The sequence below is a fragment of the Chelmon rostratus genome, chromosome 1 (genome assembly GCF_017976325.1).
Source record: "Chelmon rostratus isolate fCheRos1 chromosome 1, fCheRos1.pri, whole genome shotgun sequence".
NCBI classification, from domain to species: Eukaryota; Metazoa; Chordata; class Actinopteri; order Chaetodontiformes; family Chaetodontidae; genus Chelmon; species Chelmon rostratus.
This window is the reverse complement of record NC_055658.1, coordinates 30,224,534-30,334,454: the sequence shown is the minus strand read 5'-3', so window position 1 is coordinate 30,334,454 and position 109,921 is coordinate 30,224,534. Positions and strand designations below refer to the sequence as shown.

The 109,921-nt window shown below is 42.6% G+C and overlaps 4 protein-coding genes across 4 annotated transcripts; 1 reads left to right on the top strand and 3 right to left on the bottom strand.

Annotated features, from left to right (window-relative positions):
* Window positions 1-1,931: 1,931 nt before the first annotated feature.
* Window positions 1,932-65,037, bottom strand: otog (otogelin). The gene is made up of 53 exons (XM_041940324.1): window positions 64,979-65,037; window positions 63,674-63,780; window positions 57,668-57,825; window positions 56,089-56,210; window positions 55,769-55,977; window positions 54,286-54,416; window positions 54,049-54,155; window positions 52,779-52,888; window positions 49,973-50,098; window positions 49,670-49,778; window positions 49,221-49,267; window positions 48,409-48,554; window positions 46,080-46,212; window positions 44,433-44,610; window positions 43,098-43,222; window positions 42,261-42,473; window positions 40,409-40,574; window positions 39,216-39,290; window positions 38,744-38,787; window positions 37,956-38,121; window positions 30,560-30,667; window positions 29,755-29,893; window positions 27,760-27,894; window positions 27,362-27,508; window positions 26,894-27,013; window positions 26,535-26,651; window positions 26,092-26,248; window positions 25,791-25,817; window positions 24,837-25,013; window positions 21,490-21,768; window positions 20,088-20,205; window positions 19,773-19,852; window positions 16,381-19,070; window positions 15,772-15,949; window positions 15,442-15,593; window positions 15,250-15,339; window positions 14,102-14,282; window positions 13,394-13,614; window positions 12,924-13,062; window positions 12,274-12,462; window positions 11,744-11,953; window positions 11,505-11,609; window positions 11,171-11,275; window positions 10,981-11,082; window positions 10,319-10,417; window positions 10,093-10,133; window positions 9,899-9,974; window positions 9,416-9,594; window positions 8,294-8,398; window positions 8,031-8,150; window positions 7,167-7,212; window positions 2,893-2,972; window positions 1,932-2,132 (listed from the first exon to the last, which is right to left on the bottom strand). Exons 1-53 carry the CDS (start codon window positions 65,035-65,037, stop codon window positions 1,932-1,934), a joined length of 9,444 nt encoding a protein of 3,147 aa, XP_041796258.1.
* A 195-nt stretch (window positions 65,038-65,232) lies between these two features.
* Window positions 65,233-74,367, bottom strand: aph1b (APH1B gamma secretase subunit). The gene is made up of 6 exons (XM_041934259.1): window positions 74,087-74,367; window positions 71,841-72,011; window positions 70,189-70,262; window positions 69,332-69,454; window positions 69,064-69,191; window positions 65,233-68,954 (listed from the first exon to the last, which is right to left on the bottom strand). Exons 1-6 carry the CDS (start codon window positions 74,197-74,199, stop codon window positions 68,787-68,789), a joined length of 777 nt encoding a protein of 258 aa, XP_041790193.1. The 5' UTR covers window positions 74,200-74,367; the 3' UTR covers window positions 65,233-68,786.
* Window positions 74,368-74,991: 624 nt separating this feature from the next.
* LOC121611984 (troponin I, fast skeletal muscle-like) lies at window positions 74,992-79,119 on the bottom strand (the record flags this gene model as incomplete). The annotated part of the gene is made up of 5 exons (XM_041944760.1): window positions 74,992-75,078; window positions 75,354-75,530; window positions 75,692-75,781; window positions 77,476-77,604; window positions 79,081-79,119. Coding segments are annotated over 5 exons (522 nt in total), but the record flags the coding sequence as incomplete, so codon positions are not given.
* A 2,785-nt stretch (window positions 79,120-81,904) lies between these two features.
* On the top strand, window positions 81,905-107,148 carry LOC121612085 (Golgi apparatus protein 1-like). Its single transcript, XM_041944866.1, is given in 27 exon segments — window positions 81,905-82,009; window positions 82,012-82,074; window positions 88,020-88,049; window positions 90,579-90,665; window positions 91,386-91,601; window positions 92,007-92,210; window positions 92,626-92,697; window positions 92,805-92,991; window positions 93,442-93,659; window positions 94,053-94,174; window positions 94,406-94,507; window positions 94,673-94,826; window positions 98,171-98,308; window positions 98,521-98,607; window positions 98,733-98,795; window positions 99,558-99,671; window positions 100,171-100,259; window positions 100,400-100,517; window positions 101,128-101,220; window positions 101,308-101,445; window positions 101,558-101,681; window positions 101,768-101,910; window positions 102,190-102,291; window positions 102,418-102,525; window positions 102,809-102,929; window positions 103,090-103,196; window positions 103,876-107,148. Coding segments are annotated over 27 exon segments (3,273 nt in total). The 3' UTR covers window positions 104,044-107,148.
* Window positions 107,149-109,921: the final 2,773 nt, after the last annotated feature.

Genomic DNA, 109,921 nt, shown 5'->3' with positions numbered 1-109,921 from the left:
GCTTCACATCAGCCCTTCATACATCTGAGCTTAGGTCAGGGAGCAGTTTACTGCAGTGTATTAGAAATATAATACGTATAAAGTGTAGAAAACTCAGTACAAGTGTACTTTTACTTTTTGTGCTTCATTTGAAGTATGTTTGACAGATATACTTGTACTTATGAAAAGTATGCTTCGTTTCAAGACCTTTATGATACACTATGAGCACATTTAATTAAAGTTTGCTTTGATTTCACTTCATTTTAACTATATTTCCATCACATTGGCGATATACTACAGTTGTACTGCGAGTGTGCTGAATTCTCATGAATTCTGATTTTCACTGGTGGACTTCAGGACACTTAAAGTTTGGAAAAAGTTGTGCCAATTAAGCAGCAATTTACGCTTCACTTCAAGTATACTCAAGTATTACTCAAGTGGTACTCAAGGACTACTTGTGTACACTTCAATATACTTGAAGGCAACAAAAATACCACAAAATGTACTTAGGACATTCTTAAAAAGCAGCATTTAAGTAGAATATTTTTCACCTGGGAGCCCAAAGAAAAAAGGAAAGTATGACGATAATAGAACGCACACCACCTCTAAAAACCTTGTTTAGTTTTTCAAAGGAAATATTTATTGAAAATGCAAATGTACATTTGTATGATACAAATCCTCTTTAACTCACTATCCAGGTGGGTCTGTTTGATATGAACAAACACATGAAGAATTTAGTCCACAGAAAAACATGCATCTATAACACACCACCATGCTCTCCTGCCATTCCCTCTGCCCTCACGGTATTCTGTCATCAAACCAAGTCAAGGTCCTGGATCTGCTTCGCTTTTGTTTGTTCTCCGGTCGGATCGAATGCTTCTCTTCCCTTCGTGTTGTTGTCCACAAAATCAGAACGGCTGCGCTCTTTTAGACTCCAATAAATAAATAAAGTGCTCCACATACAGCTGGACTGGAATCAGTTAATACACCTCTCTAGTGTTGATTAGATCAAGTATATTTCACATCACTGAATATACAGTTTATTGCTTTCTAGAAGTGAAATATCTAAGAATTTGATACTGCGAAACATTAAAAAAACGTTAGGACACTGAGTTATTTACAAAAACAAGGCACAACATGAGGGATTCTGGGTAAAATAGCATTCTCCAAATAATGATGATGATGATGATATTTCCTGATTGGCTGAATCATAAGCTCTTATTTACTTTAAGTACTTTAAAATCGTTTACTTTTCAGCCACGGCGGCACAGAAACGCTGTAAGAAGACGAGCAGAGAAACAAGTTTTCACTCAAACACCAAAGATCTACGTGCTCTTTCCTCTGAGTGTCGTCTTTTCTCTGCAGGCTGGCAGGGAGGCGGCAGAGCAGCGGTACACTGAAGCACAAAGTTTCAAACCCTCTGATAAACTGCCTCTGATTTCCATCAGAAACACAGAAACTAAAATGTTTCGAGCTAAAAAGCTACCAAGTGCAGTAAAATAATCTACTATGAGCTAAAGGTATTTAACATTTTCTGTGACTGTGCTCTAATTATTTATGTAACAAATATATACCAATAAAAAGATCGACTGAATAATCTTAACTTTTTTTTTCTTGAAATTTTCATAAATGACGAACAGAACTCATCATGTGGTGTCGGAAGAAGGCCACGCTCTTGTCTTTTGTGACACTTTTTTTGCTTCCCTGGGAAGGTAAATAGAAGAGGTCAAAGGTCACCTGCAGTGCCCCGTAGTTTGAGGAATATGCTCGACTGCAGTACCACCTCCCTGCCAGCAGAGGCGCCAGGACAAGTCCCACATTATGCTCCAACCTCTAAACATCCTAAAGCAACATTGCTGAGGTTTCTTCTTTGTCTTCTGCTGTGTGTTGTGGTTACAGAGGATGTCTATCTGAAGACCACCGCATGTGTGTGTGTGTGTGTGTGTGTGTGTTTAGGACCACTGGCAGGAGCAGTCAGTGGGCTCCTGGATGGAGTAGCTGACCCAGGTTGCGTTGCCGCTGCAGTAGAGCTGCACGGAGCGCCGCTGCAGCCCCGTCTCCCTGCAGCACTTGCAGAAGCGAGCGTACGTGTTGATGTTGTAGTTGTAGATGCTGGCAGACGGACACTTCCCGTCACATGACACGATGTTCACCTGCAGGACACAGAGAGTGAGCACAGAAGGAAGAGGTCTCCAACAAGAAGGTAACTGAGCCTTTAGCTTGTCCAGTCGGTGCTGAGGGAGATACTGAAAATGTGAATCTTGATGCAGATGATGCATTGTTCTCTGTCAGTACCGAGTTCCCACATCTCTGACATGTTTGTTGATTCAGTGATGGCGCACGTCGTGAATGATGTCAACTTTATTATATTTTATAATCTCAGCTACCGAACCCTGACTACTTTTTCTGTTTGAATGACAAAAGCTGATGCTCTTATAGACATCACATGACACGACCCTCCACGAAGTGGCTGAGGCGTCCAGCCACTTCTCACTTCCCCCAGGCCAATGCCGTTCTTTGCATTTCTCCAGACCTGCTATTCTCCACCTATCCAACAGATGCTCTCAGACTTTCCTACTGGTCCCAGTCACCTGACTCCTACGTCCACCTGTAGTGGACCACCAGTGACCCCCCACAGTGTTAAATCACTGAACTCCTCCTGCCTGCCTGGTTGTCTGAATTTGGATCCTTGTCTTTGCTGCTTCATACATACCTGCTTAATAGAATGATAGCTAATAGAAAAGACTGCAAAAATATGATGCAGGTAGTAGAACAGTAACAGAATGTTTCAAGGAACCATGAAAAGAAAAGGGCCGATCACCCTGTGTTGAACCACAACATCAGATTTCAGTATTTTCTTTGCGTTCTGCTCAGGATCCATGACAAACGTTCAGGTGCAGACAGGAAACATACCGGCCTGTTGCTGCGACAGTCGTTCTTCCTGATCGTCATCCTCACCGTCACCTTCTGGCACGACTTTCCGTCTTCTTTGCCTGTTCACACGACGACACACTAAATCAGTCGGAGCAAAGTTAACGTGAGATATCAACAAGCCAAACATGTGCCCTGCTGCATGTAGATGACGCAGCGAACACCAGGAAGAAGGAGACGTTGGAGAAGACAGAGTCCGGGGAAGCACAGAGGCCGCAGGTGGTGCGAGCTGTCGAGCTGTTCAGAAGACGGATGAGGAAGAAATAAAGCCCAGAAATCATAGACAAGCTTCAGAGTTAGAAAGCAACAGAGGAGGAAGCTTTGGCCACTGAGAAAGGACAGATGAACAGTGGTGGAATGTAACTAAGTACATTTACTCAAGTACTGTATGTAAGCACAAATTCAAGGCTCAATTGATAAAACTTTATACTTCTACTCCACTACTTTGAGGCAAATACTGTACTTTCTACTCCACTATATTATCTGACAGCTTTAGTTACTAGATACAGATTACACTTTTTCACACCCTTCCTGTACAGTGAAAACCACGTATCTCCAGATGTGTTGATATTGAATGTTTGTGATAAACTGAAGGAAGAAGTTTTCCTTCATGTCTTGAGAAAATTCTCCTCCTTCTTCAGCTAAATAAACTGTTTAAAAAGCAGCTAAATCAGCTGAAAATGCATCTCAAAAAAGCTGAAAACAGGCTGTTTTTCTGAGATACGAGGTTCTCACAGGACAGCCACGCTGCAAACATATGATGATCTTATAGAATATGATGCATCGCTGTAGATTAAACCAGCCATCATCAGATATGATAGAGAAACACTGACAGGAACATTTTACTGCTACATCAACACTACATCAACTACTTTATTTTCCGCACTATAAGGCGCACCTTCAATGAAAGGCCTATTTTAAAACTGTTTTCATATATAGGGCGCACCGCATTATAAGGCGCATAGACAGAAACTACCGTACTGTGGTGTCTGGGGTTGCGTTATGCATTCACTAGATCAGGGGTTGGCAACCCGCGGCTCTTTCATCTCTCTGATGCGGCTCTTGAAAATAATTAATGAGCATTTAATTAAAATGTTTTAGTTTGTTTTAGTTTGTTCGTTTTAAAACAAACATCGCGCGCGCTTACAGATGACAGCTTATCCTGCGTAAAGATGCAGGTGACGGCGCACAGCGCGGATGTGCAGACGCTGTGCGCTGAGGTTCAGGAGCAGAAATCACATTAACCACGTTTGATTAATATTTTAATTGCCCATTATTTAGCATATGTCCATATTTTTTCTTTGTTCAGTGAAATAGTCATTTTATTATTCAGGTTGACAGCTGACTGCACGTGCCAGTAAAAGGATGACGGCGCGCAGAGAGCGGAATGCCCTTTACACTTTTACCGCTGTTACCTTGGCCACGCCCCCTGACTACGATAGCCATAATTAACCAATATTGATCCATATAAAAGGTGCATCGGATTATAAGGCGCACTGTCGGTATTTGATAAAATTAAAGGCTTTTAGGTGCGCCTTATAGTGCGGAAAATACGGTACTTAAGTAAATCTTGCTGATTACATTTACATACTTTTACTTCAGTAAGTATGTAAGGCAGGCATCTCAAACCGGTTCCATAAAGGGCCGCGTGGCTGCAAGTTTTCATTCCAACCAAGGAGGAACACACCAGGCTGGACTCAATTAATCAGCTGATCTCAGTCTTCAGCTGATAACTAAGTGATCCCTTGATGTTGATTGGTTGGCCTGATGTGCTCCTCCTGGGTTGGAATGAAAACCTGCAGCCACCCGGTTTGAGATGCCTGATGTAAGGTTACTTGGAGTATTTTCACTGTGTGGTATTGATACTTTTACTTAAGCAAAGGATCTGAATACTTCTTCCACCACTGCGACTGAAGCTTCTTCCAACAGAAATACAGAACGGTGATGAGATCCTTCATGCATTTATCGTGTAAAGAAAATGGCTTCAAACAAAACATTTGAATCTTTTAAAATCAGTAGATAAACATGCTGCGTAAATCTTTGTGCCATGCGGCAAAAAAACAACAATAAACAGAACAGAGTGAGGCTTAAAGCTGATGTGTGCGGCATTGACTTCCACATTAAGTTCACATATCAGCCCTTTTTGAAGAGGTTCAACATGTTGGAAGTCATTTCTTCGGTCAGTTTTTCACGTCTTTCACCATCTGCCATCATCAGAAATCTCTGGATCTGTTCGCTTTCTTGCAACTAATCCAGCTGTCCTCCCAAATCTCACCTGCTGGGTCATGGTGGACAGTCAGAGTAAAAGCTGTTCACACTGTCGAGCTGTAAACAGTTCTATGTGACTGTGGTGTAAAAGAAGTATCATTCATATTCCTATACAAATTCTGTTATAGTATCACAACTATTTTAATGAATATCTCCTGAACTCTGTCACTTGCTAACGAATGTGAGGTAACTGGTGAGTTGAGATCAAATCTAAAACGGATCAAAATACACTTTAAACATGACGAGTAAAGTGAAATTATTTGCAAGTCAGCATATTTTTCAGCCGTTGTTACAAAGTGGAAACCAGCTGTTAACAGTACTAATTTTTCCCCGAAGGTTTTAATCTGGTTTCAGGTGAGAATGTAGCAGAGAGTAAATAACACAGAAATGAAACAGAAACATTTGAAAGGCTACGTTATGGCACTTTATACTTCTACTCCACTTCATCTCAGAGGTAAATACAGTACTTCCTATTCCATCACATTTCACAGCTTCAGTTACTGGACATTTTTCAGGTTAAACATCTGCAGCAGTAAAATGCAACATTGATGCAGCCGTCATATTAATCCACAGAGAACACTGACAGGGAGCATTTTACTGAAACATGAGTACTTTTACTTTTCAATGCTTCACTTACGTAAAGCTTTGAATGCTTTACTTGTAGTGGAGCACTTTCACAGTGTGGTATTAGGACTTTTACTAAAGCAAAGCGGGTGAGTGAGTCACCTTCCATTGCCTATGTAGGAAAAAATTCTTCTTTTGCGCTCAAAATAACTCGTCCCGCTTCACTTCTCTACTATCCGGGTGTTTTTAAAATAAACGCACAGATTGTTTAAATGTTTGCATTGATGCCTCACACAGCAGCTTCAGTTTCCCACACAGCTCCCCCTGGTGGCGGAGCAGCACTGCAGCCGTGGTGCAGCAGCATGCAGATCTTCTAAAGGAGCTACGTACATGTTTGGGAGTACATGTTTGGTGAAAAGACCCCCGACACCAGCCCACATCAGACTCTACTGATACATGCAGACGTCTAAGCCCGACTACTGGGCCACTACCAACAGTACATTGTTGGCAATCAACAATGCACTGCCCAGACAGTGCTAAATGGGGAAAGAGTTTAGCTGTCGTGTACATGTACATGATCCACAAGGGGGGGGGGGCGGGGTAAATACTTTTTACTGTCCTCTCAAGTGTGACATCATTTTCGGCCTATGTAAAGAATTGAGTCACCGCCTCCTTTAATTACACTGTTGCATCTTTTAAATTAAAAACACGTAAGAGCTTCATGAAGCGAGCAGAAAGTCACATCTGCACCACAACCTTTCTAAAGATATATATTGTTGATATATTCGGAGGCGTGTCTTGTGTCATTTCTACTGATCTATATTTCACAGAGACCTGAAATGAGACAGCAATTGAGAGGACTGTTCTGCAGAGGGGAACAGGTTACAGTCAGATTTCCTGTATGTTTTAACATTTGTCTTTTTTTTAGAGGGAGTACATTGTTGAATATCAACAATGGCACTGACAAGCCTTGTTGTTTTATGTACCTCGTTCACAGTTTGTGTTAACTGTGGGAGTCAAGGGGCTAACGGGGAAGGGGAACAGAGGGAATCCAGTACCTGGTGGGATTGGTACATGAAGGTAAGCTGCAGCACATAAACCACAAACCCACTTGCATGTGATCAGATGCTTTTCAGTGACACTTTGAAAGAGTTATCTGTTGGTATTTCAACGCTGGTTTCACTGAAAAGCACGCTGACAGGTCTCTCTAATCTGAATAAACAGCAGACAAGCGTATGGAAAACAACAGCTGGGATCCAATTCAGACAATGTGGTTGAAGATTTTGGACTGAAACAGACAAACTGAAGGGCAAACATGTTGGAAACATGTTGGGCGGCAGGCGAAGGTGCTCTTCAGTGTCAGCTGCAGCCTACAGCTCTACACTAACTACAGAACTGCTGCTAAGCTCAGACCAGATACTCACACGTCTTGCAGCATCCGTCCATGTAACTTACGACAGTTCCACCAATCTGAGTGCAGATGAGAGTCAAAATGTTACGAGAGAAATAAAGAAAATCTCCTTTTGTGTTTCAGAATGTGGGTCTGAGTTCGGATCCTCTGGCGTCCCTGATGGCTTCTGCTTTGTGCAAATATTCAACATGTCAAGCATATTAAACTGCTGAAAAGTGCCATGAAAGACACAAATCTCTTCACTTTAAAGGGAACTCCAGAGAAAGAAAGGCGTCATCATATTTCTGGTATGAGTGACATAAAATCTTTTCTTCCTCTGTCTTCTACATGTTGCTCTGTTTGAATGATTTTTAGAACCCTGAATTTTGTGTTGTCCCTGAATATTTCCCTTATTACACATTAAATGACTTAAAATATAGTTTTGCCTGGTTTGACATTAAATCTGTACTCTTTCCTCCCTGTGAAATGTGTCATCTTTTAAAATATTTATTGAATTCAGGTGTGAATAAAAAAATCCAGTACAGCAACACGTAGAAGTATGTGACACACTTTGGTCTGATCCAACCAGCATGCAGCATTATATGTAAAACCTGCAGGTAAAGAGTAATAATTAACTTATTTTTTAGCTCTAAACCTGTTTGTACATTGTCTATATAATGAGAAGATTAAGCAACACCATGACAAAACAGAAACGGTATCATACAGCATAAAAAACTTATGGAAAAGTCTCATTGTTTGTAAATTCAGTTAGCATCCATCAAAGCATGGAAGACAATAACGATTTTAAAGTCGTTTTATTTGATCTTTAAGAATTAATGCAACAGGATGTGTAAACATGCATATGTGTGTGTGTGTGTGTGTGTTGCTGCATGCTGACCTTCATACACTCTGTTTCGTTGAATGGTGGGCAGCTGAAGGAGTAGGAGATGAGCGTGGGTCCGGACAGAGTGTCTGCGCAGTCGAACTTCATGCAGTTTGATACCCAGGACTTCCCCGGCTGAACACACACCGGCAGCATCAACATCAACGGCTGAACTACAGCAGCTACGCAGCTCTGACGACCAATCAGAGCTGCTACTTTTAAAAGACTAAAAGATTACTGTTAATATATAGTTAACGTATAATTAGTAGACTTGCTACCTTGTAGAGAACTGTGGTCCCGTTCTCGTGTTCGTAGAGGCAGGAAATGTTCTTACAAACGCCGCAGCACGTGGACTGGTCCTTTGGAGGGACGTAGATCTGGTTCTGAAACATTCAACGTTAGTTTTGTGGAAGGAAAAAATCTAAAAATAGGAAAAGGCAGAATTTGTTATGTCTCGTCGTGTCTGTTAAGCTGTTTGTTTCACCAGCGTCTAGTTTTGTCTCACTTCCTGTTTTATTGTGAAACCCTGACTCTCCTCTCGTTTCAGAACCCTGGCTTCCTGGTGTGTTTCCCGCCTGTCTGATTGTCTCCACCTGTTCGTTGTTACCTCATGTGTATATATAGTCCGCGTCTCCCCTTGTCCCCACATTGTCTTGTTACCTGGGTGTTTCATGTCAGTCCAGCATTTCGTCATTGTAGAGCCTAGTATTTCTTTGAGAGCTCTTTTGTTTTTCCATAGTCATTGAGAATATTATAGCCTTAGCATCTTGTATTTTGAGCCTAGCGCCTTTTGTTCTACCTTTTTGTATTGAGAATCATTTTTGTTGTCATTAAAACCAGCCTTGAGCCTCTTTTCACCTCTGCCTGTTCGAGTCGTGCATTTGAGTCCAGAACCTCGAGCCTGAGAGTTTGTGTCTGAATTCTTTCAGGAAGAAATGAAGAAGCTTATGTAAACTCAGTTTACTGCAGACGTGCGTGTTTCTTTCTGTAGAAATGTCCACTGTGTCGATCTGTCTGCACGAATCAAGGTACAACCTGACATAGAGTTTCAGTAACTTTTCCCCTTTCATCTTTAAAATGTAGAAAATGTGAAATTTAAATCTCAAGCTGACGTCCTCAAATGTCTTGTTTGCCAACAGTCAGTTTGCTGTTACAGAGCAGCTGCAAACATTAAATCTAACTGTCTGTCTGGCAGGTGAGATGTTACCTGTGTGTCTCGGAGGTTTGGCCTCTGAGGTTCTTTTCTACATTCAAATATTTTTAAAAGAAAAAGAAGGTGAAGGAAAAGAAGAAGAGGAGGAATCAGTTCGAGATCAAGAAGGAAAAGAAGAGAGTTCGAGCTCTTCAGTAGACGTTGTTGCCCCCGTGTGGGAGTACTGGTGTGGGTGCTGTGGTCTTACTGGTTGGCAGTGGGCGGAGCAGTTGATGCTGCTGGTGCGGAGCAGGTGGAAGCCGCTCGCCGGGTCGAGGCTGCGGCTGCACTGCCTGCTGTGACACAAGCCGTCGTCGTCGTGCTCCACCAGTGTCTGACCCGGCCGCAACACGCCTCGCTCGCCGAACACGCACACTGCCTCGCGCACTGAACACACACACACACACAGAGGTCAGATGCTACAGTGCACAACAATGCCGATTCTGCACTTTTCTGATGGATTTCAGAAATTAATCATGTTTCATTACAACATTTTTCATTTAGTTTTCAGTTTCTCGTTATTATCATGATCATTATCATGTGTGTTTTTCCTTTTTAATTATGAATCAATTTACATGTGTTTGGAAAGGTTAATAAAGTTTATACAAAGTTTGTTGGATTGTTGTTATGAGAGAAATGTCTGTTTCCCCATGTTGAATTTGAAGCAGCGACCCTCCCCAGCAGCACTCACCACACTTGTATCTTTTGCAGGCACACTGGTTCTGTGGGTCGTACAGGGAGGTCCGGTCCAGCTGGGCCGCCTCTCCCTGCAGAACACAACGAGAACCGGACCGGGAAGAGGACACATTTAAACAGAAAAGTCCCGACACATACATCAGTGCATCAGAAGAAAAGTCAGGCTGAATATTACAAATCATGACGTACCAGGCCACATTTTGGGGAGGCGATCTTTTCACAGGAACAGTCTGAAAACAAAAATAAATCATCTTCACATTTCTGCTGTGTTCTGGCTTTAAGTCGAACAACGGCAAATGATGTACAATCATCAACCAGAAGTGCCAGTTCAGGCTGCATTCAGGCTCCAAAAAGCCAAAATTAAAACCCGTTTGAAGTGGATCTTAATCTCTGTGGCTGGTTTTTCGAGTCGTACCACATGTTTGGTTGGGACAGCAGCGACCTGGACTGGACACAGACACCACCGACATCCCAACAGGACAACTAAGCTGAGGACACCTGTAGGGCTCACACACTGCGCGCACACACACACACACACACACACACACACGCACACACAAACACAGACAAACACATCAAAAGCACAACAGTCACCCAAGTTAAAAATATATACTTAGGTGAACTTTAAGCACATTATTCAATAGTCACTTTAGTGTACTCAGTATAATAATATTTAGTATATTTTCTGTCTATTTTCTTTCACTAGGGCAGTTATTTATTCAGGTCTGGTTTCAGCTGTGTGTATTACATAACATTAGATAGCAGATAAATCAGATGTTAGCATCAGCCAGTTGTAACTTGTAACAGGTGTATTGAAGCCGCAGCAATTCCAAACATACTGTATGTTCAACATAATTTAGGCAAGATGAATTGGACAGAGTGTCTCCATCACACAGTTTCTAATATTTCAACTGTAAAATGTTCCACTCAGCACATCTCTTCAGTTCTTCAATAAATAAGCAAATGAAAGATTCATTTTTAAATGTTCATCTGTCCAGTTTGTAAATACAAACACATAAGAAGGGAAGTGAATGAAAAAGTGTGTGTGTGTGTGTGTGTGTGTGTGTGTTGTCTGACCACACTGGTAGGCGGGGCAGCAGCGGTCTGTGGTGTTAGCGTCCACCGTCAGCACCTCGCCGTCCAGGCAGAGAGGAGGCGTCTCCGGACACGAAGAACACACTGCACAAAACACACACGTCTGTCATCACACTGATGATGATTTTACGTAGAGAAGAAGACAGTTAGTTTAGTTCGTGTTTGAACTGACTGCAGATGTGAGCGAGACAGCAGCTGCCGTCGGCTCTGGTGGCGATCAGAGTCTGGTCGTCTCTGCAGGACGGAACGTCCGACTCACAGAGGTCAGGATCGCACTCTGTAACACACACACACACACGTGGATATAATGTGTTATTTGGTGAGTTTTACAGGTGCTGGAAGGCATTTTCGTTCTACATCATTTTGCTTTCAATTCAGTTACTAATGAAGGTGCGTATTTAAGATATTGCACCAACAAAACCTCTGTGTTGGCATCAGCTGATAGAGATGGTGATGGACATGTTCTTGGATAAAGGTAGTTTAAAGCCGTCACTCTGTTGACTCACCACACACATAGTCCGGACAGCAGGAGTCCTGTCTGTAGTACGACACCAGCTTCTCCCCGTATTTACACTCCGGAGGGAGCAGGTCACAGAGGCTCTGGTTACACACTGCAGAGTCAGAAATCACATCATCACATTTCGCACATTTTGGTTGATAACTTTAACATGTAATGAGCCTCAGATTTGAACAGTAAGGCTCATTGATTCAGACGCAGCTCTCAAACCAAAGCTCGTGGCCTCACCGCAGACTTTCTGCGGGCAGCAGCTGGTGTCGTCGGCCAGGCTGATGATCACCTCCCCTGCTCGACGGCACACCGGCACAGATATATTGGAGCAGTTGTACTCCACAGGAACGATGGTGTCGTTATCGCAGCGGTACATGCAGCAGGCGTCCTTCGAGGCTTTCCAGACCTCGCCGTGCGCACGAGGAACACCGGAGCTGTCAGTGCAGGCTGCACACACACACACACACACACACACACACACACACACACACACAGAGCCATGACTTCTGGTTAAGTGGTAATGAGCTGACAGTGCTGAAGCAGCCTTCAGGTACTAAGGTTGTGTTGTTATCTAGAACATAATGAACAGTTAATGTACAATTTCAAAATAAGTATTTGGTTCTTAAGCAGCAGTTTGTGCAGAATCTACTATCTACTATTTTTCAGGTTCTCTTAATGACCTCACGCCACTTTATGATGCCTCACAGTGTGACCTTCAGTTCGAGAGCCCCTGCTCTGTAGTACAGACAGTTAAACTGGCGTCTTACCGCACTTCTCAGGTGAGACGCAGAGGGCGGAGTACGGCCGGTGGAGGAGCGTTCCCTCCGGGCACACGCAGCCCTCAGTCAGGCCTGAACACTGGTCCGGGTCCGAGTCGAAGTCGTGGTTGGGGCAGGACTGAGACGTGCAGGCCGGCAGACAGGCCTGATACCGCAGAGTGTCTGGACACACGAAGGCTGCAGGAAGAGTCACAGACATGTCAGTGACTTGAACACATCGCTTCATTTTGGACTTTACACCATAAACACCAGCAGCGGGAGACATGGTTGAAAATATTTTGTGTTTTCAGTATTTAGTGATGTGCTGGCAGCATCTATAACTCCAACGGAGCCATTGTTAAAGTTGTTAGTAACATCTGAGCCTTTCCTGCTGTGACAAGTCAAAACGTCTGGTGCGAATGAGGCTGATGGAGGTGTTTTGATTGTAGCGGAGTCGACTCATGTTACAGTTACAGTCAGACATTTCCAGTGAAGGTATTTAACCAGATGTTGTAACTGCAGTGTTCGAGTCCCAGTCTGGTGCAGGAGCTTTAGCTTTGTTCTGCTTATCTTTCACGTCTGTGCACACAGAAGTGTTTCCCTCCTGTTCAAAGAGCAGCTGTTAGCCTTTACATTTTTAAATTGCAGACAGATCTTACGGCAGTAATCTGGCCTCCGCCACTCAATGCAGATGTTGAATTTGTGGCAGGAGGCCACGTAGGCAGCCAGCGCCACACACTGGTTGTTGACGTACTCTGCATCGCGAACCCAAACCTCACAGAATGTGCTCGGTGGAACCTGGAAACAAAGAAACAGTCAAATACATTTTACAAAAAGCTAATGATTACTGTAACTATGTGTTAAGATAGAAGTAATCTTCACCGCTGCCGCTCCATAAGTCCTCATAAGACTTAGATTTTTCTGCTTTATTATACTATATAACCTATTCTACATGTTTTGACTTACTTGTCAAACATTTCTTTTACTGAAGAGAAGCAAGAGAGCAATAATGAGAGAAGACAACTGATAAATTAAATACATCAGCAGGAAGCCTTCTGGGTTTCAGATTCTGGGTTTAGTGTGACTGGATCCTGTGTGAGATGAAGACCCTGGAAATGAGTTAACGTACGAAGGCGTGGCAGGAGGAGAAGGCGGGGCTCTGCAGCATGGCCAGGCAGGTGGAGCAGTCGCTTGTGGAGCAGTTGAGCTCGCGGCGGCGGCTGTGGCTGATGTAGCTGGTGGTGTTGGGAACCTGCCAGCTGTCGATGAAAATAGCCGGATCCTCACTTTCACCCACTGTGGTGCCGTTGGCCAAAGTCAGGTCATTTGTTGGGTCTCCATCACAGAAACCTGCGGTGGGTGTGAGAGGGGGTTCACAAAACCACGTTTGCTTCAGACAGAGCACTCTGAAGGTGACAAATGGATCTTGCTGCCATTTTTTGTTGATGTAACTGCTTAAGATCATTGAGGCTGTGCCCATTAAGCTGCCAGTACCAACCCTATCATCATCACATTGGTGGGCCCTTGTGTCCATATTTCAGTTCTCACTGATCTTTTTGGAACCTTTACAAATATCTGCACGAATGATCATTTGTCTAGTTTCATACATAAAATGAATGAAGTAACTTTTGCTCCATCCTAAAGAGGAAACATTTATCTCACATATGAAATTTGGAAATAATACCACAGGAAACAGTGATTTTGCAATTGAAAGATTTTTACTGACTCATTTCAGTAAGAAGAAACTACTTTCAATGTTAATAGAGCACGCAAATAAGACAGTAATAGAATGGCATGTGTGGATGGAGTAACTCCGCAGCAGTAAGACCACTCTTACCGCAGAGACCCATGGTGGGGAGCTTGTTGCTGGAGCTGTCTATCACCATCATGCCGGTGCTGTGGTACCACTGCAGCTTGAGACCAGCAGGGCTGCGGATCAGGTACATGTTACCCGTGTCATAGATCTCAAAGCCAAACTTCTTGAATCTTGGCTTGGCATACCGAGAGTTGATGTAGAGCTTAAAAAAAAACACATAATCAAACAGATTTTGTTAGTGTTAGAATTCAGTTTTGAGCTTCAGTCTGCTGATGAGACAGTTAATGTACAAACTGTCATGTCCCGTCGTGTCTGTTAATGTGTTTTTTGGCAGTTACATGTGGCATCTAGGCCTGTAGTAGCATTGTAGCAGCTAACAATAGTTAAAGCGCTGGTAGTATGATAGTGTCTTAGCAGTTAGTATTGGCATCTAGCAGTTAACATTAACAGTATAGGTGAATCTAGCTTTATTGTCTTCTTCTGTTCCTCTTAGCAGGTAGTGGTTAGCATTTAGCATTAGCTAAATGATAGCATCGGAACGGTATTGTCTTCTTCTGTTTTTTCTTAGCGGTTAGCATTAGCATTAGCTAAATGGTAGCATCGGTACTGGCCACTACCTGGAGCATCTTCTAAACAGGCCTGGGTCAGTTGAACGTGGCAGTGCTGTTTGGATTGTGTAGGACCAGTGTGAACTGGCACTGGGGGGGGTGACTCTGGGAAAGTAGTAGTAGGCGAAACACCGTTGAAGGGAGGTATCCACCTGATGACCCCCAGAGACGTGTTAGGAATCACTGCTCTTTGGCATGTATAGAGGCAGATTAGGGGTCCAAGGTTCTTCACTGAGAATGAATCCTCTTTTCGAGCACAAGTATCTTGTGTTTAAATTAACTACTCTACTACCTCATGTATATATAGTCCGTGTCTCCCTTTGTCCTGTGCCAGATTGTCTTATGTAACTTGTCTTGCGTCCTTGCCAAATCTTGCCTTGCTAAAATCTCGTCACCTAGTTTATTCCTTTTGATTGCCTTGCACCCTTTGTTTGTCACCTTTTGATATCCTTGTGCCTTTTGTTTGCTACTTTGGATAACCAAGCGTTTTGGTTTTCCATCCCTCAAGCCCACGGGCATGTTACAAAGTAAATATCAGGATGAGACAAGAGTGCCTCCTACCCTCCTCTGCAGCCTGTTGATGATGATGTGGTTAGATTTGTGGGTGATGTTGAGCGCCACCAGACACAAGTTGGTGAAATTCCAGAGGAGCTTTGGAAAGAGGAAGAAAATCAGGTCAAAATCAATGACAAATCAATGAGTGTCTTACATTCAAGGCGCTCTACAGGAGCCCACTAAGTGTGATTGACCTACTGGTGACTCAGAGTCAGCAGGACACTCCTGAATCAGGACGCTGACGGTCTCATTGGGCAGCTGGGCCACTATGTACGTGGCAGCCTTGTAGATGGCAACGCTGTTCCCGTCAAATGTGATCACGTTCAGATCTGGAAACATCGAGCAGCGACCTGGAAAACAGACGATAATGAAAAGATGAAAGCAGCTAAAGACAAAGGTCTGGAGAAATATAACAACACTAGCTGGTCATTGTCATCGTCATTCAGTCCAGTCAAGGACCAAAGTGACACAAGATTATAAATTAAAAGATGGAGCGTAGTGCATTTTTTATGTGTCTGTGTTCCTCACATGGACAGTCCCACTGAGGGCAGCACTTGTCTCCATTGACCAGTATGGCAAAGCCGAGCAGGCCACAGTTGGGAGGCTCGGAGGTGAAAGGGCAGCTCTGGGATTTGTTGAACAGGACTAGCTGGTTGTTGACGCAGATGTACTTCGTGCACTCATCAACGATCTCTGCATACGGAGGCTGAAGAGAAAAAAATTAAAAGCTGAAAACCCGGAAGTCACACAACAAAAAATAAAGCACTGAGATATTTGTTAGCAGGGAAGAAAACTGGTGTGTCACAGGGAGTTAAGTCAAAACACACATAAACTCTTGGAGACTCATTGAATTCATGGGAGCACATAGATGTGATCAAATATTCTCAACTCTCTTTACTCTGGGTTTGCTTTTTCTAGAGCTTTTGACCACATCTCACAGCCTTCTTCAGCCGCTTGATACCAAGTCGTCATATATGTAGTACAAAAACATGTGGAAATTGGAAATGAAGTAATCATGGAAATTGTCCTTCTAGCAATTATGTGAGATGAAGATAAAACAAGTGAACCCACTGTGCACATCCTTGTAGGTGATACAGCCATAGACGTTGTTCCCTCTGCTGTGTGCCCGGTCGTTACCAAAATTGTGTAAGGCGATGACGGTGGAGGAGGTGTGGTTGCACCTGGACTCGTATGATCGACTCTGTCCCGCTCAGTCGTTTGGACCGGGCTGGATGCTGGGAGTGCTGTCGTAGTGGGAGTGGGAACAGCGGGCCTCTGGGTGGAGGTCGGTGTATCAGGTGGAGGCGTCACTTCTTGGGATGTGGATGGTGACACATCAGTCTCTTTCGTTGTCAGAGTTTTCTCAGATGTGACTGACTCTCTGGTGGTTGTCATGGGGACAGCTGTAGATGCTGTGACTGTTGTTAGAGCAGGGACAGGTGCTGGAGCAGTTATGGTGGTCAGGTGGGGAACTGCTGCGATTGTGTCGGCACGTTCGGTCACGCTCGCTGTCGTGACGGACTCGGCAGATGTTGCGATGGTTGTAGATGGCGCTCCTGACATGGTTGTTGTGCCAGGGCTTGGTGTGACAGTCGGTGGGCGGAGGGAGGTTGACCTGATGGTTACTGTTGGGGGCCTTGTTGCTATGGTAACCCTTGCGGTGATTGGCCTGATGGTTGGCCTCTGAGTCGACGTGATTCTGGGGGTAACTCTTGTTGTCATGGGAACTCTAGGTGTCGTTCTGATGGCGGTAGTTGTTGTAGTTGGCGTAGCTCTTGCAGTGGACACCAGCCGGGTGGTGACTTTGTCCGGGACAGTTGTTGGCCTTGGAGCTGCGGTGGAAGTAGTTGTGTGCAGTGGGGACGAAGACGGAGGCGCCGTGGTTGTAGCTCTCGTTGACGCCTCCACTCTGCCAGTCATTGGATGGGTCGTCTCTGTAATCGGCTGTAGAATGACGGGTCTGAGAGTGGTGGTAACAACACCTGGTGGAGCTTTTGTGGAGACCATGGTGGGAGGTGTCTCAGGAATACCAGGCGCAGGTGATGGTGGAGGTGTAACTAGTTTCATGGTTGTAGTGGCTGCAATTTCTACAGTTGACATTTCAGGAGATGTTGTTTTGACAGGAGTGGCAACAGCTGATGTCAAAGAGGTGACGATCGGCTTTGATGTTCCAGGAAGATGAGGCGCTTCAGTAGTTTTAGTGGTAGTGACATCATGGACGAGAGTTTCAGAGGCAACCTCTGGTGTAGTCTTCACTGTGGGGCTGTAGACCAGGGTGGAGGAGGTCTCCAGATGGGGTTCGGAGGTCTGCACTGCAGGTACAGGATGGGTCTCTGTTGTTGGTAAAAGTGGTGCGGTCGTTGTTTCTGCAAAAGAAACTGGCAGAACAGTTTGTTTTGTTGTGACAGGCGAACCTGTGGAGACAGCGGATGTTTCTGGAACCTTTGGAGGTCTTGAAGTTATGGTTGTGGTTTTCTCTGTTGTTGGGACGGCAGCAGACCAGGAGGTTCTCTCAGAATAGGCTGTGGAGGTGGATGCAGGAGAAGTTGTGGTGTCTGTAATCTTCAGAGGTGGAGGTGTAGCCATTGTTGTGGTAGCTACAGGTATTTCAGACACCATGGACTCAAGTATCGTCACTTTCTTTGTTGCTGTTGTCCCGTCTGTCGTAGCAGAGGTTGGAGCCGACGGTACAGTTGTAGTCAGTTCAACATGGATTGGGGTTGACGTTGGTAACTCAGGAGCAGTTGTTGTAGAAACCTTCAGTTGAGTTGGAGTGATGTGCAGAGTCTTCTCTGTGGTAGCGGGTGGTGGTGTCTCTGGACTTATGTACGGTGTAGTTTTACTGGTGGTGAAAGGTGCAACTGGTGTGACTGATTCTGTGGATTTAGCTGAAGTGACTGTGGGCAAAGACACAGTTCCTGTTTGGACAGGAGGTGAGGTCGGGAGAGGTGGTGAGGTTGTGGAGGCTGTGCTCGGTAAAGCAGGAGGGATGGGTGTAGTTGTTTTTGCGGGAAGTCGCTCCACTGTTACAGGCTTTGTGCTGGTTTCTGTGAATGTTGTGGTAGCTGTACTGGTAACAGTAATCCTGTCTGTAACTATAGACGTCTCTGAGAGTGGAGCGGGACTCGGACTAGAAGAGGTTACAGCTGGAGTTACTGCTGCTGAATGTGTCGTGGCCACTGTTGTGTCTTTAGCTGGGTGCACGACTGCATGAGGAGGAGTACTGATGGTGGTTGGCCCTTCAGCAGAGGTTGTGATCGGTGCTGCGGTGGTAGATGGCTGCAGGGTCACGGTAGTGGTGGTGGAGAGCGGCAGCAGGAAGTCAGTGGGCTTGGTGGACGAGATGAGCCAGAACAGAGCTGTGATGGCGAAGGGAGTGCTGGTCGCCCTGGTAGTGCTGGGGCTAAACGGGCTGCCAGTTGAGCTCACGGCTCTGGTCGTCCATGGTGTTGTGCCTGTTACAGTGCTGGGCGGGGCTTCAGTGACTCTGAGAGTTGACAGCGGCTCTACCACCTCTGGCTTGACAGTAGGGGGTGCTGTTGGAGAAGATGGGGGTCCTTCAGCAGCAGAAGACGGAGAGACAGTGACTGGACGGGTTGGCTCATCAGGGGCGGGTGGCGATGAGATTGTCTGTGTGCTCATTTGAGGAACAGTGGTGGTGATTTTAGTGGTGGGACCAGTGTGTGGAGGGGTGGAGGCCGCAGTGGTGGTCTTGAGGGGGGCGGTGGAAGCAGCCGTGCTTGTGATGGTTGCAGAAGTGACAGCTGCCGAGGTCAGCTGAGCAGTGGACGGTGTTACAGGCTGCACAGCAACTGGGGCCTTAATGCCTAAAGCCAAACAATAAAGAGTGTGTTAGAGAAGCGCTGAGCTCGACAGACGGACACAGTTTATGAGTGAGAGAGCGTAAAAAGCCTCCTTTGGGTCTTATTTCTGAGAGGGTCAGCTATGTTCTGGGTTGGAAGTCATTTAAACTACATGATTTGACCGAAGACACTTGTGGTAGATGACTTTGTATCTGTTCTTTGCTCCTGTCATGGGGTTAAATATAGTTATGTGTTAATCTGTTTCTCTTATATCATCCATATGATTGATTCTGTATTGCTTTGTCTGAAACCTTTAACCCCTTGTCACCTGAATTTATGTGTGTGTTGAATATGCACAAACTGGCATTAGAGGAATGCATGCACGATTCGGCTGCGGATTAAAGCGGTATGATGCGAATTCGCAACAATCGGCGTTAAGGGGTTAATGCTGCCATTGCAGCCAGGTCTCCCTGGCAAAAGACAAGTCCAATCTCAATGGAACTTACTGGTGCTTCAATAAAGGTTTTTTTAAAATCAGCCACAGATTTTGCGTCACCTCTTGCCTTTAATTCCCTCGCCGAGTGTATTTTAGTCACTTTAAGGTGCAGTTTGAAGTAAAGATTTTAGCTAAGAACATGTAACCTCTGCTCCAATAGTCAAACCACACAACATCCTGCTTCGGTGAGAAATCAGTTTAAAATCTGAAATCAATCAGGGGATACTCACAGTCTTCAACATAGACACACCGACGGGTGACTTCATCCAGGACCATGTGAGGGGGGCAGACAGGAAGGCAGCCCTCCACCCTGCACAGAGAGCAACAAACAGCCATGGAAAAAAACTCCACAGCAACCAAAACTGTAAAACCTTATCAGAGTTCAGAGACCAAAGCAGGAAGATTTTATTGATAAACGAAAATTTCAAAAGGAAAATGTTGCTGTTCAAAGAGGAAGCTCCATCAGATCAGAGGTGGATGACATGTGTGGCCTGATGTGTCCCTCTACGTCCTGTTTGAGTTATCAGAAAGGTCAGTGGTCTCACTGTGGGATGGTGATGCAGGCTTCGGCTGACGGGTCGCTGCAGGTCTTGAAGCAGGGGATGACGCAAGAATCGTACCTCCACTGACACCGAGGACCAGGTGGGGCGTCTGGGCTGGGGCCTGATGGAAAACACACCAAAATTGAGGTGTTGTGTCTCAAAAATGAACAGTTGCAGTGAAATAAACATTATGTCTATATTAACAAATTGAACCTCAAACTTCCCATAAATTTACTCTTCACTAGCTTTCAAGTTTCAGGAGAATACTTTTTTTCAAACATTACAAAACCACATCTGATGTTTAAACTCTTCTTTAAATCTGATTACTTTGATTAACAAATTAAAACTCATGATATTTTTCATGGTTCAGGATGTGATGTGTATCATTTTATACACATATTATAGTTCAGGTTTATGGTTTTGGACAAAGCTTTGCCACAATACATGCTTGTGTAATAAAGGACTCGTCTGTGGTTGCAGGTTGAGTTAAAAGTGTTAAACCTTATAGTCTCAATTAAACTCTCTCTCTCTGTGGTCGCCTCAAACTGCAGGAAAAGTCTTGAGTGAAAGTATATCAGGTTACTAATCTGGACTGGCTAAAAAGGACCCACAAATGTTTTCACAGAGCAGTAATGTGATGAACTTAGAAAGCCATTAGCGTCTAAAGTCTGGACTTCATTTCTCGCTCTGAATGCGCGCAGCGTTCACTGCTGTCAGCAGGAAATCCAATCTGCTATTGGCTCCGACGCCTTTTCCATTAACTAACACAAATGCTGCAGTATTTTTAGCACCAGTGATTAGCCTGGCTGCTCTCTGAGCCCAGTACCCAGGCGGAGGAGTCACACATCTTGACCTTTGACCCCAGAGAGAAGTGCTGATGACCAACTGAACCTGGAGCAAAGCTTCCTGAATCCTCACTGATGGTTGAGTGAGGCTCAGTTCACAGTACCAACAGTTTAACCAGGTAATCTAAACCCCTCAGGAGAAATTCTGCTCCAATTCCTGAGTCAAGAAAATTTCTACTGACACTGCAAACCACTTCAGTAACATAGAATTTAATTCCACTATTTTCTTCAAATTATTTCATTGTTGAATTTGATTTTTTTTTTCTTTCAATCTATGTTGCATCCAGTTCATTAAGGTCTTTTAAATGTTTCTTATGTGTCCATTAAAAGTACCGCTGAGAGTGCCGTCTGCTTAAATTCCCCCTTAACTTTCCCTGAATAATTAGAAGGACAAACTCTCTCCATTGAATTTTACCTTTTTTTTATTTGTGGTGTTTTTTTTCTTTCATTCTATTAACTTTAAATTTTAACATTTTTTTTCTTGTTGTGATTTTTAGTCTTGTTAAATTATTTTATTGTTTATTTTCATGCTGCATGCTGGTCACTTCAGTGCTGCTCACCCGTCAGTCTGAACAGCGTGGCTTTGCGGAAGCGGTCGGTGTGTCTGTATTTGAGCAGGTGGAGGCGGGGCAGGGTGGCGTGCAGGAAGAAGCCGGGTTTTGCGTGGGACTCCAGGGAGTCGTAGCCGGAGACCCAGGTGTTCCTGTGAAGGACGAAGGTGGCCCCGTCCCAGAATGCCTCGCTCTCCTCCCACTTGGCCAGCCTCACCTGGCCGCCGGGGCTCGCATACAGGAAGTAGTTTGGTCTGTCGGCTGCCTCAAAGGAAACCCGTGACGTGTCTGCGTGGATGAAAACAAAATGATTCATCAGTGAGGCCGAAGAAAGAAATCTGCTTGATGTTTTAAATGCAAACATGTAACGTCTGAGTGCATTTATATAGTTCTGTTCAACCTGTGAGCTTTACATTACCACACATTCACCCACACACACACACACACACACACACACACACACATGGTAGCAGAACTGACTGTCTTGTTCAAAGGCACTTCAGCATGTGGACACAGGGAGCCCTTCATTAAAACTACCAACCCTAAAATTAGTGGACAACCCATAGAAGATTTATACTACACTGCTTTATGCATTAATTAAGATAACTGAACTGATAATCCATCCAACACAATTCCAGTCTGGCATTTCTCTGCTGAAACACCCGATGAATGTAGTTAGCTCTGTTTTGATCTCCACCAGCTCCTGACGGAAACATCGACCTCTTTAGCTGCTAAATGCACTTTGCTCACAAGCTTTGCCTGTCTGAAGCCTGGTGCTGAGCAGGAGGGTGCACAGTAAGTTTATCAGAGCTTTTTCACTGTAGGAAATGAGGCTGATGGAAAACAGCAAAGTTTCAAGACATAAAACTAAAACAATGAGCTGAAAGTGGCTAAAACGCTCTGTAGAGCTGAGGGGAGCTGCAGAGTCAGGAGGTAACTCTCTGTGGGTTTGTCACTATGATGAACACCTTTCATAATACATTTATTTTTTTCTATTATTGATTATTCTTTTTGTTATCATTCAGCTTTAACATAGCTTTTTCACTTCTTCGAGGCCATCTGATCAACTCGTTCACCTTTTCCTCCACCTGTCTGTTTCTCTGGTATGATTGTTATTAAACAGATGATGACCTGCATAAACTAAAGAAAATCAAATTATTAAAAACTCTTTAATAAGACATTACACTGGAATAATAACCTAAAAGACCTCACAACATCTTAAAAGATAAACTCCTCAATGACTGAACGTGGTGGAGAATTCAGAGACTGAATGCATTTCTGTGAATCCTCTTCTAGTAATTTTAAGTTTTATATGTATTTAATGGTGTAAATCGTGTCTGAATTCTTCTTGAAAAGGATCCAGACTACAGTAGTATCGCAGCCAATCAACGCTGAGACCAGCTTGTTCCAGTCTTGGCTTGCCGACCAGCCTGAAGCTCAGGTTGCCATATTAGCATTTGGCAATTTGATCTCTGAACCCTACAGCCACTGGAAGTCAATGGAAGTCCATCTCCTCCATCAGTGTTTTCACTGGGACGCTTGAATCATTCCAAACACTGTCGAACGCAGACGAAACAGTGGAAGAGGAGAACGACTGGCTGCCTTTCAGAGCGCTGAGACTCTCCAATTATCAGATTTTCTGAAGGAGGGGAGACGGTGTGGATGGCCTGATGTTGGATGCAGTGAAGAGCTGAATGTCTGCAGCGCTGCTGTTCAGGAATCTTCAAAGACTTTTCAACAAATTACAGAATACAAGAAGTCAGCTCTGTGTTTTATTCTGGAAATCATCAATGTGAGGGGGGCAGTTTAAAAAATCCTGATAAACAGTATGTTCTTACATATATGCCTCACTACTTGGGCCCAGATCCAGTAAAGAACACTGTAATGTTTCTGCTATAATGTTTGTAATCACTACTCGAGGCAGCTCTGAATCCTGCAGCATGGACACGTGGACCCACACACGGCCGTTAACCACAATATCGACTGAGAACGAGTGTAACAGGGTCAATTGTACAGCAGTGTAACAGAGTCATACACCATATAATTTTAGTTATAATTACACAAATTCTTTGTAACTAGTTTTAACCTTACCTGACATGTTAGGCCTCCAGAGTCAATGTGGAACGTCTGAGATTTTGATCTGTGTACCCCTACGTTCGTTTTTGTGGGTACCCTCTATAAAATATGCCTCCCACCTTCACCTCTCCCCTTTTGTTTCTGTACTTCGTGGGAGAGGTATGCAGCACATTTTTTTCGCTTACTCGCTAGCTAAAACTTTTTGCTGTGGCATGCTAACACATTCCTAAGTTCTTTGATTTGTGTAGGGGCTCACGTATATTGATGATTGACCGGAGGATCTTTTGTTATTTCACTTTCCTTGTCAGAAATAAATGGAGAGCACCTCCAAATGCATCCAGGTCTGGTTCTCTGCATAACACAACGCACACAATGATAATCCACGAGTTACACGAGTTTTAATACTGGAGACAGCACTGGTTATTTCTTCAAACATGTAAGAGCTTAAAGAGCTGCACGAATTAACCTTTTACCACTGAGAGCCACAAACACTCATTTGGAGTTGTTTGTGGAGGAAAGAGATAACCTTTTGTCATAAGGATAAGAGCAAATAGCTTCCTGTTTATTCTCTGTCCAGCTGAGATACAGTAAACTTGCCTAAAGACCAAAATACTTCTGTCTTTCATTCAGCAGCTCCCCGTGTTCAGCTGACAGGAAAACATATCGCTGTGGTGTCTACACACCGATCGAACTTTCCCAAACTCCACTACAGAAGTTCCCTTTCATGCTCTCATACTGCATCTACTGTATCCTGCAGTGTAAAGAAGTATCTGTAAAGCGGATACTTCTTTTTTTTTTTCTACAGTGACACTAAATGACTGTAAAATAAAACTATATAGCCTCTCAACTAACCACAAGGTTCCCACACTCACTTACACATAAAATTCAAGGACATTTCCACAACTTTCAAGGAAATTCCTGCACTTGAACTTGATTGTGAATTATGTGTAACATCTCATATTTCGGTCCACATGGATTTCTAAAAAGAAGTGTGTAAAGAAGACATTGATCAGGGTTGGCTCAGAGCTTTTTATTACTGAGTCTTGAAAATCTACGCTCTGTTCCAAAAATTCATTGTAAATCTGTTAAGGAGCCTTTTTGCACTTTGTTTTTTACATGATCTCACTCTCAGATCAACATCTGTGAGTTCTGACAGCTGCAAAAATGAAGAAGACTGCAGAGAGAGGAGTGCTGCGCAGGAAAGAGCCGGTTGTTGTGGTGAAATGAATCCCGCTGTGTAAATAAAGTGGATCCCTGCAGTCTGAAGAGAGGTAACTCACCGTGCGGTCGGGCTCTGCTGAGGCCCGGCGTCATCATGAACTGCGAGAGGACTCCAGGAGCTGCGGTGGTGCTGAGGTTTCCCCGCAGCAGGAACACTGAGCCACTGGACCTGCCGGCTGCCAACAGCGTCGTCCGATCCCTGAAGGTGATCAGCCTGAAGGGACCTTTACCCAGAACTGCAGGCAGGAGGCCGTGTTAGTAGAGCAGTGAGAACTTCAACAAAGTACTCATGCAGTTTTGGCTCATGTATTACAAATCCCACATACTTGACATCCCAGCTTCCCTTTTTGCTACTTGGTTTTTAACAACTGAATGTTGCTTTTCCAGCAGTTTCTATTCAATATAGTGCCGTTAAAATTAATCAGCAGATGTTTGCTTGACATCAAATCTGCATTATGTTTGTCACAGTTTTACATCATCATCATGGTCATGTAGCCCAGACTTTTAATATCAACCAGTGACTCTCTGGAGGCAAAATACATCCAGTTAAGTAGCTAAAACCTGGAAAGAGCAGGAGTATGTTGGTCTAAATCTCAGTCTTTAGCCATAAACTGGAGGTGGATATAATCCTGTTTATCCTTGACACGAAAGATTCATTCAACCAACAGCTGCTGTCCATTACATGCTAATAAATACTGTGACTGATAACAAGTCTCATCTATGAATGAAGTTCTTCTAATTCCCAAATCGTTGTAGCATTATTGTATCTCACAGTGGTGTTTAAATCTTAATTAAAACGCTGCAGAGAAAAACAACTTAACACGCCTGTGAATATTTTGAGCAGTGAAAGTCTGATACATCTCTGCACCACTCTGCTTAGCCTCTGCTTTGCTTCTGTTTTATCATATTTATCAAGACCTTTAATATGTGTGTGTTGTGCACCTCATTTATAGATCCTACCTCATGTAAATGTAAGTGCATGTGCTTATAGGTCAATGGAGAAGTTGTCATACCTTTGTTGTAGAATTCACAATCATACGCTGCAGAAAGACGCACAGAGACAATCAGCAACAATTACACTGATAATAGTTACAGATGTTAAGAAAGTGCTTCATAACAGGACAAACAGGTGCAACATTTTAATGAGGCATACAGTCTTTTATAAACGACTTTTAAACTGTAACTAATGGATTTATTAATGGTTTATGATTATTGCTACAATAATTCTAAGTTATCAGCCTCACATTCATATGATCTCTTGAAACAGAGACGACAAAATAAAACGGGTTTTTGACTCCCTGCATTCTGACTTACGGCACAGAGATGGGGAGCGCCAGTCGACGGGAACTCCCTGATGGCAGCAGCGCTGGGCGTACGCCGCCACGCTGGTGCAGAAACATTCACAGTCGCCTCCACGACCGCAGGCACACGTGTCTGCCAGGCAGTTCATATAGAACCAGGTAACATCCACCTGAACACAAAGAAAAACAAGCACGTTTCTGCAAATTATCAAAATTAATTGATTTTTGTAAATATCTGCTTATTCTGAATCTGATGCAGCAACATGTTTCGAACATGTTGGGACAGGAGCAACCAAAGTATGGGAAAGATGTGGAACGCTCCAAAAACACCTGTTTGGAACATTCAACAGGTGAACAGGCTGACAATCAGATGGCAATGAGCAGTTAGACAGGTGAGTTTTTTTTCCAAAGAGGCCAAAGTGCAGGACAGAAGGCTGCTGCTGTACGGTTACTCACCACTGGGTGGCAGCCCTGGAAGACCTCACTGAGCAGGACGGCACACTGACGCTTTGCAAAAGGCTCCCTGAGCGGACTGAGGCTGCAGGGGTGTCTGATATCTGGACTGTTCACACACTGAACACACAAACACACACAGTGGTGTTGAATTACAACTTTTATTATTAGAGGTTAAGTAGGAAGGTCTGAAAAGCTGTGTTGAGGAAGTGTTTAAGAGACTTGACAAAGCCATTGATGATCTGATAAAAAAAACTATTTTCAGTCTTCAGTTGGAACTCACAGACACATGATAAGAACACGTTTTTTTCAGACTTTAAAGCCACAGTACTCTGTTGTGAAACAGGTGACGTCTCACTCACCTCTGCTGCAGTCCAGCTGTTTCCAAACTCCTGTGGAGTTGGTGAGTCGATGTTGTCGGGTGTCCTCATCTCGTTCACCGTCTTCATGTCAAAGTTCCCGCAGAGCCCACTTAGCTTCCCCTGAACACACCACCGACAGGTCCACTTAAATATCATCACATACTGAACATGATATCCTCTTTAAAGCTTTCACTCACATGATCGGAGTTCATCGAATAGTGTAAACCTCACTGCTTGTTATTCTTATTCTGGTAAGAGTTTGTGAATGAACAGAATGGATGTGAATAGTAGTTGCTGCAGTACAGCCTCTAACCACCAGAGGCAGCACTGAGCAGAAGGAAAGTATAGACTTCCACAGTCTGAGCATCATCCATCTGCTGATGATGACCTTTAATAACTCTAGAGTATCACTCAGAGCATCAGCTAAATGCTTTGAATTAAAATCACGACCCCGCACACTCCACCTACCTGCCAGCGAGGTCCGACCTGGATGTGGACAGTGGTCTTGCGGTCCCAGAGGACGGTGACGTCTTCCTCGGGGAAATGAATCACTGTGAAGTATCCGGCCGGCCAGATGAACATCCTCTGCTTCCTGTCAATCACACTGGATGGATTCTACAAGGAAACAAGCAGTTTAATCTTACTGAAACACACTCAAATGTGATTGGCCAGCCAAATGAGTCTCAAAGGTGACAATGAAAAAATGTCCAATTCCTGCGAATGCCACCTAATCCAATCCAAAATGTCCACATCATTCTGTACTTTACGATTTATGCTCATTTCATGATTGAGCTTATGAAATTTGCTGCCAGTAACCGGCATCACTCTTTAACAAATACAGAAGACATATTGAAAGTGACTCTTACTGGCTTCCCAGTGTTATCATCGAATGCCATGAAGGATCTGCCGATGTTGATCAGCAGAGATTTCCTGCAGATGACTCCGCTGTCAAAACAGTCGACGTTCTCAGCCGCCACACTGAGCATCACATCAGTGCTGCTCTGTGGAGGAGAGAAAACACAATCACAGGAACCACCAAAGCCTTCACAGCTGAGAAATGCTCCTCATACTAAACATAATATATATATACTTACAGATATATAGAAGTGATAGAAGTGTTTGTAACTCAGTTACTCCAGAATAAAAGTCTGTGTCATGACCCCTGCTTTGCATTCTGGCCTTTTGTTAAGTTTCCCCTTGTGTGTTGTCTGGTTTTTGTCACATCCTGTTTTATTTTGAAGGTTTATGTTATGTTTTTTTTTCGTTTACTTTACTTCCTGTGTTTTCCCGCCCTTGTGATTGTCTGATGTGTGTCACCTGTGTGTCATTAGTGTTCCTGCCCTGTGTATATAAGTCCGTGTCTTCCCCCCAGTCTTTGCCGGGTCGTTGTCTGCACTACCTTGCTGTCTTGTCACCTTGCCGTATACCTTAGCCACAGCCATAGCCATAGCCATAACCATAGCCATAGCCATAGCCATAACCATAGCCATAGCCCCATAGTGAGTGTTATCTGTTGTGTTTTCTTTGTTCATGTCCTTGTCGTGTTTCAGGTAATTGTCTCCTTGGTTTGTCTTTGTCCTTTGTTTGCTACAGTCCCTGTAAGTTAATTTCTTGTCTTTGTTCCTGTCCATGCCTTGTTTCATGTTAGTGTTCCACCGTCTTTAATGTTTGCCATAGTCCCTCAGTGAGTGTTATTTTGTTGCGTTATCTTTGTTCATGTCCGTGTCTCTGTTAATGTCTGTGTTTACCCTCGGTTTGTCTGCGTTCATGTCCGTGCCGTGTTCGCTGTGAGTTTTCCTTTTATTGTAATTTCTATCTCCTAGTTTTGTTATTGTGGTTACCGCTAGTCATAGCCGATTTTCAGTTCTTTGTTAGATTGTTCTTTGGTTTTGTTTTATTTAATAGTCGTGTTATTTTCCTCCGAGTTTTCATGAGTGATTTTTGTTTCTGTTTTGTTAAGTTCAAGGTCTTTCATAGCCGTTTGTTTCTTCCTCCTACGGGAGCGTTTTTTGTTCTTTATTTTAGTCATTGATAATTTGTTCATAGTCTTGTCTTTGTCTACAGTCCTGCCACGTTTTGTGTTAGTGAGTTTCTTGTGTTGTCATAGTCTTTTCCCCTGCTCTGTTGAGTTTGCGTGCTCTGTGTTTATTCATTGTTTCCCTGTGTTGCTTCGTTGTATAGCCCTTGCCCCTAGTCTGTGTTTAATCATAGTTTCCTTAGTTGTGTTTTTTTGTTGTCTTTAATACATTTATTAATTTGAATCAAGCGCCCCCTTGTGTGTCTGCATCTGGGTTCAATCCCTCGTAGTTCCCCATAGTCCCCACTTCCTGACACTCTGTTTTCATTAAGTTTCTGTTTTCTTACTATTATAATCATTTTTTTCAGCTGCCAATGTGACAACTAGACTTTATTTGCTGGAAACTGCAGTTATGACCTTTTGATATGTGTGGACATAAAGTCCAGGTGAAAATCAGCTGTAATCCTTTTTCAAAAAGGGGTTTTCAGTAAAAACAACCACAACCAAAAAATGACCCTAAAATAAACTATCAGCGTAAATTTACACATTTTTCCAGTTAGATTTCTGAACTTAATGTTCTTGGGCATGACACACCAATGTGCTTACCTGTTCTCCTGGCTACACTTTCCCTGTCTGTGCTATTGACACACCATGTATGCTTGTATTACATGATATTTTTCTATGTGAATGTAAATTTACTAACATTTATAATGCATACGTGTTCACCTTTGTGAATATGTGTTATGCAATGCAATACGATATCTCAGTTACTTAAGTAACTTGAATGCAAATGTAATGAATGCAAAAGGGAAAACAATATAAATGCAGTCACAGAAAAAAATACCTTTACAAGATAGACTTTGCATGCACCAACGTAGTCGAACAGCAGCCCATCAAACGTCCTGTAGTGGCGATCGCCGTAAGCCATGCACATGGATGGACACGGATGAAACACACACTGGAACGTCCCATGCTGGCAAACACTACAAAGACGGCAAAGCTTCAGCGATTCGGCATCAACTTGTTCCCACTTAGTGCGAGGAGATTTTTTTCATCTCTAATGGCCTCCTTTTGTCGAGAGCCTCAGGTTTACTGCAGGCAGAAAAGTGGCCGGTGAATTGTCAAAGGCTGAATCGCCGCTCATTGCGCTATTAGGCTGTCATCTACATCTTCTTCCCTGGCTACGGCTTGAAGAAGAAATGGAAGGATGGGAGAATGACTGAGATCACTGGGAGAGTGTTTCCTTTCACCAGCTATGAACAGTCCGAAGCTGAGGGAATCAAAGAGTCATACAGGGGCCCGCTCTGTTGTCCAGGACTTTTTCTGTCCCATGATAACAGAGAATTATGGATATCAGGTGGCCACTTTCGCTGCTCGGACAGTCTCAGGACTCTGTGCTTTCAGGGTAAATCTGACTTGGAAAAATTAGTGACGTTGTTGGAGATTTGTCTGAAATCTGACAGATATTGTTGGTGGATAATTGGTGAAGGCAATACAAATTTGTACGTCATGACAAAATGGATGAAGACCCACTTAAGTAGAGGAAGGAAAACTAAAGCATGAAATCAAGTGAGAACACCAGAAATTATATTCTAGCAAACAAAGTTTTATAGATATGTGGCTCAATCTCCACGAAGGCATGAACTTACCACTGATGGCAGGGGGAGGAGACTCTGTCGCCGGGGTAATATTCCTTTCCTTTCCATAAACAGGGGCAGGATGCAGGTTCAAAGCATTCGTCTCCATGTTTCAGCAAACTAGGTTCAAACACAAACATCTAAATTTGTCTTTTTACTGATATGGAAAATTGAGCTTGGATCAACAAATTCTGGTAATGCACAAATGTTTTTGGGTTAAATCCTGCAACTGTTGCTCCTTAATCTTACTGGGGGCACGTTGGGTCGCACATGTTTCCTGCTCAAACATCCATGAGAAAGATGCTTACTTAACTTTAGGTTGTTTGTCTGTTAGCATTCACCCAAATGCTAAAACATACTGAACCCCTCACAGTTAGATTCTATACCCAGGGTTACATTCAGGGTCTTCCCATAGACTCTCGCTTAACACATCTACCATGTGATAACAAAAGGACATCAAAGGCAAAGGCAAATAATTTAGTGGAAACATATTATTAAACTGGAAAACATCTCAAACAGTGCAAAATGTCTCCACGTTGAACGCAACCTGACAGCTGTCCAACATGACGTCTCAGAGGTCCTCAATTGATTTGCTTTCTTTCACCAACAGTTAAAAACCAAAAGAGAGAAGCAGCAAATCCTCACATTTAAGAAGGCGTAAAGAACCAGAGAATGTTCAGTTTCTCTTGATAATTGTTTAAAACTATTATATTATTAAAAGTTTAACAGATTAATTTTCTGTTGACCGTCTAATTGAATAATTGACTGTTTCTAGTGAGTCAAGTGACCATGACAACAGAGACCAGTTTTTCCTGAGCATTCATGACATAGTTTGAGGAAGCTGAACTTCACCACAGAGGAGGCAGATTGGAAACACTGATGAGAGTCATTTTTGGAATGATTATAAGGTCATTGTTCGGGAGGTCACTGACAGCTATTTTGTCATTTAGATACAAAGACAAACTTCTTATCAGGGGACCAGAGACGAGCAGTTGGTGTGGTCTCAGCTGAGGATCCAAAAAGCCAAGAGTAAGAATAAGATGATTGAATTGTTGAGTCATCAATAGGCCCATTAAAGAGCCTCATAACTCAAACAGTCTAATTTGGGGCAATGTTGGTCATTATTCAAGAACTGTGGGCTAACAGGATGCTATCATGTTATAGCATAATCATCGTTCGGAGCTCCTGTGTTCATCTCTAATCCAGATATGAGGACTGCCCTTTGCCAGGGGAACGACAGAGGCAGAGCCAAGGCAGGTTGGCTTCCAGAGGGGAGCGATGCCAGCAAACATGAGGGGTGGGCGACTGAGGATGAAAAGCGGCAACACTCGTTAGCTACATGAGAAAACCAGACAATTGGGATTCTCAGAGATAGAGAGAGAAACAGTCTTTGTCTGGACGCCTCCATTTGCTTTCCACTCTGCGAGACGAAGCTGATAAGTATCTTGTAATATCCAGGGTTGAGCTATATTCACTGGCGCGGCCGCGGACAATGAGGTGACATACTGAATGGTCCCGCCACAAACCTCAGGTTCATCTGAGTAGAGTTACACCCCAGATAAAACGGTGTTAACAGCTTCCTTTGTCCGGCCGCCAAGCTGCCGTATCAATTACTCTGATCAAAGATTCCAAAATCATTCATTCTCTCGACCTACGAGCACATTATGAATAAATCCCCATGAACACAGCCCTCATTTTGAATTCAATTCTATCAGACGATGTAAAAGTGACTGAGGAAGATGTAGTTGCATAGAGTGGCGACAGGTGAGCGATAGGTCGACTGCAGTCTGTGATGCCTCCAGCCTTTTTCCAGGTTTTGCTCACCCGCCAAAGATCACATGTTTAATTAGATCAGATTACAAAGCTGCAGTGTTTGACTCATCATCGTCATATCACATCTACTCAACCACACGTCGTTTTCATATGCTGCAAATCATGCCAGTGAAGTGAGCAGATGTGGGATGCGAAACAACATAATGAGTGGTGCAGATGTTTGTTATTCATTTTCTGTCATGTTTGCATGATCATGAGGCGCATTTCTATATACTGAGAGAAAATCCAGACTACTGCCGGGGTTAGGGTTAGGGTTAGCATCCAGCACATTAAACCACGCTGCAGTTCTTCAGTCTGCTCTACGTGCTTTATGATCCTTCAGTTTTCTGTCATCTAGTTTCACTTTTAAATTCTTCTCCGCACTCTCTGGCTCCAGTCCGGCTCCCTCTGAGCAGCCTCTTCTTTTATAAAGTACTGGTGTTCTTGGTTTTTACAGACGCGGTCATACGATGGTGGTCACTGTTGTTATTCATGTCGTCGTCCTCGCTGGGATGTGACGGCACATCTGCTCGACTGATCCCGACTGTCAGCGCTGCCGGCCAAAGCAACTGAAAACTTCAACTAGGTAACACCTCCTGAAACTTGTTCCCAAGCAGAGAACAGTGAAGCCATACGCAGAACCCAGCTGCTACATGTTCTTTAAGTTCCAGTAGTGGAAAAAGGGATTCAGATGCACACTCAGTTTTAAGCACAATTGATGGATTAAACACAAAAAACACATATGTATGCCTTCGTTCTGTAATTGTTGGTTAATACATATAGCAACCTGGATTTATCATACACAAATCACAACATTCAGCTGCCATTGTGTAAAAAAATAATGATACATATATGTGGTGATGTAATGGGCCTTTAAATATTAATATTTATTAATATTTTAAAATTTTCAGTCTCTTAATTTATCGTTGCATTCAAACTTTCAAACAGAAATCATACAGTATCCTAAGCCAGAGGCAAAGTGCCAGCTGGGCACAGAGTTGGGCACACATCGACCTTAGTGCTCTGTTAAGGCTGATGATGACGTACTTAATGAGATTCATGTTCTCATTTTCCATTCGCCTGAAAGTTCCTCTCATATTTTTTTTTTAATTCTGCAAGTATGAAATAATTAAAGATGTGGTATACTCCCTGCTTTTGTCCCCAAACATGTTAGCTAGCTGTTGCTGTTACAAAAGTCAACACGATTCACAGCTGAGTCATGTCATCAACCCCCAGACTGTGTCTCCTCTGAGAGGTTAGAGTTTGCTTTGTGTCTCTTTTCCAGACTGGATCAGTCCATTTCTGTTATAACACCCACAAACCTCTCCGGGACGGTCTCCAGGAAAAAGCAGCAGGTTTTTATCGTATGGTTATATGTATGTACGCGCTGTAACCAAAACCACATTCTGGTATGCTGCATGGTCCTGTGTCGCACCTGAAAGTCCAGGTTCATATGAGTTCAGCTGGGCTAATCGTCACCGAATGAGGAATGAATGAATGGTCTACATTTTGATCATAAACAAAGTGTGCCATTGTGAATGAAAACACAATGGACGCTTCTGTCAGCACCTCAGCTAATTATTTCCCATTAGAGGTTTTTAAGTCTGCTGCAGATGAATACCTTGCAGTTGACTTTGAGTTGGGGTTTTTTTTTCTTCTGTTTTCATGATAATCATCTAAGTGGAGTATGAATATGACAGAGGGAACACCTGCTTATCATCTGCTGTCTGCTTTAGAAAGCAAGTTGAAGACATGTGCTGCCTTGTAGCAGGCCAATAATGTAGTAATGTAATAATGTAAAAAAAAAAAAAAAAAAGAAGAAGAAGAAGAAAAATGTGCTTCTTAAGCCAAAGAGGAATACTGAGATCGAGGTCTTGGCTTTATATTTTGTGAGATTATGCTGGTCTTTGGCGCATGTTCACAATAGCCCATGAGAAAAAGCAGGGAAATCGTATTATGTTCCATTACTAAATACATCCATAACAACAATATCTTGCACTACACATGTTTCTCTCTGAAGCTAAATGTGTTTTTTTCTATTAACTTCATGATTTTTACTTAAAGTTACACTTTGGTGTTTTGACCTGGTGTTTGCTGCTACTTTTAAAATCTGCTTTGCAAATGTTTTATGTTGAAGAATTCAACACATTTTGTCAGACCTCAAGGACGCACCCTGCATTTTGGTGAAAGTATACAGAACGCTGCAGGCACAGGGGTCATATAGTAGAAATATTAGAAATATATATGAACATTGGGAAGAGATTGATAAACCAAGCTCATGAGCTGCTAAACTGAGCACACAGATTGACAAACCGCGCCTGAAGATTAACCTTCATCACCCACCAGATGTGAACTATTAGGAGGACCAAAAATATCAAATGCTAAATTCTAGACTCGCACAGCACCATCAGCTACTTTCAGGTGTTGCTGCTGACAGATCACGCCCTCCACCTGCAGCATGGTGACTGAGTGGTAAGCTCTGTCACAGCTAGAAGATTTTGCATTTTGCATTTGTTTGCCCCACCATCAAAAACATGCATTGCCCTTGACCGAGGCGCTGGTTTACAGCTGGAGCTGGTCCCTGGTACAGTGCACAGTGGCTGCCCACTACTCCTCGGGGAGGGTTAAATGGAGAGAACAAATTCCACTACATTGTGCCGAGTGTGATCGTATGTGACAACAAAGAAAAGAAGAGTTTGGGTTATGTGAGGTTTAATCCATGGCCATGGTTTACCGCCACAGTTTATAACTCCATGCATGTGTTTTTTACAGTCTGCGTTCTCAGTTTATGAACCCTTCCCAGATGCACAAACATGGTCTACATATAAATCATCTAGGCCTATTGATGTTTCATTGATTTAATCTGTTTTTAGTTCATCAGGTCCAGTATCTCAAAATCTGTATCGTGCATTGTGTAATAATTTAAGTCTGAATGATTTGGTGGGGTGTGTTAGGTTGACTGCTTTCTGACTCGGACTGAACCCGTCAGCAGTCATCAGGGAGCTGAATGAGGTCTCTTTGGTCCATATTTACCACAATACTACCTCACAAACTATCCGGTAGCAGGACGTTATTAAACGTTCATACCATGACGGCAGACTGAGACTTTAGAGTGTCAGTAAAGGTCATCCTGCTTAAAGTGGCGTGGGAATAAATGAATCACAGCAGTGAGGTCAGAGGTGATGCAGTGTCAGAATGACTGCAGGATGTCTCTGTATCTGCCCAACCTTTAAATGCTGCTGGACGAATCACTCCACTGAGCAACAGGCAGAAACCGATGCTATTAAAAGACTGGGATTGACCTGAGGAAGGGGGGAGGGTCATTATGGTGTACATTTATTTGACTATATAAAATGCATTTTCACCATCACATTTAAATACTGTGAGTTAGAAAATCTGTATTTTGCATGTTGTTCAACAGGCCATCCATTAAAATCAGAGTGTTTTCGGGTTTTTGGTGCTGAAGGTTTGTAAGGTGATTTTTATTAAACTTCCCCTCTTTTCACTGTGAACTTCTCCATTTGGAGCCTTTACCCTGCTGGCTCAAGGTCAAACATCCTGAGATTTGAGACCTCTTCCCCTTGTATAAACTTACCTTTCATTTGAATTCTTTTATATTTTATATTATAGGTCATATAAGTGTGTTTTTTTACTTTAAAGTTAAAACCAATAACTGTAAATATAAGAAAAATGCTTCGTAACCAAATATAAGAATTTCTCATCATCAAAAAATAGATCTAATAATATAGATTGTGTCTTCAAATGTATGTTTAGCTGTGCGTTCATTTATATTACTGTCTTTTGTACCTTTTTATTTTGTGTTTTCCATTATGTATTAAACTTCAGCCACTTGTTTGCAGTTTTCTTGTTGTGCTTATGCTTCTGTAAGTTCTGTGTTTAGGAGAAAGAGAAAACTTGCTATGAATAGCATCAATTATATTAAGTGAGTATTAGTGACATATCCAGAAACTGCTCCACACAGGGCTTTTGTTGTCTGTCAGCTATATAATTTGTGCAGAGGTTCAAAGATAAGATATGTTTAAACTGACCCCTGCCTGCGTATATTGTAATCAGGATGACTTTTGGTTGAATGACACCACTTAACCCTCCTTTCAGGCCGACAGCCAGAGAGGATTACAGTGATCAGATGACTGCAGTCTACTCCATGATGTCTGTCCACCTCGCCTGCTGGCTGTATGGACTTTTGTGTCCTACAGATGATCTAAAACTCATCAAAAAACATGGCTGCTAACGGTGAAGAACGGTGGTGTACAAGTAAAATACCATTGGCTCAAAACTCAACAGAAGCTCTAAGTTTGATTTCTTTAAATCTCAACAGATCAACACATGCTGCAGGAATATTCTTTAAACTATAATTTCTGATCAATCTGAACAATTTCAACTTTCAAAACTGCCACTTTTGTCCTGAGCTGTTAGTTGAAGAGAAGAACTGAATGAAACTGACAGACTCTGTATTATTGTGACTAGCAGTGAATAGAAAACATCAGAAAATCTCCAAATGAAGACACCCCTCCTCCCTCCAGGTAACCACGTCACCAGGTACAGGGATTTTTTGATCCTTGACCCAATGCCTTCCTCCTGCAAAGCAAGGAGGAGGAGGATTATTCCTGGCTCATGTGACATTTTTGGAGAGTCTTTAACCGGTCTGCAGCCCGACCCCCCGCTGACCCTGGCTTCAGTGACACAGTCAGCCTGGGACACTCAGAGCGTTAGATTTCACCAAGTCTACACAGTCATTTCTTAACCTTCATTTATCAAGAAAAGGTCACGCTGAGTCACCTTCATACATGTACACACCTCCATACCTGACAGCTGACCAAGACGAGAAGTTCAGCACCACATTAGCAGCCGGACCCTTTGAGTTTATGTAACATTCCTCAAAGTGCTTTGGGGGCTCAAACCAGAAAGCTTCCAGTCACTACCCCTCAAGTCACAAACAAGCCAACAGAAAACATGTCAGGCCCTACATGTGTCAACCTCAAGGCCGGTCAGCATCCAGCACGGCTGCACTATGTGGAGGAAATGTGTGGTGAATCTGCAGAATATGAGACGTGATAAAGATTCTCAAAGACATTTGTGGTTGTATGTGCTGCATTAGTGTTTATATTATAATTTTCAAGCGCAAACTCCATTTAACATTCATTTTTCTTATAATTGTGGCAGGGGTTCAGTGGGGTGTGAACTGAAAATGATTTGTCAGGGTGAGTTTCAACTTTGCTAGCAGCTATTTTTAAATGTGAAAACAAATAATAGCTTTTGTGCACGAACATTTGCCATTTGTCATACATCATATGCACAAAAATGGCAAATTTCAATTAGATTTAACAGGCACTGGTTTCATATTGCATTTGCATAAAGTTTGAAGTGAACTAGATCTAGTAGTAGTTTTGAAGTTTTGTCAAACTGGAAAAAAAGTTCCTCCGGAGCCACAAAGACTCAACACAGCTGTCTTCACAGGCTGAACACTGTCCCCCAGAGAAGTAGTCTTGTTGTGTCCCTTTCAGTCATTTCATTGTATAACTGGCAGAATGCCTAAACTCGACTACAACGTTTTTTTGCACAGGGCATCACTCACCCAGGGGGGCAGGTGCATCCGGCCACGCAGGGCTCATGTGTCGAGCAGGTGAGGTTGAGCAAGTAGGATTCACAGGTGCGTTCGCAGGCCACGCCCCTTCCCGGCAGGAGGCCATCGTCCCCCTCTGAGCAGTTCTGGTAGAGCTGACCAGCTGGACACAACCTGTCTGGAAGAGGAGAAGGAGTTTTCAATGAAGAAGAGTTCACCTTTGAGAAACAATATGAGATCCAGGAGCACCGGTATTATTCTCTGCCACACTTCATCTATTTTTCTTTCATCTTCTTCCATCCCATTCCTGCTCTGTTCTGTCACCAAAACAGTTTAGGCTTCTTTTATTTTTTCCATGCTCATGGTCATTTTCGTGATTGTGCCTGGTCATGATGGGAGTCACATACAGACGCTTGGTCAGGACCCCGTTGGCATCACTTTTTGAGGCACTGGGTACCCCTGTCGATTGTTTTCAACATGCAGGGAAATCTGACAGACTTCTACCAGCAGCCTGTTGGAGGACTTTCGCACAGCACACTGGTGTTTGTGTCCCAAGTGAAACCAAACGTGAAGGTTAATTTCTTTTGTAAGTGACATAATATAACATACATAAATTAATGAACGGACTTATTTTAAGACAAACGGTTGTATATTTATTATTGCTAACTTGATTGCGGAGCCCAAGTCCTGCCTGCTGCAGAATAATCCACATTAATGTGACATGTTGAACGAAGCATCAGCCCACTTAACATCATCTTAAGAAGTAACAAGAAGGAACATTTTTGATGGAAGTCACTTACTACTGTCTGTTGTTTGGGACACCAGTTTGCCGCCCAGACAGAGTCTACAAGGGAACAGAGAAGACAGGATGATGATGATACATGATGAAGATCAATACAGAAACTATGTGGGAGGTTAATGCATTAATAAACATCGAGTTGCAGTTTCTGCTCATTTCTTTGTTGTTCTTACAGTTTTCCATCTTTTTTTCACATTTGCAAATATTCATTTCATTATTTTTTTCTCTCCAGTACCACCCGTGTGATTTAACAAGTCAGTTGTGACTGACAGGAGTCATTGTTTGAAGTCACAGGCCACTGAAATCTGACCCACAACAACAACTGATACCAGCGTTCTGCTTGTAGCTTCTCGTCCACAGTAAGGGATCATCTGAACTAACTCAGTAAAAGGCGTTTCTTTAATCATCATTGATTAACACTGCGGTCTGGAAGACGTGGGAGTGTTTTGAGGGTTAAGATGAGAGGATCTTACTGAACACCTGCTGACGTCATGATCACATCTCCGGGTTCATAATCTACTCCGAGGAAACTGCAGGGACACTCGCTCCTGAAACACCAGTCAACAAAAACAAAGCACACACAGACGACCAGCTCAGATCATTGATGCAATTATAGACATGGAGATAAAACAGCAGTATGAACGTGATGTGCTCCAGAATGTGAGTATTTTGAATCTCAGTATGAGCAAATTAGAAACCACTTAAATCCACATCAGGCTTTGGGTGAAGTAAACCAGACACCACTCGGTTTGTTCATTATTGTGTAAAGAATTACGCTAAAGAGGGCTTTGAGTTACCTTAAACAGAGTATTACAGGTAAGTGGATAGGGGACAGATAAGCAGGCTTTAGGAGGTGAAATCAGTGCTCAAGGTGTCGAATCAACAACTAAACCTTCTTCAAAATACGTAATTTGTTTCAACAAAATGTTTATTATAACAACATCATAAAATTACAGTGGAACTGCGTTGTGTTAATATGTTCAGAGGAGGCAGAAAGCATTGTAACATATAGGCCAGCGCCACACATCGGCCTCTGTACTACAAATTCTTTCTCACTGGTTATCAGATATCTGTGTCGTCCCCAGCCCGAGTGGGAATGAAAGGGGGGTTTCACGGTGAATTCCTTGATGTAACTCTATCACATGGTAAGTAAGACACCGTGCTGCACTAGGATGTAAAAACCTGGGACATTTAAGAGGAATTAAGCTGCATGTCTTCTAGGGTAGAGCAGGCTGAAAGGGGGAGCACAATTACTGAGGTCCTCTGGCTCTATAACGTCTGCAGGAGAGATACAAGGCTTTCCACTTAAAGGCTGACCTAAACTTCAGAGCAGATACAAATATCACTTTGAGAGGATTTGTTTGGTGGAGTGACTCCAGCCCTTTAGCTCTTTAACGGGCTTCACAACCTTCCACAACATTGCAGCAGGCAGAGCTGCTCTGATACACAACCAGGACACTGACTCCACCTGAAATTAACACTAAAATAAGAGCAAAGATGTGACAATTTTATTGTCAAAACACTGTAAAAAATGTATGGAATATGTTATGCAACAGTACCTGTTAGAGAGATAATTATTGCATCTTTCTTATTGTGTTACAGGCTGAATTAGATGTTGGATTTCTTGATTTGCGTCTGCTTGGAGACTCCGCCCCCTCAGCCTTACCTGTGCACACAGGTGTGTGTTCGATGGTTGTAGAAGGACCCCAGAGGGCAAACGCAACCCTCCTCACACTCCTCCCCACAGTGCTGCGGGACGGAGAGGGCGGAGCAGCGGCGCTGGCAGGACGACACACAGGTGCCATACTGCATGGTGGCAGGACAGGTGACCGCTGCAGAGAGAGAGAGCGTTAACGCAAAGATGAAGACGCAGGTTTGCCAAGTGACTTCCTAATTCTACAGAACAGGAAGCTGCTGTGTGAATATTCTGTCCATTGGCTTACCACGCAGCATCCTTGCGCTCCTCTAACGACACAACATCATCACATTTAAACCTGCAATTACTGTTTGTTTGGGGCAGCAGAAAGTCACCTTGAACATGGAAACCGTTGCTTATTTACACATCCAGCAGTCACAGAACAACATTATCATTCATTTAAAGTCGTGTTTCTGTCCATCTGATGAATGTAATTCCAATATCCACTCTCTTATAGCTCTGCTTTTGGTCTCTACCAACTCCTGAGCTCTTTAACTGCTACATGCTCCAGTATGTGGCTGCACCATAATCATCATCATCATCATCATCATCAAAACTGACGACTATGAGTGCGGTCAGAGTGAAACAAGACGGCTAAGTTGAGGACCGGACAGCTAAACAATGAGGTGAAATTCACAGCATTGTTTTCATATTGTTATATGATACATTATTGTTATGAAAATAAGATAAGATAAAACTTTATTTATCCCCAGCTGGGGAAATTTGGGAAGATAACTGCACTACGACGAGGATGAGATGGGAAAATATTGATTATCGCCACTTTAATGTCCTTATCGGGTTTAGCAATACGGGAGACACTTCAAAAACTACAATACAATACAACATACACACATACGACTATAACCCCATTTATGAGTTGCATTTGGTACATATTCGTATTATATTTGTAATTATGTCATATTGCACAAATAAGTACATGAACAATCTTTCAATCTTGTGTTGCTCACCTGAAAAAATACAGGCACATTGTAAATGCTTTCTCTCACCACAATGAATGAACCTTTAATCAGTATTTATCAAACAAACCGCTAACTTTGTATCTGCAGGGCTAATCAGGTAGTTAGCATCAGTTTGTTAGCTGAACTATCCCACCACATTTTAAAAGTGCAGTCGGCAGACTGCCCTGCTCTAACACTCGTTGCAGCAGAACCAGATGTAGCTTTTTTATTCATGGCAACTCTAGGCTTCTACATAACCCACAATGCAACTCGACTGTCAACTATTGGAGATTCAAGTATGTTATCCTAGTGGATGAAGAGCAGCTACAGAGGTTGGGGAAGCTCACATCTTTTTAACTTCACACCCCCAAATTTTATATTCACCCTGACTCAAGTGACATCATTTGAGGCAGTTTATCACATTTGGGAGCCACAAAAATCTTTATACAACTTTTTTCCACATATGCAGCGGTACTCCCCAACACCTGAAAATGGATTCTGATCTGTAAAATCAGAGGACTTCCACTTCAACAGCCGTAACATTTTAAGTTCATGAGCAACACCTCCTTCTTCTGTAACACTTCATTTTCCATTCCATTAATTTAGATTTCCATCTCAATCAGAGTTAAAGGTATGCCGATTTTGTGATAGTGCTCCCAAATGCCAAATGTTTCTGTTCTGAAACTCAACTGAGAGCATCCAAATCCAGAGGTAACATGACTGGTTCTGTGCCTTCCTCCGACACATCGTTATAATTCATTCATAAATTCAGCTGTGGGAGGTGAGTCCTGGGACGACCAGCCTCTTCCACCTGAATACAGAATGTGTCAGCATGTTGGAATGTGAATATGCCGAGCACTCACCACAGTCGGGTATCTGCGATCGAAAGTCAATGATGACAGAGAATCTGCGGCAGTGGTGAGCGTAGTGGGCCAGCGCTGAGCACAGGCAAGGCGTCCCGCACTTACAGGTGTCTGAGCGACACTGCTGATGGAAGGATGTGGGACTGAGGTACTCATGGCAGGCAGAGAACAGATCCTGGTTCAGCACGTCACACATTTCTGAGGCATAGGTCACTGAGTAGGGAAGGAGCAGGTCGACATCACGTCACACATTAGGACAATTCATTAGGACAATAGCTGAAAATCTACAAATATATATCAGTAATAGGAGTATAAATCCAAATTTACTTTGAACTTTACCAAAGAATGAGTAATTTATGTAAATGCGCTGTATGTGTCTGCAGCACCTTCACAGTAAAAACCTGTCAGGAATCTGATGAATGCATGAAGCATGAAGCAGTGAGAGGTTTACTGTGAAGCAGCTGCAGATATGTGACAAAGGTTGTAAATTATTGGAATGTAGAAGCTGGAAATAAATGGAATATGTTTGATGTACAACTATTTCAAAACAATTTACTATTTAGAGAATAAAAAGAAATGATTGTGTCCAAAAAGTGGTAAAAAATGTGAAAATACAGAATGATTTATACTATGTTGTTGTAACTGTTGTTATATCAAGTCAATATCCAAAATTCACATAATGCAATTTTCATATCCTGCAGCCCTATTTGAGAGGCCTTTACGTTTTCACCTGATGTCAACACACTAAATATTTAGAGAGTTTTACAATAAATATTGTCAGATTCAAAGATACTGAACCTGAGCATAACATGCAGCTGAAGGAAAAGAGAAACTGACCGGCCTGCTGGTGTGTGTCACAGGGGTCGAGCTGAGGCGTACTCAGGCTGGGTGAACAGGCTGACGAGACTCTCCAGGCGTTTCCAAACAGCTGAGGAGTGTTTTCTATCATACCTGACGGAGATCTGCAGGTAAACAACAGCGTAGATTCATTACAACTAGCTAACAGCTAGCTCATTCTGTTCTTCATACAGTGAAACTGATGCTTGGACAAAATGTTGCTCAAAGCACCAAAAGCTGCTACATAAAAACATTTTTTTTGTAGCATGTAGCAATTACGTTGTAGATTGCAACCAAATGAATATCCCTCGCCTAACCCTCCACTATGGTGGCCACAAGAAACATGAACGACAATCTCTAGAGCCATTGTTTGGTTTGTCCATTCTGGGCTTCTGTAGAAAGATGGTGGTGCAACATGGCGGACTCACTCCTTCTGTAGACATAAAGAGCTCACTTTTTTTCAGTGATCATACAGTAATGAAAACACAGCTGTGAGCATTGTATTACATTTCTGCCAATAAATTGCCCAACACAATCCTACTCACTGGACCTTTGGAAAAATACTAGTTTTTTGTATGTCGCATACTAGAAAATTGTATTTGGAAAATTCCAAAGTAGCTTAACTGGGCAACACTTATTACCCAATTGTGAGCAGCCCTGTCTGCTGTTTGCCGGCTACGGCTGATTGACATGGCAGAGTCCCCCCTCTGGCTCAGCCCCTCAGGTGGACTCAGTGCACTTCAGAATGACACGGGAACGGAGCTAACACTGTTTCCAACAGGCTATCATTAAATATGTAACTTGTGTGGCTTGAAGGCTGGTAGAACTAAAACAACATTTAAAAAACACAAGATGTCGGTGTTTGGCACTAAAGATCAATAAAAATTCAGGAAGTCATCATTTTAAAGTGTTTTCTGGAGAGCTTGAGGCAAAGTCAATTCCAGTTTTCTTTCTAGTAGTATACGACCACTTGAGTCCCCAACTGTGATGTATATCCATTTACAGCTGTTAGACAACATCCGCCCTTTATGGTCGGCCATTACGATACGGTACAGTGGTGCCCCTATTCTGCTAACAGTGAATTCCTTGTTGAAGTGGCGTGTCCAGTTGGGCGCTCATCTGGCCCGCCTTAAAGAGCTGATCAGAGAGCGGCCTTTTGATGCCGAGCCGCTGAGCCAGTGTGCATTACAGAGAGAGAGTGTGAGAGAGAGAGAGCACCTCAACATCACCTCCCTCTCTGCCTCTGAAACAGGAGTACGCTCTGTCTTTTTATCATCAGAGGGGGAGCTGACGGAGGGCGCGGGAGGGGTCAAAGGTCAGCCGGCACACACTTACAGGAAGTCATCTTGAATGTTGCCGTTGAAGGTGCCGCAGAGGCCCACCGTGTCGTCCTTCCACAGCTCGTTAGCCTGCAGGTAGAGGCGAAACTCCTTCCAGCTGTACTGCAGACGCAGGCCGAACGCCGTCTTCACCTGGAGGAACATGGACGACAGCTCCTGGATGTGGAATATGTCTGCGGGAGAAGTGGGACATGGTGGCTTAGGTTATGTTAATATAAGCGCATATACACTCACCTCCGCATAAAACATTAGCAAAGTGTCCTTTTATGTTTTGAAGCCTAAATTCTTTACATCTATTCTCCGAAGCTACCAATCTTCTTCTTTCCTGCCTTTTGTTGGTGCATGGCTTCATCTCTGGCACATTACCGCCACCTGTTGATCAGTGGGATGTCAGCAGGACCGTGTATCATGTCACCCATGTTCTCACACCCGTGTCACACGACACAAACAGGAACATGTTCATTAAAACATTACTCTAAAGCACTAATAGCCGTCAAAAACTCCACATGATGCCTTTAAAGATTGAAAATCTTGCTTCACCTTGCTGTGACATAGATGTGCGCTACTGGGTGTGCCAGTGCACCTAGACATGATGGTCAACATGGTGTCAGGGACGCTTGTATAATGACGTCATATATTATGGTGGGTGTTAGGGTTGAGCAGTATGACGGTATATATTGTGCGACAGTAGAAGTGTGCCCAGCAATAGAGATTTGGCAACTCTGTTTCCACCGCAGGAGCTTTCCCTTCAGCAGTATTTACATACTGTCGTTCACTGCTAGCCTGCTACACAGCAAGCGAGTGAACGTGTTGATGACTTGCAGTGTAGCTGCTTCATATTCTTTTCTTTATGCTTGTATATAAAATAGCATATAAAAACAGTCCTCATAATGCACACTATTCACAGTCAACCCAGGTACCACAACTCGCCTGAACCACACAGAGAATTTCCAGTAAGTGAGAACACGTCTGACACGCACCAATGTGCTACATGTGTGAAAGATCAGCTCTGGACAATGTCTGGACCTGATTCTGTGGACAGAGTTCATATGAGAAAACAGCTTTAGTGTCTCTGCTATATATTCCGGGCGGGCAGCGCCACGTAGCAATCCTGCTGTCTCGCAAGGTCACATGATTTGTCCAGCAGGACTTCTTACCACGTTCTCAGGTGACATGAGAACGAGACTTGGCGGCAATAATGCACCTTTACTGCACCTCGTGTTGTCCCATGTGATGCAGTTGTTTTGTTTTGTATGGAAGTTGCTAATAAAAGACAATAACCATCATCAATAGACAGTATCAGTTGATTGATTGGAAATACTACTAAACAGAACATGAAGTGCTGTACGTGCTGAAATATGAGATCATTCTCACACATTAACCACAAAACATTCAAATGGTTGTTGACTCGATCAACAGAATGCTACAGACATGAAGACACTGGTGTGAAAAGGGAGTGATACTCAGAGGGAAGGTATTCTGTGCAAAACAATGCAAGAGCTAACCCAGTACAGTATTGGGAAAATTTCTGTCAATAGCACAGCTGTCATTCAATCTGTCTCTGCCATGACTCTCAGAGTGCTGAAAGAAGTCAGGCTGGATGTGAACAGTGTTGGGAGGTGACAAAAGATGAGGGAGTTACCATCAGAGTACGGTAGGGAGATGCGGTACTGTCCGGCCATGAAGACCTCTCCAACGTGGCTCAGTGTGATCTCCGTTCTTGGATCCTCGTCAATAACCAGGTTAACTGACTGGATGCAGGCCCCATCCAAATTCTGCAATTGAGACAAGATGGCTTGATAAAGTATGCTGGCATTATCCCAAGCAGCAGCAATTCAGTTAGACAACAGGACACAACGAGAGCGAAATAATGAGAAGAGAGAGAAAAAACAAGAAGTGAAAAACAGCACACAATGAACTGTGAGCGATTTGTTTGACAGCTTGCTAGTCTGCAATTGTATTAAATTATAAATAAATGAAATGCAAAGTAAATCCATAAGATTAAAATTTCAAATCAAAGTCCTGTCTTTAACTTGATGAGAAGAGTAAAGACACGCTAGTGGCCCCTAGAGGCCGCAATGTGCACTACAACACACAACACAAACCTGATTTTGAACTCCCTTGTGATAATTCTTAAGGTGGGCTCAGACAGAAACCAGTTGTGTTTTTTGCCCTTCACAGCCAATGTACTGTACCAAGTGTACAGACGCTAGCTGGCTATCTGGCAATGGGCAGCTGGCATTGGCCTGTGGGAGTGTGCCCAGGTGTCTCACCAGAAACTCCAGCTCTTTGTGTTATTTCCCTCAAGGCTGTTTCCTTTCTCCTCCTGTCTTTGCACATTTATGAAGAGGATACATAAAGCTCTGGGATACGCGCAGTGTTTTCGGATCATGTTGCATCTTTGCATCAGTTTGCTGCACCTCAGTCACATTTGTGGCTACTCGCATCTGTCCACTGACTCACAGTTACAGCATTGCCAGTAGCCACGCTAAAAATGTAAGTCTTGAGGGTGGTGGTAGAGAATTGGCCACAGGGTTATTTAGAACAAAAGGATTCATCCCCTGGGGAGCTACATGGTAAGCTGTGCATTACATTTTTGATATTATATATTCTATATATTATGTTATGTTACCAAATTTCCCCAGCTGGGGATTAATTAAGTTATTCTTATCTTATCTCACTCATATATAATTTCAATATATTGTGCACCCAGGAAAGGCAAAAGTGGAGTGATGGTACCTCCTTCTGCATGACATTCAGACCATAAAAACACAAGGAACTGTTTTAATGTTGTATCAGTATTAGAAAGACAATGAAATATGACTCAGGAAGGATTATGGGCCAGAGGAGCTTTGGGTGATCTAACCCTAATCAACACCAAAACCACCTAAATTTAACCAGATCTTAACCACAGGACGTGCCAAATCAGCATGCATACATTATGAGGAGTAATCATATGGGCAATTTTGGAGGACAATGATAAAAGTGCCACAAATTTGCATACCAATCCAAAATCATTCAGCAGCAAGTCCAACACTAACCTGCAGACATTGCCATCCTTAGGCCATCAGGCAAAAAGATCAAAAGAGTCTGACAGTGCATCATATTGTATGAGCAAACGCTGCAGTTTGAATTTAAAACCTGCTGCAACTGTCACAAAATGTAAATACTCAAAGAACTCACAACTACATAGAAACTGCACTTAAGTACTTTACTTTAGTAAAAGTATGATTAGTTTCTCTAAAGTAAAGAAGCCTGCGCGCTGCTGACAGTAAGCGATCTGCCTCTATGAATCGTCTCTTTCATAAGTGGCAGAGACCCATAGCCGAGGTTTTAGCAGCCCCCTCCTCCTTCTACTCTTCCCATCATTCACCTCCTGTTTTCGCATAACCTTCTCTCTGTCCAAGCCCCCCACCCCTCCAGCGCCTCTCTTCACCTCCCTCCTCACTACAAAGCCGTCCACAGCTCTGTCAGTCAGGCCAGATAAGGTAATCCTGTTCAGTTGGCTGTTAGAGGTCTCGGGCCTCTGCTCTGATGAGCGGGACATCTTATATCTCGCCTCCTCCCCTCCATCGCCCCCTGTTTGCCGAGCAGCTCAAAGGCTGCTGGGAAATTGAAGGCTTGGAGAGGGGGGGAAGAGGAGAAGAAGCTCTCAGTCTTTTGTTGCTTTTCATGTTCATTATCTGCCAGAGTTTGATCGAGACGTTTCCTCCAGGCTTTCATTTCACTAAATTGCATCATGGCTCACGGTCAAAAATGACCTGGGCTCAGCAGGGATTATTGAGCACTTAAATTATGATATGATCTACATGACAGACAAATTGTATAAACCTGTAAGCCGAGAGGCAGCAGCAACTGTTTGAGTGCAGAGGTTAAAGTGGGAGAAGTGTGCAAGAGATGCCTTCAAAATGTAGAGAAAGAAAAACTCGACGAGAAAGAATTTTTTATAGCGCAGATTAAACGTAACTCACGGCTCCACAGGGGGCGTTCTGGATGGTGACTGTGAACTTCCCGGAGTTGCGACTTTTGGCGAGGACATACTGACATGTTGCAGGGAAGGTGTAGATCCGCCCGTCAAAGGATTGAAAATACATATCGCCAGTCACAGAGCACTCGCCTGCAGGGAGAGTGAGACATATTTCATCTATTTCCTTCATTCTTTCGGTTCTTTCGACCACCTGGTAGCTACTGCCTGCTCAAGAGCACTTCAACAGCATGTCTTCCCAGGTTGCTTTCTCTTCCCTTGCTCTCTAACTAGGAAGCATTTCCAGTTCCTTATCAGGAAGATTTCTTGTTTCTCACGCCCTAACTACTCCAAAACTAGGACTTCAGCCTTCGTTGTGGTTTTACTTCCTGTTTTGTTGCTCTCAAACTTGAAAATATCATCCTCCATAGCTATATCGAGAAGCAACCTCTGCATAAACCATCTCTTTCATTGGTCATTATTATGTTGCTTTCGTCTGCCTTCTCTTCCCTTTTATTATGACTTTGCTCCTTTTTCCTACCTAACTAGAAAGCCTCCTCCTTACTTGCCTTTCTTCCTAACTAGGAAGCATTTCCTTACACCATAGGAAATATTTTCCTTCCTTGACGTTTGCTGTGATGGCTCTTCCTGAATCATCGCAGCAAAGCTTCCTGCAGAGCTTTATATGAACAGTACAGAAGCTGACTTGTTGAGAGCATCTTTGGGTTGAAATAAAATAATCACCTTCCATCACATGAATGAGCTTGCAGTACAGTTTAAGAGTAAAAATTGAACCACCCACAGGGAGAAGGCACAAACCTGGGCAGCTGTAGTCGGTGCAGTCCCACACTCCACCCACACATGTGCTGAAACAGAAAGCAGAGAGGTCCACAGGTGGGGAACATTAAAGGCTGAGCTAATCAGCAGGATCACTGACAGAAACTGGACACACTGAGCCCAGGTGGTCAGATCTGAGAAGATTAAAAGGACTGTATGGGGTCTGCAGGACAATATCCTGTTTTTTAATACATATGACATTTAATGCAGCGTGGTCTCACGTGTGTCCAGCTAGCGTTCATTCAAGATCCAAATGGAGTGAAAGATGGTTATTAATAGATGCTATTTGAATAGCATGAATCTGGTACTCCTCATGGTTTAGGACATTTTTTATGGGATAAAAGCAAAGTATTTGACCAGCTGAATGAAAGCTGGGAGTGGAGTCTTCGTCCACAGTCTAGGAGGCCGGAGAGAGATTAAACTCTGCTCACCAGTTGTTGCATTCCTCCTGCAGCGTCTGTCCGGATGGATAAAACATGCCGTGGTACTCACAGGGACAGTCAGAGGGCGTCACACAGCCTCCGTCCTCATAGATCAGGCCTGAGGAGAGACAACAGCAGAGACAGAGACAGATACACACACAGAAAATTACTGCCTCATATCATGCAGAGCTGAAGGCATCAGAATAGAGACAAGACGGAAGATGTAATAAAAGATTAGATGTTAATTGAAGACGATTGAAGAATGAACAATTAATTTATAGAGTAGATAATAGAATCTGAATAGGAAATCACCATCCGGACAGTAGCATCCATCCAGGCAGGCCAGCTTGCTGTCGATGCAAGTTCGCTCGAGGTTGCAGGACGCCGGGCAGCAGCTGATGCATTCCCTGTACTGCAGACCTGAGGAACACTGCTTTGCTGGTCGCAAAAAATAAACAGAGCACAGGGTCAAAAACTTCCTGCAGAGAAGATTGACACTAGAGATTTCCCATCAGACAAACAATGACAGCTTTAACATCAGAGCACCTGCTGTGTCTGAAGATAGCGCCACAAACTGCTGCCTTAAAACTCATCTTAGAGTTGAATAAACACCTCGCTGACAGAGCAAGTACATTATATTTTACTGTAATACATCTATTGTTCATATTGTTCATCAGCTGAGCTTTTATTAGCATGGGCACTGTGGATGTGTGACAGGTAGTAACCTAACTTTAAAAAATTACTTTTTAGTTTAGTTAACTTTGCTGAATCTGATCTTAGCGACAGTTACAGCAATGGTTCTTTAGCTAACATCAGGTATGTGAAACACATCTGATCAATTAAAGTAGTGAAACAAAATAATGTTGTTAAATATTGACAACTTTTTACATAAAATGGACTAAAATTGTACTCACTAATTTGAACTCCTGTGCCCACTACGTAGCCTCTGCTCCACTAGCTACCTGCTGCAGTTGACGTTATTTAGCAGCTAATGGTCCTTTAGCTAACGATTAGCTAGTAGGCAATGACAATGCAAACATCTGATATATAAAATCGTTTTAGTGGGTCTCCACACACCACTGAACCAACTGAAACAGAGTGATGTGATTACATTTAGACAATTACACAAGACAAGAATGGTAAAATTGTGTTATTCGCTGTATAATTTAAAGTCCCATGCCCTCTTGCTAGCTTCTGTTGCACTACGTTATTTTCTGTCAGCTAGCTAACTCTGCTGCAGTTGACCTTACAGTTAGCTTGCAGTCCTTTATGTATGTAAGACAGGCTACAACAGTAGACTAGACATATCTGATCATTTCAAATCATTTTGGTTAGTAATATCATTAAATACTGACAATTTACTTAAAATGGACTAAAAATGTACTCATTAATTTGAACTTTTGTGCCCACTATGTAGCCTCTGGTCCACTAGCTACCTGCTGCTGCTGACTTTAGCAACAGCTAATGGTTTTTTAGCAAACGCTTATTTGTAGGCAACGACAATACAAACATCTGATTTAAAAAATCATTTTAGAGGGTCTCCACATACCCCCGAAAAAGCTGAAATGAAGTGACGTGATAACATTTGGAGAAACAGTTAGCTTACGGCTATTTATGTACGCAAGAGAGGCTACAACAGTAGGCTACACATATCTAATCGTTTTAAATTGGTTTGGTTTGTAATGTGATCATATATTGACAGATTTTGTATTAAATGGCCTAAAATGTAAGAATTTGTGCTATTTTCCTTGTTTGATTTTCACTCCTTTGCCTTTTAGCAAGCCTCCACTATACCTTCTGTAATTCTAATTAATTTGAGTGTCTGCTACACCAGACAACACACTAACCGGATTCACTGATCTGCACGCCAGCAACCTATGAAGTACAACATACATTGCATTCACCAAAGACAATTAAATGCACTTATCTCATAATTGTGGCTGCCATATCTCATTGCTGTCATGACCCGTGCCATGCACGGCGGTTTTGTTTAGTTTCTCTTGTTGATTCTTGCCATTGCCTCATTTAGTTACTTTTGTCTCAGTCATGCCATGTTTTGTATTAGTCTCTATCCTTGCCATGTCTTGTTTGTATTTTGTTAAGCTTCCCATTGTGTCTTGTCTTTGCCTGGTTTTGGTTACTTCCTGTTTTATTTTGAAGGTTCATGTCATGTGTCTTTGGGTTGCTTTACTTCCTGTGTTTTCCCTCCCATGTGATTGTCAGATTGTTTCCACCTGTGTCTCATTAGTGTTCCTCCCTAGTGTATTTAAGTCCGTGTCTTCCCCTTTGTCTTTGTCTGTGTTTTCATAGCCAAGTCCATGTATCCCTGTTGCCCTTGATTCCTTGTCCTAGCCCTAGCCAGTAAGTGAGTGTTTGTCATTGTGAGCCCTTTGTCATGTCCGAGTTGTGTTCTTGTGGCGTTACCTTTGTTCATGTCCGTGTTTCTGTTCAGGTCTGAGTCTTAGTCTCTGTTTTCTTTTCTTAGTTCATAGCCTTGCCGATTTGTTCTCCTCGATAAAGAGTGATTTTCTGTTTGATTATTTTTGTTATTTAGATTCTTGTTTCTGTTTTCTAGGAAGGTAATTTGAGTTGTGAGTTTTTCTTATCTAGTTCTTTCAGTAGTCAGTTCCATTTTTCATAGCCCTTTGTGTTTCCTCCTTTGGGAGCGTTTTGTGTTCTTTATTGTATTCATTGTTAGTTATTCATAGTCTCGTCCCTTGCTTTCATGTGTCTTATAGTGATGTGTTGTCTTTCCCTGTGTTGTGTCGTTGTTTGAATTCTGTTACCCTTGTGTGTCGTTAGCCATTAGCCCTCTGAGTTTGGTTGTCTTGTTTCCTTGAGTTTAATAAATTTATTAATTGAGCCTAGCGCCCCCTTGTGTGTCTGCATTTGGGTTCAGTTCCCCTTAAGTCCCAGCCTTCCTGACAATTGCTCTCAACTACAATAGCTAGGGAGAAAAATCTATGTAATAATTCTTTTCTAAGAAGGATACTGTATCTGCAATGTTTTCTTCTATTTATTTTTTTTCTAGTGAACACAATGCACTTCAATGTTACCCAAGAACTGAAACGTGCAGCTTATTGGTCCTACGTGGCAAAAACACCTGGAAAAAACGTACCACAGTGAGGAATGTGCTGCCTCCAGTCGTGCAGTGGGTGGTCAGCGTGGGCGCAGGCCCGGGCATACTCACTGAACACCTGGCATACCACATCACCGTTGGGACCCGACCTTCAACGGAGAAACAAACAGAGAAGGACTATTTGAGTGGAGCCAGGAGAGGTGTGGCCATCGAGCCAGGTAGATGAAATGATCAACCTGTGCAGCTCGAGCCAATAACAACCCACCAGCTGTGTCTCCATCATGGGAAAACTTGGGAATTGTCTGTTAATGAGTAAATCTTCCAACGAGCCTTTAAATGGAAAGCTAGAGCTGAAAAGGTTGCTGCAGTATGGCTGTATCACTTATGTTCTCAGTCGAAGGTGAATTTGCTTCCGAGCACAGTAAATCGTCTTGTCTTACTCGTCTCTGCTCCAAAATCACTCTGAGTTAATCGCAACAGACTGCCAGGGCTAATGTTACTCACAGAAGGAGGGCGCGTTCTGGATCATGGACCTGAGCCATCAAAAGACGCAAATGAGAGAGCTGTGAGTGAGATTTTAAACCAGAATGTGACGAACGGAGTCCAGATGTAATGTAGCTTTCAACCCATTCTCAATTTTGGGAGGTTTTTAGCTGCCTGTCAGGAATCACCAAAGCCAGAAATGATCAGAAATTGTCAGACAAGTAGAAAATAGTGCCAAAAGTGATGGTAATTTAAAAGTGAGACTATAACAACGTTGTATAGGATTCAGTAGGTCTAAATGGCCTCAGAATAGTATCATTCATTGTGCTGTAATTACTGCAAGACAAGTGAGTGACGTTCACCACTTGTACATCTGGTAGATTCAGTCGGTGAAGGGAACACATGAAGTGAACATGCTCTCTCATCTTCTTTAAGAATAGGGAATAAACAGCTGAGGTGCATCAGGTGTTTAACTTCAGCATGAAACATTTTGGGCCACAATTCAACTGACAACTACCTGCCAGATGTTGTGGTAATCTGCCCTTCAACGCCAGCTTGGGGCTGAAAATTTCCAATTGTACCCAAGAAATATTTCAAAAATCAACCGTTGTATTTACTCTGGATATTCATGCTCCCCTGAGGATGAACCCTTTCCATTTTGGACACTGAAAATGATCACAAGATCTCAAAAACAAAGTGCTTGATTGCCATAAAGGGATTAACTCATATGAATTTGGTTACACCCTGACCTTTTATCAAAGGCCATCATCAGGACAAAATGGACACAGAGTATCTCAACGGGCAGATCTGAACCTGGTGTTCTTACATGCAGAGGTCGTTGGAGCAGCTGGCCATGTAGGACAGTGGGCTGACAAAGTCGTGGCAGCTCTGAAACGGTGGATCCAGCAGCATTGCACACACCTCCTCCACTTTCTGCAGGGACAGTTTTTCACTCATCATTCAAAATTCCTGAACATGAATAAGCTATTTTTGTGCTGTATTCACAGTTTATGTTGGAAGACGTTACTCTGCAGCAACCTACAGTTTCTATCAGGCACCTTACCAACAGGACATGAGCATCGACTGCAGCACAGGGTGAAGGGAAGTCCGAAGGCACCGTGGGACATCGGGCCTCGTGTGGCTCCACCTCCACCCAGCTATTCCCAAACATTTCGATGTCATGAGTCAGCACACCTGAGAGAGGGAGGAAGCATTTCAAAAGAGGCCTGTTCTGCTTTTCAAGGCTTATTATATGTTTGTTGTTTGATTTTCCGCCATCCAGCCAGTGGTTTCAGTTTTTTCAGTGACTGTGAAAATTAGCTTGCAAAGACTCGCTTGAGATTCAACTTCAGAGAATCACTTTTTTCTTGTTCGTCTTCCTCTTTTGATTTTATGACACATCAGCTCATTACTGTGGCCGATTGTTCTGCTTCCTGCTTTGATCCAAATAAGCTCATTTCTGTCATTTCGCTGACTATTCGTGAACTGTGTGTGTTGCATTTACAATTTTTAGTTAATGAGGTAAAACGTGTCCCTGAACACATCCTCAGATGGTTGGATTGATCAGGTTTCAGTCGTTTGGATGTGACCAGGATTTGTGTGGGGTTAAGTGCTGACTGATTATAATCTGGTCCACCAAGATGCAGGTCAAGGAGGCCTTAAAACAAGCTGAGCTGCTCTCACGCTCCACAGTCAGATCTCACCATTGATAGCTCGGATCAGTGACTTGCTGGGACTCTTGCTGCATTTTAATGACGATATTTCAATATGAAGCAGGTTTTGACTATTAAAATACAGTGATCAACAGTGGTGGAATAACTAAGTACATTAACTCAACTACTGTACCGTACTGCCACTCTCATTTTCTAGGCAGAGGGAAGTATTGTTCTTTTGACTTCACCGCAATTATCCAACAGATTTAATCACAAATTATTTATACATCTTTTGTATCTTATACAAAAGTTATTTCAATTCATTTGTAATGATGTTGAAGTTTTTTTGACTGCTGTTTGGACAAAACTAACATTGCAAAGATGTGACTTTGGGCTCTGGGTCATCTTCTGAATATTTACAAAGCAAAGAATCAATCAATTAACGGAGGAAATAATCAGTAGTTGCAGTCCTACAGAAATAATTAAACATGAGCTCCACCTCAATCGTCTACAACAGTAAAATCCTGCTTTTACATGAACGCATGATTAATAATAATCTAATAATATAGAATAGTTTAACAGTCACAGAGGACATTTTTCTGCATTGATTAGTTTAGTCAATTTTTTCTGATAATACTTCAATACTTAAGCAAAATATTCAATGCAGGACTTTTGCTTGTAATGGAGTATTTTTACAATGTGATAAAAGTGCTTTTATTTAAATATGGGATTTAAATACTGCCTCCACCACTGGTCATTGAAATGCTTAATGACTGTGTAACCAAGGTGACTGGAGGGCTTTCTCAACTAAATTTGACCCAGTTTTAATCCTGCCGTCAAGACCGCAAATCACTGCTGACGAGGTTATCATGTGACAGACAAAATGATCTTTACCGTAACTCGTCTTCAGGTCGTCCTGGACGTCAGCGTTGAAGTTCCCACACAGGCCGCAGGTTCTTCCCACGAACTCTGGGCTGAGTTTGATGTAGACGGAGCCGCTGCGTCCCTCCCAGGCCAGCGTGAAGCCGTGCTGCTGCGTCACCAGGACATACTGCGAGATCTGCTCCAGCTGCAGGTCATGGATGTGGTGAGGCAGCTGCAGACTAAATACAGAGACAGTGAATGCACCATGAGAAACACCTGAAGCTGAAATAGATACACAAATATATATCGTACAGTAGATGAGTATGATCTGTTGTGTCTTGTGTGCTGACCTTTGGCCTTTGAAGGTCACGTTGGTGGCGTGCAGCCGAACTTCACCTTCCCATGGGAGGAAGAGGCTGACAGATCGTTGGCAGGTGTAGGGGGCGGAGCTACAGCCTGGGTCATTGTGGACCTGCAACAACAATCAACTTGCTAACACTTTCAATTTCTTCACACTTAAACGGTTAATCTAAACTTTTGATATGACAGTGAGCTAAAAGAGTCCCTGCTCTTTCTTGTTGCTGCATTGAGAGCTTTATTTGGCTCTCAGAGATATTCGTCTGATCTTTACCTATAAAAAAGCTCACAAATGTCACTTTTAGTTGCTATTTTTAAAATAACTCGTCAGGAATAGAAAATGAATCCTGTTTTGTCATCTCTGTTTACTCAGTGGGTCTGATAGTGATGTAAAGAAGATCTATATTTTTCTGATTGTCAATAAATCAAATGAAAAGACCAACAAATGTATCTACTAACAAGTACAGTGTGTGTCTCACAGCCTGATACATCGTCTTCCTCTCTGCCATAGAGCTCCATTGTTGTCCAGAAACTATTAAAAACACATAAATGAGCCTCTCTGTTGCTCTGGCTGACATGTTCCTTCATCACCATGAACACACACAATGTAGTTTATTCTGATTCACACACACACACACACAGTCCTGCTGCCATAAATACTCACTAGTATTAATCCACTGCTGAAAATAGTCCCCAACAAATGCACAATATTTCCTCCTGTTTGAGTAACTTTCCAGCTGTAACTGCAATTTCCCAGCTTGGGATAAATAAAGTCTATCTATCTATCTATCTGTCTGTGTAAGGAAACAATTAAGCCTTTTAAGAAAGGACCACGGTCAGTTCTGTGGTCCACAGGATGACCAGCAGATACTACGCCAGCTACAGCACCAACGAAGAAAACACGAAATAACTTCAAGAACCAGGAAATCAGAGACTAGAATTTTAGCTCTGGCTCTCCATTAAAGACGATTAAACCCTGAAACTTGACCCTAAAACACACACACACACACAGACGGACACACACACCTCAGTTTGCCATTTAGTAGCATTCCTCAAGTGTTTGTCTGCAAAAGAAAATGTCATCTCACCTCCATCTAACACGTTTTAGCTGTTAGATTCGCAGCTTCGCAAGATTTATATTTTCTCTTTGATTGTTAAATTCTCTTTATATAATTGATATTGGTATCAATGCACAATTGATAATCATAATTCATTTGTATCTTTTCGTGTTTCGTGTCCCTGTTTGGTTTGGTTTTCCCATATACAGATACAGTATCTGCTGCCTTTTCAGGGGAACAAAGTCCCGGTCTGTTGCAGATGCTTCCAAGGCATAGTGGGTAATTGCAGTATTTAATGGTAATTGACTCTAATAACCAGATAGCTTTCGCTAATCTTCAGAGCAAATCTTTTCCTCAGGCTGAGACTGAACCTCGCAGAAGTCAGAAAGGAGAGTGTGTTCAGGAGCAGGACGCCACCAAGTCCAACCTTTCCTCGACTGGGAGCAGGCGTCAGACCGAAACCTTCTGGGCAGCTTGTAGTCGGGAGGATTTATTTCGTTGAGTCTGAACTAACCTGGACGACGATGCTGGCCTGGGTGGTTTCCTCGCAGTCCCGCAGCAGAGTGTACGTACATCGGCCGGGGAAGTAGTAGTAGAGGCCGTCAAAGGTCTCAAAGTTGTACTGACCCCAGGTCCTGCACGTCATCTCCCGCTCAAAGCCTGGATTTGGAACTGAGCAGATAAATTGGTGGAGAAAGAAATGATCGTGAAAGGATTTCCCATCACTTCACTTCAGTCTAAAAAGCCATTCATCAGTGTTGAGGAAAACATTTCGGAAGTCTAGTTTTATGGTCTTTACTTCACACAAAAGAGATTAGGAAAGTATTCGTGTCTTAACAAAACATTTAGTTTCATCTTCACCCTTCATGACAAACTATACATTTCTTGATGGTTAATGAATCAAATTTTGGCCATTAAGGGGCAGCAGAAGCTAATAGAGGCTAAAAAGCAATATTTTTTTAATGCAGCAATATTGATTAATAGAGCTATTTGTGCTAATACGGAATTCTACCAGTTTTTCTCGAAACAAGACAAAATAAAACAGATAATGAATGCACGGATGTTATTTTGTCCTGAAAAGAGATGAAATGATTTCACCCCGCAGGCAGTTTTTGGCCTGTTTAACAAAAATAAGATTTCAGAAGTTAACATAATGGGCAAAAACACTTGGTAATAAGATATAGACTTTTCCTGCAATTGTGTTAATTATGTGAATCAGCAAACCAGCTTTTGAAAACTTATGTTTGGCCTAATAATAACTCAGAAAAGTGAGCAAGTGTAAGTAATGGTGCTCCATTTTTGCTTTCAACACCAAATATCTGTGAAAAGTTCAGTATGACAAAAAGCAATAAACCAAAAACACTTTATTCATTTCATTTCATCACCACCAAGCAAGAGAAAACTCAACTCAAACTCAATTTTAATTCAATTGTGAAAATAACCCTGAACATTGTAGTTCATATAATCTTATAATCATTTAAATGGAGTTTAGTGGGCTCTAAAAGAAAGAACGTCAGGTGTGTGGTTTACCTGTCTGACACCTGTGTCCAGTGGCCTGATACAAGCTGCAGTCACATGACTCCGACTGACCACACAGGCCTCCGTTCAGGCAGGGAAACACACACGGCTCTGCAGAGAGAAATCAATCAAACAATTACACTGCTGCTCGTCAGAGCAGATGCAATCACTCTCCTTTTTCAGGTTGTTTCACCAGTTTCATCACTCAGTGTTTCACCTGAATATTACCTGATAAAGGTCTGCTGAGTGAAACATTATGGCTGACGGTGCAGGATTTCTGGTTTCTAATCATTTAGTATTTCAAACATTAAAAAGGAAGAAAGAACAGATAATACATCCATAGAGTAGAAACACTCTGAAACTTGTCTTCTTGTCTACATCCACGCTAAGAACCACTGAAGCAGACAACTACCTTTAAGGAAAAGTCACCATCTGTAAGCAGTCAAGCGTCCCAGTAACTGAACGCACCACCAAACACCACAAACGATGGCTCCTCATCCTGCAGTAACACCATCTGCTCGGTGGGCTTACATCTTGTCTGTCCAGTCAGCCACATCCCACACAAGCACAGGTAACATACAGAGGTTTGTGGGGGAGTGATGACTCAGATAAAAGCTATTTTCCTTCTGTTCATTCTATCAGAGGGAAGTGAAACAGAGGGCTCGCTTGTCACTTCGGACCACAGAACACCTGTCAGGTCTGGAATGCTTTACACCAAAGACACAAAACAGATAAAACAGCCAATGTTGAGTGTTTTCACAATTCATTCACTCGTTCGTATTTAGAGCAGCCAAAATACGTTCGTACGGGATGATTCTGCAACACATGATTACACCACACATTAGCAGCACATTAGCATGCTGCACATGTGGCAGTGTGTCACATGCTGGGTTTCATATTGTTCAGCTGGTGGAAACTGGCTTTTGCATCTCAGATCAACAATTAACCACAATATTTGTTCCCTTATCTTTATTTAATATCTAATATTAAATGCAATATTTAATATCTTTATTTATCTTCTCTTCATTTCTTGTCAAGAGTTAGATGAGAGATCACTGCCACTCTAATGTCTCTGCACTAGGTGTGAAAACGGGGTCAGGATGCTATTATCTTAGCTTAGCATAAAAACTGGAAGCAGGAAGAAAGCTCAGAATACGGCTAGAAACACCTCTAAAGCTCACGATTTAACTCATTGTGTCTTGTTTGTTTATGTATTAGTGCACCAACTGGCATAAAAACATTGTGCTTTTATGGCCAGAGTTGCATGCTCTATTTCTTGGTAAACAGCAGCACTGGGTGCAGTGACTACAAAACCACAAACTGATGTTTTTACATTGGCCAAATTAAACAAATGAGATACACGTGTTGGTAAGTTTTAGATGTGTAGGTAGGCATATTTCTTTAACCTTTGGCAGAGCCAGGCTAGCTGTTTTTTCCTTGGCCCCAGTCCCTAAATAATGCTAAGCTAATGGCTCTGTAGCACCACAGACATGAACGAAACATCTCTCCGTTTTAAACATTTCAGGGGACTCCAGCGTCCTCTAAAGGGACAATCTAGCAGACAAAAGGGTAAAGGGTAAAGGTCGACCCCTTCTCCCCGGAGATCTGAACCAAAGCATCTTGATCTCCCCCTGGTGGCTGGTTGCAGTATAGGCCATAAACCCCACCCCTGGTTATTATGGGATGGGACATGGGTCAAATTGAAAACTCAAAGTACACATCAAATAAATTTTTCCCAAAGACGCTGTCTGTCATCTTAAGTAGTTCTTATCAGGCTGATTTTGTTCAAGTACTCATTTTTTTTCACATCCGTAAGAACGCTCACAAACCTACCTTGAATCCTCCGAAGTGATGACTTCAAGGCTTCCTTCGCCTGCCTGGTGAGCAGTGAAATATTGACTGGACGCTCATCTGGTGAAAAGGCTCCGCTGACTGTGTTTCGTTGTAACACTGAACCAGGTGGTGATTGGTTTGATGGTAATGAGCTGGTCAGGGATTGGTCAGATGGTATTGAATTTGATTGGCTATGTGAGATGGATGATACATGGAGTGATGTTTTTGAGCTGTTTATGGATTCATTAGCTCCAATTAAAGTGGTTGGTGAATGATTAGAAGATGCTGAGATGAGTGATGATTGGATTGATGTTTTTGAGCTGGTTTTGGATTGGCTCACTGGTGTTTGGTTGGATGCTGATTGGCTGGATTTTGTAGTTCTGGCTTCTGAATGGTCAGATAAGATCTTGGCTGCTGTATTGCTGACTGATGATTGACTGGCTGGTACTGTGTTGGTTGTTGATTGGCTGGATTTTGCTGCACTAGCTGGTGATTGGCTTCGTGGTGCCTTTTTTGTTGCTGATTGGCTGGCTGGTGCTGTGTTAGTTGGTGAGTGACTGGCTGTTCTTGTGTTGCCTAATGATTTTCTGGCTGATGGTGTGCTTGTTGGTGATTGGCTGGGTAGTGTTGTTTTGCTTGGTGATTGGTTGGCTGGTACTGTAGTTGTTGGTGATTGGCTAGGAAGTCCTTTCTTTGTTGACAATTTAACAGATGGCGCTGTACTGCCTAGTGATTGGCTAGCTGGTACTGTGCTGGTTGGTGATTGGCTAGTTGGTAATGTGCTGGTTGGTGAATGGCTAGCTGGTACTGTGCTGGTTGGTGATTGGCTGTATGTTGCTGCACTAGTTGATGACTGGCTAGCTGATGTTGTGGTTGGAGATTGACTGGATGGTGTTGTGCTACCTGCTGATTGGCTGACTGGTGTTGTGTTTGTTGGTGATTGGCTGGATGGTGTTGTGCTTCCTGATGATTGCCTAGCTAATGCTATAGTTGTTAGTGATTGGCTGGATTGTGCTGGGCTGGGTTGTGATAGGTTGAATTGTGCCGTCTCGGTTGCTGGTTGACCGGCTGGTGTTGTGCTGGTTGGTGATTGGCTGGATGATGCTGTTCTTGATGATTGGTCAGAGCTGAGGGTCCACGAGGAGGTGGCTGTCCTCTCTGTGCTGGAGGACGTCTGGTTGGGCTCTGTGGTCCAGCTGACCAGTGAATGACTGGAGGAAGACGTGTTGGTTTCTAACACAGCAGCTGCTGTCTGGAGGTCCTTCAAGGAGAGAAACTGAATCAACAGGTATTTCATGCAACAGTTGCAACCATCCAATCATAAAGCCATAATCTGATCCGGCCCAGCAATGTTTCAGAGCCTCTTCCAACCAAATATATTAAATCTGGTGATTTTCATATTGAGCCTTGGCACTGTTTGACGGGTAGGAGCCAATTTCAGCAAACCAAAATGAAGTCCTTGTAACACAGTCTGATTCTTTTAATTAATTCCACGAGTTTAATATAATATCAAGCAAATCTGGAAAAACAAGATGAGCTCTCGGGTGACAGATTAACACAGATTTGATTAAAATGTAAGACACCCAAAGCTTTTACAATTCTGCGTTTTGTTTGGGGGCAAAAATTCCTCCCAGAATTACGCTGGTTGTTGCCAAACGGGACTCCTGACTGGTGAGGATGGAACCGAGGCAGCGCTGGGAAAAGAAGAGGCTCGAGAGAAAAGAGCTGTCATCCAGCCTTCATTAACGACTCCTCTGTGACTTCCAACTCAGCTTTCCCATCCAGGTCGACAGCCCCACCCTCTCCTCCACCGCCTACCCCGTGTGTTTTCCCATTTCGGATGATCTTTGTCTGAAGAGATATGCAGCGAGTGGATGTTTATGGAGTAGCTTTCTGAACTCAGAAGAATAAAACCGGGGGAAATGCTGAATGTGATTTTGTTATTCAGCTGTTGAACAGAAAAAATGGAGTAACAGCAGCTTTGGTGTGAGAACATAAACATTCGGAAACCTTCAGTCGAGCATTGTTTCTACACTTTGAGCCGCTCTGTATGCCTGAGCTCTCACACCAAGGCTTTCATCTCAAGAGCAAGAACAAAGCAGATAGCAAGGGTGAAGGGTTAGGGGGCATGAGGGGTGGCTGACTATGAATTATTAATCACTGATCAGTATCAAGACGTATGGAGGCTGAGTGGGTCACACACAGCAGTGGTGACCCAGATGTGACGATGCATTCACTGAACCACGAGTGAAGTTAAAGCTCATAGATCTGACATGAGATAGATCCGCTCTCTATACATGTGATCTGCGACCTGTGCTACTAATTGCTTTGTTCGTTTACTAACCCCCTATAGTTTGGACCCGATTCTCATGCCTCCCTGAGCCAAAGGAAAGCCGGACAAAAGGAGCGACAGCATTCAGGCTGATGGAGGCGCTGATAGAAGAAGAGCGAGACAACAGACCAGCTACTGTATATTCCTGCTGGGACTCCCTCACATGTTCCAACAAATGTCACTGCGGAGTGTTTTTACTGCTTTTACATGCTGAAGTGCTCGTCAGTGGGGAATCATTTTCAGGTCATAACTGTGTGTCATCGACGTATAGTTTCGGTCTGATCTCATGGGAAATTTTGAACTTATAACTTATGAACTTATAAAATACCAGTTTCAAAGACTCCAACGTGTGCTTTTGTTGTTTGGATTTTTACAATGAAAACAAAATTAAAATATCACATTAAAACTGCAAAAATACTGCAGGAGATGGCACATTTTTTAAATTGAATTGAAATTAAATAGTAATCTATAAAATAAATAACTCTAAAGATGTTGACAATCTGTACACCATCCCATATAATATATACAATATATAGTGTTTACCTGTGTATTTACATCCTTGTGTATATTTAAATTATATATCATTATACACCTCCTGCTAAACATACATTGTCTGTGCGGCTAAATAATAAGCAAAATACTGGACATATTTGAGGTTTATGCTGCAGCACAGGGTCTAAACTTGGATTGGATTGAAAGCCCTGCGGGTGATGCTTGTTGTCTTTTCTGCAGCTCTGTGTTTTGGTGTGAGCGTCGCAGATTTTCTGGTGATCTCTGGCTCTGTGTTTGCCGCCTGAAGCAGCTCCATCAGCATCGGCGATCAATGCGGCTGCCTACCTGCCCTCCCTGGGAAGCGGTGTCCCATTTCTGCTGCTTTATCCTGCTGCTCCCGCTGCTGGGACAGAGAGAACAAGGAGAGGTTTGTTCCTGCTGCAGCGTTCCCCCTGACACCACAAACCCACCACCGACAGGGAACCAAGAGAACCACCAAAAACCAGAAACCCCCAAAACATCAATCAAACACGCTCCATGTAATGCTAGTGAGAAAAGGCCACCAAAAACAACCAGGGCTGCAACTCACAGTCATTTTCTACATCAACTAATTCTGCAGCTTATTTTCTAAATCAATCAACTGATCGGTTCCTCTTTAAAATGTCAGAAAACTGTAGAAAATGCGTGAAAAGTCCAAGCTGACTTATTTTGTGCAACCAACAGTCCAAAAGCCAAAAATCTTCAAAGAGGACAAAAAATTCACATTTCAGAAGCAACAACCAATTAATTTTTTGTCAATTTTGCTTAACAAATTACTCAAAAATTAATTGATTGTTGAAATTTTTTGAAAAGTTGCAGATTTATGTTCTCTCAGTCAACTAATTGATCAATCGGCTAATGATTTCAACCTTTGTTACAACAATTAAACGTTTGGAAATTGTTATTATTAATTAAATTATTATTAAATTAAGAAATTATTACATTTACACATGATTAGATATGGGGAACAAAACACATAATACCTGAAAAATATATTAAATAATAGAATATAAAAACAATATATATCCTATATATAAAAAGAAAAATACAACATGCATGCAAGTAGCATCAAACTAAAAACACAATTAAATTAATCATCAAATAAGATAAATTAATCAAAACATTATATAATAAAACATTATTATTTGAATCTGGAAAAATTAACTCACTTATTAAATTCCCCCCAGTTAGAAAGGTTCACTCTCTCAACACCCCAGGACAGACGCGCTGAAATCAAGGAAAAATAGTTCATCAATTAATAGCTGATTAATTCATTAATATATTGCAAATTAATAACAGTTGGGATCGAATCCAGATTAAGATGCTAGAAAAGACGCTGAGCTGCAAATATGCAACATCAACCCGCTGCTTTCTGAATTTATTCTAAACTTCAAGAAGAAGGATGATGAACACAGGAATCTGTCTGTTTCCGCTTTCATTCATCCTCCTGCGCTATAGACAGCAGATGAGTCCGCTCGCAGGTGACTCACCTTGATAAATTAGGATAAAATACAAAGATAATAAGTGAAGAAGCCTTTTCCAGCTCCGTCTTAAATAGGGATCCATTCGTGTTTCGCGGATCCGCAGTCAGTCGGGTTTGGACAGCATCACCTGGTGAAAACCCTCCGGCTGGACTCCCGCTGCACCCTGCGCTGCTCCATCCGGCTCATCCCCGAGCGGCCCGCCGCGCGCCTCAAGAACCGATGCACCTGCTCATTAGCATAAAATATGCACAGGTGGGCGCGCGGGTGGGCGGGGCCGACACGGACGCACAGGTGGTCTGCTGTGAAGTTTATACTGATGATTAACAATGAAACAAAAACCACTTCCTTTTTTTACAGATTTACTTTAATTTGGTCAGATAATTTAAAATCAAATTAAATAATATAACTAAGAAAACTTCAAACCCAGTGGACCCATCAGTTTAAACCGTCTAACTGCGAGCTGCGCTTAAGCACCTGAACCCGACAGGTGTAACTGTGCGGCCATGAGCCATGAGAACAGCGCCCCCCTGTGGTCCACAGCAGGCGGAGCATCACAGCAGCCTGTGGAGGGAACAGAGAGCACAGCATCCTACAGAACACAACATTAACCCTGTCCTCATATTCCTCAGCAGCAAATCTGGTTCTGGAGTTTGTACAACGAAGTATGAAATTAAATGAATGCATTGAATAAAGAAAATTCATATGAAATTCAGGCAAAGAAAAATGACAGATTTAAACTAACTTTGCAAACTAAATTGATGAAGTAGTGAATAATGTAGCTTCTAGAGGGCTTCAAGTCTCATGTCCAATATTTCAGGCAGCATTTTCTACAACCCATCAAAGAGAAAGTGTTTTCCTGTCTGCCGCATGTCCTCTGGTTCCTGTTCAGACTGTGACGACCTGATCTGAACCTGAACATATAACCTCCCGATACCTGACAGGAAACACAAACCCTGAATATTGCTGAGGCGACCCCAGTGTCACCAGCTGCACAGACTGGTATTAGCATGTGAAAAGTCTGGTTTTCGGCAGAGGAAACGCTTCCTGCGTCTGTCTGTCTGCTGTCTGGGTAAAAAGGCCTTTGACTGACCGAAGTCCTCAGAGACCCCAGCAGGCTTTGTGTCGCCCAGCCAGGAGGTGTCTGCTTTCATAAATGGAAACAGGAGCAGGAGAGAAGCCGGGGGGGGGCAGAGAGGGGGGAGGCTTTAAGGGACAATGTTAAAAAAAGTGGAAGTATTTTCTGTGTTTTTTTTTTTTTTTTTTTTTGATGTGGGTCGAGTCGTTTAAGGTCACATACACACTCCTACAGCTCCTCATCTTTACAGGCGTGGAAACTGAAGCATCCCTCTGAGGTGCAAGACTTCTGCCCATCACACACACACACACACACACACACACACACACACACACACACACCCACTCACACAACTGGAAACCTGGCGCCTGCTTTGTGCCCTGCAGACTGCTCATTAAAGCCTCCATGAAATGGATGATTGTTTTCTGTAGATTTCTGCGTGAAGTTACATGTTGCAGCAGGACTTGAAGAACGAGTCTCATGTTATCCTTCTCGATACCTTCGGACTGCACGTGGCGCTCAGCTCCAAAATTCCTTGTTGAAGACTTAAATCTTGAACTATAAAATTTAGCAGCTGTAATGTGCACCATATCAGATTAACGTGTTAGCCTGGTAAAAGTTGTTAATTGGCGCTAGACAGAAAGTACAGCTGAGGCTCATTGGTTTTTAAAGTATTTAGTCATAAACCAAAGTAGTGGACAAATACAACAAATTATCTGGTGCTAGAAAAAAGTTAAGATCACCAAACTATTTCTAATTCATTCTGAGGGAGACGTGAACGTCTGTGGTGGTGCTGAATTATACTGACAGGTGTTTCTATTCTTTTGACCACCTCGTTTGTATCAAAGAGTGCAGACTGAATAACTAACACCCTCCTGTATAATGGAATACAGTTCAACAGCAGCACACATATTAAATCCTCCAAAAGCCGGACACAAACTGAACATTCAAACCTTCATTAAGGGGGACTTAAAGGACCAGTGTGTAGGATTTAGTGGCATCTGGTGGTGAGGTTGCAGACTGCGGCCAACTGAATACTCCTCACCTCAACCTCCTCTTTCAAGTGCGTCAGAGAACCTATGGTTGTTACCAAAAAGTGAAAGGCCGTCTCTGCAGCCGGTGTTTGGTTTGTCTGTTGTGGGCTTCTGTAGAAACATGGCGGACTCTGTGGAGGAGGAGCTGCTCCCTCTGTAGATATAAACGGCTCATTGTGAGGTAATGAAAATGACAATTTTTATTTTCAGGTGATTATACACTAATGGAAACAAACTCCTGAATATTATATTCAATTCCCCCCTAAATCTTACACACTGGACCTTTAATGGATGACTGCTGGTCTGCATTTGTTTGAGCTAAGTGTACCTAATAAAATGCAAGTCTTCTCTCCTTATGTGAACAAACCAGATTCGATTCTGCGTGGAGTTAAGTGGCAGCACGAAGCAGGAACCATGCCGATCACAAAAGGTTATAATTTACATCTTTAACTGGCTGTTAACATCCATCCCATCGTCATGAAGCACGGCAGACTGTGATCTATACAAACTGTACAAGCAGATCAACGACCAAACAAAGTCAGGAGCAAACAAAAACATTCGTTGTTTGGAATTTCAGATGAGACACTGTTCATGTTAACGCTCTAAAACTAAAACATAAGAAAGGCATCAAAGAAAATAAACATTCAAAGATCTCTGAGCCTAAACTTCCACCTGTTCATGGTCATTTTTATGAATTCGTAGTTGTGTTTGAGTACATAGAGGACCGAGAAATAAAGTATATGAAATGTTTCTATTAATGCGAACTGTGTGGAAGCTGAGTTTTTATTTGACCCCTTACCCTCAGAGGTTTTCGGTATCTCGTTAGTCAGTTGTATCAAATATTTTCTTCTCAAAATCATGACAGAAGAAATATTCTTCCACAAGATCACAGAAAAATCAGGTGAGTGAAAGCCGCTGCAGATATCAGAGCTTCTCGATTGTAGAATCTGATTAACTGAGGATCAATTAATCTGCTTTTTTCTCCACTTTAGCTTCACTCTCAGTCCGAGCTGCTCGCCTCTCAGGGCGGGAACAGCAGTGGGACAAACTCTTTCTGATAACAGCTGGAAAAACCAGACGCAATGTGCAAATTTAATTAGTTTCCTGTTATCTTTGATTGAGATTTTAATGCTCAAGTGTGGAGTCTAAAGCCTTAAGTCGCGACCTCAAGATAAGTGAAGCTAAAACAAACCTACCGGTCGCGTTCCCTCTCGGCTTCTGTGAATCTGTGTTCATTTCAAATCAAAGGCAAGTTCTTATACAGACTAACGACAACGTCTCACATCTTGAAAAAAAGGATAAAACTTCTCACTATCTACACATCGGGGAATTAAAAATGCATAAATATATACACAAAGAGTTTTGTTCGTACGTGATAAATCCACCCTTTGAAAGATTTGACACATTTGAAAGGAGACAGCTGTCGGGAAAGCTGAAAACATTAGAATATGTACAGAATGTAATGAGTGTCGCCAACTTAAAATATCTTTGCAGATTCGTTCATCTGCTGTTTCTTTTAGTGCATCAGGCAACAAACTGGGGAGACGCACAGATATTGTGTATCGTTGAACAGAACCTCATCATTAGATGTAAATTCAGTCCATAAAAACAAACTGATCTTTGTTTCCTTTGAGGAACTTCTGCTGATCTTACCTTTATGTTTTTAGACTTAAGATGATGAAACACCTCTTAAGTGAAACAGCAGATTAACAGAGGATCTAACACTCCTCCGGCACTGGTTTTATTGTGTGTGAATGTGTGTGTGTGTGTGTGTGAACTCGGGGATTTTTGGTTTGAGAGTCCTGCACACTGCCTGGCGTGCTGCGTTATCTGGGCCGGTGGTTGGCGAGCAGGAAGTCTTTGTCTTTGCAGGTGAGGCAGAGTTTGAGGTTCCTGAGTGAACCGCCAGCGGAGTAAAAGGCCCAGACGCCCATCAGGAACAGGATGACGTAGGTGGGAACCAGGCTGGCCACGTACTCGGGGTTCTGGAAGGTCTGCGAGACAAGAGACACAGCTTTCAACACACAACATGATAACACATTAAAAAAATAACCACCCTCCCAGCGCTCATCGCCCCGCCCCTCAACCCTCAGCAACACTCACCAGACAAGAAACGACGAGGTGGCTGACGACGACGGCAGCCACCGCCCACCAGCGCTGCTTCTCACAGGCGTCAAAGAAGACGACGCCCCAGAACATGTGAAGCAGGATGATGGCCATGGTCATGAAGGCTGAAAGAGGAAAAGAATGACATGGACGACTCTCTGAACAACTGAGCTTTTCCTCATCACGCGTCCTACGTCAAAATGTCAAGTACACACCGGAGCTAACAGCTTGTCCAAACACTGGAAATTTCTGTGAGCATTGGTACCTGAGGACAGGAAGTAGTGCTGCGAGTCTCCGTGGATCCCCACCGTCCCCGGCCCCACAGAGTCAGCCAGGATGTTGACCACCGAGAACGCTCCACTCATGAAGCCGAAGCCGAGGCCGGACACTGAGACACCAGAGGAATGTTTTATTCCACTGCAACACTTTACACCAGAATCACACTGACACATCGGCATGGTCAACATTAGCAGCTGATTTTAATATATCACAGATGTATCAGTACTGGACTAACAAGAAAGTGTAATGCGGAAATTATAAATATGTTTTTCAGGTCATGTAGAAACAGAAAATGTGCCTCGCTGAGATAGTTTGTCCAGCAGAAAGCTCAGAGAAGTTTATTAACTGTAAAACGTCTCACTTAGCACATGACCTGATCACTATTCTTTAATCACTCATTTTAAAGGATCCAGTGAGTAAGTGCTGTGCTTCTATGACTCATTAAATCTCTGTCTCATAAAGTCCACATCTGTCAAAGTCCAGGCCCCAAGTTTGGAAAGCAGGTTTTCCTTTTAAGATTTCAGACCCACACAAGACATACTACAACTAAGTCCACAGCCTGAGGACTATTACAGCCATGACAAGTACGATTTTGATGTGGAAAATCTGTGGATTGCTCCTTTAATAAATTAATATTGGATGAATTGTAGTTATCAAATGTTTTTCAAAATCTCAAATGTCAACATTGAAAATGTCAACAGGTGATCAGGGGTCTTTCCTCTGATTTCACTGATTTCATCCTGTTCAGCTGCTGGAATAACTGTTTTTCCAAAGCACCATGCAAACAGTGAGTGCAGAGTGAAAAAGCAACAGATCGTGATGTGCGGTGCAGACTAACTGTACCGTAGGCCAGCTGCCTAATGGAGATCGGCATGGTTTCCTCCTGACTGAGAGCGAGGAGGCCTTCATTCGCTTTCCTGCACGAAAAAACACACAAAGCGGCATTTTAGTCCTTAGTTTCACTGCAAGCTGCAAACAACAAAATCAATAGGAAATATGTGTGTCAGTTAGTGGAAGATGATACGAGCTGCAACAATGACCCTTTAAAGGTGGGAAACTGGAACAAACTGGGACACGTCGACACCAGAGCGGACAAACACGCTGAGAAACTACAAGTCAGGGTGAGACACTGATGATGATTATGAGAGCGAAGAAGATCTTTTATTGTCAGATGACAGAATGTGTAACTTCTGAAACATGTTTCAAACTGAGACTTGACGTTGTCTGTTTGTGTTCGTCAGATTTCTGAGCTTTGACAATGACACAAACTCCACTTGAGGTCTAAAGTTCTGTTAAAAAATATATATATATATCTGTGAAGTATTTAAAAGGGGAGATCGTCTGTTCCTGGGTCAGATTTGACTTTTTCCGACTAATATCTCCATCACACAATCACTACCTCACATCAACACTGAAGATCAACTGCCTGGTCTTCATAGAAACACAACAGTGATGTAGTATGAATGATTTTTTTGTACATTTTCTAATAATGTAACTGACACATTAATGGAAAAAGTCATTATCAGATTAATTAACAACAACTGACAGTTGCAGTTCCAGACCCAAAATAACATCAAACTTACAAGCACTTACAAAGTTATAAGAACAGATTGATGTAAAAAAAACAAAAAAACAAGGTGACATAACATCAACACAAGCTGATTTTATGTGCACCATGATGGATTACATAAGTCAAACAAAACAAGTTTCAGTGTTCCTGCATGTCGACTGTTCTAGAGTACTGAAGGAAAAACAAATCAGAAACACAACCGACTCCTTTTGAAAACGGTCAACAGGAATGTAGAGTGTATGAAATTTAGAGTACAAGGTCTATAACAGTGGTATGGCCCTTTGAAAATGCACCACTACAGCAACATAATGTTTGAAAATCATTAGTGAATCAGCCTCATATCATCTTGACCACTGTTAGTGACATTCTTCTGCTTTACATGTGTCCTTTAATACTTCTCTCAAATTAGGAACAGAAAACAGAGGCATCATCATGTCTCAGTATTGGCTAATATGGTCTGATAAATATTTCTTTTTGCATTTGTTGTATACTAACAAAAAGAATATTTAGAACATGCTGTGAACAATTATTCTGTAGCGTGGACTAGACACAGAAATTGTTTGATCTTAGTTGATCGGGTAGTTTCTGCCACCAGGATTATGCCTCCTTCAGTCATGAAAAACCTCTTAGGTTAAATATAAAAAAAAAGCAGTAAATGTTTGTTTTGTCAGTCTGATTTTTCTAAGTCTAAACTTCACAAGCCACTGCTGTCAGAAGATACTAAAAATGTAAGTAAATTTATACCAAAACAGACAACTCTACGACAAAGGATATGATGGAAATCTGATAATAATCATTATGGCGGTAAAAGGCTCAGGACCAAAAGAAATCAGACCAGCTCATGTCAGTTTTCTAACAGAGACTGTGTTGAAGAGGATTTTGTGTAACGCCGTCAGACAGCTGTGAAACTGTGGCAGCCACTTACTTCAACAGCTTGTAGTAAGCGAAGCGGAAGGTTTCCTGCAGCAGGACGGACAGCACCACGCCGAAGATGAGGAGGCCTTTCTGCTGTGCAGCACTGTCCTTATTACTGATCTGAACCGAGATGAACCACACCAGAGAGGACAGCAGCAGAGACACCAGCCAGAAAAATGCACTGAGAAGGAAAATAACAAAAACACACACAATTAGTTTTTGGAAAAAGAAAAGTCAGAAACAGGCAGATAGACATTCATTTAATTATGGCATCTTTATGTATTGTTTCGTTTGATTTCAGTCCAATAACTCTTGTCAATTCTCTGTATATTTACAGATGCTACCTATCGTCTGTATTGACCTGTTTTACTGAGCCTTCCTCAAGGTCTTTGTAGTCACAAATGGCTGTGAATGTGGGTGCAAACGTGCTGCCTTACAGTATAAATAAATGCTTGAAAGTAGGCAATTCCCACAGGGTATTCACTTTTGAGCAGGTTGTCCATTTTTGGCACAACAGCCTGCGGACCACATACAAAACTAGGCTTTAATGTCCATTCAGATGTCTGTGGTTCAGATGTCTATCCTGTATAGCTTAGTTCTTTATTTTTTTATTTCACTATTTTTTCTTATATTATATTTTTTTTTTGTATTTTGTATTGGATTTTTGCCTCTCACTTGAAAGTTGTGCCTTACTTGAAGGTTGATCTGTACTTGAAAGTTGTTCATCACTTGTAAGTTGCACATTACTTGAAAGTAGTTCCTGTTCTTATTTTGCATGCCCTTGTGTGTCCACCTTTTTGAGCTGCTGGAACTGCAAATTTCTCCTTGGAGATAAATATCTAGGAGATAGTATCTATCTGTCTATCTGTCTATCTATCTCTCTCTCTCTCTTAAGGCTCACTAAGCAGGAGACGGCGGGACATGAATGTTAATTTCACTATCACCGACATTGTGTGGCAGTTTATTGCATACAGCACTGAAATAACTATGGCAAGGCCACCAAACCAGACTAACTGAATGAAAGGCACAGTCATTTCTCATTTTCTGATTTGTTACAGTAGATGAATAAAAAATAAAAAGCAAATATTCACATTTGAGAAGCTGGAACAACAGGATTTTGAGCATTTTGTACTTAACGATTAATCAGACTAATAATTTTAGCTTTACCACCATCTGATGCCTTTAAAAAGGAGAGGAAACACCTATTTTATTGCTTGATTGTACACCTGACTCACTGTCCAAAAAAAAAAACAAAAAAAAAAAACAAAAAAAACACATTATTCATTCAAAATTAAGATTTGTTTAAATATTGAACCAGCAACCTCCTGGTCAAAGTCTACAAGACCCAAGATTAGATACCATTAAATTATACAATTGAAGTAGTGAATTTATTTATTTATTTTGTATTAAATTATTTAATCACCCACAACATACTGCATACAGTAAAAGTCAGTAATGATACCTTCAACTTGGACAACACTTATGCAGCTTGAATTTTCTTTGACAACACTGGCCTGCTCCTGATAATAATAAGATAATGTACTGTTGACTGATTCTGTACAGCCAGCTAACGCAAATAACGTGACGTTTAGGCCTTTTAAACGGTCAAAACAGCTCTGAAGTTACGTAAGAAGTGATGTCCAGTTACGTTAATGCAGCCTGTTATAAGAGATGGACGACAATCAGTGCAACTCATTACTGACACCCTCAGTTCCATTACCATGACACAATATATCGTCCACTGCCGTTGATCATATTTGTCCCTTTCCTCGACATCGCTATTAATTGTTTCCACAATTAACGTAAACCCAAACGGGAGTCTGAGAGGAAACAATACCTGCAGATAAAAGCCTTCAGCTTAGAGATGGAGAAGCACCAGGAACAGTCTCCTACAGTAAGCTAACATTGCCTTTGGTTGTAAATCAGAGAATGTTAGGACTATAAAACTGGATATTTGAGTTACCGTCTCTGCTGTGATTTAGTGTTTAAGTGCGAGAACAATCTTGAAGAGCCTAAACAGAGGAACTGTATGAGTAATAACAGAGAGACCAGGTGTAAGAGCAGGATGTCCTACAATGGAACCTAATAGTAGCGGCTAGCAGTTAGCTAACGAAGCGGTCTGTTAGCTAGCAAGCTAGCTCTGGTAAATACTGGGTTTTACCTAATTAAAGGCGACTGTAGCGGCGAAATCACACTGCTATGATAAAAGTAACTTTACTATGCCATCATCTTTAATCGATATTAACGAACTCTCACCCTGCTATGAGGAAAATGACCCTCAGCGGTTCCCGGGCGATGGTAAACAGGAACAGAGCGATGGCTGGGCCGAAGGCGATGAAGGTGCAGCCGAAAAACACCGCCGCCGTCATTTTGGCTCCTGGTGGGGAAATAAAGCGACCAGCAGCGCGACCTTAAAGCGCCTCGTCTGGTTCCTTGACTTGATTTACAGAATTGTATCTGTAAATCTTACAAACAATCGCCTGCAGTTTTCAGTACTGGTAAAACTGTTACTTCCTCTGTACGTCCACGAGCGTATCACAGGGTCTTCTCATGACGTTACACCTTCTCACGTGACCAAGAAAAAAAACGTTTGATCCAAAAAGCTTTATTGCAAAAACAAATATTTACATAAACCTATTCAACCAAACCTTTACTTAAATCCGTGAATCAGCATTTAACAGAATTAAATATCGCAATGTGAGTGAGTTAATTACAGTTTTTACAGCTACTTTAAGTCCTGAAGTTGAAACCTGTATTCAGTGTCTTCTCAGCACATGCAGCCTCTTATTAAGTTTAATTTTTACAGTACCAATGTGTTTGGCTTTTATCTGTTTTATCTGTTTTATTTTATTCTTTTTAACTTTGTTTCATTACATTTGACTTTATTTAATTTACACACTTTAAATTTCATCACTCTACTTGTGTCATTGTTACCATTTATAGTCCTGATGTGTTCGTTTTGATTTAACCATAGAGAGCACATCCAGTGTGTTCTAGCACCCTATTTCTTTTTAATGATTCATCAAATTATCACCATGAAACACACAGAAGCACCACACCACATATTTATTCTATCATTTATACAACTTTCCGACAACACAGACTCACATAATACAGAGAAATGAATCATGCTGGTCAACAGCAGAACGACACAGTGACGTTTAAGCTTCTGTCTCGAACATCTTCTTCCTGCCGTCCATTCCGGCCTTGTCTTCGATGTTCTTCCTCCAGTCGCCTGTTTGCTTCTCCTGAGAGAAACACACGGGAAGAAAAGCACCAGACAGACTCAAATCACCAATAATAAATGGGCTCTTATTGTTATGTTATTGAGGAATTATCATCTTCTATCTGTTTTGTAGTTGTAGTTGCTAAAATTGTGTTTTTATTCTGACTGAGCTGAAGTTTGATTTCACAGATAAAAACACAGAATTCAGGGGAGCAGCAGGAATAAGTTAAATCAAAATAAAGAGTAATTGTGCTGTAATTGTTCTTCAGTGTCTGATGTAAAATCTGAAGCACCCACCTCCTCTTTCACCTCCTTCTTGACCTGCTTCAGGTTGGCTCTCAGGTCCATGGACACTTTATGCTTGGAACCCAGCAGAGCAGCCAGCATGGCGTCGGCCGACATCCGCACCTTCTTCAGGGCCGGTTTCCTAAACTTCCCCTTCAGATCCTGAACCATCAACTTCAGGTCTTCGATCTGACAGAGAAGACAGTCACTCAGAGTTGTGTGTGTGTTTAAAAACGATTAAAAACATGATTCAGATGAGTTTGTCTCTGAGCTGCTTATAATAGACTATTGAACTATGGAACAGAAACGTCACTGCTGTTATCCTTCGCAGAAAACTTTAGAAGACATGCCTCCTTGTTGGACTTTGTCACTTTGATCTCGATGTCGTATCGCTCCTCATCCACCAGATCGATCTGCTTGTGAAGTTTCCGGCACAGGTCCTGGTGTTGTTGTAGACAGGACAAGAGAGAAGCGAAGGATGAGCCTTCAATACAAACTTTATTCACGAAAATGACAACGTAACAAACAGAGGATCCATTCTGTCAACAGTTCATGTTGTAAAGCCAATTTTCAGTCACCTGCTCTCTGTGTTTAATTATTTTACGTTATATTACAGCATATAGATGAATGAATGTAGCCACAGTATTCCCAGACGTCACAGTGTTCTCCAGCATCAAGACTTTGATTAAAGCTCCATTGTTTTGTTTTGTTTTTGTAGGAGCCAAAGTGAGTATTAGATTGCACATTTATTTATGTTTTGGTTGTGCACATTCTTGTGATTATGGTCGTTTCCGGTGATGGTGAGGGGTGTGGTTTTCATTCATATATTCACCTGTTCACTGGCAGGGCGGGTTTTTTGAGACAAAGAGGGTGAGTGCGGCTCCGATATTTTCTGTTAACCGTCACGACTCATTTTGTTTAGAGTTATTCGGAACGCTTTTGTTTATCATCATTGGTTGAAATAAATAGAAAGTTGGAAAGCGTATCTGGATCTCAGTGTGTATTTTTTGTAAGCTACGCGTCACAGGCAAGAGCCTGCTCAGCCTCTCAGTGGCCTTTTTGTAGCCGCTATAGTTTTTTTGCTTTTTTTGTTTCTTTTTTGTCCACTTGGTGGCAGCGGAACAATATTTTCAACTTTGAGTATAAAGTTGTTGGTGAACTTATTTACAGAGCAGATACAAAACATTTTTATTCATTTTAAGTCTGTTTCTGATGAATGTACATCCAATGTTTACTCTCTTTTAGCTCTGGTTTGGTCCTCACCAACTCCTGAGAGGAATATCTGACTCTTCAGCTGCTTAAAGCTCCACGACGTTCACCAGCTCGTCTTTAACTCTGTGATTTGGTGCTTGCATGCAGTGCACAGTTTTTGCTGCGAGTGTTAATTAAAACAATACAGATAAAAACAAAACAATGAGCTGAAAAATGCTAACAGGCTCCGTAGAGCTGAGGGAGATGCAGGCATCATTTTTATCCGTGATTGATGTAAAACAAATGCAGCTAAATGAAAACCTTCAATCACAAAACTGTGAGGTTCACCATTCGTTGGATTATTCATTTATGGGTTTATTTTATGGTATGATTCACATTATCGCTTGAAAACAAACATTTTATAGATGAATCATATACAGGAGGCATTATAAATCCCATGAGGCAGGAGAATAAAGGGTTGGTTCCTGCTCATACTGTAATAGTTGTGTAAGCACGTCACCAGATGACAGTTAGGGTTAGGTTTTTGTGTCTCACTTGCTGCTTGCTGCAGCTGCTAAGACGACAAAGATAAGAGAGACTGCAGAGATTCAGCCAAAATGAATGTAAAAGTGGGGGGAAAGTGCTTCATCCACTTCATTTTAACAGAAGCACAGTAGAACAGCAATTATGTTTTTACGTTTGTTTTTTAGCATAAATATAAAATAATTGGAGCTATTTTTGTTCCCATGGGGCTCCAGTGTCAAGGCCTCATGGGAGCTGTTGTTAAATGCTCAAAAATAATTATTATATGTTTGCTGAGATAATAATCATGTGTTTGGATGTTAGGGACATGAACTGATGGTGGATATCAGCTCTACTGGTCTCCAAACCTGCGTCAGCCATGTTGGTGAGCAGATCGTGTGAGCTGCTGGTGGAGGTTTACCTGGAGATCCTGCATGCAGCCTGGGATGGAGAGCGGGGGGCAGTTCTCCTCCATGTGGTTCATCTTCTCCTTCTCTACCTCACGGGCCTCCTCCTCCAGCATCGCCTCACCGATCTGCAGCAGCAAGCTCTGAGAGGAAGAGGAGGAGAGACGGGGCTTACGATGAAGGACGACCATGACGGGTTATTTACGTGTGTGTGATATGATATTCAGTGTTCTGTTCTGTGGCAGGTTTATCCTGTTTTGTCTCTTTAAAACACATAAAAAATTTAGTCTAATTTTTGTATGTAGTCAACAGAGACAAAGTCTAAACACTTTGGACAGAAAATAATATTCTGTTTATTTTAGTGTAGTTATCTCAATATCTGTTTATTGATTTTGTTAGAAACGCTGCATTTTTGCTTATATTCTTTTCTTTTTTATTATTTTGATCTTCAGAGAACATTGCAATTAACCATTATCTTCATCCTGACGTAAACAGCTGATTATTTTTATGAGTGATTAATTGTTTAATCTGCAAAATGTCCGTGCACATCAGAGTGCATCCTGGGGTCCAGTGTTCATGTCTCCAAATGTCCAAAAACCCCAAAGACACTGAGTTTAAAATCAGCTAGAGCAAAGAAAAGTAGCAGGAACTCGTGTTGGAGAAGCTGGAATGAGAAAAACTTTTTGTTTATTTGTTTTTCTGCTCCATGAATTGACATTAACGGCTAATTGATTATCATATGGAATGCTGATTATACTTTTGTCAATTGATTAATCAAACTAAATGAATCAAACTAATACTGCAGTGTGTGCACTTTAACCTGAGGGTGAAACCAGAGGAATCAGCAAACCTTCAGTCCGGCAGATTACTTACAGAGGAAAGCTCCAGGTCGTCACATAAAGCACATCAGGATGTGTTGGAAAATGAACATACACATAATTTTTCTAGACATGAATGTTGGTCACAGGGACATTTCTCACCTGATGATCATCAGATATCATTAAAGGTGCCACAAGACCACAAACAGGATAAACAAGAAGTAAAACACATAGAAGCTACACTTTTCTCTTTTTTTGGCAGGAATTCATCTAATCTTTGCTTTTCTCGGCTGAGTTACTTGATAATCTTTCCTTGTCAAGCCTCTAAATATCTAAAAACAGAACAATAAATAAATAAATCACTGCTTGGTTGACTTGGTCTTAACTCACAGACATGTACAACTAGTGACAACAACATTGCTTTGTTTTAGAGGCCAGAAGCCAAAACAATCACTGCCATAGACGACATCCAAAAGAGATTGTTTGTAGGCCAAAAGGCGTGTATTTATTTGTTGGACTAAAAATGAAAGTTTCAGGATTGACACCAGTTTTGTGAATGTTGACAGTTTCTTTCCTCCCGTTTCTGCTCTGGCAGGACGCTCAACTCTCACCCTGAACACTTAAATCTGGCTTCTCCACACAAACTAAATGCGTGAGCCTCTCATTCATGCACTGTTTTGTTTTCACATTTTCCCACAAAACACAAAGTGAAGTGCTTTTAAACACAGTAAACTCGTATATTTCTGGTTGTGGTGATATTTCAGTTTGTTACGTCGGGTTTTTAAACACATCGTACTCTACCTTCAGCTGATTCCTCCGGCTCGACGACATCTTTTTCCTTTGGAGAAACAGGAAGAAGAAGGAAAAGGGTTAAGAGGAGTAATTCTGTGAGCGCTGTAGATTCAGAAAGTCTCAGTTCAGATCAGGACTTACTCTGCCATCCTGGCTGCAGCTGATTCCCGCCTGCAGAAGAGAGATGAATGGGAATGACACAGCTTTCAGGCCTGTTTATAGGTGTTGGTTTAGTGTGTGTGTGTGTGTGTGTGTGTGTGTGTGTGTGTGTGATGGACCAGTGGCAGTTGTCTTCAGAAGCTGTCAGTTGAATTCCATACAGAGGGGTCGATGGGAGCAGCTGAAGCCTCGAACAAACGCTTCAGGAATTCTCTTCCAGAAGCATCTTTAGACAATGTGGGACCAAGACGAGGACTCTGCTTGGATCCAGTTCAGTTTTTACAGTCAGCTTCATCTTAAATCTCATGAAAAGACTGTGAAGCATGTAGTTTAAAAACATATCAGTGTTCTTTCATCACCACAAACACACACACTGTAGTATTTCTGACTCTCACACACACACACACACCGTCCTGCTGCCACAAATACTCACTACAGCACCAAATATGGATTAATCCACCACTGAAAATAGTCCCTAACAAATGAACTTTCCCTCCTGTTTGAGAAATGTGTTAAAATGTACAGTGAGCAGCTGTTTTAGGAAGCATTTTTATGACATGAAACTGTTTTGTGAGCTGTTTTTAAAGATTTATGTCTTCAGAGGGAACCAATGGGCTTGGAGCTGACTGACACAGACAGTGTAGAGAAGTCAGAAATGATGGGAGGCACATTTATTTAGGTCTTTTCATGGGATTTGTATAAAAGTCTGAGTAAAACCTGAAGAGGGAACAATAAATATCTAACATACTGAGTTCTGATATTAATATAAGTGAAAGATTTAAGTGGTTTTAAGTCTGTAATGATTCAGCCAGTACAGTGACGGTAATTCATCCCTGCACTCTGCTGTCAGGAGACAGAGTCTGATATGTGTGAAATATAAAACCAGCCAACACATGATCTCCTATAAAGACAATGAAAGCTCAGTTTCCTGAACTGCGGAGGGTTTTTCTGCTGGCCCTGGTTACTCTGACTCAGCTCAGCTGTAGTCTCTAACAGCTGACTGCTCCTTTCATCTGTCGCTGTGTTTGTTTCATTCCTGCTCGTTCACAGACAGTGACGAAACCGAGCAGAGATTCATTTGTAGCCGCGAAAAAATAAAGATGTCTCGCTGAATGTGACTCATGTAACAGCGAAGATCAACCGTTACAAAACTACTAACGTTAAATGTATTTGATATTTCAGAAGCAAACTGAGCTCAATTTGAAGAAAGATGATAAAGTAAAAGCTTTTAAAGAAGCCAAATTCAGCTCAGAGTGATATAATAATAATAAAGTTAAAGTCCATTAAAATTAAGATAAAAGGCAGTAAAAGCTGTTGTTAACAAACTGACTTAACTGCAATGCAATGCAATGCAAATTTCGTTGACATTTCCATGCTCAACAACAATAAAGGCATTCTTGAATCTTGAATCTTTTTGAGTTAATCTTTATTTTGTAAATCACAATGTGCTGAGTGTAATTTTGTTTATGGTGCTCAAAACATCAAAATATGACATTAAAAAAAGGCTTTTCCAGAGATGATGTCCTGAATATTGAGGATCTGTTTGTGAAAGGAGGTGCTTTCCTGATATAACCTGAGCTCACTGAAACAGTTTCTGAAGCCACATTAGAAAAAAGAAAACACCAGGAAATACCTTCAGAATGAAAGTTGCAGCAGGACGGATGTGTTGCTGGTGGTGAACCAGAAAAAGCTTCCCAGCTGCTGTCAGCGCTAAACTGGGAGGATTTATTGCTCTTATTGGTTCCCATTATATTCAGCTGCTCAAACACCCTGGGAGGGAAGGGGAGACACACACACACACACACACACACACACAAACAAGAAAACTAGTATCAAAATGTAGTTAATGTAATACATAAAAGTATATTATATTTCATCTTTTATAATATACTTATACATCAGTACCAAAAGTAAAAGTACTCATTTTGCAGAATGGTCCATTTCAGAAAAATATATCTTTCATTATTGGATTATTATTGGTGGTGCATTAATGTGTAAGCATCACTAACGTTACATCTGGTAAAAAGTGGAAATCATTTTATCAACTTTACATACTGCTGGACAGCTTAACCTGCAGCAATATATCACAATTTATTAGTGGATTTAAATGTTGTATTAATAATCTGAATCTGTAAAGTGATTAATGGCTAAAGCTGTCAAATAAATGTAGTGGAATAAAAAGTAAAATATTTTCCTAGCGGAGTCGAAGTAAAGTGTTACTAAAGCATAGGTTAGAGATAGATAAGGTAAGTACAAAGTGCACTTAAGTAGGCCTCAAGTATTTGAGTAAAAATACTATATGTGATCTCACAAGTATGCTTTCTAATTGTCTTGTGCTGCTGCCCATTAGGCGCTTTGATCTAATTTCACGATGAATGGCATCGTGCCATATCCGAAAAGCTTTCGCTTTTTAAAGAATGACCGGAAGTTATATATTCACTCTGGTCAAAAAGGCTTTTATTGTGAACTTGATGACCGGAAGTGATGCAGTGTCATTAGGACTATCTTGACAGTGTGAAGATGGCGGCGTACAGTCGCACTCAGCTGCTGCAGCTGCTGTTATCGTTACTGTGTCTCTGCGGCTTCGGCTCGGTCCTCGCCTTGAAGGCAGCCAGCGGCCCGGCCGAGCTTCCCAACCCGCCCGTCCTCAGAGCCGCTGATCCCGCGGCCAAGGATGCACCTGTCGCCGCTGCCGCCGCCGCTGGGGCCTCACAGCCTCGAAGGGCGACCGGTTGGAAGCTGTCGGAGGAGGAGGCCTGCCGGGAGGACCTGACCCGCCTCTGCCCCAAACACACCTGGACCAACAACCTGGCCGTGCTGGAGTGTCTGCAGGACCGCAGAGAGGTAAGCGGCCGCCGGCGGAGCTGGAAGCGTTCCCACCCGGGAGGTGATGGGCATCTGCTGGGTGTGCCGCCCCGGTGGTTTACATCCACACCGGCTGTCAGCATGACACTGATGCAGAGGTGGAGAGCTGGTGGAGAGGTGGACATCTACACCTGCATCAGCGTCCAGCACCGAGCATCCACACACACATCTGCACACACACCAGATTAATTACAGGCAGCATCAATCCACATTTCCTGCTGATATCGCACCAGTCAGACACTCCAGAAACTACACAAAAAAACACGAGAGAAATATTTAAATGATGCAGTATTACAGAGGAGAAACCTGACGCGCCACACACACTTACTCCACCATGTTTATCCGACAGCTGTCACTTTGCAAAAGTCAGATCAACATTGTTTCAGCATAAAAAGTACAAGTATGCTCACACACTGCATGTAAGTGAAGAGTGTGACACACAAACAGCTGGTGAAATGCTGTCATAGAAGTAACTCATGTTGAAAAAAGAACATAAATATCTGTAAATATTTGGATTTCTCATGTTTTATTCATTTAGTTAACTGTTCGATTAAATCTGAATTCCTAACATGAGGGTCTGAAGAGCTGTGTCAGACTCCTCTTCACAGTCCCAGGATGAACAAAAAAGGTGGAGAAAAAAGGAATTGATTAATTGATGGACAGTTTAGATAACTGATTAACTGTTTAAATCATTTATCAAACAAAAAAAGCCAAATATTCTCTGGTTCCTCTTCTCTTACGTCATTGTGAATTAAATGTCTTTGTGTTTTGGATTGTCGGGTGAACTAAACAAGCTATTTGAAGGCATTAGAATTGTTTATGTCTGTATTTGCTGTATTTTTATTGTTTCTGTTGAGCTAAACTCGGGGTGAGAACGCTACTGTCGCTCCACCAGAGCAGACTTTGACACGGTTGGAGGTTTTCCCTCCTCTGCACGCTGAGCTTTACAGCTGCTCACTGCGGCCTCAGTCAGGTGATCATCAACCTGAGTGAGGTGTGTGCGTGTGCGTGTGCATGTGTGTGTGTGTGTCCTCCTTTGTGTCTTTGTGACGTAAACACTCACACTCATCAGTCTGTTTCCTCATTCGATGCCTACGTGTGCAGATTAATTTTAGATGGTTATTTTGGCTGTGGCGGTTCAGTATTGTGCTTAAGTACAATTTTGAAGTACTTGTACATAATTGTATGCTACTGTGTACTTCACATTTATTTGACAGCTTTGGTTATTGCTCACTTTGCAGATTTAGAGTATTAATGTTATGAATGCTAACACATGAATGCATCACTTCTTGTAATCCACTAATGTTATTAATACTTTTCTGGTACTTTAAGTGTATCTTGATGCTCACACTTGTGTCCTTTTAGAGTATTTTTACACCGTTCTGAGTACTTTCTGACCTCACATGAATCAGTGCATGTGTGTGTTTACTCCTGAGAGCTGCAGGCAGACAGGAGAGTGCGAGTCGCAGTTCAGCTGGAGCTGAAACGATCGGTCGATTTTATTGATTAACCGATCGACAGGTTGGTTTATGTGACTGTCAGGGAGACCCTCACAGCAGACAGGGATCCCTCCTCTGCTGCTCCTCCCGAGGACCCATTTTTGGAGGTGGGCCGGTTTTTCCTGATCTGACTCGAGGGTCTAAGGATGGAGGGTGTTTGTAGGTGTATTTGTAAAGCTGGACTGTTCTGAAACTCGATTAATTGTGAGCAGAAATGCTGGTTTCAGTTCGACTTTGTCTGTTGAATGTCTTCCACTCTCGGACGGGTGGTTGAATAAAACAAGCCGTTTGATGAGCTTCAGGAACTTCTGACAGACATTTTAATTGTTTTCTGACATTTTAAAGCAACATGTTTCACAGAAAATGATCGTTAGCTGCAGCCCTAAATTCAACAGATAACCACGAAGTGACATTTTGTTGAATGTTGTTAATTATGTAACTGTGAAATTTATATTTAATTTAAATTTAACCACTGAATAATAGTTGAAATTTAAATATCAATGAATTTATAGCTCTGAAAATATTTTAATATATGAATAACTAATAAATTTGATTTCCCTCTTTAACTTCGAGTCAGTGATTTAAAGTGGTGCCATTTTAAAAGCTTTTTTTTTATTCTATTCTTTTATAGATGAGAAAATTCAACTGTTCAATATTCATGAAACTGTATTCAAGTTTCTCACACTGAGTCACTCAAGTAACAATAGTCAGTGTAGCTCAGATGTGATTAATTAAAGTCAGACAACTAAACTCAACATTTACACTTTTATTTGTGTAAAATCTGTCAAAATAAAAGAGGAAGAAATCTCTGTTGAAGTTTTAGTTCAGATATTTATTTTTTTTTTAATATTACTCAGTTTGATTTTGTATCTGAATTTGTGAATCACACAAACAACAACTGAGATCACGTTTTTTAAACTTTAAATGAGCTCATTGAGAAAAAGGACAAAACCCTGGAAACCATTCAGATACATGTTTTTCAAAATAAGATGCTTCAGCGCTCTGCATTCAGCGGTATGTCAGTTTCAACAGGAAGTGGTTAAATTACTGAATGAGGTGTTCAATTGCTTCTGTAAACATTTGATAAACGGCTCATTACACACTGAACTATCATCGTACTGTCAGCGGATCTCAGTGTTTGTTCACGTATTTGTGAGCAGCTGCGACTCCTCCTGTGAAGCTCCAGCAGATTAATGAATGACAACATCATAAAACTGATGTAGTAACGTGTCTTCAGAGGAGCCATAACTGCTGACGAATGCTGTACATTAATAAACACTCACGACGTCCTCACAGCTGCGTTCAAGTACATCACGGTGTGTTTTTATCACGTGTTCACATACTGCCGGTAAAATGCTGCTTATGCTGTTAACAGAGTGCATGAAACATACTGAGAGGATGAACACGTCCTCAGAGGTCTACCTGCTGTTTAGACAGTCTGGGGTTTGACTTCTACCACACACACACACACACGCACACGCATACACACACACACACACACACACACACACACACACATGCTCCTCCTGAGCGATGGCCTCTTTACTGAGATAATTACATTGCTTCAACTCAATAACAGCTGTGGCCTCCTGAAGAGGTAAATGACTCTTATAAATCTGCCTCTTCTCCAGAGAAAGACACCCCCTCCCCTCCCCGACACACACACACACGCAGCCCAGCAGCAGCTCTGGCAGTACGGCAGCGTGTGGTTACAGTACAGACAGCTTGTGAGTATTTATTTGTGGTGGTTTAAGCCCTGAAATCCGACACTTGAGAGACGTCTGAGAAACTGCAGTTACAGACTAAGTGCTGAGCAGGAAGTCACTTTGCCTCAGCGCAGACAGACGGGCCTGTGGACATGTCCAGGTGTGGTGACTGAGTCCGTCTGTCACTTTCTGACAGTGTGTGTGTGTGAGAGAGCGGGATATCTTCTGTCGGTGCAGCTTTTTACTCTGTGGCCGACACGTTTACTTTGATTGAGTCACTGCTTACAGACGCCGGGCGTCACTTTGTCTCTCTATCGATGTGAGTGGTTCCCAGAAACTGAAACTGGAACTAAAACATATGATCACAACTAGACAAAAAGTCACATTTGAAAACAAGAACTATGATGAAACATATTCAAGTTTTCATTGACAAATAAAACGCCCAGCATGCATTTGTCCAATCACTGCATCCTCCTAAAAAATATCTGTGCTGTTTTAATTCAACTCAAGATTCTGCTACGCAAAAAAATAATATTTTTCAGACTTTTTTGCCTTTTCCTTTTGAAATATATATATAAAAAATTACTCTTTGTCATTAGAAATAAATGTAATTTAAAGGACCAGTGTGTAGGATCGAGTGTCACCTAGTGGTGAGGTGACAGATTGCAACCACTCACCTCACCCTCCCCTTCCAAACGTGCAGGAGAACCTATGGCGGCTGCAAAACTCAAAAGGCGCCCTCTACAGGCAGCTTTTGGTTCGTCTGCTCTGGGCTGGGCTACTGTAGAAACATGGCGGTGCAACATGGTGGACTCTGCGGAAGTGGACCTGCTCCCTCTGTAGATACACAAAACTCATTGTAAGCCAACAAAAAAACAATAATTTTGTCAACCATGTAAAACACTTCCATATTTCACATAATGACTCATTTAGGACTCGAACTTGCTTTGAGACTTGACTCGGGACCTCATGGCAGAGGCTCGAAACAATGGTTTTGTCCCACCTCTCTTCAGCTGCACGGTACGTGGCCTTTGCTGTTGAGGGTCATATTTTAAATTTATCCCTGACATTTGGTTGTGAGTGGATCGTATCATGTTTTCTGTGAGTTTGCTCACATTATCCCTTACACAGACACAGCCAGCCTCTGTTCTCACTTCAGTTTGACGACGCGGGTTGACTCATCTGGTCCTGTTGCAGAGGCCTTTGATGTGAATGAAACAGCTCGTCATTAATTAATAACCCATAGTCTTACTAATTGGTAATTTTCAGTTGGCCTCAGAGGGTCTGTTTCCTCATTACGCTCGCTCTTGTGTCTCTGAAACATTTAGTGGCAATGACGGTTTAAAGAGGCTCTTTGTCTCTGTTCCCGCCAGCAGAGCGAAGTTAACATGAAGCGCTTTCATGTCTTTTTACCGCAAAGTGACGAGAAGCTGTAAGAACAGCTTCTCCCGCTGCGCTTCCTCTGATAGTCGAGGATGTTGTCGGAGAGTCTGAAGAGCTTCTGCTGCTTTCTTCAGATTAAACTGCTGCCGTTTGGAGAAAACTGTTGGTTTGTGCTGTGATACTGGTGCTTTGTTCCTTTGTTCTTTTCCATCCAAACTGAAGGAAGAGTCCAGGAAATGCACTCAACTGTATTTTTTGCATTTTATGCTGTTTGTGATTGATACCTATTTAATCTGGTTTGGTCTAAATACTGGTCTGGATGTTTCAAACATGCAGACGGTGTGTTTTTACAGTAATGAAATGAAGACAGGACTTGTATCATGAGGATTTTTTTTTCAAGATTTTTAAATGATTGTAAAGCTGTGATTAAATTGAATATTTGACATTTCACTCTGTTTTATGTGACTGTTTTGGCTGCTGCTCTTGTTAAGATGAGCCTTAATGTCCTCCATCTCTCTCTCCCTCTGAGGGGCGTGTTTGTCTGACATCACAATAATAGTTAGTTAATATTATGTTTTGAGCAATGATCATATTCAGATCTAAAATCAGTTGCTCGTTACATTCAGCAACGACATCATTCTTAATTATGTAAATTTAAACTATAAGTGATCAAGTGTTAGGCTGCTCACTAAGAAGATACCATGTAAATAAGATAGATAGATAGATAGATAGATAGATAGATAGATAGATAGATAGATAGATAGATAGATAGATAGATAGATAGATAGATAGATAGATAGATAGATAGATTAAGAGGTTTTTTTTAAAGGTTTTCACTTAGCTGAAACTAACTTAACCTCTTCTGGCTGTGGGTCTGTCCAGAGTTAAAAAATGCACCAGTAAAACTCACTAATTAATCAATTATATTGTGTTTTTTAAGCTGTGCACAAACAGAAATGCAGACATGTGGTTTAAGGGCAGGTTATGTCCAGTGATTCTGTGTAGAGTCTCTGACTGTAGCGCCACTCGACAGATAAAGTTTGGTAGAACTGGTTTTGGTTCAGGTTAGCTGCGTAGTCCCCTAATGCTAAGCTAGGCTAATCACCTCCTGACTCCAGCATAGAGTGGTATCGATCTTCTCAACTGACTCTCAGAAAGAAAAGTGTCGAACTGTTCCTTTAACACCAGCCGAATGTGGGCTTTAACTGTCGGATGTGTGCACAGAAGCTGGAGCAAATGATGAAGAGTCAAATCGAGCTTCCTCGTTCTGCTTGTCTGTTTGTTCATGTGTGTTTGAATTCACCTTTAACTTCTTCCTCTCTGTGTCTTCCTGCAGGAAACTGAGATCGCTCCTGACTGTAACCATGTAAGTATTCCCTCAAAAACACACACTCGCTGAACATTTTGTCTTCGTTGTCATTCAGAGAAGAGACAGGAAGTGGACAGTTTGAAGTGCTGGTGCAGGCCATCGCATCAAAATCTGTTTACCGTGTCAACATTTACTGGGATTAGCTTGAAGCTTGAAGGTCAGAACAGGTCAGACAGAAATTCACACATTCATGTTTCATCCCCCTCAGGATGAAATGTGAAGTTTTTGGTGAACTCTTTCTCATCTAGCGCCATCATCAGGCCAAAATTATAACTTTAATAGTTTGATTTCTGATCAAATACCTGCAGAGCTAATGACACCCCCGTCTGCCTCAGCTGTATATAGTGCCAATTAGCAAATATTAGCATGCCAACACTCTAATATGGTGAACATGGAGACATTACCAGCTAAACATGAGCATGTTAGCATGTAGCTCAAAGCTCTGCTGGGCCTCAGTATTGGAGTGTTACATTACATTTAGTGCTGGTGTTAGAGGTCAATAATTAACGGGAGGGACTGACTTTTTTATATTGAACACACACACACACACCTTGTCAGGTGATGCAGCAGATCTCTGCACTGTACTGTGAGGACTTTTAACCTCTCACTCTCCAGCTCTTCCTGTAACACCTCCACCTCTAGCAGAGATCATTTACAATAGCCAACAGTTCAATTCTGGCCTGTTATCAATATAAGATCAGACATTGACCTCTCTTCACTTGTTGCTGTTTGAACTCTAAGAAGTAAAAGACTTTTGCAGAATCCTCAGCTTGTAGGTGACGACCTTTACAAACTGTGCTTTCACCACCTTCAGCCAGTTCGAGGTTCCCAAAGCTCGTCTCAGCATCTTCTGGCCAGTAAACCTTCAGCGTTCACAGCCGTTAACTGCAGACAGCTTTATGCAGCGCCACAAGGTTAATGGACCACTTGGACTGTCTTTATTACAGCGCTGGAAAGCACAGCTGCAATTAACACGTCTCACACACACACACACACACACACTCTTGTTTTGTTGTGTTATTTTCGGGGCGGTCTGACTGTCAGTAGCTGTTATCTGTGGCTGCAGCAGCTGGAAGGAAAACAATTTAAAAAAGACAGCAAGAGAAGAGATGCTTTTAGAAACTACATGTAATGAAACAAATCTGATCAGTGTTGGGCTGGCGTCTCAGGATTGTCCCCCCGTGGCTGGACAGACTCGCGAGAGACAGATATGATAAAATATATAAAACCGAAGCAGCGCAGGCAGAGATATGCCGACATGTAGCCCCTCGTGTGCGTCAAGCTCCATGAATGCATAAATTTATCATTTCCATAATGCATCTCAGTGGTGTCTTTTTTGCACTGGACCCTCCCTGCTCGCTAAATGCCCACAGACTCCTCTTCCTCAGCTGGCAGCGCGGCTCCGCTCAGTGCTCATCTGATTACGTTTCAGGCTAATTTGTCATGATGGATTTCACTGAGGTTCGATTTGAGTCTGCAGGCGGTGAAATCAGGCTCTGCTTTGTTTTAGGCAATTACACCAAAAGATGATATATTTTCCAAAGGCATCAGTCCTCCTCCTCATCATCAGAGTGTGAAGGTTGAAAGCAACTGTGATGCAGTTTTGTAATGCACCCACTGTATTAGAACTAGGTGTCTGTGATCAGTGGTACATTCAGGCTCTATTCAGTCGTTACTTGAAGGTTATTGAGCTTCAGTGCACAGACGTGAGATTTAAACAGCATCTTTTAATCTCGTGCACAAAGAAATGATGTAAATCCAGAGTCTGTTTTCACAACAGCAGCACTCTGGAGGCAAAATGTGACTAAAGTCAGCAGCTGTTTTAATTTGGCGGTCCAATCATGAGTCCTGCTCACACAGACCAATTTAAGGTTTAATTGTAAGTGAAGATGAGGCAGAGCCTTCTTCGTCATTGTTTTCGCTCTGTTGCTGTAAATAGCCGGTGACGTCAAGGGATCTGATTTCAGTGCAGAAATGAGACAATGCCGATGGAAGCTGGAGATGTTAGTGTGTTGATGTGGTGTTCAAAGTGTTCCTGGGGATGATGGTGCAAAGTCAGAGATGCTCTAATCAACACATTGACTTCATCTGTAACCAGTGCATGTTCGACTCTCACCTTGACACAACAACAAGTCTTATCCCAAACATTTCATGGTTAATGCGCCAAAATGCTAAAATTGATAAATAAACTGGATTCCTTTGCTGTTTGCATGTATGAAAATATAAGTTACATCGGTCAAACACTAATGCATCAATTAATTAATGTAAAGAGGATGGGGATGTATGTAATCTATTACATTAATCATTCAGTATTTACTCCATGTGAACATTGGATACAGTATTCATAATATTTCTCTGTGTATTTTTTATTCTTTGTCGTCCTTGTTTTGAGCTGTCTGTCTCTTCCTTTCAGTTGGTCTGTGAGTGACACTGAAAGTCAGACTCCTTGAATGTGTTCACGTACTTGGCCACTAAAGCTGATTCTGATTCTGAACATGTAACGATCTTTGTTCCCGTCTCCTTCAGCTCCTGTGGAACTATAAGCTCAATCTGACCACAGATCCAAAGTTTGAGTCGGTGGCCACGGAGGTCTGCAAGAGCACCATCGCCGAGGTCAGTCCGGACCACAGGAAGTTCAGGGTTCAGTTTCCTGTCCAGTTAAATGAGGCTGTCACCTGTCATATGAAAAACTTCAGTGATAAATCAAGATTTAGATTAGTGGACCAGTTGACTCATAGTTGTATAGAACATAAATAACAGTACAGTACATAACAGTGTGTTTTAGCTACAGGATACACCATAAAATCACAAACTGGCCCTTTATTCACCTAAACTGCAGAACCTGCTGTTCATGTTCTGTATTAGAGACAGGCCTTAATTTCTTGAATTCTTCTTGAATAAGTATATTTTATGATATTTTAGTAGGTGACCTCCTGTTTTTCTCCTAATTACTCTCCACAACAGTCATCATACATTCACCACTTTGCTGCTTTGAGTGACAGAAACAGCTTTTATTCACAGTAATTTCCATGCAGTAAGTCCGTCTCGATCAATGTTGAGCGAGTGTCAGTTAAACTCAACACGTCTTTTGCACAGATGTTTCACAATAAAAGCCGTCCAGTTGCTCAAAGGGTGAAATCTGTCCTGTTTGTGGTAGGATTTTAGGTTTTCCCGCATATAATTTGCAGCCTTTATTTGAATACCTGCTTTGGGAGGAGTTTGTACAAAAGTTTTGGACTAAGTTACATACTTTGTTAGTTGGATTCAGTCACTGTGTTGACCAGTCTGGATCATCAACATCGCTTCAGTACGTCCCATGTTTGACACCTGCAGATTAAAGAGTGTAACGAGGAGGAGCGAGGGAGGGGCTACCTGGTGTCCTGCCTGGTGGATCACCGCGGCAACATTAGCGAGTACCAGTGTAACCAGTACATCACCAAGATGACCAGTATCGTCTTCAGCGACTACAGACTGATCTGCGGCTTCATGGACAAATGTAAAGAAGACATCAACAGCCTGCACTGCGGCAGCATCAACGTGGGACACAAGGTGAGTGTGTCTCGCCCTTTATACTGCGTCACATGACCTTCCCCTTCGCTCCTGTCATAGCTACTACGCCCTCTAGTGTGAAATGGGCCATTCTGCATAATGAGTACTTTTACTTTTGGCACTTTTATTGTATTTTGATGCAAATGCAGTACTTTTACTTGTAACAGAGTATTTTTACACTGTAGTACTGCTCAGTGAAAGTTCTGAATACTTCTTCCACCCCTGCTCTCTGGTGTCAGATGTCCACTGAGCCAAGTTGATGACCTTTGACCTCTTCCAGTGGATGCTGGTTTTGGTGTCATGTGGCCCTTTAGGGTCCCTGTTGTTTCACAGTTCGCCACAACTGTGTGATATCACCCCTCTTCCTCTCTCCCCTCCTCTTCCTCGCCGTCCGCCTTCCATCAGGACGTCCACTCGCAGGGTGAAGTCATCGCCTGTCTGGAGAAGGCGTTGGTGAGGGAGGTGGAGCAGCAGGATCACGTTCGTCCAATCAAAGAGGAGTGCCAGAAGGCGATCCTGCGGGTGGCGGAGCTGTCGTCAGATGACTTCCACCTCGACCGCCATCTTTACTTCTCCTGCAGAGACGACCGCGAGAGATTCTGTCAGAACGTACGGAGACACGCTTTGAAAAAACAAGTTTCTACATTCAGATCATATTCAGATGATTCATTCTTGAGGTCATTCATCAGCTTCCTGGTTTCCATCCAGATTTGTTAGCAAGAGAAACAGGATGTGGGAATAGAAACTTCTGGCTCATAAAAAAGACTCCAGGGTACTGTGAGAATGAAAACACACACAGTGACAGATTGTCATTAAACTGAGTGCAGTGGTTCATGACACAATGCTGGAAATGTAAAAAGAAAATTCAGAGATCCTTCACTGACTTTCCACCAAATTCCATTAAAATCTGTTTACAGGTTTGTTCTGATGACTGAAACCAGAAGCCTCACAGTGGAGACAGTTATTGCCAGTTATCCGTTTTAAAATATGACATCAGAGCGTCTTCTGTTCCTCCTCTCCACAGATTCAGGCAGGAGAAGGGAAAGTCTACAAATGTCTGTTCAATCACAAGTTTGAAGAGGCCATGTCAGAGAAGGTACGACCGGCTCGGCAGCAGGACGCCATCGGTTCACCGCCGCGCTTACGTTTATTCTACTGAACCTGTTTCAGTCGCTGACTCTCTCCCCTGCTGCCCCTCCACAGTGCCGTGACGCCCTGACCACCCGTCAGAAGCTGATCTCTCAGGACTACAGAGTCAGCTACTCTCTGGCTAAAGCCTGTAAGCTGGACCTGAGGAAGCAGCGCTGCAGCCTGGACGCCAACCTGCCGCGAGCCCGCGAGGCTCGACTGTCCTACCTGCTGCTGTGTCTGGAGGCTGCTGTGCACCGCGGTGAGTGTTCATTATCTTCCAAATCCGTAGTTTATGGACACTGCAGAGCTTGTGGACACAGTCTGTGTAATACTACGCTGATACGCTGGCTGATCAGCTACAGCTGGATGTATGTTAGAATATTCAGAGGTTTTACTTAAGTAAAAGTAGCAATACTGCAGTTTAAAAATACTCTGTTATGCCAGTAAACGTCCTGCATTGAAAATCTTATGCAAGTAAAAGTACAAAGTGGTACCATTACGTTACTACAAAAAGTAAATGTACTCATTATTACTTAGTTATTTATTTTTATTATTATTATTATTATTATTATTACACTCTTGATGCCTTCATGAACAACAAATCTAGCAACAAAGTAAGATAAACCTACTTTTTCTTGTTTGCCTTCCGTGCCTACCTCTCACGTCATACTTAGTAATAATAGTAGTAATCAGATCTTGTCCCGTGCAGGTCGTCCGGTCAGCGGCGAGTGTCAGGGCGAGATGCTGGACTACCGTCGGATGCTGATGGAGGATTTCTCTCTTAGTCCGGAGATCGTGCTGCACTGCCGGACGGAGATCGAGGCTCACTGCTCCGGCCTGCACCGCAAAGGCCGCACGCTGCACTGCCTGATGAGGATCGGACGCGGCGACCGCAGCACCACTGTGGACAGCGTCTGCCAGAGCGCCGTAAGACCACAGCAGAGCACACGCCGCGACGCCTCACTGTTAAACATATGCAGCCGGCACAAACTCACTAATATTAGTTAGTTATTATTGTTGTAACAGCTGCTTGAAGTCCTCCAAAAACTTCACTTTAAGCTTTGACGGCTCTTCTTCCACATGATGTTTGCACTGAGCAGAGATTTTCAGCCTGATGCTGTTGGACCTGCTGCTTCCCAGCAAAAATACTAATAATTGAGAGGATATCCTGCAAGAAAATAAATGTTTTAAAGCATAATAATACTTTCATGAATGATCATGTAAACCAGGCAGTTGTGTACCGATAAATAAAATATAGAAATGCAAATAAAATGCAGCTGCTGACTTTTACTGTTCTTCTAAACGTTCGTCTCCCTGCAGCTGCAGACTTTGATCCAGTCTGCAGACCCCGGAGCCGACTACCGGATCGACCGAGCGCTCAACGAGGCCTGCGAGTCCGTCATCCAGACCGCCTGCAAACACATCCGCAGCGGAGACCCAATGTGAGCTGGTTACACACACACACACACACACACACACACACACACACACACACACACACACAGAGGATGTTTTGGGTTTTTTGGGGGGATTTTTGTCATTTTATTTTGTCAGAAATGAATGTGTCTATGTAAGGTTCCCAAAAGTGATAGAAACCGTACGTGTGTGTGTGTGTGTGTGTGTGTGTGTGTGTGTGTGTGTGTGTGTGTGTGTGTGTGTGTGCGTGCTTGCAGGATCCTGTCGTGCCTGATGGAGCACCTGTACACAGAGAAGATGGTGGAGGACTGTGAACACCGACTGTTGGAGCTACAGTATTTCATATCCAGAGACTGGAAGTGAGTTTAAGCATCATCGACGCCACAACAAACATCTTAAAATGTGTAACTCAAGGCCCACTTACTCGCTTTTTCTTCATCCACACGTGGAGCTCAGTTGTTAGTCACATGACCGCAGCGCGAAGCTTCTCTTCACGCCCGAAATGTCCCCCTCTCCGCCTCCAGGCTGGACCCCGTCCTGTATAAGAAGTGTCAGGGCGACGCCGCTCGACTGTGCCACACACACGGCTGGAACGAGACCAGCGAGCTGATGCCGCCGGGCGCCGTCTTCTCCTGCCTGTACCGCCACGCCTACCGCACCGAGGAGCAGGGACGGCGGGTACGAGGACATTACAGACGCTCCAGCTTCGAATGCTAGAGAGGTTTCATGTGTTTGGATTGTTTTTGTCAGTTTGGTTTTGGGTTTGGTGAGCTCGGCGTTCTACCTGAGCGGGTGTAACTCTGATGTTCTTAACTTTACCAGGTAAAACCAGACAAGAAGGTAAGTGGTCGGTGGCTCGCTTAAATCAATCAGTATTGATCCTGGTGAAGGGTTGAATCGACGATGAGGGCGGTGATTTAATCCGTGTGTGGGTCACTGATAGGTCGGGGTGATTTAATGTGGCGTTTGTGTGACTTCCTGCTCCACAGCGAGGCCGAGCGGCGCCAGTTTGTGACTCCGTCTGTTTAAATATACAACAGCAGCTAAAATCACTAATTTTATTTTGGTGGAAATGTTTTTTTTTCAAGTTTAAACTACAAGCAGCTCGTTATTTTCAGTTTACAGCTGTGCTCGCAGCTCTTTGAGGCCGTATGGAGGCTCAGTGTAAATGCTAACATAGGCATGCTAACAGTGACAACACTAACATGCTGATGTTGAGCAGGTATTGTTGTGGCATTTGTGTTAGCACGCTAACATTTGCTAAGCGCAGCTGAGGCTGATGGGAGTTTCATTTAGTTATAAAGTACTGGAGAGATTAAAACTTTGAACTGATGATGAACATGTGAAGTCAGAGGATCAAATACTTCACCTCCTTCTTGTTTTTGTTTTATTGCCTCCTCGTGTGTTGATAATGAGATAAATTATTGTGAATCTAGCTTTATTGTCTTCTTCTGTTCCTCTTAGCAGGTAGCGGTTAGCATTTAACATTAGCATTAGCTAAATGGTAGCATCAGAACTGTATTGTCTTCTTCTGTTCTTCTTAGCGGTTAGCATTAGCATTAGCAATAGCTATATGGTAGCATCGGTACTGGCCTCTACCTGGAGCATCTCTGGGTCAGTTGAATGTGGCGGTGCTGTTTGGATTGTGTAGGAGCAGTGTGAACTGGCACTAGGGGGGGTGACTCTGGGACGCCGGAGTTCACCGCCTAGCCTCCTGGAGGTGTCGTGGGACTAAGTAGGCGAAACGCCGTTGAAGGGAGGTTTCCACCTGATGACCCCCAGAGACGTGTTAGGAATCACTGCTCTTTGGCAGGTATAGAGGCAGATTAGAGCTCCAAGGTTCTTCACTGAGAATGAATCCTCTTTTTGAGCACAAGTATCTTGTGTTTAAATTAACTAAATGCTTTTATAAGTAATATTTAGAGTAATAGGAACAGTTTATCTCAGGTGGTCAAAGTAAATGTGATGAAATGATCTGCTCCTCTGAGCTCTCCTTCACTCAGTGTGTGTGGAGGTTCAGGATCAGCTTCAGTCCAGGACCTGACAGTGTAGTAGATCAGGGGCTGAATACACACGCTGATTGTGGCCATAAACTCAATGCGAACCGCTGCCCACGTTTTTAAACCTGACCCAGTGTGTCTTATATCAACTGAGTAATTAGAAGCAAGTCCATAAACAGACAGGAACAAGACTTGTATCCTGAAAGTAACTGGGGGGTCGGTGCAGGGACTGTAGACCAGGACTGATGTGAGCTCTTTGTACCACTTACAACTCTGGCAGCAGTGATATTTGTGCGTGCATGTGTGTTTGTCTGTGAACGTGTACTCGCCTTCATTATGGGGACAAAGGAGCAGACCTCATAATGTGAATCATTAACTTTTAGGGTGAAGACTTGGGTTAAGGTTAAGGTTAAGTTAAGGGTTAAGGTCTCCAGGTAATGAATGTAAGTCCATGTGATGTCTCCAGCTGGTCCAGATCGCTGCTGCCTGTCTGTCGGTCAGACTAGCATGAACACTTACTGGCATCTCATTCCTAAAGCAAAGAGAAGACGTTCTTATACTGTGGCACTGAGCATAATGTCGGCTGTTTGTTTCAGATCGATGCACTTTAACAAAAGTGTCTTCCACACTTTTCTGTCTGTGTGTGTTTTTGCAGAACTTCTTCACACCTCCGATAAAGGCTGAAGACGAGTTTAAAGTTGTGAAACTGTGAAAAGATTATTTGCAACAAATTCAGTTAATGTGATTACAGATCAGAAAAATATGAGATGCCATAAACAGGAGTGATTGTAGAGATGCATTAGTAGAATTACAAGTATGAAGAAGCTGTCAGTCACATGGAAAGATCAATAATTAATCAGTAATTAAACAAGTTAACGTACATCAGAGTACAAGTAAAAACTGTACTTAAACTGTAACTTAAGAGTCAGCCGAACAGTAAATCAGCAGTTGATTGGTGACACTTGACCTTTAAATCAACGGTGATCCGTCGTTTGAGATTTCAGATCATTTCTAATCATCATCATTGATGTATTGAGGACAACAGCTGTAATTTTCACTTCTATGAAATGAGACACATTGCTTGGTGGGATTGTTAGCAGAAAGTAGCTCACATGCTACAGGTGCTACTTGTTCCAGTGTGGAATTTATGTGAGCAATATGCAGTCAGTGGATACTTTGAATGGACACACAGACTAAATATATATATTTTATATATATATATATATATATATATATATATATATATATATATATATATATATATATATATATATATATATATATATAATAAATAGGGAGCGATTTCAGGAGCAGACTTAGGGTCTGCAGACATAACGTCAGTGGCTAAATCTCAGATGGAGGTGGGAAAGATTACCATAGTTACAAGTTGATGGTTTCAGACAACTGAAGATGATGTATGTTTGCAAAGTTGGTGCTTCAAAAAGTGTCACATTGACAGGATTGAGTAATTTGCATTAAATTTGGGTTTAATTAACAAAAAGCTTTTCATGACGTGAGGTTTCCGTGTTTGTAGGGCTGCAACCTATTGTTTTCCTAATTAATCTCCTAATTAGTTTTTAATTAATCAGTTAATCATTTGATCTATAACACACCAGGAAACAGTAGAAAAGGCGCATCACCATGTCGCCTCAGCAACACAACAGTGCAAAGCCCAAAGATTTAATGTAACGATAAAACAAGGAAACGCAGCAGTTTATCATATTTAAGAAGCCTGAACCATCAAATGTCTCACACTAACACTAAACATTAAATACAATTAATCAATTATCAGAACTGCTGTAAGCTTAACTTTCTGTTAGTCGATTGATCGTCTCAGCTCTACATGTTTGTCTGGTGTATCAACAGATTTAACTGCTCCTTATTAGAAATATTGAATGAATATCTGCTGATATATTATTGTCATATTCTCTGACTCTGAAATATCAATATTGGTAATAACAATTCAGGCAGGTCAGGGTCAGGGTCTAGCATGAGCTTGTGTGTGTTTGTGTGTGTTTGTAGTTATCTCGGGACTGTAAGGTGGAGGTTCAGAGGATTCTCCACCAGAGGGCACTGGATGTGAAGTTGGACCCCGAGCTGCAGAAACGTTGCATGACCGACCTCGGCAAGTGGTGCAGCGAGAAGACGGATGCTGGACAGGTGAGATGGAGTAATGCTACTGCTAATACACCTGATACTTAAACCCTGTGACTGATCTTTGATTGACCTCTGTTGGTTGTTTGGTTCATCATAATGGCTCCTTTAAGAAGCCAAACCTTGAATCAATTCAAAGGTCTTTACAGTAAGGTTGTGCATGTTGTAGCTATTAAAATACATGATATACATCTGTGTGTGTGTGTGTGTGTGTCCAGGAGCTGGAGTGTCTGCAGGATCACCTGGAGGACCTGGTCTCTACCTGCAGGGACGTTGTGGGCAACCTGACTGAGCTGGAGTCAGAGGTCAGAGGTCACTCGTGAACACCTGTATTAATGCTCACCTGAGTGGCGCAGCAGTGTCTACGAGTGCGTCTGTGTCTCGCCTGCACACTTTGAACTTCTTGTCTCTGTCTCACTGTTTGCTGCAGGACATCCAGATTGACGCTCTGCTCATCAGAGCCTGTGAGCCCGTCACTCAGGCCCACTGCCACGTGAGGACATGCACTTGAAACTCTGTGTGCACAAACATACACACAAACACCTGCCAATCTGTTGCAAGACAAATACAACAGCTGTGCAATGAAGTCTGTGACTCAGAATCAGATTTATTGACGTTAGTTAGAGAGGCCGAATAGCAGTGCATATTTTTAGTTGACCGCTTGCTAAGCCCCGCCCTCCTTAGTTACTGTTGCTAGGCCCCTGAAGCTTTACATTCTCACACTGACTGCACAAGTGGAGTTTAGAGTGATGCTGGTGGTAGATTTACACTCTCACCACCACTGACTTTGGTGACTACGGGGCAAAAAAAAAAATCATAATCTGTGCTCACGCTCACTTCTCCCATTAGAATCAGGACTCAGGACCTGACGCTCGGGGGCGGGGCAGCGGCGACACCCACATGACACAGACACAGGAAATGACTTGCCTCGTTTCTGAACCATCTCTGCTAATGTTTTCATCCATAAGAAAGGATCTGAAAAACTACGGTAGCTCCAAGAGGACAAACCTTCTCCATGCAGACATTCCAATAAAATAAATTTGAGATCTCGTGATCCAGTCGCTTGATCACCGTTAAAATCTGCTGAGACGTCACAGCCTCAAAGGTTGAACGTTTTTCAGAGACTTTTCCTCATGTGTCAGCCAGTGTTTGTCCAGAACATTCATATTGTGGTGGGTGTAGTGAAGCAAGGCTATAGACGTCTTTAATAATCTGTCATTGTTTTGGATGTTAATCTGTGTGTGTGTGTGTGTAGGACGTAGCCGACAACCAGATCGATACAGGTGATCTGATGGAGTGTTTGGTGCAGAACAAACACCAGAAGGAGATGAACGAGAAATGTTCAGTCGGCGTTACGCACTTCCAGCTGGTCAGTCATCATCTGTTATCTCTGTGAATTTCTTTTTCTGTTGAAGGAGGTTTAACGTCAAACCAGCCGCAGGTTTCAGGTTCTACTGTAAGTCCTGCTCGTGAGATTGTTCACACCTGTGAACTTTGGTGTGAAGTTAGTCTGGGTGATTCATTTTGGGTTCGGAAAACATTTCTCTGATGAATGTAAGTCTAAAGAGATGCTTCTGTGTTGTTAGTGTTTCACATTATGTTTGCTGTCAATTTCACACATTTTTACAGTAAAGTGGCAGAAATTTTATCTAATTCGCTGGAAACTAGTTAACATCACTGTTTTTTCTTCTTCTGCTGGTGTGAAACAGCTGACTAGTGGTCATTTTATCTCCTCTGGACTGACTTTATCACCCTTTGTTGTTTTTTGTCAATAAAGGTGGAACTTCAATGGTTCCCTTTGTGATATTGAAGTATTGCAAAATCCAGACAGGTGATGATGCCCCCTCCTCTCTGTGCTCCACTTTCAGATTCAAATGAAGGATTTCCGCTTCTCCTATAAGTTCAAGATGGCCTGCAAAGAGGACGTTCTCCGCTTGTGTCCAAACATCAAGAAAAAGTGAGTTCAGTTTCCAGGAAAGTATCCTAGAACCTGCAGAACTCTTCATGAGCAGCGAGTCCGTTCAAAGTGTTTCATGCCCCCAGCTGATGTGACTCAAAGTGACATATTTCACACCCTCCATGTGCACCAACCTGCAGGGTGGATGTTGTCATCTGTCTCAGCACCACGGTGAGGAACGACACGCTGCAGGAGGCCAAGGAGCAGCGGGTTTCACTCAAGTGTCGCAAACAGCTGCGGGTGGAGGAGCTGGAGATGGTACCACACACACACGCACACACACACACTTTGGTCTTGTTAGCACAAGACCAGGACAGCTCGTCCCGCCTTCATCGTTCTGCAGCCAGTCCTGTTTCTCCTCTGATAAAGTTTCAACGATGCAAGATGGTGAAGATTTATGTGGTGGATTACCTTATTTTCCTCATGTTAATTGAGATAATTTGCATAATTTAATTAATGGTAACTGCGTATAAGATAAGGTAAACGTTATTAATCCCCAGCTGGGGAAATTAGGTCTTACAGGCAGCATCAATAGAAATAGCAACAGCAAGGCAACGGAAAAAAATACAAAAATAAGTAGTTGTATGTATATGTCTATATTATATTTGCATCTTATGTAGATTATGAACTGCATAACATGATGCACCTTGTCAAGGTGATCAAGACAGGTGGAGAGGTATGATGTAAGGCAGTGCTGATGTTTGCTGTCAGCGTTCAGTTGTCCTACAGTTGAGGTGGACATTAAACTGGACCAAGTCACACAGAACCAGCTGCAGTTTTAATTCACTGAAGCGAACCGGCGTTACATCAACATTTACGGGATAAAGCTCACAGTGGTCCTCCTCTTTCTCCTCCGCCTCCCTGTCAGTCGGAGGATATTCGGTTGGAACCGGAGCTGTATGATCCCTGCAAGTCCGACATCAGTCGTCTGTGTCCCAACGTGGCCTTTGGAAACGCTCAGGTGAGACAGGAAAAAAGTCGCAAACATTAAAAACACGATCACCTCCTCCTCTCCTCCTTACTTCGCTCTCCCTCTGCTGCTCCTCAGATGATCGAGTGTCTGAAGGAGCAGAAGAAGCAGCTCAGTCAGCGCTGCCACCAGCGGATCTTCAGGCTGCAGGAGGTGGAGATGACCGACCCCGAGCTCGACTACCAGCTGATGAGAGTCTGCAAGCAGATGATCAAGGTGGTAAACACTCATCGCAGATCACAGGCAGACTTCCTGCTTCACTTTGAGTCAGTGGTTGTAATGAATCGACGCGATTCTTTAAGTGGTCTGGTTGTTGACTCTCCTGCAGCGGTTCTGTACTGAGGCGGACACCAGGAACGTCCTTCAGTGTCTGAAACAGAACAAGAACAGCGAGCTGATGGATCCCAAGTGTAAACAGATGATCACCAAGAGACAGATCACACAGAACACAGGTGAGGAACAAGCAACAAGAGCCTGATGTTACTCAGCACATTCACCTCACTGACACGCCTCCACCTTCCTCCTCCTCCTCCTCCAGACTACAGGTTGAACCCAGTTTTGAGAAAAGCTTGTCGAGCCGACATCCCAAAGTTCTGCCAGCCCATCCTGAACAAGGCGAGCGAGGACAACGAGCTGGAGGGTCAGGTGATTGCCTGCCTCAAACTCAAATACGCCGACCAGGTCAGTCCACAGCCACATCATCTTCAAAAAACCAAAAAGTTACGTGAAAATACAATAAAACTACCAAACTACAAATCAATGATGGTTATAAAATGGTAAAAGGATTAAACAAGGCTCCTCAAACCAGCAATAAATGAAGATCCAAGCAGTACAGGTGTTCCAAAGAGTGGAAATAGTGTTTCTGCTGTCAGACATGTACATATTTTAATGGAACTAGTAAAAATAAACAGTGGAATTGTTGTGTTAAATCGTGTGTTTTCTGGCTGGGGTTTGGTTCAGAGGTTGTCTCCAGACTGTGAAGACCAGATCAGAGTGATCCTCCAGGAGTCAGCGCTCGACTACAGACTGGACCCACAGCTGCAGATGCACTGCACAGATGAGGTGAACACACACACACACAATCATTTTTGTGTGTTGAATCTCTTTCTGCCTCCCTCGTGCAAATATTTTCCTGTCATCCTCCTTTTCTCCTCCTCTCTCTCCTGTTTCCTGTCTCCTTTGCTGTAGATCTCCAGGTTGTGTGCTGAGGAGGCAGCAGCTCAGGAGCAGACCGGTCAGGTGGAAGAGTGTCTGAAAGTCAACTTGCTGAAAATCAAACAGGACGCCTGTAAGAAGGTAAATAATACTCATGTACTCTGATAGTTTCAGGTCTTCTCGGTACTCCTCCACTTTGGGCAGCAGCTCACTTCCAACCTTGAGGGAGGAACCACAAACCTAAATAGACACAGCAACATTTCAGAGACTAATGCGAGGCTGAAGTCTGCTCTGATGCAGCTGGACTCTGTGTCTTGATTGGACTCAAATCGTACCTTAGATGACTCAACATTTGGTCTGAATGAATTCAGTGTTGCTGCAGAAACTCAGCCTCGTTTGCTCCACCTTTCTTTGTCATTTGCAGGAAGTCCTGAACATGCTGAAGGAGAGTAAGGCGGACATCTTTGTGGACCCGGTCCTCCACACAGCCTGCGCTCTGGACCTCAAACACCACTGTGCTGCCATCACACCCGGCAGAGGGCGACGTGAGTGCTTTCACACCTCATATTTATATTTCTGCACAGCTTTAAGGATGTGAAGGAATTAAGACTGATGTATAGAGCTGATGAGGCCTCATGTTTTTCCAGTGGGCTTGTGCACTGTGTGTTAGAATGTCTTCATGTGTTGATCCCTCTCACCATCCAGAGATGTCGTGTCTGATGGAGGCGTTACAGGACAAGAGAGTTCGTCTGCAGCCTGAGTGTAAGAAAAGACTTCAAGACCGCATCGACATGTGGAGCTACGCCGCAAAGGTGAACAGCTGATGAGAGTAGCTAAAGCCAGACAATGATTAGTTTAGTTTGCTGGAAGCAGCTTGCCTGTCTGTCTCCAAAGATCAAAACTACACTCACTAACACCTCGAAAACTCACTGATTAACTTTTGTTTATTCACAAACAGAAATTTACGAGAAGTTGTGTGCTGTTAACTGCTTCTTGCCTCCTGAGAGAAACAGTTCCAGCGCAACTTGTTTGGTCTTTGGCACAGCGTAGCTGTCAGCTAAATGCTAACGTCAGCATGCTAACATGCTAATGTTCACCATCTTAGTTTAGTGTGCTAACATTTGTAAATGAGCACTGAACACAAAGTACGGCTGATGTTGACGGGGGGGTCGTTGGTTTTGCAGGTTCAGTGTTTGATCATAAAGTGTTGAACAAATTCAAACTTGGACCTGATGGTGGCGCCAGAGGGAAAAATAAGTTACTAAAATTCTTCTTCTGTGGATCATGAATGTTTGTATTGAATTTCAACAGGAGCAACAGATATGCAAGTAATAGCTGATAAGACATTTAGCTTAAAACCACAGTGACCTTCTCTCAGTTGTAATCTGATGGTTGTTAAGATGTTTCAGTCTGGACCGAAGTGGCCGTCAGACGAACACGCTGCTAGCACGACTAAAGGCTGCACCTGTAACCTCCTCCTCTGTCCTGCAGGTGGCGCCGGCGGAGGGCTTCTCAGACCTGGCCGTGCAGGTGATGACCTCACCCTCCAAGAACTACATCCTGCTCATGATCGCACTGAGCGTGTGCGTCCTCTTCCTGGTGGGGCTGCTGTGCGGTCGGATCACCAAGCGAGTGACGAGAGAGCTGAAGGACCGGTAGAGGACGAGCGCTCGGACACTTCAAAAAAGACTGACTCCTCGCACCTTCCTCCTCCTCCTCCTCCTCCTCCTTGTACTACTCCTCTCCCAGATGCCAGCCAACCTACACAGTGCCAACGCCAGCACCCACATCTGGATCTCCTCTGCTCCTCTGTTTATCGGCTGCTGCCGAATATTTGCATCAGATGCAAAACGAAAACCTTAAATCTCCATTTGGGCATCTCCAAACGTGAAGAGAGCACCGACCGTCTGATTGGAGCGTTCGTCCTCGACGGTCACATTTTCCCGGTAAATCTGCTTTGTTTTGTTCGGGGTCAGACGTGAAGTCGTCCGGCATCTTTTGAGTTTCTACGTCGGTGACGGAGGGCTGCTGCTGCTGAGGTTAGGATTGCTTTCCCCAAGTTGAGTCCTGATGCTTCTTGTGATATTTAACGGAGACTGGAGCATGTCGAGCAACAGGACGTTGTTTCTTTGCAAGTGACTGCGGCTGCCTGAATCGCACACGGAGCAACTTGAAATCTTGAGGCGAAACTTTGGGGTTGAGTTCTGTGACGTTCTTGTTGCTTTCAAACATTTTCTCATCGGTCGTGAACTTCCGCCCTCTTCAGTCCTGCGCAGGACCGAGTCCAGCTCGCGGGTACGGCTTTCCTGCGTTTGGACCGGTTCAGCAACTTTTGCATTGTGAAGATTCTTCTGGATGTTTTCACCACGACCCGTGTCGTCCCCGATCCCGGTCCCATGTTGCTTTTAATGAGCCGACACAACCTGCCACATAACACCCCGAGGCTTCATTTGTCAGCAGAACAACGCGTCGGTGTACAAACATGAGCAGGTTCTTCGTTTCGTGACGGAGGAAGTGTCAAACATTTTGGGGTTTTCTCTGCACAGGAAGTCCTTTTTTCATGGAACGCTCGCCCTCAGGCCAGGTTTACTCTGGAGGCCTTTGGCACAGTTTCACAGTTTTGGCCCTGATGTAATTCTACATATTAAACATACAGCAGATAAAACACTGTCTGAAATGGGCGCATCCAGGTCCGAGGTAACCATTGCAGGTTTTGCAGTGCCGTTCCACACAGGGCCGGAAAATAATAGTTTTTCCTCTTTAAATTAGCCGGGTGGCGATTAGCCTAGCTAAGTTAAAGGTAGGTAGGCTGGATTTTCCTAAAAACAACATATAGACTCATAGAAAAGTCCCTCTCAGTCATCACTCTTGACCCATCAGAAGTTTGTGGCGCTGTATTTATCTGCAGACTCTTATTTTATTCTTATCTTGCTGTGGTTGGGACGTTTCTGGGCTGCAGCCTTTGGGCAGCGGGTGCGTAGCCTCCAGCCTTTAACAGCATACAGGTGAGGTCTTAATGAAAAGGTAACGCTGCTGTTTGCAACTGACAGATTATTGCCATTGTAACTGTGTTATCATGAAACGTAATGTCTACTGCTGTGTGTGTAATCCGACTGTTAGCGTAGCTGTTATATACACGAACAGCTCCATTAACACAGGGTTTAATGGGACTGTAACTAAGTCCCACTGGGTGCATAACGTCCGCGACCCGTCCGACAGAGCTGATCGCTGTCTTTCCAGTCAACGCCAAACGTCTGTTTTTGACGGAATACGAGAAGATTGACAGGAAGTCAGACACAGGAACGGTGTACAGAAACTGGTAAATTTTCAAAATGAAACACTCTGTGCAGACTCAAGATCAGTACATCAACAATCAACACAATTAAAACAGAAAAAATGAACATACGACGCCTACTTTCCCACTGCAGACGAAAAATCAAGGAGAAATGACCAAACCAGCAGAATCTGAGCAAGTTAAGAGAAGCAGCAGGTAAAACGCTCTGACAAACGGTTTTCTGTACGGATTAAACAAAAACGAGATATAACGTGTTAATCAGTCATCTTTAGAGGTGTTGGTCGGTGGATTAACTTTGGACAAAGCCAGGCTAGCTGTTCTCCCCAGCTTCCAGTCTTTATGCTATGCTAAGCTAATCGCCTCCTGGCTGCAGCTCTTATAAACCCCCTCCAGCCACCGAACGGCCTCTTCTGCTGCCCCCAAGTGGCCAAAAAAATGAATTGAATGCAGCTCGCAGTGGACGGACTGATGGGCCACAGTGAGGCGTTAGCTGGTGCGGCAGACTGGGTGATCTGGATCTGATCTGTGTGTTTAGATCAAATGATCCATCGTGAATCTGATTTAGATCATCCAAAGTTATTCCACATGAGCGTTGTGCCTGAAGCTTAAACAGACTAATATCAGATTTTCATTTCCATGATACATGTATGTGAAGTCTGTGTAAACTATCTGTACTGGGTCCCTTTTTACCAGTAAAAGCTGTTAGTAGAAATGCATTGAATATAAATATTAAAGACAAAGTTAGAAAGGATGTTTGGCTTAATGCTGACAGTACATCAGAGTACAGGGAGAAAATAATCGCTCAGTATTTTACATTGGATCCATAAACACATTCTTGTTTTTGTTTCAGGCGCATCACTTGTAACTTCAATGTAAGATGCAAACATGATTTTGCATTTTTATTCTTTTCTGATCGATGAATATTTTTGATTTTGCACTTTAACTTGATGCACGTCACATCTGCGGTGCATTAAGTTTGTTCTCTGATTGGACAATGAGCCTCGTTCATCTCATTCATAAGATCCAGATCTCTGAACAGTGAACACGCCTTTCTTTTAGCAAATGTTTTTGGTTGTATTTTACTGTTTGTGAATGATTAAAGCCGGACGAGGCGATCGCACGGATGGAGAGTGTGCGGCAAACACACAATATTTCCTGCTCACTTACAAAAGTTAACGCAGCTGAAGCTGCAGATCAGTTCAGAAAGATTCTGGAAGGATTCGGAGGGTGAGGAAAGAAACGTCCTCCACCTGAAAGCCAGGCCGATCGCCGGTCAGACAGAAACCAACAGCTCGCCGCTTTGAGCTTTATGATCCTGTATGTCTGCTGAAGCCACATGTCGAGCGATTTAACAGGAAATAAAGAAATATTATAACCAGTTTTGTATGCAAGTCTCTACGTGTACAAACGTCATCAGTGTGCTTTTTTTTCACATTATGCCATGTAATATGAAGACATAACAGAGTCATTGTGGGATTTGATTTTGCTGTACAGATAAAAATTTGTCAATTTAATAAAACTGTCTGCAGATTTTCGTATCTTTGGCTCAACCTGAGTCTTTTTAAATATTCGCGTCCTGGGCCTTCATGTAGTGTCATCAAATGTAGAAAGCTGTCAGCTAATAAGCTTCGGAAGGTCAGAAAATAACAAACACAGATGAAAACAGCACAGACAATCAGACGTAACATCTATTACTCACCAGTTTATCTCCGAGTGGATATACAGAGTTTGTAGGTCCAAGCTGAGGCGAAGCAGCACAGCAGATGTTTTATTATCAGTTAGGATAAAACTACTGATCCTCAGATGGAAGCAGTTTAGAAAGTAATTAACATTAGTGATGAACTCATTAATGCAGTCTAGTTCTAGTAAGAATAATCCAGTATTAGAAGATTATTCTGGAAGAATTCTGCATAATAAAGCAGCATATATTGATGCTGATACTTTTGTACTCTTACTTGAGTTAAACGTTCTACTTGTAATTGAGTACTTCTACACATTTTACTTGTTGCACTCAGTGGTCATCAGTGATGCTGTAGTCCGTGCTGGTTTTGGACTGGACTGCATTATATTTGGAGGTGTTTCTAATACTATGGTAGAAGGTAACAAAGTACAAACAAATACTGTAGTTTACATTTTAGAGGTATTTATACTTTGAGTGTTTCCATTTTATGCTACTTAATACTTTTACTCTGATACATTCTTGCCTTAGAAGTCATAATATATACCCACTTAAATTATTTACTCATTTTAATTGATTAATTCCAAATCAGCAGTTTTAATAGCTTTCTATCAGCTTATCCATTTATTTAAAAATAAAATGAATTATTTAAGGGATGATTATTATGCTAAAGTAATGGTTCAAGATTTTTATTTCATCATATTAGAGCCTGGACTACATCTGCCCTTTCATGTGACATTTCTGGGATTATACCCACCAATATTACACCTAAAGTCTCATAAATAAAGTTTCTCTAATATGAGTTGCTTTAATTTGCAAGTTTGATTCAAAATGTTTAATTACAAGGCCTAAAATTCTACAGGCTGTGTAGCAGTCATGTGTTGGATTTCTGATTTATGCAGTGGTGAGCCAGCTTGTAGGTGCACTACTGCCACCTGGTGGACTATATGCAGAACAGTAGATTGACAATAACAAAAACCCACAAAACGAATTTATCTGCTAAATCTGGAGGAATACAAATACTTTAAAAAGCGTTTACATATCAGGTACACTACATTTGGCCTCAAGTGTCATGAAGCAACACCCTTGATGTGTAAACTACAGTTAAGACAGGAGATGGTCCAAAAATGATGATGATGATTCATAACCTGCTCACTATAAACAACCGAATGCTTTATAAAGAGTTGTGAATGTGGAGTGATTTCATCCTGTGTTATTCTGGATACTAAACATTTAACACAACGGTGTTGATCTCATTTTCATTCCTGGATGGAAGAGTTTGATCTAGCATGAAGCTTTGTCCTTCCAAGCATCCAATCCCTGAACTGCAGATGTGGTATCTATTTCTCTGCAGCTTCTTACAGGTTCTGGTGGACATTTAAATTGCAGAGGCTTTAATTTTTGGCCTCAGGGTGGTGAGAGGAACAGCTAATAAATTTACCATGACGTTTATCAGCCAGGTCCTGCTGAGCAGTGGTGTGATGATGATGTAGGAAGAACCTCTTCCCTCTTCCTTTTTGAATCTTATTCTCTGTCTCTTTAGGACACATTGAGGGAGTGTCGTCCAGATGACGACAGGTGTTGGAGCTTCCTGTCCTGGGCCTCTCTTCTTGTTTAAAGCAGTAACGCAACCTCTTTTTCTCTGTCTTGTTTCTTGTAGTGGTTATATAAACTGATTCTACATGTTGAGATGATTTCGTCTGAATGATCTGAACAAATGATAAAGGAAATGATGAGGCGGGCACCTTATGCTAGAATACTATGATATATATTCATGTTACATACAACATAGGGTGACATCACAGGTTACATTTGGTAATTTGGTTAATCATCATCCGCAAATCAAACATAGACTGGCTTCCACTGCTTATTCTACAAGGGTTCAACACAAATATATTATTCCCAATTTACACCAAAGAGACACACTAAATATCCCAATACATTCATATATGGGTCTATGAAAATCATTGTAACAATAAACACAATCCATCCCTACATGGTGATATAATACAGTCTGCAGTGAATGATGAGAGTGCCCGTAGTCCTGCAGATGGCTTGAGACGTCTGTAACTGCCAGAAATGTGGGTGCTGGTTTACCACAGAGGGGCCTTGGTCAGCACCCCCTTCCAGCTGCGGGAATCTGCCACCTGCAGCACAGCAGGACATGAAACATAGTGACATGCAGTAAGAAGCATAAACACTGCAGAAACAAGGCAGTGACTTCCCGAATACATGAAGACAGTCAAGTGCTGTTTGGGAGACCTCAGATTAATATGAAAAAATCAGAAGCAGCTGTGTGCAAACACATATGAAATGCACTAATTGATAATATCATAACAGAGACAGGCCATAAAACAAACTGTGCATTGATCGCAGATGATCTGTTTACAAGCTGGAGACTAACCTGCATTCTCTTATGAAGAAACCTCAACTTCTGGCTGAGACATTCAATCTCCTGAGACAGGACAGAGAGCAAGGATGTGTATGAATGCAATATACCTCTTTATAGCAGCTGAATGATAACACGAACGATCGTATTCATACTGTTGCATTTTCAGAAAAAA

Coding starts and splice junctions, on each gene's coding strand:
- otog (XM_041940324.1), bottom strand. CDS start 65,037: ATGAGCCGGATGGAGCAGCGCAGGGTGCAGCGGGAGTCCAGCCGGAGG. Junction 49,779..49,972: donor TGGATGCTACTGTCCGGATG/GTGATTTCCTAT, acceptor GTCTCTCCTCAG/GCCTGATCTATGAGGACGGA. Junction 11,276..11,504: donor CTGTCCGGACTATGTGTGTG/GTGAGTCAACAG, acceptor TGTGTGTTACAG/AGTGCGATCCTGACCTCTGT.
- aph1b (XM_041934259.1), bottom strand. CDS start 74,199: ATGACGGCGGCGGTGTTTTTCGGCTGCACCTTCATCGCCTTCGGCCCA. Junction 70,263..71,840: donor GCTTACTACAAGCTGTTGAA/GTAAGTGGCTGC, acceptor TTTTTCGTGCAG/GAAAGCGAATGAAGGCCTCC. Junction 68,955..69,063: donor ACCTCGTCGTTTCTTGTCTG/GTGAGTGTTGCT, acceptor CTTGTCTCGCAG/ACCTTCCAGAACCCCGAGTA.